This window comes from Lampris incognitus, chromosome 4, assembly GCF_029633865.1.
Source record: "Lampris incognitus isolate fLamInc1 chromosome 4, fLamInc1.hap2, whole genome shotgun sequence".
NCBI lineage: Eukaryota > Metazoa > Chordata > Actinopteri > Lampriformes > Lampridae > Lampris > Lampris incognitus.
In genome coordinates, this window is record NC_079214.1 from 29,237,971 (window position 1) to 29,382,149 (window position 144,179).

General features: G+C 43.7%; 3 protein-coding genes across 5 annotated transcripts in view; 2 read left to right on the forward strand and 1 right to left on the reverse strand.

The window, feature by feature from the left end:
• The window catches only part of gcfc2 (GC-rich sequence DNA-binding factor 2), a 29,981-nt gene extending 12,595 nt beyond the window's left edge, over positions 1–17,386 (forward strand). Inside the window, exons 6-19 of one of the 3 annotated variants that reach the window (XM_056278657.1) lie at positions 2,201–2,352; positions 2,607–2,790; positions 2,968–3,091; positions 3,619–3,670; positions 4,866–4,966; positions 5,446–5,645; positions 7,507–7,651; positions 7,794–7,915; positions 8,196–8,255; positions 14,299–14,375; positions 15,507–15,573; positions 16,153–16,299; positions 16,471–16,604; positions 16,816–17,386. In XM_056278657.1, the coding sequence (XP_056134632.1) occupies positions 2,201–2,352; positions 2,607–2,790; positions 2,968–3,091; positions 3,619–3,670; positions 4,866–4,966; positions 5,446–5,645; positions 7,507–7,651; positions 7,794–7,915; positions 8,196–8,255; positions 14,299–14,375; positions 15,507–15,573; positions 16,153–16,299; positions 16,471–16,604; positions 16,816–16,948 (1,698 nt within the window). In that variant the 3' untranslated portion in view covers positions 16,949–17,386. Of the gene's footprint in view, positions 1–2,200; positions 2,353–2,606; positions 2,791–2,967; positions 3,092–3,618; positions 3,671–4,865; positions 4,967–5,445; positions 5,658–7,506; positions 7,652–7,793; positions 7,916–8,195; positions 8,256–14,298; positions 14,376–15,506; positions 15,574–16,152; positions 16,300–16,470; positions 16,605–16,815 lie in introns of all 3 variants that reach the window. The other 2 variants (XM_056278658.1, XM_056278659.1) reach the window with 2 other exon arrangements.
• Positions 17,387–39,228: 21,842 nt separating this feature from the next.
• On the reverse strand, positions 39,229–69,573 carry LOC130111296 (saccharopine dehydrogenase-like oxidoreductase). The gene is made up of 12 exons (XM_056278436.1): positions 69,080–69,573; positions 51,743–51,855; positions 51,093–51,173; positions 49,800–49,929; positions 49,167–49,216; positions 48,845–48,975; positions 48,026–48,143; positions 43,375–43,494; positions 43,180–43,236; positions 42,688–42,799; positions 42,405–42,486; positions 39,229–41,311 (listed from the first exon to the last, which is right to left on the reverse strand). Exons 1-12 carry the CDS (start codon positions 69,276–69,278, stop codon positions 41,221–41,223), a joined length of 1,284 nt encoding a protein of 427 aa, XP_056134411.1. The 5' UTR covers positions 69,279–69,573; the 3' UTR covers positions 39,229–41,220.
• Positions 69,574–69,740: 167 nt separating this feature from the next.
• On the forward strand, positions 69,741–85,240 carry tfb2m (transcription factor B2, mitochondrial). Its single transcript, XM_056278984.1, has 10 exons — positions 69,741–69,884; positions 70,641–70,980; positions 74,470–74,659; positions 75,727–75,818; positions 77,743–77,896; positions 79,478–79,626; positions 80,033–80,122; positions 80,610–80,669; positions 82,943–83,091; positions 83,447–85,240. The coding sequence occupies exons 2-10, from the start codon at positions 70,699–70,701 to the stop codon at positions 83,634–83,636; spliced, it is 1,356 nt and encodes a 451-aa protein (XP_056134959.1). The 5' UTR covers positions 69,741–69,884; positions 70,641–70,698; the 3' UTR covers positions 83,637–85,240.
• Positions 85,241–144,179: the final 58,939 nt, after the last annotated feature.

The following is a 144,179-nucleotide window of genomic DNA, read 5'->3' on the forward strand; positions in this document are numbered from 1 at the left end:
ATTCTGGCATACAAGGGTTTTAGATTCATAATTTCTATAAAACATCATCATCGAGGAAGAGCTGCAGGAAGTTACACATTTGTGGAATACCCACATTATCCGCAAGACCAGAAATGCAGTAGCTCCAAGTGGACGTCCAATTCTCATGTACACCTTCCCTCGTCTGTTCGGAGGGCAAGATTCCCTGAAAGAGGTCTCTCGGGAAGCAGTGGAGGCTTGTAAACTAGACTGCCAACACAGAGGACCTTATCCTTACAATGAAACAGTATTCAGCTTGTGTTGCCTTATAATGGCAGAGAACTTCTTACACTCACCCACCACAGCAGACGAAGCGATAGCTGTTTCTCTTCCTGAGAGCATACATACTTAAAGACTTAGAAATTACCCCGAGAGTTCAGGAGCATTAAGGCAGGGCTACATTATGTCAACTGATACCTTGGTTAGTTAACATTATTTTTATTTGTGAGGAAAATATCATGTTTTTGAAAATATCACTGTGATGGCCTGGCGGCCTGTCCAGGGTGTCTCCCCGCCTGCCGCCCAAAGACTGCTGGGATAGGCTCCAGCATCCCTGCAACCCTGAGAGCAGGATAAGTGACTTGGATAATGGATGAAGTTTTTATAAAGTTTTAATAACGCAGCAGCAATCATTGGACATGTTTAGCGCAGAGTGGTAAAAAAAATAAAAGGCGGTAGCTTTTTGTTGGATGAAAAGGTGGGGATGAGCAAACATTTGGCACTTGGTGTGATTAAATTAGATGAGTCCAGTGCATGTTTTTGCACCCTGCTCAAAGAAATTGTATTATGCCATCAGTGGAAAGAAGATTCTGTTTTGCCATAACGCTGCTCCAGTTGATTTCTTTTAATGTCTGTTGTTTCACTAGCTGAATATTCATTTTAGTATGTCTCTAATGTCATCACAATTTCATAGAAGTGAAAAAGAAAGTATGTTAAAGCTGATTGTTTAAAAGTGTACTTTGTATTGCACAAATTCCTTAAATAAAAGCTGGTGTGCTCAAAGATTGTGCTCAACCCTCCCCAAGCTCAGAAATCTATCTTGTTTTGACTCGTTATTGCTCTGTTCCAGATTTTTTTATTTTCTGTTTTTTCTTTCTATAGTTCTGTCTGTTCTTTTGTTCTATGTTTATTTTTATTCTAATTTACATTATCTTATCTCGTAGTCCAACCAAATATATGGTGTCATAACAAGAGAATATGACTTTACATGTCTGTGCGTTCCACACCCATTACTCCTCTGTGATATCAACCCACTATCTACAGTAAATTAAGGAATTGCTATATTCTACAGGTGCTGTTACAGTGAATTTTCCCTTTAAAATGTTTGCACTTGTGGATTGGATTTCAGTGTGTTTTATTGGGAGACTGACTCTTGCCTCCATCTGATCAGCCTTTTATTGTTTAACCAGTTCTGGCTATTTTTTTTCTCTATTTTTTTATTTTGCTATTTATATAAATCTAATGAAATATTTTAATTTTATCATCTTATATGCTCTTAAATGGCTTTTGATTTTCATTCTCTTGGTGATTGTAAAGCACTTTTAAAGTGACTTTTTATTTTATTTTGTTTGTGATTGTTGAATCTACTTCTTTCTGATGTAAGCACTTGGAGCTGCATTTCATGTGTGAAAGGTGCTATATAGTTTATTATTGTTAGTTAACCGTTTTCTCCACAGTTCTTTCTTTTTTTCTTTTTTTTTTCGGTTTTCCCCCCATTTTACTCCCCAGTTGTATCCAGCCAATTACCCCACTCGTCCGAGCCGTCCCAGTCGCCGCTGCACCCCCTCTGCCGATCTGGGGAGCGCTGCAGACTACCACATGCTTCCTCCAATACATGTGGAGTCACCAGCCGCTTCTTTTCACCTGACAGTGAGGAGTTTCGCCACGGGGACGTAGCGCATGGGAGGATCATGCTATTCCCCCCAGTTCCCCCTCCCCCCGAACAGGTGCCCGGACCGACCAGAGGAGGTGCTAGTGCAGCGACCAGGACACACCCACATCAGGCTTCCCACCTGCAGACACGGCCAATTGTGTTTGTAGGGGTGCCCGACCAAGCCGGGAGTAACACGGGGATTTGATCCGGCGATCCCTGTGTTGGTAGGCAACGGAATAGACCGCTACGCTACCCGGACACCCCTGTAGTTCTCTTTTCTTTAACATGCTCTTTCTCCCTTTACCTCAGTGTCCTTCAGGCAGTGATGCCAGCAGCTGCACTGACACCAGTAACAGTAGGAGAGACAAACTAAGACAGAAGAAGAGGTCAAGAAAGTTGAATATCCCAGAGAGTCTGCCTGCTGTCACTGTCTCTATGGTCAAGAGGAGGATCACAGCAAAGTCAGTCTTTATTCTGCTTTTATGGGCTTTGGCAGGAGATGGCGGGACCTCAGTGTTCACACACTATGGCAAATCGCATTTGTGCACAACTACAATTTTCCTCTTTTTCCTTCTCTCACTTTCTCCTTACTCTCTCTTTCTCTCTCTCTCTCTCTCTCTCTCTCTCTCTCTCTCTCTCTCTCTCTCTCTCTCTCTCTCTCTCTCTCTCTCTCTCTCTCTCTCTCTCTCTCTCCCTCTCTCCCTCTCCTACATAGGCTGGATTCCCTGAAGGAGGTGCACAGAGCACGACAGGCAGATCTGAGAAGGATGGAGGGTGATGTGGAGAGTGCTAGAACCTCCTTGGAGAACCTGGAAGAAGGTTCCTCAGAGAGCCAGCTAAAGTTCTATAGAGCCTTGACCCTCTACGTCAACAACCTGGTGGAGTGTCTACGAGAAAAGGTCAGATATTAATATCATTATATTGATAACAAGAGTATATTTACTTGCTAATAATAAGGATAATGATGAATCTGATTGATGATGATATGCAACCATTCCTTGATCTTCGGGGTTTACAACTTGGTTAAGTATCTGCTGAGATAAGAATGTTTAAAAAAAGAATTTTCTTTTTCTAAGGTAATTGAGATTAACTCATTGGAGCTGGAGGTGCACACTCTCCTGTCTGACCAGATGGAGGTGGTGATAGAACGCAGGCAAAAGGCTATCAGGGAGGAGGCAGTGCGCCTGCAAAAACTCAGCTGTAAGTACTGTGTTTATTATGTATGTATCCAAGTGTGTGTGTGTGTGTGTGTGTGTGTGTGTGTGTGTGTGTGTGTGTGTGTGTGTGTGTGTGTGTGTGTGTGTGTGTGTGTGTGTGTGTCTGCGTGCGTGCGTTCTTGCATGACTGTTGGCAATAAAACTTGAAATGCCTTGATACATGCTCAATAATCCAGGTAAGAAAATCAATTCAACCTTGTGAATCAATCTTTAAAAACTTGAAATGTTTTTGGCATTATTGTTAGCTCTTGTTTATTTATTTTCTGTTTGAATCCAATATAAAGAACACATCTACCACTCAGGGTCCCTACAAGACAGGAATAGCTTATAGTTTGGTACATGGAGAGAATTTCCTTTGACAAAATTCCATGAGAGATGAAATGCTCATTTGACCCCTAGATTGAAGAAAATTGGTCTGGAAAAACTCCAGCTGAAGGCAAAAGCAATAAATTGGTTGAGTAAACACATTTTCAACTTTTGCTTGTGTCATGGCTTCTATCTGTTTTCCAGTTGGCACTGATGAACAGATTGACAACTCTGGCAAGGGTACACAGACTCAAGGGTAAGTTAAAATGACTGAAAGTTTATTCTTAAACAAGTGAAGATCTTCTCTTTCAGGCCTGGTTTTCGTTGCAAGAGCGCCTTCCAAGGCAGGTCTGAACCCAATTGTGGGATTAGTAATAAAATGTTCAAAACCCGGGTACACTTGTTTCACAAGTTCACATGTCTAAAATTTCCACTTGAGCTGGCAAAAACAAAAAAAGGTAAAGGTGAGGGTTAAGGTGTTCATGCTTTTATGTATGTTTTTTTCTGTTGTGGGTGACATTGTGATCTGTAGCAAGAGTAGGGAGCAGGTTGAGGAGAGCCTGGAGAGGTGGAGGTATGCACTGGAGAGAGGAATGAAAGTCAGTAGGAGCAAGATGGAATACATATGCGTGAATGAGAGGAAGGACAGTGGAATGGTGAGGATGGAAGCAGTAGAGGTGAAAAAGGTGTATGAGCTTAAATACTTGGGGTCAACTGTTCAAAGTAATGAGCCGGGGAGTGCGGAAGAGAGTTGAAGAAGAGAGTGGAGGCAGGGTGGAGTAGGTGGAGAAGAGTGTCAGGAGTCATGTGCGACAGAAGAGCACCAGCAAGAGTTAAAGGGAAGGTTTACAAGATGATAGTGAGACCAGCTATGTTGTATGGTTTGGAGACAGTGGCACTGATGAAAAGACAGGAGGCGGAGCTGGAGGTGGCAGAGTTGAAGATGTTAAGATTTTAATTTGGAGTGAAGAAGGAGGACAGGGTTAGGAACGAGTATATTAGAGGGACAGCTCAGGTTGGACAGTTTGGAGACAAAAGCAAGAGAGGCAAGATTTAGATGGTTTGGGCATGTGCAGAGGACAGATGCTGGGTATATTGGGGGAAGGATGCTTAATATGGAGCTGCCAATCAAGAGGAAAAGAGGAAGGCCAAAGAGGAGGAGATACAGGTTGCTGGCATGACAGGAAGAGATGGAAGTGGATGATCCACTGGGGTGACCCCTAACAGGAGCAGCTGAAAGTAGTAGGAGTAATAAAATTTTCAAAACCTGGGTACATTTTTTTCACAAGTTTTACACATCTAAAATTTCCATTTGGGCTGGCAAAAACAATTCTTTTCTGTTTTGGTCTATTTTTGTGGTTTTAGTTCTACAGATATCATGAGGTTCTTTTCTTCATCCCCTCATAGTTCTAACGCAATGATAAGTGTAAAATTTGTTTTGCATATTCTAGTGAGGCAAATAAAGGGAATGAAGGTGAAGAAGACTTTTGTGATGCACTTGAAGACACACAGACTTCAGCAGAGGAAGAGGAGAAACTGCAGAGGCAAAGAGGTAAAGGTTAATGTATTCATGCTTTTATGTATGTTCTTTCTCTGTCAGAGTATTCATACATCAGAATTTTATTCATCAGAATTGTTCCCTTTAATGATGAACACCTAACTAAAAAGCTTGACGATTGTAATGTTGTCATCCGTGGTATTAACCAAAAAATATTTCACCCAATGCACATATAGTGTGAAGTTTGTTTGCCAAGTTGCTGCAAGACCCTTTCCCTCCTCCTAGATAGCAATTTAATCATTTTCTAACATGCCCCACAATTAATGTGATGGTAAACCATGGTAAAAAAAAATCTGTCCTCTCATTATTCCTTTATGCTGATCTCAGCATTCCAAGCAGATGCCTCCTCATATCCTAGGATGTATTCAATGAACTCCATGACATTTTAAGATTTTGTTTTTCTTTGATTAACTATTTCTTGTCCTGTGCTCCTTCTCTCGCCATCTCTTGTTTCTCTTGTTTTTTTCCACCAGCTGATATTCTATCCCGGTCCCAGGCAGTGTTTTCTGATGTTCAGGAGGAGTTCTGTGACATCAAAAAGATTCTGTCCCATTTTGAGGAATGGCGACAAACCTACTCAGACTCCTACCACAGTGCCTACATCTCCCTGTGTTTACCGAAGTTATTGAACCCTATCATAAGGCATCAGCTGCTACCATGGAACCCTTTAGAGGTACTTAGACAAGTAAGGAACAGTTCCTTCCCATCTCCAGGCCATGGTCAAGCCCTACACCCCCGCCCAACCACTTCGCTGTGCTGCCTCGGGACGCCTGGTTGCCCCGTCACTCAGAGGCTCCTGCTGCCGATCAACCCGGTCACGGCTCTTTTCTGTCCTGGCCCCACAGTGGTGGAATGAATTCATCACTGATGTCAGGACAGCGGAGTCGTTGCCCATCTTTCAGTGCAGGTTGAAAACTCACCTCTTCAAGAACTACTACCCTGTTAGTTGTTCTTAGCACTTATTGTATTCACTCATTTAAAAAAAAAAAATCCCCTTCTTGTGCTTTTACTTTAGCACTGGTTTTGCTCTTAGATGCTTGTTTAGAGAGAAGATGCACTTATGACCTCTGATGACTAGTAGTTCTCCTGATTTCCTACATTAAATGCACTTATTGTAAGTCACTTTGGATAAAAGCGTCAGCTAAATGACTGTAATGTATGGACGTACACACACACACACACACATATTTACAGGCCTAAAGACTACATTGATAATTCAGGCTTTGTGCTAAATTCCCAATTTTTTCCTCAGATCCAATTTATTTGTCTCCTGTTCCCTGTTATTTATTCATTTGAGTTTTTTGGTGACCTGTATCTATTATCAATGAGAGCAGACCTGAAACCACTAGGTGCACAAATGAACATTATTAACCTATTACATAATATGGCTCAACTGCACTTAGCCATATTACTAGCAATTTCTTCAAATAGACAGTGATTAGCGTGTGTCCTCAAGTTTAGCTTGAATTTAGGCATCTCCACACATAGCTGCCCTCCATCATTCCTGGTCAGGTCAAAAACTACATACTTACTGAACTATACATTTTGCGGGCGTCTGGGTGGCATAGCGGTCTATTCCGTTGCCTACCAACACGGGGATCCCGGTTCAAATCGCCATGTTACCTCAGGCTTGGTCGAGCGTCCCTACAGACACTATTGGCCATGTCTGCGGGTGGGAAGCCGGATGTGGGTATGTGTCCTGGTCGCTGCACTAGTGCCTCCTCTGGTTGGTCGGGGAGCCTGTTCGGGGGGGAGGGGGAACTAGCATGATCCTCCCACGTGCTATGTCCCCCTGGCGAAACTCCTCACTGTCAGGTGAAAAGAAGCGGCTGGCGACTCCACATGTATCGGAGGAGGCATGTAGCCCTCCTCGGATTGGCAGAGGGGGTGGAGCAGTGACATGGACGGCTCGGAAGAGTGGGATAATTGGACTGGTACAATTGCGGAGAAAAGGGAGGGGGAAAAAAACCTGTACATTTTGCTTACCAATAAAGATTGATGACAATGATCTGTGCCATGGAGATAAAATCCACATGACTTGAGTGACATGGCCACATATTGGATACTATGTATTAGGTCTCTGACCACACAGGGAAAGTGTCGTAAAGTTTGTATTGACACTGCTCCCAAAAAATCAGAAATGAGTGGAATTTAAGGTGAAGTGTGAATGTAGCCAAAGTGACCCATGAATGTCAAGACTACTGAAATTTGCATGCACACTCTCTTGCGCATATATATATATATATAGCGTTTTTTCCGAAACCGTCAATTGTGTTGAGTGCTTGATTAATGAGGAGCGGAATATCAACACAGATACAGGAAAAAATAAAATGCATTAAAATCTTTTTTCCTGTGTCCGTGTTGATGTGTGTGTGTGTGTGTGTGTGTGTGTGTGTGTGTGCGCGCGTGCGTGCGTGCAAGCACAATGGGTATCAAATTATGCTGTGAGAGAACATTAACTCTATGTGTGTGTGTGTGTGTGTGTGTGTGTGTGTGTGTGTGTGTGTGTGTGTGTGTGTGTGTGTGTGTGTCAGGATGGCAGTGGGGACTTCGAGGCCCTACCATGGTACAGAGCAGTGGAGCTATTCTGTCATGGTGAGGGTTTCCAAGAACTAGAACACACTGACAGACAGACCCTGCCCAATGTTATAGAGAAGACACTCCTACCCAAAATGACAGGTATCACACACACACAAACTCTTAACAATAGCAAGAAGGCAACCCTCTGATGCATGATCACATATTCACGCTTTCTTAACCATACCTTTCTATTTTTTATTTTATTTCTCCCTCCCTCTCGTTTCTCTCTCTCCCTTCTTAGCCTATGTGGAGCTGGTATGGGATCCTCTGTGCCGCCGACAGTCAGTTTGTTTGTCAGATCGCTGTCACAGACTAAGGGAAGACTTTTCCATCTTCAAAGAAGAGCAAAGCAAACCAGTTAAGGTGAAGAGAGCCAAAAGCGGCAATAAATTATGTACACAAGGTCTGCATCAGGTCTTTATTGGCACTGCAGATTTTTAAAATTTAAATTTAAAGTGGAAATCACAAAGATCCTCACTTAAATAAATGTCTTAACCCATTTAATCCCAAAATTTTCCTTGCAATTTGAGTCCATGCATTTTACTCTTTTTTTGACCTCCCTAACACACAAACTTTGTGCCTTTTTTTGATTTTGTGTTGGTGAAGTTAGTGAAATATTAGGTTTTATACTTGGTCACAATAGAAGAGAGAAGGAGAAGGCGAGGGGGAAGGCATGTGCAGAGGCAGCGGAAGAGGAGGAAGGGTAAGAGTGTGAATGTGAGAGTCAGAACTTTGAATGTTGACACTATGACTGGTAAAGGGAGAGAACTGGCTGAGATGGATAAAAGAAGGGTAGGTGTTCTGTGTGTGTAAAAGACCAGGTGAAAGGGGAGTAAGGCCAGGAGCATCGGAGGTGGGTTCAAACTCTTCTACCATGGTGCGAATGGGGTAGGGGTAATTCTAAAGGAAGAGTATGTCAAGAGTGTGTTGTAGGTGAAGAGAGTGTCAGACAGAGTGATGAGTATGAAGCTGGAAATTGAAGGTGTGTTGATGAATGTTATCGGCACATATGCCCCTCAAGTTGGGTGTGAGATGGAAGAGAAGAATTCTGGAGTCAACTGAATGAAGTGGTGGAGAGTTTACCCAAGGAGGAGAGAGTGGTGATTGGCGTGGACTTCAATGGGCATGTTGGTGAAGGGAACAGAGGTGATGAGGAGATATGGGGTCAAATAGAGGAAAGTGGAAGGACAGATGGTGATGGATTTTGCAAAAAGGATGGAATTGGCTGTGGTGAATACATATTTCAAGAAGAGGGAAGAACACAGGGTGACATACAAGAGTGGAGGAAAGTGCACCCGGGTGGACTATAGCTTATGAAGAAGGCACAATCTGAAAGGGATTGGAGACTGCAAGGTGGTGACAGGAGAGAACGTAGCTAGGCAGCATCAGATTGTGGTCTGTAGGATGACTTTGGAGACCAAGAAGAGGAAGAGAGTGAAGGAAGAGCCAAGTATCAAATGGTGGAAGTTGAAGAAGGAAGACTGTTGTGTAGAGTTCAGAGAGGGGTTAAGACAGGCACTGGGTGGTAGTGAAGAGTTGCCGGATGGCTGGGCAACCACAGCAGAAATAGTGAGGGACACAGCTAGGAAGGTACTTGGTGTACCATCTGGACAGAGGAAGGATGACAAGGAGACTTGGTGGTGGAATGAGGAAGTACAGCAAAGTATACAGAGGAAGTGGTTGGCAAATAAGAAGTGGGATACTTGGAAAGATGAAGAAAGTAGACGAGAGTACAAGGAGATGCAGCCCAAAGCAAAGAGAGAGGTGACAAAGGAAAAGGTGTATTGTGAGTTGTATGAGAGGTTAGACACCAAGGAAGGAGAAAAGGACGCGAGGGAGCGAGCTGGGAAGGATGTGCAGCAGGTTAGGGCGATCAAGGATAGAGATGGAAATGTGCTGACAAGCGAGGAGAGTGTTGAGAAGGTGGAAGGAGTACTTTGAGGGGCTGCTGAATGAAGAAAATGAGAGAGAGAGGGAGAAGGTTGACTGACGTGGGGACACTGAATCAGGAAGTGCAGTGGATTATCAAGGAGGAAGTGAGGGCAGCTATGAAGAGGATGGAGAGTGGAAAGGCAGTTGGTCCAGATGACATACCTGTGGAGGCATGGAGATGTTTAAGAGAGATGGCAGTGGAGTTTTTAACTAGATTGTTAAACACAATCTTGGAAAGTGAGAGGATGCCTGAGGAGTGGCGAAGAAGCATATTGGTACCAATTTTCAAGAATAAAGGTGATATGCAGAACTGTAGTAACTACAGAGGTATAAAGTTGATCAGCCACAACATGAAGATATGGGAAAGAGTAATAGAAGCTAGGTTAAGAGAAGCGGTGACAATTAGCGAACAGCAGTACGGTTTCATGACATAAAAGAACACTACAGATGCGATGTTTGCTCTGAAAATGTTGATGGAGTAGTATAGAGAAGGCCAAAAGGAGTAAAAGTGTATCTTTGTGGATTTAGAGAAAGCATATGACAGGGTGCCTAGAGAGGAGGTGTGGTATTGTATGAAGAAGTCAGGAGTGGCAGAGAAGTATGTAGGAGTGGTGCAGGATATATATATGAGGGCAGTGTGACAGTGGTGAGATGTGTGGTTTGAAATTACAGATGGGTTCAAGGTGGAGGTGGGATTACATCCAAGGGTCGGTTCTGAGCCCTTTCTTGTTTGCAATGGTGATGGACAGGTTGACAGATGAGATCAGGCAGGAGTCTCCGTGGACTATGATGTTTGCGGATGACATTGTGATCTGTAGCAAGAGTAGGGTGCAGGTTGAGGAGAGCCTGGAGAAGTGGAGGTATGTACTGGAGAGAAGAGGAATGAAAGTCGGTAGGAGCAAGATGGAATACATATGCGTGAATGAGAGAGAGGACAGCGGAATGGTGAGGATGCAAGGAGTAGAGGTGACGAAGTTGGATGAGTTTAAATACTTGGGGTCAACTGTCCAAAGTAACAGGGAGTGCAGAAGAGAGTGCAGACAGGGTGGGGTGGGTGGAGAAGAGTGTCGGGAGTGATTTGGGACAAAAGGGTACCAGCAAGAGTTAAAGCGAAGGTTTACAAGACTGTAGTGAGATCAGCTATGTTATATGGTTTGGAGATAGTGGCACTGATGAAAAGACAGGAGGCAGAGCTGGAGGTGGCATTGTTGAAGATGCTAACATTTTCATTGGGAGTGATGAAGAAGTACAGGATTAGGAACGAGTATATTAAAGGGACAGCCCAGGTTGGATGGTTTGGAGGCAAAGCAAAAGAGGCAAGATTGAGATGGTTTGGACATGTGTGGAGAAGAGATGCTGGGTACATTGGGAGAAGGATGCTGAAGATGGAGTTGCCAGGGAAGAGGAAAAGAGTAAGGCCAAAGAGGAGGTTTAGGATGTGGTGAGGGAGGACATGCAGGTGGCTGGCATGACAGGAAGAGATGGAAACAGCTGATCCGCTGTGGCGACCCCTAACAGGAGCAGCCAAAAGTAGTAGTAGTAGTAGATACTCAGTCACAATAGTGACGGGTGGAAAACAGCATAGTCAGAATTCATACAAATTCTTCAGTTAGACCTATTTACACATTTAAAATCATAAAATAATAATAACATATGCAATATAGAAGAATGAGATATGGTTCAATTTTACTTCATAACTATTACTATTGCTCATATAACACATGGTTGAACTTAAAATAATACAAACACTGCCGTTGGCAAACTCAACTGAGTGTTGGCAAACTCATCTGAGTGCTCGTTTATTTATGACAAACAGAGCCCAGGACATGGAAACTACACCATGTAGATTCCAACACTTTAAAATAACATTAAATAAAATATGTCATCTCTGAACATTTTATAACAGGGAGATATTCATCAATAATGTTAAATTTTAACAGTATAGTGCAAAACGTACTTGGGCAGTGCATACTGTAAGGTACAATCAGTGACAACAATTTGTGTATTTCACAGTCTCATAACAGTTTCAACAATTTGTCTTTATTTTTGGGGGGGGGGCTCCCCCCTTTTTCTACCCAATTGTACTTGGCCATGAAAACACTTGAAGAACTCAATATGGAGAGGTGCATCACTCTTCTCACATGCATATACAGTGCGCTTGTCACAATATCTGCATCTGTGGAAACGGTTCTGTGTTCACAGGCCAGTGAGATTTTCCATCACCCTTGCAGAATGCTGAGTGACAGTTGTTGCAATTGAAGATCTTCTGCCATGGCCAAGAGGTAGTTTTCGATTACTTTTTAGGAGACACAGAGACACAGATCGCTGAAAGTCCAGGAGGTCTTATTCATTTCCAATAACATCTCTGAAGAACAACCAGCTATTCACCACCGCACTGAAGGGACAAAGAAAAGTTTGGCCACCACCACTTCTTTGACCTTACTGTAGCCTTGTATTTTGACACCTGAAGATCATGCAGATCCACGCCCCCCACATATTTTGGTTGTATGTGAGGATACACATGGGCTGTAGAACTTTGTCATAGGCTTGAAGAGATGTTTTCCTCAGGACATCTCCTTTTTGGGCTGGTCACTGTGGGAGACTCGTCAAGATATGGCAGTGAGTTTGCTTCAACACTGACTGCTGCAGGAGTAGGAGGTGGGGTGGGGGGGCACACCAATCGGTTCTCATGGACATCTGACCCATCCTCCAGATAGTTCACCTCTGCATTGCCATTCAGTAGTCTACCAGGTAAATGGTCCGTTTCACCCTGGTACTATCTGAGCTATCGCTGTCACAGTCACTTTAAATTGCCTCTTTTTCAAGTGCAGGAATGATGGTGATGCTGCACACAGCGCTTTGGCTGTTACGTAGGTCTAGGAGGTCCAACATATCTGATAGTTTTAAACTGTGTAAGAAAAAAACAAATGAAAACTAGGATTAACAGCCAAAACCTGTTTTCAATTGAAACACTGTGTTATACCACCGGTCACAATTGTGACCATTAACAAATTTATACCTCTTTTGAGCAAAATATATATGCAGGAGTATAATTCTCAAAATATATCGGTAGTAGAGCCTTTAAAGAATATATGTACAAAATATAATAGTTCTGTCTGTTAATTAAAGTGTTCTACTTACTTCCTTTTGTACAAGTCTGAGGAAGACCTCTTCTTCCAGAGGTGCAAGCAGGAAGTAAACTGATCTGGTCATGTGACCTTTCACACTAGTCACATGAAATTGATAAATTTTAATCAAGACAATCTATTTTTTTTTTTCATCTAAAAGTTTAAATTTCTTGCCCAAAGCCAACAACAACACTTTTATAGGGTGCCCCCCCCCTTCTCCCCAGTTGTACCCGTCCAATTACCCCACTCTTCCAAGCTGTCCCGGTCGCTGCTCCACCCCCTCTGCCGATCTGGGGAGGGCTGCAGACTACCACATGCCTCCTCCAATACATGTGGAATCACCAGCCGCTTCTTTTCACCTGACAGTGAGGCGTTTTGCCAGGGGGACGTAACACGTGGGAGGATCACGCTATTCCTCCCAGTTGCCCCCCCCCCCCCCAAACAGGGGCCCGGACCGACCAGAGGAGGTACTAGTGCAGCGACCAGGACACATACCCACATCCGACTTCCCATCCACAGACATGGCCAATTGTGTCTGTAGGAATGCCCGGCCGAGCCGGAGGTAATGCAGGGATTCGATCTGGCGATCTCCGTGTTGGTAGGCAACAGAATAGACCGCCACGCTACCCGGGCAGCCCACTTTTAGAGTTTGTTTTTTTTAACAACTTTTAGGTGACACAATGACTATTCAGCAGATTGGCAACTGATGAAAGCCCTTTCATTTGCAATAATATGAAGAAATACAAATGTGTGTCTGTGGCAACACTCCCCCCAAAAATCTCAAACATCCCCACAGTAGTGGGACGTTTTATTTCACCCGGCAGTGGTTGGTCTACCAGAGAGGATAGGTGGGACAAACGCTCTGTGTTCCAGTATTGTGGCGGACAAAGTAGTTAATGGATTCAAAATAACTCCAGTGAAGAGTTCATGCAACTGGACTTTTAGAGGTTGCATCTTAAACAAAGCATAAATTTTTCTGCTGTGCTGTCGGATTTCTCGCCTGGTGACAACCATTCAATTTGTTATCCTTTTGTTTGTTTTAGTTGAGTTGTATCCAATCATGATCAGCAGTGTAATGCAATATTTCACAATTACCAATGGTGTATGAGTTAGGACAGCTTTTTTAATCCAATGGGCAGCGAGCTTTGTGTCAGTCATTGTGTAACATCCTGCGCAGAATATTTGAAGTCTTCGCTGAAATATGGAAGCGAAGTTCATCAAAGGCAGTGAAGACACAAGCATTGTTGAGGGAAATGTCAAAAATAAATGGCGATGGGCTTGGTTAGAGGAAACTGGTGGAGATGGGAAACCTCTTGGAACTTTGTGTCACAAACTTAGAGAACCCGGTTCTTGTTTCTGTACCGTGTGTTCGAAAAAGCTACTATACGACAGTAGTGGTAAAAAGGTGCTCTTTCGCCATGAGACAGAACCCTGCTTAGAGCTATTGACTATTTTTGATAATATAGAAGATCAACACCTCACCAATCATCAGACCTCTTTTCGTACTCTGATGACTGGAAATAGAGATCCATTTGAAATGGTTCTTCCCACACTTATGCATCCATCAGACTCTTTTTTCCCCCCTGTAATCAGATAACTGAAGGTAAAAGCTAAAGAGTATGCTCATTGATGTAGTTATGTCATAACGTTATAGTATGTTGACAGTACGTGTTTTGTTCCTTGCAGGTATTCTTGGAGGCTGTGGTCTGCAAGCTTAGGAGTTGTGTTGATGAGGATGTCTTCATCCCTCTTTATCCAAAAAAGTTAGTGTGGTCTCTTATGGTTCAAATTTTATTCATTTTGCTGGACAGTGTTGTCCAGAGTAACTTGCTTTGAGAAAACAATGTTTTGCACAAGGACACTTAAAGTTGCTTCAAAATATTTAGACCCCTTCACTTTTTGCACACTTTGTGTTGTAGATTTAATTTTAAAGGATAAAATTGCCATTTTTGCCCGTCGATCTACACTCAGTAACCCACAATGACAAAGTAAAAACATTTCTTAGAAATTTTTACAAATTTATTTTAAAAAAAATCGAAAAACTGAAATCTGTGGCATGCCAAATTGTAGTCATGTTTGCTTTAATTATCCTTGAAATGTGTCTAGAACGTGAATGAAGTTCAACTGTGGCAAACTGAATTGATTGGACATATAGTTTAGAAAGACCCACGTGTGTATCCAATGTCCCACAATTCACACTGGATGTCAGGCCAAAAACCAAGCCATTAAGTCCAAGGAACTCTCTAGACCTACCAGGAAGTATGGGATAAATTGTCCAAATCCAGGTGTGCAACTTATCCAGCAAGACATGAAGCTGTAATTGCAGCGAAAAGGGCATCTACAAAGTACTGACTCAAGGGTCTGGATACTTACATAAATGAGATATTTCAGTTTCTTAATTTCAATAAATTCGCAAAAATTTCTAAAAACCTGTTTTCACTTTGTCGTTATTGGCTATTGGGTGTAGAGATTGATGGGCAAAAATGGCAATTTTATAAATTTAAAATTAAATCTACAACACTGCAAAAAGTGAAATGGTCTGAATACTTTCTGAAGCCACTGTACGTTCCTCTTTTAGGACTGTAAATCATTTTGGCTAGTAATTTCCAGCCAATGACTATAATTATATAAATATATAATTGTATAATAATTTCCAGCAAATGACATTGACTATAGTGTGGATCAAAACAGGTTATATTTACAAGGATGCTGTCTACAGAAAGAAGCCCATCCTTCCACCATATTTTTATATTGCATTCCTCGTTTTTCCCCTATACACCCTACTTCAGGGACCATTCCTCTAATTTATAATCCTTGTTCTTCACAGAACCCAGGGTTTTAATTTATTTGTGTGCTTTTTTAAACAAAAAATAAATAAAAATATTCACTTCCAGGTTTCTAGAGGACAAATCATCTCCTCAGTATCGCTTTAGAGACAAACAGTTCTGGATGGCTGTAAAGGTACATTTCACCAATAAACTGTTGGTTTTTATGTTTGCAAGTTTTGAAAGAGTTTGTTTCCAAAACTCAATAAATGCTGAAGTCTCATTTATGGCCCAAGTATTGAGTTTGTTTAAAGATCATATTGATCAAGTTTATAATACTTAATTAGACTCATGAAATTCTGTTGAAATTCTGATAAATTTAATCTATTTAAGTTTACTGGGACAGGTTTATAAATTGCATTTTACGATTTTAAAAAATATTTGTTCTTGCCTTTCTGGGTTGATATGGCTTAGTGGGTAGATTTCCAGGAACTTTGTCATAATGTTTGTCATAATACCTTGATGCATGCCTTGATGAAATGGACAAATTTGATGTCTAATACCTCTGAAGAGTACTTTCATAATAAAATACAAAATTTCCAAAATCTTTCATTATTGATATATAACTTGAAATTAAGCCCTTCACATTTTCTGTTCACAAGTTGTCAGCATTAAGCATTACAATGTGAGCAACCTATAATAGTTATTTGTTTCATTAAGATGTCGGTTTGTGAGCCAGCCACTGTTTTAATTGGGTTGTTTTGTGTTCATATAGCTGCTTGGTAACATTGGAAAATGGGATTTGCTTCTCTCTGAATCAATATTAAAAGAGCTGATGTTGGACAAACTGCTGAATAGATACCTGATGATCACTCTACTTAACCAGACAGAGACCAGCGACACTGTCCACACTTGCAAGAAGGTAACACTATTTAACGTGTAGTTTTATTCAGCCTTAATTTACCTGATGCATGTGGGTGTTTCAGCGTAAGTTCCTGTACATGGCTATTCATGCCCGAGTGTCTGTTTGTGCCTATTCGTAGAGGTCAGCTTGTGCCGTTCCTTCATTCTCTCTATCCCTTTCTCTGTCCAGATTGCACATAGTCTACCGGCCTCCTGGTTTGATGGGATGAGTGTCTGTCTGCCTCAGCTCCAGTCTTTCAGCAGCCATCTAGTTCAAACAGCTCATTCCATCAGCAAACAGTCCCCAGAGGATTCTAATACCAGGTAAAATGCATGGAAAGCTCCAATTATATGTCTTGTTCGATATTTGTCTTAAGTTCTTATCGTCTTTCTTTCCTTCTTTTTTTATGGGGAACTTTTTTTTATTTAAATGAACATGTAATAAAAGGAAAATGGAATAACCTACTTTCTTAGTACTAAAAGAATTACAAATATATTGTAATTTGTTTATCTGTGGCTTTGTTTTCCCACCTAGGTCTGCAGTCGTTGAAGTCCTGCAGGTTTTGAGTAAAATCAGGTCCTTTGACTGTATCTTGGCTATAGCAGAAAAATATCACTATCAAGACCTCATCTACTCTCATCAGCTACTGAACCAAGAGGCAGTATGAACAGTAACGATGTTGGACTGCAACCTTGATCGGGGGGTGGAGGAGGAGGGCTTCTCCAGCTGTAATGTATGCAATGCAGCAACAACCAGAACTGAACGATGACGAACAATATTAATTTTATTGCACATAGGACAGTATTTCCAGCCACCAAATCACATGCAGATAGATAACATGTGATCATAATTGCAATCCCTTATTTGTGTTGCCAATTCGTAAATAAAGTAAAAAATAGACAGAAAAAGGTACAACATAAATTGAGTGTGCTGGAGAAGAGGGATCGATGTTGGAAAGCAGTTTTACTTTATTTTTTACCATCTGACCTGTTGATTGTGAATAAATTTGCCAGATCAGGCTTTTGTCAGCTTATATTTTCCCAAAAGGATTTTGTACATGTTGTATTTTATGAATAAACCCTGAAATTTCAGTAAAAGATCTCTAGTTCAGTTTTTCTCTGTTGTGATTATTGGACAAAAGGTGAAATCCCTCTGCAGCTGTATACTAATAGCGGAACAAGTCGGCAGCATGTTTTTACCTTCTTTTTTTCTTCCCCCGAATGTACTACACGAAACTCTTCCATGGAATCGGACAAGTACACTTCACCAGAGGGCAAAATGTATAAAGAACACACTTTTGAACAATTAACCGACATATTTTAATAAATGATGTTGGACACAAAACATGTCAAAAATGCAGAATTGCTGGCAGGAAAGAATGTCAATTACAGCTGCTTCTTAAGAAAATAAAAATACACACAAACATACAAGAAACACCCCCCCCCTTTTGTCATATCTGACAACTCATACGAAGGTTTGTCTTTATATCTAACAAAATCGTATTGTCGCTGATAAGCTACGCACAAAAAAAAAATCAGCTCAGTCACATCATCATTGTAAAGCAAACTTCGAAGGCAAAGTATATATAAAGATTGCTATTTCCAAAATATTGTCAATCCATCCACCCCTACCCAAGACCCATAGTAATGTTGTTGAGAGTACAATGTACCGCAGTTTATAATCTACACCAGAGGAGGTTTCTATAAGACAACAGATGAAGCAGTGCTTCCCCAAATAACAAACAAAAACAAAAAAATAACACACAGATCACATAAAACATCTTTTTCAGAAGCCAGCATCTCATCAGAATGACCATTTGCTCTGTGAATAAAAGAATAAAAATGTCACGTTGAAAAAAATTTGTTGTGGGTATTGCGCAACAGAGCCCTCTTTGGGTGATATTATGCTCGAAGACTCATGAGCCAACTGATGCCACTTGCTTTCTATGATTCGGGGTAATTGCACCACGATCAGCAGCAGAAGTTTAGTGTAGCGTATTGAAACCTACAACACATCTACAATGCTCATGATACTTAAAAATAATAAAATAAATCCATAATACTATGTGCCACATACAGCTTAATGGGTGACTCCTGGTCTCCTGGTGTAATTCAAATACACTCGTTGGGGTCAAAAATTAACATGTCAGGGGAGTATTTCCAATAAACTATCCCCTGATCAAACCTTTCATATGTTTTATTGTTTCACCTGTCTGTCAGGAGTCTTTTGTGGCAACTGGCAAGGATACTTATTTAGTTTGTTTTTATATGTCGAGTTCAAATTTTACCAAACAACCAACAACAACAATAAAACTCGTCCTCCGTAAGACTTGAATCACTTTTAAGTCTCTATACTCTTGCATGCGTCTTTTGGATGGCTTTCAGCACGAGTACATCTGAACTGAATCCACACTTCACTGTGAAACGTTACACTTAACTTTTCATGTCTGTGCATAATTGAACATTTGCTGACGATTTAGTTTAAAAATTATTATTACTGTATGTTTGTATTCGTTACGTGATTGTTCAGCTTTCATTATTATTGAACTCTTGAGATTCTCCAACACCGTGTAAATGTCAGTTAACCGTCCGTTGCTGCTGACTTTGTCATGACGACAAATAATGTGGAGATGAAAAATGGAGTCTCCACACTGCATCTGATGCTCCCATGAGATGTTTGTCGATGCATCGATATTTCAGTTCGACCTGACAAACATCCTCGGTGCATCCAAACGACGTGTTCATTAACGCCCATGGGAGCGTTAGACGCAGGGTGCAGAATGACGTCTGGCTTACTTACTTTCTCAAGAGCCTGTCTGAAAAAAAAAAAAAAAAACTGGCTTACCTATAATAAGTATAAGCATCTCAACTGATTTTATCCTCAGTAATCTTAAAACAATTGGTGATTAAATCCTTTATTTTTTTAATCATTGCTTGTTGCATAAAAAAACTACAAACAAAATCAGTATGCAGTATTTGTCCATTACCAGATAAATTTGTGAAACTGACTTGTAACATGATCATTATAAAATAAGTTAATACTAATTAGGATAATGTAATATAGCCATACTCCCGCTAGGGGTAGGTGTTTGTTAGGAGATGCTGTTCCCGGGAGTTTCCGGGTTGTGGGGTTCTCTCTAACTTCGTTTTGTGTGCATTGAAACAACTGATCATCTTTTTTATGAATGTAAATTTGCTAATGCTTTTTGGGAAGATTTTCATGATTGGTTATGGCCTAAGTTTGTTAATTTCTCCAGTCTAACAAAAGAAACTGTTTTGTTTGGTATACCTATAACAGATCCAACACATGACCTGGCAACCAATACAACCATCGTCCTTGAAAAAAAAATTATACATAAAAATAAATTCAGGAAAACAAAACCAAATTTTTATATTTTTCATAAGGAGCTGTGTCATCACTTTTCATCTCTGAAATGTATGGAGAAGAAGAATGCAGTGATACTTTGCAATTTAGTTGAGAAGCTTGACCTTGCAAAGAACCCCTAGCTCTCTCCCCCTACTCCCTATTTTTTTTAATTTATTGTTCAATTTGTTTAAATTTCCGTCCCTAGGCTTGGTAGAACTTTATTATAAAGACCAAAATCTTTGGGAGGCTTGGCTTTGCCAAATTTTAGATTTTAGTATTGGGCAGCCAACTTAAGTGTATTACAGTATTGGACTCCATGAGTACTCCCCTTCATCGCCTGCATGGCTGGATTTAGAAACCTCTTCTTCTAGTCCTGCCTCATTGACAGCTCTTGCATATGCACCTTTAAGCTTCTCTTCTTCTTCGTACTCTAAATATATTATTGTTAAATCCTCACTAAGGATCTGGAACCAGTTTAGACAACATTTTGGTTTACAGTCTTTTTCTCTATGGGCTCCAGCTGCAGCTAACCCTGTCTTTCCCCCCTCCCTGATGGATAGAGGTTTTTTCCACTGGTCTACTCTGGGTATCAGAACATTCAGCTTTATATATAGGAAACATATTTGCATCATTCGAACAACTATCTGAGAAATATTAACTTTTAAAACCGCATTTTTTAGACACTTGCAAATCCGTAGTTTTGTCCGTAATATTAGTCTTCAATTTCCCAGTCTCCCGGATGCCACACCTATTTACCCCTTTTTAAGACCCTCACCTTGCACAAAGGGGATTACATCTGATATCTATGGTCTTATTTCCTCACTGTACCCCTCTTCATTACAACATATTAAGAGGGGATGGGAGGAGGACCAGGGAGTAGAGATCAAAGAAGACAAGTGGGAGGCAATTCTATGGCGGGTCCACTCCTCTTCAATTTTTGCTAGACATGGACTGATTCAATGTAAAATTGTATAGCGTTCACATTTAACTAAAGTTAGGTTAGCTAAGATCTATGATTAACACTGATCCCACCTGTGACAGATGCCATCAGGCCCGCCATATATAGTCACATGTTTTGGTCCTGCCCTTCCCTATTCAATTTTTGGTCAGAAATTTTTAAAACAATTTCAAATAGTGTTGAGATCCCAATTAGGCTCAGCTAAAGACAGCTTTAACAGCTTGCTTTGGTGTCCCTCCTGCTGACCTGCCATTACCATCATATAAAGCAGACCTCGTAGCTTTCACAACTCTTCTGGCCAGATGCCTCATTTTATTACAGTGGAAATCACCCACTCCTCCATTTCACTCTATGTAGCTCAGGGAAATTGTGTATGTTATTAAGATGGAGAAAATAAGATGTGTCACAAAGGGTTCAACAACCAGATTTCATAAAACATGGGGTCCTTTCTTTATAATTGTTAAGGAACTGCAGTCACAACACCCCATAAACTTGGGGTAATCTATTTACATGTGTGGTGATATGGGTATCCCTTAACTATTTTTTTACCATTATATTTTTTTCTGTATAATCTATAATTTCATTTTATAATATTGTTTATTTGTCTTGAGTATACAAGCTGTGTTTTCTCTAATTGGCTAGACGGCCATATGTTTGTTTGGTTGTTTTTCCTATGTTGAAATTTTGGTGCTGTTTTTTTCTATGACTTTATATATGCATGTACAATATTGATTGTAAAATTTCAATAAAAAGTTGTGAAAAAATTATTTAAATTTCCGTTATTTTCCTTTATTTTTCCTTTCCTTTTCTTCTATAAAAAAGTCAAAATTTAGAGAATAAAGTCAAACGAAAAATTATATTTAGGTATATGTTAACTTGTCCAACACTGCCACACTACATGAAAAACACATTTACAGGTTCATTTAACACTGCCACGAGCATAAAGTGCGAAATCAATGGCTTACCTTCACTTGAAGATAAGTCCATTCTCCTGTCTTTCTCCATTAATCTCTCCGTGACGTGACGTGACCTTCATGGCTCCGATTGGCTCGCACTCCCACCATTTTTATTTAAATTAATAAGCAGTGCCTTTCCTCGTCTGTTGATTTCGCGAATTTCCGAAATGTAGGGTGGCAGGGGAAGGCTCATTAATATTCATAAAAGAAGCGCTGCCTGATTGATCGGTGAGTGGCGCGGGAAGAAGCGCTGCCTGACTGGCGGGTGAAACGTTGCTGCTCGCTCTTGTCAAGACATCCTGAGGAGACGAGCGTAAGGTAAGCAAGCGTTAACACCAGGGCCGGATCTCCGCATAGGCCGACAAAGGCTCAGGCCTAGGGCCCAAATTTTCGAGGGGGCCCAAAATTATGGGGGAAGGGGGGGGGGAATATAATATATTTTAAATTTATTATTATTATTTTATTAGTAGCATTTTTTAACATGTCAACAATTCCTATGACACTTACACGCCAAATAAATGTATATCAATTAGGAATAATTATTATGCCATAAAAAGAAATAACGCAAATGAAACCACGGTATCGTTCAATCTAACTCTAAGACCCTCCATCTCCCAGAATGCCATACCGGAGTTGCATTTAACTTGAACTGTTAATGGACGTTAAAGCGGAGAAACAGCATCCACGCAGATCCGCGCTTAATTTTGGAAAAGAGCTACAAAATGCAGTCAGGCGCAGCAAAGCGTAAAAAAAGAAAACAAGAAGAAGCAGAGTGTTATGTCTGCACACACCGGCAGTGCTGCATTTGATTTGGTGCTGTTCTATTGTGCTGGGATCGATTGGTGATGCCTGTGGGCTCTGGGTTGTTTGATCGGGTCTGCCTGTGATGCTGTGTTAGTCTAAATAAAGAATGCAAAGTAGAGGTTGTGTCGAGCGACAGCGCTGTGTCCTGACGTGATTTCTAAATACAATATTGGCGACGAGGATGGTTGATATCTCTCTCCCACCACCTGCCCCCTTCCTGGCATTACCTGGCGAGCCTCCGGTACCATGGACTCGCTGGCTACATAGTTTTGAAAATTACATCATCGCCTCAGGGCTCGACGACGTGAGCCAGGCTAGGAAGACGGCTCTGTTGCTACACTGCTTGGGAGCAGAGGGTCATCGTGTGCTCGGGACCCTGGGGAACGTCACAAACTTTGACGAAGCTGTGGGACTTACGAGCACCCATTTCGCTGCTCCACAGAGTGCCCTCCTTCGGCGATTTATATTCCGTCAGCGACACCAACTGCCTGGTGAGTTTGTGCAGCAGTACGTAGCTAATTTGCGAGGGCTAGCTAGCTCATGCAAGCTTGGCGCGCTTCAGGACGAGATGGTTCGCGACCAGTTTATCGAACACACCAACAACGCAAAGGTGCGTGAGACTCTCCTGCTGGAAAAAGACGATCTGCTGCTGTCCAGAGCAATTACCATCGCACTACAGGTTGAGAGAGCAGTGTGATGTTCAGTATTAGGGGAATACACCTTTAAGGACACAGGGAGTTATGTGATAGTAAATAGAGCAGCCACGGGAGCGGGAAGATAGACGAGGGTCAGTCGGATGATGTGCACGTTATGCATGGAGCGAAATAAACATGCCGAAGTTCCACGGCTAATTCAGAAACGGTGTTATAATCTGTGAGAGTGAAAAGTAGGTCGTTACAATGGCGACGATGACTTTGTGGATTGACGGAACCTGCACTGCGGAATTGAATTATGAACTCTAATTAGTAGTAACAAAAGGGTAGTAACGTTCAGCTAACTACTACTACTACTACTACTTTCGGCTGCTCCCGTTAGGGGTCGCCACAGCGGATCATCCGTTTCCATTTCTTCCTGTCTTCTGCGTCTTCCTCTGTCACACCAGCCACCTGCATGTCTTCCCTCACCACATCCATAAACCTCCTCTTTGGCCTTCCTCTTCTCCTCTTCCCTGGCAGCTCCATATTCAGCATCCTTCTCCCAATATACCCAGCATCTCTCCTCCACATATGTCCAAGCCATCTCAATCTTGCCTCTCTTGCTTTGTCTCCAAACCGTCCAACCTGAGCGGTCCCTCTAATATAATCGTTCCTAATCCTGTCCTTTTTCGTTACTCCCAGTGAAAATCTCGGCATCTTCAACTCTGCCACCTCCAGCTCCGCCTCCTGTCTTTTCGTCAGTGCCACTGTCTCCAAACCATATAACATAGCTGGTCTCACAACCATCTTGTAAACTTTCCCTTTAACTCTTGCTGATACCCTTCTGTCGCAAATCACTCCTGACACACTTCTCCACCCACTCCAACCTGCCTGCACTCTCTTTTTCACCTCTCTACTACACTCTCCGTTACTTTGGACAGTTGACCCCAAGTATTTAAACTCAAATGCCTTTGTCACCTCCACTCCTTGCATCCTCACCATTCCACTGTCCTCTCTCTCATTCACGCATAGGCATTCCGTCTTGCTCCTACTGACTTTCATTCCTCTTCTCTCCAGTGCATACCTCCACCTCTCCAGGCTCTCCTCAACCTGCACCCTACTCTCGCTACAGATCACAATGTCATCCGCGAACATCATCGTCCATGGAGACTCCTGCCTGATCTTGTCCGTCAACCTGTCCATCACCATTGCAAACAAGAAAGGGCTAAGAGCCGATCGATGTAATCCCACCTCCACCTTGAACCCATCTGTCATTCCAACCGCACACCTCACCATTGTCACACTTCCCTCATACGTATCCTGCACCACTCCTACATACTTCTCTGCAACTCCTGACTTCCTCATACAATACCACACCTCCTCTCTCGGCACTCTGTCATAAGCTTTCTCTAAATCTACAAAGACACAATGCAACTCTTTCTGGCCTTCTCTATACTTCTCAATCAACATTCTCAAAGCAAACATCGCATCTGTGGTGCTCTTTCGTGGCATGAAACCATACTGCTGCTCGCTGATCGTCACCTCTCCTCTTAACCTAGCTTCTATTACTCTTTCCCAAATCTTCATGCTGTGGCTGATCAACTTTATACCTCTGTAGTTGTTACAGTTCTGCACATCGCCCTTGTTCTTGAAAATCGGTACCAGTATGCTTCTTCTCCACTCCTCAGGCATCCTCTCACTTTCCAGGATTGTGTTAAACAATCTAGTTAAAAACTCCACTGTCATCTCTCCTAAACATCTCCATGCCTCCACAGGTATGTTATCAGGACCAACTGCCTTTCCACTCTTCATCCTCTTCATAGCTGCCCTCACTTCCTCCTTGCTAATCCGCTGAACTTCCTGATTCACTATCCCTACATCATGCAACCTTCTCTCTCTCTCATTTTCTTCATTCATCAGCCCCTCAAAGTATTCCTTCCACCTTCTTAGCACACTCTCCTCGCTTGTCAGCACATTTCCATCTCTATCCTTGATCGCCCTAACTTGCTGCACATCCTTTGCAGCTTCTGTCTAGCCAATCGGTACAAGTCCTTTTCTCCTTCCTTAGTGTCTAATCTGTCATACAACTCACCATACGCCTTTTCCTTTGCCTTTGCCACCTCTCTCTTTGCTTTACCCTGCATCTCCTTGTACTCCTGTCTACTTTCTTCATCTCTCTTACTATCCCACTTCTTCTTTGCCAACCACTTCCTCTGTATACTTTGCTGTACTTCCTCATTCCACCACCAAGTCTCCTTGTCTTCCTTCCTCTGTCCTGATGACACACCAAGTACCTTCCTAGCTGTCTCCCTCACTATTTCGGCAGTGGTTGTCCAGCCATCTGGCAACTCTTCACTACCACCCAGTGCCTGTCTTAACTCCTGCCTGAACTCCACACAACAGTCTTCCTTCTTCAACTTCCACCATTTGATCTTCGGCTGTGTCTTCACTCGCTTCCTCTTCTTGGTCTCCAAAGTCATCCTACAGACCACCATCCGATGCTGCCTAGCTACGTTCTCCCCTGTCACCACCTTGCAGTCTCCAATCCCTTTTAGATGGCGCCTTCTACATAAGATATAGTCCACCTGTGTGCACTTTCCTCCACTCTTGTACGTCACCCTGTGTTCCTCCCTCTTCTTGAAATATGTATTCACCACAGCCATTTCCATCCTTTTCGCAAAATCGACCACCACCTGTCCTTCCACATTTCTCTTCTTGACTCCATACCTTCCCGTCACCTCCTCATCACCTCTGTTCCCTTCACCAACATGTCCATTTAAGTCGGCTCCAATCACCACTCTCTCCTCCTTGGGTACCCTCTCCACCATGTCGTCCAACTCACTCCAGAATTCTTCTTTTTCATCCATCTCACACCCAACTTGCGGGGCATATGCGCTGATAACATTCAGCAATAAACCTTCAATTTTCAGCTTCATACTCATCACTCTGTCTGACACTCTCTTCACCTCCAGCACGCTCTTGACATACTCTTCCTTCAGAATTACCCCTACCCCATTACTCCTCCCATTCACACCATGGTAGAAGAGTTTGAACCCACCTCCGATACTCCTGGCCTTACTCCCCTTCCACCTGGTCTCTTGCACACACAGTATGCCTACCTTTCTTCTTTCCATCATGTCAGCCAGCTCTCTCCCTTTACCAGTCATAGTGCCAACATTCAAAGTTCCAACTCTCACCTCCACATGCCTACCCTTCCTCCTCTCTAGCTGCCCCTGGACATGCTTTCCCCCTCTCCTTCTCCTTCGCCCAACAGTAGCATAGTTTCCACCGACACCCTGCTGGTTAACAGTACCGGTGGCGGTCATTGGTAACCCGGGCCTCGACCGATCCGGTATGTAAGTCTTATTTATGATCCGCATATTTGATTTGGCAAAGATTTTACGCCGGATGCCCTTCCTGACGCAACCCTCCCCATTTGTCCGGGCTTGGGACCGGCACTAAGGGTGCACTGAATTGTGCATCCTCAGTGGCTGGGTTTTCAGCTAACTGCTGTAACCGGTTATTTTTTTGCCCAGTGCGGGATTCGATACGGGGTGAACTGCACCATCACTAACCGCTCGGCTAAAGGGTCAGACCCGTTAGCTAGGGACTAACGTGTCTTATTAGTAGTTTACACTGCATTAGCTGAGCTAGCTAGAACGAATCAACAAGTTCATCCACGTCATCTGCCATCTCATCATGGCAAAGTTTTTCGCGTCGAGCGACGCATTCCCGGCGTTTGATATCCATGGAGGTGCCCCGGGGACGTTGGGACCTAGATGGGAGAAATGGACGGCTCGTTTCGAAAATTTCTTGTTGGCCATGGACATCAAAGACAATACTAGGAAACGTGCCATGCTACTTCATTATGCGGGCGAACAGGTATATGACATTTTTGTGACGCTGCCTGATAAGGGAGTCGCTAAAGACTTTGATAAAGCCGTTAAGGCACTTGAGACTCATTTTTCACCAAAGAGGAATGTGGATTTTGAGGTGTACAAGTTTAGGCAATCTGCACAGTCTGGAAATGAAACCGTTGGGGAATACTATGTCCGCTTATGCACACTTGCAGTGTCCTGTGAGTTCTCTGATGTTGACGCAGAAATAAGACGCCACATTGCGCAAACCTGCGTATCGCACAAGCTTAGGAGAAAAGCTCTCACTGATCCCATGGTGAATCTGACAAAACTCCTGGAACTAGCCAGGCTGGAAGAAGCATCTGAACAACAAGCACGTGAAATGGAGAAACGATCAGACACCGTTTCGGATGGTATTTTGGCTCTGCGCCACCGAGAGCGCAGGAATCAGCGGGCTAGGCAACCTGCTCATTCTGCCCGGCAGCCTGCACATACGGCCCCAGGCGCATGGACGTGAGTGCTTCAACTGCGGTGGCTCATTCCCTCATCAAGGTGACAGCCCAGCACGTGGGCTTGCATGTCGCAATTGTGGCAAACAAAATCATTTCTCAAAAATGTGCCGGTCGCGCTCAAGACAAAGTATGAACTATGTACAATGTCAACAGTCAGATGACACCTCAAAATCAAATGCCCACTCACCGCGTCCCAATGAAGACAGCACAGACCACTCCCCCAGATATTTTTTTACACTGAAAGGCCCAGCTATCACAGCGCCAAAACAGACCATTCAGATAAATGGGTTGCCTCTCGAAGTGCTGGTAGATACAGGAGCCTCAGTCAATGTAATGGACTATTGCACATTTCAATCACTCCCAGCCCGCCCAGTACTGCAGAACACACCAGTCCAGATTTTTGCTTATGGCTCCCGCACGCCTCTGCCAATGCGCGGGCAATTCTGCTCACAACTCATTGAATGTGTTGAAGGCCCCACGTCATGGGTCTCTCCGGTGGTAGTAGCTCCAAAGCCCAAACAACCAGGAAAAATCAGACTGTGTGTTGACATGAGACGCCCAAATGAAGCCATCAAGCGTGAGAGGCACCTCACTCCCACAGTGGATGACATTCTAGCAGACCTCAATGGGGCAAAAGTGTTTTCCACACTTGATCTGACAGCTGGCTACCACCAGATTGAACTCCATCCTGACTCCCGCTACATAACAACCTTCACAACACATGTGGGCCTGAGGCGCTACAAACGACTCAACTTTGGGATATCTTCAGCGGCAGAGATTTTCCAAAAAACTATTAGAGAGACACTGTCTGACATCCCGGGTGTTCTGAACGTCAGTGATGACATGCTGGTGTATGGCACTAGTCAAGAAGAACATGACAAGAGCCTAGAGGCGGTCCTTACGCGTCTCAGTGAATGTAACCTCACACTCAATGCTGACAAATGTGACTTCAACAAGACCAAGGTGGAGTTTTTCCGATATGTATTCTCAGATCAAGGCATCTCAGTGGACCCCAAGAAGGTGGCTGCAGTCAAGGAGACCCCAGCCCCACGGAACCCAGGAGAGGTCAGAAGTTTCCTTGGCCTTGTCACATACTGTGGTCGTTTCATTCCAGGTCTAGCCACCCTGACACGGCCTCTCAGAGAGCTCATAAAGAAAGACCAGCTGTGGGACTGGTCCCCAACCCACCAGACAGCTTTTGACAAACTCAAAAATGCACTGAGCAGCGACACAGTCATGGCCTATGTTGACCAATCGAAACACACAGAAGTTGTTGTGGACGCAAACCCTGTAGGCCAAAGGGCTGTTCTTACCCAAACTGACTCTGATGGTACACTGCACACACTTGCCTATGCCAGCAAAACACTGTCACCTGTAGAACAGCGATACTCACAGACTGAGAGGGAGGCTTTAGCTATAATCTGGGGCTGCCTTCATTTCCAGCTATATCTACTCAGATGCCCATTCACAGTGGTTACTGACCACAAGCCGCTGGTGCCCATGTTTAACAAGCCATCTTCCTCTCCCCCTCCCAGAATTGAACGCTGGCTACTAAAGCTACAGAACTTCAACTTCTCTGTGACCTACAAGGCAGGTGTTGGTAACCCAGCAGACTACTTCTCCAGACACCCAGTCCCCACACTTGGTCCAACTGGTACACTGGGAGAGGACAACAGCACGTGGAGTGAGACTGACCCAAATGACTTTGTTAACGATGAACCCGACCCAACGTCAGGCCCAGTGACCTCAGGCGCCCCTCGCTACCCAAGAAGGGTTGCCGTGAAACGGCCAGAGTACCTTAATGATTTTGTGCCATAACATAACACCTTGGACTGTGTTGTAGTGGAGCGTTAGTTTGGTTTTTGTATGCCGTTAATAATAATAAAAAAATGTTTATGTTGTGATACCTCTAGTGGGATTTGTTACAAAAAAACTTCAACCCCTATCCTATAGCAGGAATGTAGTGTTTAAACTTCAACCCCTATCCTATAGCACAGCGGTCGGGAACCTATGGCTCGCGAGCCATATATGGCTCTTCCGGTGACGGCATATGGCTCCCAGACAATTTTGAGTTGAAAATTATTTTTTTTTCAAAAAAATCAGTTTGGAACTGATTTTAAAATACTTGTGATATTTCTTAATAATACTGTGTCATTTTAAAGTAAACAGAAATTAGTTTTGAAGATAAATTTCACGGGTCACGGGTCACCCGTGGGTCGGGTCGGGAACAAATGGCTCGCGAGCATGTCCGGGTCATTGTAAAGGTGAAGAAATCAATTTTTTTCAGATAGCCAACTAGTTTATCCGCTTCAACCCTTGTAACGGAAAAGATGGCGAAAGGAAAAAAAGACGATGATTACCGTGCATTCCAGGCTGCGTGGACAGAGGAATCTGCATTTGTGGAGAGAGCAGGATCTGCGGTATGTCTAATATGCAATGATAACATTGCATCGATGAAACGGTCAAATATAAAGCGGCACTTCGATACGCACCATGCTTCATTTGCACGGAAATCTCCAGCGGGGGCCGGCAGGGAAAGGGCATGCGAGGAGCTACAGCGGAGAGTGCAGACGAGTCAGCAGCAACTACGTGTGTGGACCAAGCAAGGGGACGGGAATTCCGCTAGCTTTGCGGCTGCTTTGGCAATAGTAAGGAATGGAAAGTCATTCACAGATGGCGAGTATGCCAAAACATTCATGCTTGATGTGGCCAATGAACTGTTTGATGACTTCCCAAATAAAGACAAGATAATCAAACGAATAAAAGACATGCCCCTGTCAGCAAGAACTGTGCACGATCGTAGCATCATGATGGCAAATCAGGTCGAGGAAACCCAAAGTAAGGACATAAACGCCGGGACATACTTTTCTCTCGCGTTAGATGAGTCAACAGACGTTAGCCATCTATCTCAGTGCAGTATAATTGCCAGGTATGCTGCAGGTGACACACTGCGTGAGGAAAGCTTCGCTGTTTTGCCAATGAAAGGGACAACAAGAGGAGAGGACTTATTCACGTCTTTCATGGAGTTTGCTAAAGAAAAAAAACTACCGATGGATAAACTTATTTCTGTCTGTACTGATGGTGCACCCTGTATGTTGGGGAAGAACAAAGGATTTGTAGCGCTTCTCCGTGAACATGAAAAGAGAGCCATCCTAAGTTTTCATTGCATCCTGCACCAGGAGGCGCTTTGCGCTCAGACGTGTGGCCAGGAGCTTGGCGAGGTGATGTCTCTGGTCATTCGAGTGGTCAACTTTATTGTTGCCCGAGCTTTAAATGATCGCCAGTTTAAAGCTCTGTTAGAAGAAGTTGGGAATCATTATCCCGGTCTGCTTTTACACAGCAACGTGCGTTGGTTGTCAAGGGGGAAGGTGCTCAGCCGTTTTGCAGCTTGCCTGAGTGAAATCCGGACTTTTCTTGAAATGAAAGGCGTCAAGCATCCTGAGCTAGACAACACTGACTGGCTCCTGCAGTTTCACTATCTCGTGGACATAACTGGCCATCTGAACCAGCTCAATGTGAAAATGCAAGGTATTGGAAATACAATCTCATCCCTTCAACAAGCAGTGTTTGCATTTGAAAGCAAGCTGGAAGTCTTTCTCAGGGACATTGAAACAGGTCGTCTTCTGCACTTTGAAAGACTGCAACAAGTTAGAGATGCATGCTTAGCAAGTGACTCCACTCAACATCTGGATCTCCAGCAGCTAGCTGGCTTTACGTTCAATCTCCTGCAGTCATTCAAAGCACGTTTTGGAGAATTTCGTGCGCGCACTGGTCTTTTCAAGTTCATCACTCATCCACATGAGTGTGCAGTGGACAAAATCGACCTGACATGCATCCCCGGGGTCTCTATCGGAGACTTTGAGCTGGAAGTTGCTGACCTGAAGGCATCAGACATGTGGATGAGTAAGTTCAAGTCACTTAATGGAGAGTTGGAAAGTCTTGCGCGACAGCGAGCAGAGCTGGCGAGGGAACACAAGTGGACAGAAATTAAAAATCTTCAACCTGAAGACCAGCTGATTCTTAAAACTTGGAACGAGCTTCCTGTGACATACCACACAATGCAGCGTGTGAGTATTGCCGTATTGACCATGTTTGGCTCTACATATGCATGTGAACAGTCTTTCTCGCATATGAGGAACATTAAGACCAACCTACGCTCACGTTTAACTGATGGAAGCCTCAACGCCTGCATGAAGCTCAACCTCACCACGTATGAACCAGACTACAAGGCCATCAGCAAAACCATGCAGCACCAGAAGTCGCATTAAAAGTAAGACATATTTAATTTATTATACGTTAAAAATACTATATGGCTCTCAATGAAATATATTTAGAAATATTTGGCTTTTATGGCTCTCCCAGTCAAAAAGGTCCCCGACCCCTGCTATAGCAGGAATGTAATGTTTACTTTCTTGGGAATGTTGGAGGGATGTGATGTTCAGTATTAGGGGAATACACCTTTAAGGACACAGGGAGTTATGTGATAGTAAACAGAGCAGCCACGGGAGCGGGAAGATAGACGAGGGTCAGTCGGATTATGTGCACGTTATGCATGGAGCGAAATAAACATGCCAAAGTTCCACGGCTAATTCAGAAACGATGTTATCATCTGTGAGAGTGAAAAGTAGGTCATTACAAGCAGCTGAGTGTGCTGCTATGCTAAATACACAGCAAGTGGCCACCTCCAGTCAAGCTGCCAATAACTTCTCCCTCTACTCACGGCTGCCCCTCGGGACGCAACCCAGCCAGAGCGAGGCGGGCGCCGACTCCACTAAGGACGTCTTGCAACTGCAACGACAGTGTTCTCGGCCCCGCCCTCAACAGTCCTGTGGTAACTGTGGATCTCAGTCTCATGTTTCAAGGGCTCAGAACTGCCCTGCCCGTGGCCAGACATGCCGTAGCTGCGGTAAGCAAAATCAATTTGCCAACGTCTTTCGATCTTCCCCGGCTGGGTCAGAGAGCCATACCCCCCAGTCTTCAACCGCCATCATTCACAAGGTGAGCTCTGGGCCAGTGTCATTCAAATCATGCACAGTCAACATTAATGATGTGTGTATCCCCCTGCTGTTGGACACTGGTGCAGGTGTGTCTCTCCTGAATGTTGATACCTACAGTCAATTTTTCGGTTCACTGCCACTGTCTGCACCCTCAGCTGTCCTCTGTGGGTATGGTGACTCCAAAATCGATCTGGTTGGCTCTCTCCAAGTGACTGTCCGCTATGGAACCAAGCTGGTGCCCAATGCAGTTTTTCATGTGGCATGCCGTGGGGCCAACCTGATGGGCCTGGACCGGTTCTCCGCTCTGGGGTTCTCCCTCTTAGACACAAGGGGGGCAGCAATCCTGACTGTTGCCACGCCTTGGCAGCAGAAGTGGCCATCGCTGTTTATGGGGCTGGACTGCCTCTCTGCCTTCGCCCATCAACCTCTCCTCAACCCTGCTGTGAAATCGGTCATCCAACCACTGCGCCGCATCCCGTTGGCTCTCCGTGATGGGGTCTCCGCCGAGCTGCAACAACTGCTGGAAGCTGGCATCATTGAACCGGTGGACGCGTCACCTTGGGTCTCAAACCTCGTGGTGGCTAAGAAGAAGTCGGGGGGCCTGCGTGTCTGCGTCGATCTACGTGCAGTAAATAAGGCAGTGGTCCCTGATAAGTATCCACTGCCCACCTCAGAAGAACTCACTGCTCAGTTCTATGGCTCTGAGGTGTTCTCCAAGCTCGACCTCAGACAGGGGTACTTACAGGTGCCCCTCCACCCCAGCAGCCGAAACCTCACAGCCTTTGTGACACATGCAGGAGTGTTTCGCTACACCAGGATGCCTTTCGGTCTCAGCTCCGCCCCTAGCTGCTTCCAGAAAATCATGGTCTCCGTGCTGGCTGGCATACTGGGCGTGGCCATTTATCTGGACGATATAGTGGTACACGGGCCCACAAGTGAAATCCACGACAAGCGCCTCAACATGGTCTTCGCAGCCCTGTCCAAGCAAAAGCTAACTCTCAATGCTGAGAAATGTGTCCTCTCTGTGCCAGCCATCGAGTTCGTGGGGTTCCAACTGTCAGCGAGTGGTGTAACTCCACTACAATCCAACGTGGACGCCATTCAGGCCATCCCTGAGCCCAGCTCAGCCGCCCAGGTCGCCTCCTTCCTGGGTATGACAAGTTACTACCTGAGGTTTCTTCCCCAGTACTCTGCGACCACAGCCCCCCTGTGCCAGCTGCTGCGTAAGGACGAGCCATGGGTGTGGTCAAAGGCATGCAGTGACGCTGTGCGTGATCTCAAGACTCAACTGACTTCACCACCAGTGTTGGCTCACTTCGACATCTCCAGCTCCACCTTTGTGACCTGTGACGCGTCAGCCACAGCGATAGGGGCTGTGCTGTCTCAAACCCAGAACGGTGTGGAGAAGCCCATCGCCTTCGCCTCCCATGCCCTCAACCTGACCGAGCAGCGGTACTCCGTGGGTGAGCATGAGGCGTTAGCCTGTATCTGGGCTTGTGAAAGGTGGCACCTCTACCTCTATGGCCGCTCCTTCACCCTCAGGACAGATCACCAGGCCCTGACAGCGCTGCTGTCCACATCTGGGACAGGCCACAAACCCCTGAGGCTGCACCGCTGGTCGGACCGCCTCCGCCAGTACAACTTCAGCCTGCAGTTCACCCCAGGCAGAGACAATGTTGTCGCCGACCTGCTCTCTCGCTCTGTCTCCACCCCAGCTCCACAGACGGACACTGACTGTGTGGAAAAGGACATTGTCCAAATGCTACACACACCCCTTCAGGCCACTGTCTCTCCGCAGAAGCTGAGGGCAGCCTCCGAACAGGACCCAGTCCTCTCCCAGCTCCGCACCTACATCCAGCACGGCTGGCCTCACAAGGTCCCAGAGAAGCTGGCTGTGTTCGCCCGAGTCAGACAGGAGCTCTCCTGCTGGAACGACACCTGCATGGCACGTGGGTTTTGCACAGTGGTCCCAGCTGCTCTCCGTGCGCGTGTTTTGAATATGGCGCATGAAGGCCACCTGGGCATTGTGAAACTGAAACAGTGCTGCCGAGACCTGGTGTGGTGGCCGGGGATAGACAGAGATATTGAGGCTCTGGTGAAGGACTGTTCTGCCTGCCTTGTGAGTGGCAAGACTGGCCACCAGGCTCCCCCACCCCTGCAACCTCTCGCCTGGCCCTCTCAGCCCTGGGAACACCTGCAGTTGGACATTTGTGGTGAGATCCATGGAGTTCCCCACCACCAACGCTTCATGGTGGTCGCCTACGATCCACACTCAAAATGGCCTGAACTCACCACTTCCGGCATTGTGACCTCACAGATCATCATCGACTTCCTGGACTCTCTCTTCTCTCGCTGGGGCCTCCCAAAGACCATCACCACTGACAACGGCCCTCAGCTGGTCTCTGCTGAGTTCACTGCTTATCTCGACAGCAAGGGCATCCGTCGTATACGCACTGCATACTACCACCCCCAGGCCAATGGCGGCGTTGAACGTTTTCACCAGTCACTGAAGAACGGCCTCAGAGCACACATGGCCCAAGGGTGCTCTTTCACGCAGGCCATCCATCACACTCTGCTGCACTATCGGGCCACACAGCACTCGACCACAGGCGTCTCTCCAGCCTCTCTCATGCTAGGCCAGGAACTGTGCATGCCCCTTGACAGGCTCCGCCCCTCCACACCCCAGGCACCTCCCTCTGGGGTCAGAGCCTCAGTCACTCGTCAGCAGATGCAGATGAAGCAACGGTTTGACCAGAGGCTGAACGCCAAAGGGGGGCATTTGAAAAGTATTTGACTCCAGCACCGGTCTCAACACCTCCAAGGCCTGAAAGTAAATATAGCCCAAGTAAAGAGCTTCAAGGAAGCTTTTCGTTACTGTTGACAAGCTCCTTCGTCGGGACAAAACAAGTTAAACAGGGATTTTCAAGATCACCAGTCAACGACAGATAGATGAGATACAGTCAAGAGGTTTAGAAAAAGATCATGTTTTATTAAACGACATATCATTCAGCAGCATTTGAACACAGGAACGCATTTGAGATGTTTCATACGTCCTTTGCCAAACTGTCTCCCTCTAGTGGACGTATTAAATCAAGAGCGCAGCACTCAGTAGCCTATTATTTCCTCACACAAGCAACATACCAGGCATTACGTGGTATTAACTGTAGCCTATTGAATACTTATTTATTACTTATTTAATTATAATGAATGATACTTATTTAACTAGCCTATACTTAAATAATTAAATATTTATGTTATTGCACTCTGTGCGTGCTCCGTCCATATTTGCCAGCTGTCTGTTATATTGCATTTATTCCAAAACGGAGGTGAGGCCTAGGGCCCATTTACGTCATGATCCGGCCCTGGTTAATTACATTAACTTTTGTTAACGTATAGTTGTACGAATACGAATTTTGCAAGCGTTAAGACCTTAATGTTTATGAACTGATAATGTTATAGGAATATGTGTTTGTATAACGTAACAGGAATAGAGAAGACATACGTTCTACAGCAGCTATTACCACGAAGTCAATTCTAGCTCCTATCGGCACTGTAGTCATGCCAACATCGTTGGACGAGCTATGCTAGCTCTTGTGAATGCTCGTCCAGCATGTCTAACATTTATACTTTCATATCAATAAAGGTAGACTACTGAAGGAAGGAGAGGTGAGAGAGGAAGAAGAAGAGAGAGGAGGAAGCTATACCAATTAAGTGGTGTCATATTTGCGAGAAACAAGATGATTTGGAGATACTGGAGCATCTTGAGGTTGGATGGCTAAGAGTAACTCACTGTTAAACACACGTTATTATAATTATAGTTACAGTCTGACCATGCATTAGCCATTTTTGTATTGAGGTATGATTTTATAAGGAAAATAAAGGACATTTCTCTCAGGTACATGGGACTAGACTCATAGGACTTAATTAACTATGTATACACCCTACTTTGTTCTACTAAAATAGACAGCTATTCAAATCTAGTAAAATAGAGTTATTATAAATAGTTCAGTGTAAGACAGTTTGGGTTAAATTTTGAAATAATGTTACGAACACATTGTGTGTTCTCATGAGCCACTGGAGGGGGGGGGGGGTTCAGGGCCTCCTTGAAACTACAATTAAGCACTAGGGAGGAGGTCCAGAGATGGCTGGAGGCCTTTGAAAGTTCATCCCAGATTACCTGGAGGGTGGCAAAAACCTGTACTGCTACTGAGGATTCTGCTCGCCACAACGAGTAGAGAGTAAGAGCATTCATGATAAATGAATGTTCTTTGCTTTATGATGGTTTAAATAGTCAAAAAATTTAATGAAGCGTCTCTATGTTCTAAGGCTGACTTAAGATGCCAGCAGAACACACGGCATTCGTCATCTACAAAAAAGAACACATTCTGTCCAGCTGGGCTCTACGTTGTACTGAAAAAAAAACTTTCAGTCAAAACAGAAAGTCCAGGTTAGCTATTAAACATAGTAATAATAATATCATAATACCATATCAATCATTTTGAGATTGCATACTGTTTAATCAAGGTAACATGCTCATGTTTCAGTTCCTTTTTTTTTTTAGATCTGGTGATTGCCACAATCAAGAGGGTTTTTTGTTCCATGTGACCATTAAAAACCAGCATAACCACCGCATGACTTGTGCTGAGGCCTTGCAGCACTGGGATGTGTCAAAAGAAACAATAGAGAAACTGACAAAATTGTTTGAAAGTGGCCACTCTCCCTCTTCAGCACTGAACACTCTCAAATACGACCTTCAGGAGCAGCAGGGTGATTCTTACGTGTATTCCATGTCAGACAGTGATACAACTGGTCAGAATGCTCTCTATGGTACCTCTGTAGAATGTAATGAGGATGGGTGGGGGGAGACTCGCCTTCTTCAGACACCGCAGGAAGTGAAGACGTTGCTGGGCCTTCTTGGAGAGCGCAGTGACATGTGAGGACCAGGAAAGGTCCTCTGTGATGTGAACTCCCAGGAACTTAACACTGCTGACTCTCTCCACGTCCATACCACTGATGGTCAGAGGGGTATGGTGGGAGCTGGTCTTTCTAAACTCAATGATGACCTCCTTAGTTTTCCCTATATTTAGGGAGAGGTTGTTGTTTTTGCACCTCGCCACCAGTTGATCCACCGCCGCTCTGTATGATGATTCATCTGTGTTACTGATGAGACCTACCACTGTGGTATCATCAGCAAACTTTATAATGAGGTTGGAGGTTGTTGATGCTGTTCAGTCACGAGTCAGCAGGGTGAATAAGAGCGGACTGAGCACACAACCCTGAGGTGTGCTGGTGCTCAGTGTGATGGTCCTGGAGATGATCTTGCCAATTTGCACTGACTGGGGCCTCCTTGTGAGGAAGTGCAGCACCCAGTTGCAGAGGGAGGTGTTAAGGCCCAGCTGGCTCAGCTTTTCGATCAGGTGTTGTGGTATGATTGTTAAAAGCTGAGCTGAAGTCACATCCTCACATAGCTGTTCTTTCTCTCCAGGTGGGACAGGGCTGGATGAAGAGCAGAGGTTATGGCATCTTCTGTGGAGTGGTTAACGCAAACTGGAGAGGGTTCAGAGTGGAGGGGAGGCTGGACTTGATGTGCTTCATGACCAGCCTCTCAAAGCAATTCGTGATGATGGGAGTCAGTGCAATGAGGTGGTAGTCATTGTGGCAGGACACAGGGGACTTCTTTGGCACTGGTATGATGGTGGTAGACTTGAAACACGTGGGAATGACTGCCTGGGACAGCGAGATGTTTAGGTGTCAGCAAGGACATCTGCCAGCTGCTCAGCACAGTCTGTGATGGCTCAGCCTGGAATTCTGTCTGGACCCGCAGCTGTGTGTGGATTGACTCTGGAGAGGGTCTTTCTCATGTCATCTGTGGTCACCTGCAGAACCCCGTCATCCATCAGGGATGTAGTCTTCACCACCAGCGTATTGCTCAGTCTCTCATATCGTGCGTAGAAGTCATTCAGTGCATCTGGGAGGGTAGGGGCCCCACCACAGGTCTGAGGAGGAGACTTGTAGCCAGTGAGGGTCTGGATACCCTTCCACAAGCGCTGTGCATTTCTGCTATCAGCGATGTGGCTGCTGATTCTCTGTACATACTGTCTTTTTGCCTCCCTGATGCCATACGACAGGTTGGCCCTTGCTGTCTCGAGTGCTACCTTATCACCGGATCTGAATACAGCATTCCAGGTCCTCAACAGTGCCCGGCCTTCTGCTGTCAGCCAGGGCTTCTGGTTGGGCCACGAAGAGATCGTTTTGGTGACTGTGACATCGTTTATACATTTATTGATGTAGGCTGTCACTGTATATTCCTCCAGATTAATGTGCTCACCAGAGGAGGCTGCCGCTTTGAAAATGCCCCAGTCGGTGCTCTCAGAGCAGTCCTAAAGAGCTGAAATAGACCCCTCTGACCAGACCCTGATCTGTTGCTGAACCGGTTTGGCAAGTTTCAGAAGTGGCCTGATGCTGGAATTAGCGTAACAGAGATGTGGTCTGAGTTTGCAAGGTGGGGGTGGGGGAATGCGCTGTATGCATTTTTCTCATTAGTGTAAACGAGGTCCAGTTTGTTTTTTTCCATTGTGGCAAATTTTACATGTTGATAAAATTTAGGAAATAGTCTTTAGGTTTGCATGATTGAAATCCCCAGCAATATTGAAAAATCCGTCAGGGTATGCATTTTGTTGTTTGCTGATGCCATTGTGTAGTTCGCGCAGTGCCTCTGAGGCATTAGCGCTCGGAGGCAAGTACACAGCCATATATTGTTATGAATTTGTTGTATGGTTATTTTGATTAAATTACCCTGACCGCACGTCATTGCACAATTCTGTAATAGGACTTTCAAGTCTCAAGTAGGTATCGAAAGAAAGACACAAAAGGCCTTTTTTTTTTATTACTAGAATTGGCTTTATAGATCAAGACAGAGCAAAATACAAGAAAGAAAAGGCAAAACCAAACCACAAGCAACTATCTCTAAGTGAATACACATATCTATGCATCACAAACTGTGGTCTGAGGTTAACAATAGCATTACTGTGGCTGTGTGCACGCACATGCGATTTAAACAATTCATGTCTTCACAAGAGACTAACACCAAAAACGAATTCACACATGTTAAAAGACCAGCAGAGACGCTCTTTCTAGTTAACTGAAGTATATGTTGCAGTTTTGGGAATAGACAGTTAAATGCATTTTACTGTCAGGACTTGAAAATCTAGGCTAAATTGAATGGATTATTTTAACACTAAACACCAAAGGCTTTTTGACAAGGTAAACTGAATAACCTAAAGATATACATCACTTACACAAACACATCTGTCAAAAACAAAATAGAGATTTTCACAAGCAAGCAAGGACAGGAAGGTACCATGTACGAGCACACGCGTCAGGTTTAGGCTTTGATTTCTTCATTGATGTCTACTTATCTAGCCAGGACAGGTCCAGCAAGACTGGCTAATTTGTCTGTTATGGCCAAGTGGCATGTATGGGCAATAATGGGGAGAAATGATGGGAAGAAAGTAAAGATGGGGAATTTTTTTTCTTTATATAAATTTATTTCTGATTTTTCCCTTTTTTCTCCCAATTTAGTGGCCAATCAATCCCTATTTTAATTCAAACACCCACCCTCGTACTGCATGCGTTCGTCAACTGCATCTCTCTGGCTGGCAGTCTCGAAGGAGACGCCTCCCCACTTTCGTGACAAGGCGAATTCAGGCCGAACCACTGCTTTTTCCGACACACAGAGATGCATTCATGTGACGAACACAAGCCGACTCCGCCCCCCTCCCGAAGACAGCGTTGTCAATTATTGCTGCTTCATCGAGTCCGGCCATAGTCGGATCTGACGAGACCGGGGTGCAAACCCCGGTCCCCAGTGGGCAACTGCATCGACACAAAGCCGACGCTTAGACCGCTACACCACTGCAGACCTAAAGATGGGGACTTTTGCCAATAATTAAGGCCAACAGTATTTTTTTTTCCAATACATTTTTTTCGAACCAGCCAACTGTGTCACCTACATTGATTTCATATCAACCAAACCTGTCTGCAAACAGTCTTGCCAAGTTATCATTGTCCTTAGACTCTTGCCTTTATGAAGCCTTCAGCCTACTTCATTATCATGACACTGAGTGTTCAAAGTGGTGGGGAAAAATTGGATTTTCCAAATCTGATCTGATGTTTCACAAATTACACCAACAATGGATTGATGAAATCTGAGTCATACAGGGTTATAAATCAGACTCTTTTTCTCCTTGTAATTTTATATCATAGCTTCATCTATAGGCCTGTGCACATTTTCAACATCAAATTCCTCATACTTTATTCTGTTACTCCTTCCCCTATGGTGTGCTTCGACTTCAATAAGGAACGCTAGCAGGCTAATGGCTTTTTTTTTTGTAAACAGCAGCAAAGAGATTATTACAATCAAACATATTAAAGGTGCCCTTCAAAGTTTGGTTTTGCAAACAGATTAAATTAAATTCTACCTTAAATCCCTCTGAAGACACAATGTTAGTCTAGGACAAGGCTTAACCCATGCTTACGAAAATCAGCGCTGTATTCAAGGTGTAGAACATAGCAGAGAGATTAGTAGCATTTTTAAGCCAAATGGATACTGGCAAGTTTCTGACCTTCAGGATTCATCAAGGATAATTAAGAAGGTGGTCTCATTACCAGAACCTGAACTGGGCTTGTGAAACTTGCACTGACTATCAGTTGCTGTTTTACTCTCATATAAGGCTCTGGTGCTGACAACGAACTCTCCCAGGGTTGGAAAACTTTCCATTTCCGTTTTGTTGTGAATGCAGCTTAATTAAGTGCTGAAGAAATCTATAGTACAGCATTAGGGAGGGGTCAACCTTTAGATGACTGAGAACTTGATGCCATGGTTATTGAGACGGTCAATCAAGGTGGTTTTGGCGAAAACGGCTCCCGGGGTATATACTCCTCCCCTGGAAACAGTGAGAGGTAAGGGAAGAGGAATGGAAAGGAAGATGGTGAATAAAATTAAAATGTAAGGAAAGAGAAAGCGGATGGAAGTGTGGATGGGCAAAAACCCAAGAAATTTGAGGATGGAGATGTGGGAAGGGAAGAAGATGTCACTATTCAAACTAACAATTAATCTTTGAATCCTGAGAAACTGAGTCATGGCTGGGCAAGAACAAAACTACTACCTAGACCAAAAAGTTTGTGTGCGTGTGGTTAAGGGTTTTTCACAAAGAATGTGTAAACTCCACCCCTTCGCATCGCATTTGTTCAAGTCTATGTGTTGCATGGTGCAGAAGAACTTTTGTGCTGAACACTGTGACATAATGCGGTGCATCCAATAAACACCAAGAGAAGAAGACTACAAAAAAGGCCAAATGGAGGAACCCTTGATTTTAGCAGTCCCTGGATATCACAAACTATCATTTTATTCCATATTGTGTTTTATCAAAAAAAAGAAAAATCCTTGGCTATCAAAACATTCAAAACATTATTTTTGTAACCAAAAATGTGAAATGATAGATACTCTGGTTGGGCTAGTCTATCTAATGTGCACCTGATAAGAAGATCTGAAATATGTTGTGGCCTATTAGATATCCCCCTCCATAAGTTGAAGGCTACACAGAACTAACTACTTAATTCACAGTGTTAAATGCAGTTCTCGTTACTGAAGAAATATTGGCAATGTTTCTCTTCGATTAGTAGTTTATTACAGGTAAAAAAAAACAACTTAAAAGTAATCACATTTCCCTTCCCCCATTTATTAAGAGGATGAGTGTAGCAGACGATGGGAGACTCTTGGGGATTGATATATGAATGGGAATAAGCTCATGAGGGAATAAACAGCTTATATGGAAATACGTATTTCTCCAAAAATGATTTCATGGAGCCTTTAAGCACACAATTTGAATTGTGCACTTAAGGTTTGTCTGTCATTGGAAAAAAAAAACACACCAATTTTGCAAGTTGCGTCGAGAGTACCGCATTTGGTGTGAAACCTCGTTATGTCATTTCAATAGAACAGCAGTGAATTTTGTGTCTGGAAAAGCAATAACTTACTTTTTGGGCAACTCTGTTGGTTCATTGAGGATGGTGAGAGCAGCCTGCACCATGGCAATGGGCGTGGTCACGTATCCAACCTCTGGATTAGCACAGAGATAAAAGACAAACAATTACATACACATTTCTGGTTTGTTTTCAGCCAGAATTTTTACATTTTCCAGTTCCAAATGGAATGCTACCTTAGGCAATATCTCAAATTTCTTTGACTCTGTTAACTTTCAATTTTTTCCGCCAGTGTTCTGACAAAACCTCAAATCCCATCAGCTTTACGTCCTGTTACCTGGTCCTTGGACCACTGTGTGGATCTTGCTGTTGGGCTTTCCCTTGGAAGGGTCTTGTCCCTCTGTGTAGCCTTCTCCATAGAAGGCAATCTGGAAGGATGAGCCCTCTATCTAAAAATAAAGATATGCCAAATTATTCACAAGACATTGAAAAACAGAGCCTCTCTCTCGCAGCATATTCCAACAAAATGGCATCTGATTAATGATTCTTATCTGATTTGAAGGGAAAAAAAGGCAATTTAGCCTTTATGTAAGTTAAGTAGTGACTTAACTCACATAAAGTGAAGTGTCACATAAAGCGAAGTGTTGGGAGAGAGAAACAGAACATGACACAAAGCAAAGGTCTGCAAAGGAACCCAGGATTCTGCAATTAGGCCTGAGCTTGCGTGATTTGCATTTACTTGGTCAAATATACCCACAGAATTTTTGAGTGAAACAGGGTCACTGTGAATCAGTGTAGTAATTTTAATTTTCTCTTCTATCAACGGTACCTGCTTTCTGGTTGGTCCTGCCTTAGTGAAGTAACCAAAGGAGAAGAACTCTGGGAACTGGGGAGGGATAGAGGGGGGCAAATGAGATAGATGCGCATAAGCATTGAAATAGTTCACATTACTAATATTTTTGATTTTATGTGTATCGTAAATTACATGAAATATTTCCTTCAATCTACAATAAGTGTCATTTACCTTGATAAGTAGCTTGCGTCCGTAAGCAAACTTAACCATGCACAAAAACATCATGCCAGCAAAGAGCAACTTGACGATGTTAGCAATACCTCCTATTCCAGCATACGCCCCATACTGGACCTAGGGTTGATGGTAAGGGATGAGTTATTGCTTTGTATGACACTTTGTGCAAGTTTTGCCTTTAATAAACACCACAGAAAACAAATTTAAGTGTCTAAGAAAAGGGGGTTGACCAGTAGTAAAAGTCCTGTTCCAGAGCCAGAACACTGCATTCAGGCCTGAGCCTTCATGGTACACACACTTCTAGCTGGGCCACCCAAAGTAATACCTTGCTATTACTGTGTACTCTAGGTAGATTATCAGTATCAACTACTTATATCATTCACTTAGGTACAATACTTTTCTTTTTTAAGGTTATGGACTGGTCCCTCATCTATAGTATTTTTATTGTTTTATTGAACCAATATGAATGCTGGAGCAGTGTCAGAGCTCTTTGGGAAAATGAAGAAGAGAGAGGTCTGACAGGATTTTATCTTGTCTCAGTCAAGCCACAACTATGACTACAGAGACACAGGTTGAGCCACCTCGTCTGAGAAACCAGGAAATGCTCCTGAGATTCCCTTTGATGTCTGTAGTGCCACATGTATTTGTTTAAAAATCCAATTTTAAGTATCAAAATTCTTGACAAGGAGATAATCATCTTCCTTATTGGAAATCTACTCATATATTTTCGGAATGTGTGTGTGTGTTAGTTAGTGTAGATAGCGGGACCGAAAACTACAGCACTTATGATCCTAATTCTTTTTGGAGGTGGTAGGTATTGTTCCAGAGTACGGGAAAAATCTCAAAAAATTAAAATTATGCATAAATATGCAAAATATGCATTTTTCTAAAAATGGCTAAAAACCACTTTTCTCGGCATTTCAGATGATTCTGAGCATCTATGATTTTTTTCACCTATATATAAAACAATTTCTGGGACTTAGAAATGTTTTGGCATTATGCAAAATAAATGCATTTTGGCAAAAATGCACTTATGATCCTAATTTGTTTTGGAGGTGGTAGGTATTGTTCCAGAGAGGACCAGAAAAATAGCAGAAAATTAAAATAATTATGCATAATTGTGCATAAATATGCAAAATATGCATTTTCTAAAAATGGCTAAAAACCACTTTTCTCGGCATTTCAAATGATTCTGAGCATCTGGGGGGAGGGAGTTGGAGTGGGGGGGGGTTTAGGGGCAGGGGGAAGGCAGTTAGCTGGCAGGATGAAGAGGAGGGAGATTTAGACGGGTGGATAACCAAACCGCTACATTGTAGTGGGGTTCTTCTAGTCTACTCCTGTAGTTTCACAATGTGTGTCTGGTGTGTGGTGTGTCTGTGTGAGAGTCTATAAACGGCCAAACTAAAGCACTTGGGACCTTGATTCTTTTTGGAGGTTATTGGGGATGATCGGGGGCACCTATAAAAAATAGCAGAAAATTAAAAATGCATAATATGCGGAATATGCATAAAATAGGTAGAATATGCAAAAAATATGCGGAATTAATTTGGTCATTTTAGAATGTTCTGGAGGCATACACTATGCTTCAACAAGAAATTTCCATGTTCCTAACCCCCTTCATGGCAAATTCAGGCCCATCAACTCCCATATTTCCGTAATGTGTGTGTGTGTGGTGTTAGTGTGTGTGTGTGTGTGTTGGTTAGTTAGTGTAGATAGCGGGACCGAAAACTAAAGCACTTATGATCCTAATTCTTTTTGGAGGTGGTAGGTATTGTCTCAGAGAGCAACGGAAAAATCCCAGAAAATTAAAATTATGCATAAATATGCAAAATATTGTAACGTGCATGGATAAGAAGACACACTGGCCGCTGGCTGGCGGGTCTGACCCTTTAGTCTAGCGGTTAGCGATGTCTCCTGCGGTGCGGGCGATACGGGTTCGCTTCCCGGCCACGGCAGTTCCTGTGGTTGCATTGTCCCCCAAATTCGCTACAATATGCATTTTCTAAAAATGGCTAAAAACCACTTTTCTCGGCATTTCAGATGATTCTGAGCATTTGGGGGGAGAGAGTTGGAGTGGGGGGGGGGTTTAGGGGCAAGGGGAAGGCGGTTAGCTGGCAGGATGAAGAGGAGGGAGATTTAGACGGGTGGATAACCAAACCGCTACATTGTAGCGAGGTTCTTCTATATTTTCGTAATGTGTGTGTGTGGTGTTAGTGTGTGTGTTAGTTAGTTAGTTAGTATAGATAGCATGACCGAAAACTACAGCACTTATGATCCTAATTCTTTTTGGAGGTGGTAGGTATTGTTCCAGAGAGGACCAGAAAAATAGCAGAAAATTAAAATAATTATAATAATTATGCAAAATATGCATTTTCTAAAAATGGCTAAAAACCACTTTTCTCGGCATTTCAGATGATTCTGAGCATTTGGGGGGAGGGAGTTGGAGTGGGGGGGGGGGTTTAGGGGCAGGGGGAAGGCGGTTAGCTGGCAGGATGAAGAGGAGGGAGATTTAGACGGGTGGATAACCAAACCGCTACACTGTAGCGGGGTTCTTCTATATTTTCGTAATGTGTGTGTGTGGTGTTAGTGTGTGTGTGTGTTAGTTAGTTAGTAAGTATAGATAGCGTGACCGAAAACTAAAGCACTTATGATCCTAATTCTTTTTGGAGGTGGTAGGTATTGTTTCAGAGAGTATGGGAAAAAATAAAATTATGCATAATTATGCATACATATGAAAATATGCATTTTTCTAAAAATGGCTAAAAACCACTTTTCTCGGCATTTCAGATGATTCTGAGCATCTTTGATTTTTTTGCACCTATATAAAAAAAAATTTCTGGGACTTAGAAATGTTTTGGCATTATGCAAAATATGCATTTTTGCAAAAATGCACTTATGATCCTAATTCTTTTTGGAGGTGGTAGGTATTGTTCCAGAGAGGACCAGAAAAATAGCAGAAAATTAAAATAATTATAATAATTATGCAAAATATGCATTTTCTAAAAATGGCTAAAAACCACTTTTCTCGGCATTTCAAATGATTCTGAGCATCTGGGGGGAGGGAGTTGGAGTGGGGGGGGGTTTAGGGGCAGGGGGAAGGCGGTTAGCTGGCAGGATGAAGAGGAGGGAGATTTAGACGGGTGGATAACCAAACCGCTACATTGTAGCGGGGTTCTTCTAGTCACATAATACTTCACATGCAAGAAGCAAAAACCATGAAGGTAAAAAAATTTACTCTTCTAGTCAGGCGAACACATTGCATCCCGATGGCACTTCTAATTCATGCCCGTCACATTAGTAATCAGAAATAACAAGGGGGTGATTGAAGTAAAAAGTTTCCACTAAATGTCATCACAACATGGAGCATTATCATGATCTTCTTTATAATAGGTCCATTAATGTGTATGCATTACACTCCACATATGGTAAGGATTGGATTATGAAGAACCATAGATTCAATAGATTCCTATTTGCAGATATCTTTCCTTTGTACAGTGTTTTAAATGTTGGAAGATTTACATGGTGATTTTGAAAGGGACAAACCACATGGAATCTGATCACATGGAATCTGATGTCTCCCTGGTTAGCACATGTTGACAAGTGCAGTTTTTGCTTTGTGTTTAAGTGCGGAGAGAGCTCAAGAGAGCTGGGTGAGTAGGGGGGCATCCGGGTAGCGTGGCGGTCTATTCCGTTGCCTACCAACACGGGGATTGCCGGATCAAATCCCCATGTTCCCTCCGGCTTGGTCAGGCATCCCAACAGACACAATTGGCCGTGTCTGTGGGTGGAAAGCCGGATGTAGGTATGTGTCCTGGTCGCTGCACTAGCGCCTCCTCTGGTTGGTCAGGGCGCCTGTTCGGGGGGAGGGGTAACTGGGGGGAATAGCATGATCCTCCCAAGTGCTACGTCACCCTGGCTAAACTCCGCACCATCAGGTGAAAAGAAGTGGCTGGTGACTCCACATGTATTGGAGGAAGCATGTGAAAGTCTGCAGCCCTCCCTGGCTCAGTAGAGGGGGTGGAGCAGAGACCGTGACGGCTCGGAAGAGTGTGGTAATTGGCCGGATACAATTGGGGAGAAAAACGGGGGGGGGGGGGGGGTGCAAAAAAAAAACAGCAGGGTGAGTCTCCACACAAACTGCACGTTAAAACAGTGTACAAAGTAAGCCTAACACTTAAACTGAAAGAGATTATAAAGCCGAAAGGTATAATACAAGGTGGACTCTGCAATATATTCAACACAAAGCACAGTTGCGATCACTCACAAACGAGATAACTTAAGCGAAAAGGAGAAGAAACAATTAATTCTGCCTCTTCGGTTTCCTCTCTGTTTCAACATCAATAGGACAGAAGTGGATGTAATGCCATGCTCTTTTATTATAACCTCATCCTAAAGGCAGATTTGAAAAGGTTTTAGCCACTAACTCTCAGATCCGAACAGATCTAATTTCTAAAATCACTTTGGATATTTCGTTTGTGCTGCATGGCCGAGAGCCAAAAAACAAAAAACCAAACAACTGCATTACTTCAGGTTTGTTGTTGTTGTTTTGTTTTTTTCTGTACTGCACTTGAATCTTGATTTAGGAGTCTAAAAGAAAACCCCTAAAATCCTGAGAGTGCTGAAAAAGAAAAGAGGATGAGAGACTTACTGGTGTGGCCTGCTGCTCCTCCACTAGGAAGCGCTGCGTTCTCCTCACTACAGAAGGATCAGATCCTAAGAAAGGTACTGCATACTGCTGGATTTCATTACTGAAGAACATAACACCCCTAGAAATACACACAGAGAAAGATATACAAAACATGTGCATTCAGACACAAAATGCCAAAATGCGATATGATCACAAAACATTCACAGTTATTATGTGGGACAAATAGTTTACATCCCTGTGTGTAGTGAAAGGCGAAGTTGCATTTGCATTTTGTGCACAATTTTAAAAACTGTTTAATCGTTCTTGGAAAGTTGTCTGAACAGGATGCTTTTTCAGGCAATAACATTATATTTTTGAATTTTACCTGATTGTCTTTCCTACATCAGAAACTTCAATGTGTGGATAAGAGAATAGTACATCTGTTTTCAGTTTGCCAAAAATGGCCTGTTATGGGCACATTGAAGGTCGAGCTTAATTTTCCAAATACCGAAGTATCCCTTTACTGAAGGGTTGCTTTCAGCCATCCTTTTTTATTTCATGCCATTTTCTTTATGCATCAGTTTGCAAAATCCTCAATGCTACAGCATACAGTTCCCTAAGGTACCTGTGTGACATAAATGGAAACTTGGGTTTTATTTTATTGTTGACTCAATAGAATCCCATGCATGGTCCCCAGCGATGGGGCATCTCCAAATATTTTTACTGTAGATATGTATGAAAACATAGCATTTTTATGTTTTCATTGTGTGAAATTAATTTACAGTAATGGATTTAATGTGGTTTGTGAAGTGAAAACTCCTTGCTACCTTAGTGTCTTACCTGCGTTTGATTTTAGAACCAACAGTGGGGAGGGGTTTGTAATTAAACTTTCTTCTTAGTATCTTGAGCTTTACACTGTCAGCAAAACCATGGATGGCTGACTGCCAAGTACCATCATGGATGCATCCACCCTTGATGTAGACATATTAAAAAAAATGGTTATGAGGTAAGAAGGACAGAGGCAAAAAAAGAAAACACCAAAGAAGAAATGGGGAGAGTGAGGAAGAGTAAGGAAAACAGGGAGAGGAAGATTCAAAAAGGACAGACTTAAACAGGAAGTGTACGCTCAGTGCACACACTTATTAGTAACATTGTCAAATACCTCAGGTCCTGTGCTGGTTGTCAGGAAACTCTCTACTGCAGTAAGTGTCCCTGTGGCCACGCGCACGCACACACACACACACACACCCACACCCACACAGTTTAATCTAATACAAGCTTTAGCAGATACTGTTGGCCTTCATGTGTCTAAGGGTGGGAGGAGTTGTGGTTCCAGGATGCTGAAACGCATTGTTGTGCTTTCTTGAGCTGTTGTGGGTCTAACGCAAAGAAACATTGATGAGGGAAGGCACCCACTTGCTAACCCCAACATACGGAGGCTCAGCCCTCTTATAGCTCATTTAGGTATATTAGTAAATTATGTTGCCTGTGAAATGGGCCACTAGACTCACATCAGCATAACCTGCTGTCTTCTATGTCTTCTACTATCAGGTTAGTGTACTGGGATAGGACAGGGATTAAGGCTACCTTAGCTTGCTGTCTGAATTTGACTTTAGTGTGACTGACTCATTCTGGAGTATGGCACAGGGAGTGTAACATCATATCCTGAATGTTTGTAAATGTCAGAAATGCATCTAGTACCACTCGAGGAGAGAGAGAATGAACTACATAAGGGACCTTTGTTTGTGTATGGGTGTTTATGTGTGTGCCTATGTACATGTTCATTTGTTCATACCGTTGAAATGGTCCCTGGTGTAAATTACTCCCATATCAGCAGGTATAGAGTCAAATCCACTGCTTCCAATGATGTATACTCCCTTATCAGCCGCCTCGTCATGGTAATCGTACTGCATGCTCTCCAGAAACTACATACATAGACAAACATAAATCACACTGAGACATGCATAGACATGCATAGATACATAGAAAGACACACACAGAGAAATGTTTTAATGATGCCAACTCTTTTGAATACAATGAACTCCTTGACGTGCTGCATTCATCGGACTTGTGAGACTCAGTTTTACACTGTAAGAAAAAAAAAACCCTAAAAAAAGGAATCTCTGTATTACTCTTAAGAATAGATCGAAAACATGTATGGTCCCTAAACCTCCCTAAGACCCATATTTAAAATAGATTTGGCCAGTATGACACTGAGAATCACATATAACCTATCTTCAAAGTTGTCTGGTCAACTGTATATTGCTTCTTGAGATGACTTTTGCCCTGATAAAATAATGATGACCAAGCGTTTTCCTCAGCTTTTTGAGAAGGTTAAATGGCCATACTGCCAGTGACATGGGACTTAAATTGGGACCTGGAATCGATATCCAAGTATACAAAACCGTCTAAGTAAGTAACGTTGAATGCCTTTACAGTTTCCAAATACAGTTCACATAAAACTCTCTTTCAGCTGTACAAGCATTGATGGCATTTCAATAGAGAGGAAACCTGTGCGTCATCATTAACAGCCAAACAAATGAGAATTTGCTCTAAAAGGGTACAGTACGGCTCTCAGCACATTTCCCATTTAAACTGAGAATAAATAACTGCAAAGTTGAACAGCAGTACATTTACAGAGCAATGACATGAAAGAAAAGGTCAAGTGACACCTTTGCAGGTGAAAACTGATTTAAGAAAAATTAGAATTATCAAACTGATGGTGCTCATATGTTACGCAAAACAAGGAGTAATGTATAAAAATGAGATGAATGCCATCAGCATAACCCCTGTGTTTTGGGGGAAAAAAATCCCATGTCTGAAAATACCATTAATAACTAATGTGTTGAAATGTGAAGTCACACCAGTCACTGAAAGTTATACCAGAAATGAAGGAGAACAACATCATTTGGCACTCCGTTTATTGACACAAATAGTAAAATGAAACAAATCCTCTTAATTAAATGTAGAATTTAGGTAAAACTGAATAAAATGAGAATTGGAAAAAAAAAAGAGTCAACCACTGCCCTGGAGTGCGTAGCTTATCGGTTTAATGTGGAGAAACAACCACACACTCAAGACAGCTTACCTGAGGCTCTCCACTGATGTCAATATAATGGGCTTCATTCTCCACACAAGCCTTCACCACTGGCTCACCATAGAACCTGTACTGTACACAAGCAAAGACAGATAATAATAACAATAATAATAATAATAATTACATTTATATAGCGCTTTTCTAGACACCCAAAGTGCTTCACATTGAAGGGGGCAACTCACTTCAACCACCACCAATGTATAGCACCCAGGTGCCTGTGCCTGCTGTAATTCAGCAAAAGGTCAATACAGTGCTGCTGACATAAATCAGCATAGTTGATTACGGTATAAGAATTTAGCTTCGGACAAGAATCTTTAGCATACAGCGAATGAGGTACTGTTAGAAACCTATTTTCCATTCGGACATTAGCACAATCTGATTATTGTGTTTGTACTGAATGAGGGCTACTGTGACGAAGAAAGAACGAAAGAAAGAAAAGAGGGAAGAAGAGAGGGAGAAAAATGGGTTGGTGGTGAGCTATGTTGCAAAATAGGCTAATGTCTCTAAGCTGTAAGTATTGTGTGATGATGTACAAGAGAAAATTAGTGTAACAGTGAGGGAGTGTGTGGTAAGAGACCACGTTTTGTTAGTAGGAGAGATAGCAACACAGTGATAGTATGTGTGTCCAGTATTCTACTTACAGGCCCCACACAGTTGAGAACAATCACAGCCTGTTTGCACATGGCTGCCAGGGAGTCTGGTTCTCCTACATCTGCTACAATGATGTCTACCTCTGTCTTCAACTCTGGCTCACCTATAAACACACACACATTTAGCCTAGATTAAAATGGCCCGCATTAAGACACAATGGGCCTCACTCATCAATCATTCGTACGTACATACAAATTTGTTCTTACACGCCTATGGAATTTTTTAGCCCTGAAGTTTGTCTCAGAAACCAGTGTAGAACCTGGGTAACCCCTGAATTTAGACACCAATTGGTTAAAACTGATGTCTTTGCAAGCCTGGATGATTGCTTGTTGCAAAAGGTAGACAATAGATGTTACGGGGAAGGAATTACAAATAACCATCAGGCTTTGCTTCTGACTGTCAGACAATCTTGAGAGCTAAAAGAATTCCATGGATGTGTAAGAACAAATTTGTATATTTGTGCTGTTGTAAAGTCCACTGAGGCAAATTTGTGATTTGTGATATTGGGCTATACAAATAAAATTGACTTGACTTGACTATATACAAACAATTGATGAATGAGGCCCACTAAGCATAAATACAAGCGCTTACAACCATTACAATTAAACTTTTTCTAAAGAATTACATCAACATATTTTTCATGGACCAAGAGTGAACAATCTAGCTTCCGAGTTTGTGGATGTATGTATGGCATGTGCATAGTCACTGCAGTTTTGAACAGTGGTAATGATCATATCTAATGATTTGATTAGAGATCAAATTAAATAACCATTTTCCACTCCTAGATGAATACAATTAGATCTCCTAATTATGCAGAGCTGCTAAATTGCTGGCATTGGACAACTTTTTTTGTGATCAACAATTTTCGTTTTTAAAAAACAGGACACAACAAACACACAAACAACAACAGGGCAGCACATTAGTAACAATGTTTAAGGACCGAAATAAAGGGGGAAACAATTTACAGAATAAAAAAAACATATCCATAGTAGCTGAGAGTAAGAGACAGACATTCCCAAGGGAAAAACAAATAATAATGGACTGAAAAGAAAGGAAAAAAAACAACAATAAAACAAAACTATACATTGTAAATACAACCATCCATTTCTACTAACTTCCAAAGCTGGCCTGCTCCAGATCTGATGTTACTGGGTGTGGAGGGGTGCGAGAAGAGGGAGATCCCTTCTTTTAAGGTAGTCTGTTATGGACACAGCTATGCCTGACCATGCCTGCACAGTGGCAGGCTTGGCTCTATTGAGTCATGCTGTTGTACACTCAAGAGACACTATGCTCTGGTAGGATGCCATCCAGTACTTAATTAAAGGAAGTTTGGGATTAAACCACAGTGTCAGTATGGTCTTTTTTGCTGCAGTAAAGCCTGCCAGCATTAGTCTTCGCTGATTTAAATTGAGAGACAGAGACGAATCGTCATTGAGCAGACAAAGGCAGGGATGAGGCAGTATTGATGATCCTAATAACTCTGACAGCGTTGACATAACCTGTGTCCAAAAATCTCTGATCAGTGAACAGTCCCAAAACATAATTGTGCCCGGCACCTGAGCCCAGCAGTGAGTACAGTTAGGACTGGTAATTAGTTTCATTTTAAAACATGTGATTGGTGTAGCATATGCTCTGTGAATCACCTTATAGTGTATAAGCCAATACGCAATATTTTTAGAGGTACTGCTTATGTTAGACCATATCGTTCCCCAATTTGTTTCCAGACTGACAATGCAGAGTTCCCTGGCCCACACCACTTCAACTGCCAGTTAGTCCATGGGCCAGACGATATTTCGGTACACTCAAGGTGGCAAAACTTACTTATAATTTTTGAAAGGATCCATGTCTGTAGATGATATTTTGGTATGATAACCATTCCTGAGTGGCAGCTGTATCACAGTTATCAGCTCATGAAGTTAACCACCCGCTAAACTAAATTGCATTTTAGACGCTGGTGCATATCCTGGTTTAGCCTCATGGTCAGGACATTTTTCAATGTTCTATAATATTGTCTTTGGTATCATTTTAAAGGGGACCTTCTTAGCTTTCATTCAAGCCCTGTTGTGGATATTTCTCACAAATATAGAGGTCACTTGAGCTCTTCAACCCGTCAATAACACACATCTTTCTGCAATTTTCGCCTAAACTATATTCTTTCTTTTAGCCCTGTGGCATCTAGGAATATCAGGGACACAAAACACAAAAACTGGAATACTCACAGGACTGTAAAGATTCAGAAAATGTATAATATACCCATACTATTTCATTGTGTGAGGTGATTGTGAGCCTTAAATGAGAACTAGACCAAAGCCAGTTAGGTCACAAACTGGTCTCTATACATTTGTTTAAATACACAATCAAAATACATGATAAAAAGGAATACCATAGTGAGGTAATGAACTATTTTAATATTTTAAACAACATTGACATTTACATATACTTAGTCAATGATACATGTAATCTCATATCATTAGTGGGTATATGTAATGGTAATAGGTAGGGTAATGGGTATATGTGAATATGGTTACATTATTGTTATCAAGCTCTGGGTAACCAAGTCCAGAATCAACATCCTGTGCATCAATAGACTACTACCACAGTAATACCATCAGAATAATCACACTGTCATTCATCAAACTGCTTGTTTCTCTCATCATCTGACTCCCCAAGTTCAAAGTCCAGTTCTGGACCATCCTGCTGTTTTTGGTTACTGCAGGTCTGTAACCTGCACATGTCTGTGCATGGAAGTCCATTGACAGGCACATGCAGCTGGGCATTTTGCATGAATGCACACACTTGCATGTTAGCATTTCCAAGACAACATCTGGTGCAGGTGGGGAGCGCATCCAGTAAATGGCCAGCTTGCCTTCATCGTCTGTCCATCCATACTCAGTAGGGCTTGGCACCACGGGGTTAGCCTGCAGACAGCACTTCCATATTGCTGCCTGATAGTTGGCTCGTTGAACATGCATAAAGAGACAGTCTCTACATGGTGGCAGCTGGCTGGACTCAACCTCTCCCCTTTTGGTGCAGAAGAGCTGGTAACGCAGTTTGTTCGCCTCAGCAGTGCTGCTATTAGCAACATACATCCGACAGGTGAACTGCTCAATTTTCTGGAACAGCTCATCACTCACATTCCATGTCTGTCCCAGTTGACTAAAAGTCTCTTGGCAGGAAGTGTGCTTTCTCACTATCTTCAGGGCATTCAGCTTCCCTCGACCAGCGAATGCACTGACAGTGTCGCAGCCTGTGAAGGCATGTAAGCCAATTAGGTTGTCACAGATGCTGTCTCCAAGTGAACTTGCCAGTTTGGTGATGTCGACAAACGGTGTGCGGTTCTGAGTCCCACACTTCTGGTGCTGGGACAGGTGACAGGTGATGTCCTTCTGGAAGCCAAGACAAAGCACCATGACATCAGTGTCCTCAGCTGTAATGATAACTGACTTTGAGCCCGCATTTGCTGCATGCAATGCATGCAGGAGCAGACGGGTGTCAGCTTCTTCATGTGTGGAGTGCAGTTCTGCTGCTTCCTCACACCCATCTTCTGTCAACTTGTAGCAGGTTTCCTTACAGGTCATGTACAACACCTTGCCATGCAGCATAGCTCTGTATCGTGGGAGTTTCCACCCTTCCACCAGAAACTTGATGAGACTGGTCTTGTTGGAGGAACTGCACAGAAATGTTCTCCACTGCTGGACGTGGTGTCCCCCTGCAAGATTCTTGTACTGGAGAGTGATGTCTCCACCCCGGTTCAGTCGTTCAGCATCTTTGATCGAAGTCTGGTGATAGACATCAAAAACAACATCAATCCTCCCACTCTGTGCTCCCTCATGGAGGACCTGGGTCAAGGCTGACTCTGCCAACTGTGCAAAGGTTTTGTTGTTGCCATTCATTTTTTGGACCAGGCTCATCCCATCAATGATGGAAGTAGATGGGATTGGGATGTCTTCTGCAGGAGATACATTCTTTTCAAGCTCTCTGGCAAGTGCAGCCTTGTTTGTTTTTCGTAAGGACCCATCAGCATTTGCCAGTGCCCATGGTAGTGGGCCCAATGGGTAGGCAAGGACATCCTTCAGATTCACCTTCCTGCTTTCAGCCACCAGGATCATGTGACTGAAAAGGTTTCTATCTGCCTTCAGAACCACATCCTGTGCTTTCTTTCCATGAGCTTGTTTTGTGCTGACATTGGAGAATGTTTTCAGACTTTGCTTGGTCATCTTGTCGTGGAATTTCACAGGTGGTGGGTCTGCATCTAACCTTGTTTGCTGGAATGCTTGGTAGGCCTCTTCTCCTTTCTCAAGAGCTCTCAAGAGATCTATGGTCACATCAGGTGGAGCCATGTTGCCAGTGGAGAGGCTAACCAAATCAATCTCATCAGGGGACATAGGATTGAGCCAGTTATTCTCCATAAGGTCCATGAGAGACTGGACATCTGCTTCATCTCTCTTGATCCTTGGACTCTGTAGATCTGGATGAGACCATTTGCACCTGCCTTGACCTGTCAGGTCTCTCAGCTGTCTGAGGTACATGCTTCTATACTCAGCTGTGAGATAATATTTGGTCACAGCTCCTGGCTTCAAGCTGAATCCCTTTGTCCCTCCAGCTGTTTGGGTGTCTTTGTTCACCGTTTCTTCTATAGCTTGGTCAACAGGGATTCGGCCAAAGGGATTGGTGGAGCCCAGTTGGACTGAGAAGCCTCCTTCCATGAATTCTGTGTACACATCTGGGTGTGTGATGGGCAGCTCAGACATCTGGGCGTAGTAGTAGGGGAGGTAGCATGCATAATTCATCCTGTCATAAGCAAAGCACCATGGGATCATTGCTCGAATGCTAGCCAAGTGTAGCATCCAGTCTCCCTCTCTGGATGCTTGGATGAGCCCCAACAAGATTTCAACCATGTCCAAATAGGACATCCAGAAGTTCGAGAGGCTGCCGTTTCCACCTCTAAGGAACTCACGGTAGACTTCAAATAGATCCATGATGCGTGTACAAGAGCTGTTCTCGAGGACCTCCTTCAAAGCATGTTGTGAGACTTCTTTCCCAAGGCTGTCAATGGTCTTCAGTGTCTCATTCAGGTGAACCATGTCATTCCTGTGAGTTTCTTCCAACCAGGACAGGAAACCATTCAAGGTCAGTCGCATGAGAGCCTCATACAGGAGCTTGTGTAGTCGCACTGCCCTGTTGTACTTGCGGCCATCCATAACACCAGCAATTGAGCCTTCTGCAATCATGCCAGACTCAATGCAGAGGTCTTTGAGTCCAGCATCTTGGAAACGCTTTCCTATTATTGCCAGCAGTGTGCAGATGGTGTGGAATACCCCAAGCCTAACGATATCATGGAACTTGTCATGGTGTTTCCATGTGATCTCGACAGCCTTCGCATACAGGGCTTGGTCAAAGACACAGACAATCTTCCTCAGGCCTAAGCACTGCATGATGCTCAGTGACTGGTTAAGCACCTCGTTGACAGTAGACATTTTTGTCGCTCGAGCATTGATGGTAGGCAGATAGCCTATATTGTCGGGGATGACCGTCATCTCTCCTCGAGTCAGGATGTTGAAGCCTGTCCAGCTGCTGACTGACTGTTCTTCTTGTTGTGACATGCGTGCTAGGACCCAAAGAAGGTTTTTCTCTCTGGCAAGCTTAGTATTGGCTGCAGTATCGGCATCTGACTTTTTGCTTTGTGGTGGCCCTACCCGTTGTCCAGCATTGTAAGTTGGTAACATTGGTGGGGGTCCATCAATGCTTCTCTTCTTTGTTTTGGGAACAGTGGGCATGGGTTGGACAGGAAGTGGGTTGACTGGCTTTGCTTGCACAGCAATCCCATGGACTCTGTGAGATGTTCCCTCACCACTGACAGTTTCTTCAAGACGGTCGATATTGTCCCATGCTAAAGTTATGAATATGCCAGGATGGATGTTAGCTGGAAGGGCAATGCCACTCCCTGATGATGACAGTTTCTGGAGACACAGGGCAGTGTTGATCTCTTCCATCTGTGAATAGGACAAACTGTGACCAAGTCGGTTGAGGATGTTTATCAACTCTACATTTCCTGTCAACGATTTGACACTGAATGGCAGAACAAAGTGCTTGGAAGGCTTGGTATTTCCACATGTCACTGCATATACTATGTCATGGCCAAATGACTGCAGAAGGCACTGCACTCTCTGGGATGCATGATTAGGATCATTTGAGCCTGTGAGTAGAGAGTACAGGAAGATAATGAGCGACTCTGGAATGGTAGGACATTCTGCTTCTGGTTTGACTTCAGGCGGCCAGGTTTGAGGAACATCTTGACTTTTAATGTCTGCTCTCAATTTGATGGCTGCTTTGGCTATAACATCTTGTGCACTGACACTTTTCAGGGTCTGCAGCTCCCTTTTGAGAGACTGATTTTCTTTGGCAAGTTCCCTCATGGACAAGTTATCGGGATAGAGGAGGAATTTTCCTTTCTCATCAGGGAATATCTGCAAGGCTCCAGCAAACTCACTCTCCAGGTTTCGCCTTATGTGCTTCTTGGTTGATTCCTTGACTTGGGCAATGCCTTGGGAGTTCATTGAAGCTACCAGTCTAGAAGAGAGATCAGTCATTGTCATCACTTGAGGATTGCCAAAAAGCTCCATCCTGATGAAGAGGAACAGCTCATTGTATGCCTTATTCACAGCAGCTTCATACTGGGCTGCAGCATCATCATCTTCATTGCTGGCAACCTCTCCTTTGGAAACCTCTTCTTTGGTGTAAAGTCTATAGCATGACCTGTGGTAGTGCCCTTCAGCTGCTACAAGGTCTCTACTCCCAATGGCAAGGATTCTGCTGTCCCTTTTCTTTGTGGCTGCACTCCTGATCTTTGCATCAGCTCGCAGTTCTCGACACTGCACCAGTACTTCTCTCGTATTCTGTCTCTTGGAATATTTGCTGTTTTTCTGACAAAATATGCACTCTGCATCATAAGTCCTAGATGTACTTGGAGCATGTCGAGCTACTCTCTTAGATTGTTTCTCTTCAGCAGAGACACAACTTTTCTTTTCTTTTGCAAGGAGGCCATCAAGAATTTGCTTCATAGTGAAGATACTGCGACACTTTCTGTGGTAGTAGATTGCTGGAATCTGTCCCTCAGGAATGTCTTTTGCCAGTTTCAAAACTGGTGCATGATTTCGTATCTGAGCTGCCCTGAGCAGAGTTCTCCATGAGTCGACACTTTGTAGTGAAACCAGCTTATCTGTATCATCAGAACAGTGGATAATGCACTCCACCCGTGGGCGCTTTGGTATTGGGTAAAAACTTGCTTGTTCACCAGTGGCCATATTCAGTCAGTTTTCACCTGCCACATACAAACAAATACATGTAACTTAGGTGTATGAACACTACTAAAACAAAGTTTACTTTGCTTCACCAGCGTCATATTACCATTATTTATCTTACATAGCCACAAATAGATACATTACCTAGTTGCTATGCAACAGCTGTATTTTGTCCACATGAGGCCGCTAAAATCAACACAAGATGAAAGTTCCTCGTAGCCACTTTAACTAATCATATTAACACATACATTAAAAGAACATGCTAACATTATGGGAAATTAGCTTACAATCTTCTCCAGAGTGAGACAAGAAGATAGATACCAGTTTCCTCTATATGTGTTTAGTAGAAAGCTATCTGGCTGCACGTTAGCCTAGCTTAGCACAATGAATGGAAGTACACAGTACTGGTTATCCTTGGTTGTTGGCCAACTAAGAACTGTCCCAGAGTTTAAGCTAGGCTAATCAGTACCAGGGGTGTTGAAATGCTATATTTGTAAAAATCTGGGCAAATACACAATCGTGAGAGGCACAGAAACAGGTTTCCTGAAAGAAAAATGAAATAGCTGCTCATTTGGAAAGGTTATCATGTATTATTTTACTTGTGTTAGTGTACCAAATAAAATGGCACCAGTGAAGTTGTGTCACCTTGGGTGATATCGATATCTGGTCTGACCCATGGACTAACTGGCTTTGGTCTAGTTAGTTTCTTAGTAATAATGCCCTTCTAATTTAAGGTTCACAATGACCTCACACAATGAAATAGTATGGGTATATTATACATTTCCTGAATCTTTACAGTCCTGTGAGTATTCCAGTTTTTGTGTTTTGTGTCCCTGATATTCCTAGATGCCACAGGGCTAAAAGAAAGTATATAGTTTAGGCGAACATTGCAGAAAGATGTGTGTTATTGACGGGTTGAAGAGCTCAAGTGACCTCTATATTTGTGAGAAATATCCACAACAGGGCTTGAATGAAAGCTAAGAAGGTCCCCTTTAAAATGATACCAAAGACAATATTATAGAACATTGAAAAATGTCCTGACCATGAGGCTAAACCAGGATATGCACCAGCGTCTAAAATGCAATTTAGTTTAGCGGGTGGTTAACTTCATGAGCTGATAACTGTGATACAGCTGCCACTCAGGAATGGTTATCATACCAAAATATCATCTACAGACATGGATCCTTTCAAAAATTATAAGTAAGTTTTGCCATCTTGAGTGTACCGAAATAGGAAATTTTGGGCTCTGGCCCATGGACTAAGTGTCTTAGTAGAGTGATCAAGCAGAGCATTACATATACGCGTCACTGTCCCCTGAGTACCCCGCCCAGGACCAATCCACTCCTCCACGGTGTGTTCTGGCAAAGGTCCATTCCAGGGCACCCCACATATTTACATTGCAGATCTCAGTCTCAAGTAAAAAAAAGAAAGAGGTGCCCGGTAAATCATATTCCTCCCTAATATCTTGGAATGAACGGAGTCCAGCATTGTTAAAAATATCATTAAGAGTGAAGGCACCTTTTTGTGACCATGAGGGAAATGTAAAAGGCTGCCCACCTGATTGAAGGGGATATTATTCCATAGTGGAGATGTTTGATGAAATAAATCTATTTTGCCCATCATCAGTTCCACTATTTTAATACATCAATAGAATTGGTTACAATGCTCCCGTATCATAGATAAATGTTTTTGCGCCCCCTGCGTGTATATAATAAGTCTTCCAGACAGTGTGGCTTCACACATGCTGCCTCCATAGCCCGCAAAGGGACCTCAGATTCCTGGTTTCTCCAAACATGCAGTGGTCTAATTTGAAAAGCATAATAATAAAAATTAAGATTTGGGACAGCTAAGCCTCCAGTGAGTTTGGTTCTTTGTAAGTTTGATTCGTGCATGCTTTCCTCCCCAAATGAACTGTGATATGAGGGATTACATTTCTGTGATAAATTTAGGTGGTGGTGCTATGGGGATCATAAAAACAAAAAATTAATCCAAGGCAAAATGTTAATTTTGATAGTTGTAACTCTGCCTTGTACAGACACAAAGAGAGCCCGGCCTCTTCAGATCATCTGTAAACTTCTTTTTCACGGCCAAAACATTTTCTTGAACTATTCTACTAAGACTGAGGTAAATCTTTATGCCAAGGTATGCAAGGGATGTACAATTAGGAATGTCAGCGGTCAAACTGGTATTTAATGCAGCGGTATTCAATGGAAGAAGAGCAGGTTTAGTCCAGTTGATTTTATATCCTGTCATCCCTTTAAATAGAACAAAGAGTTTTAGAACCTGCAGTAGTGATGTCCAAAAATTAGACATGAAAAGAAGACAATCATCTACATATAAGGAAATATAACGTCTAGATTGGTCTGTGGTTATAGGAGATATTGTGTCACTCTCTGATGGACTGAGCCAGGGGTTCTAGGGACAAGGCGAAGAGCAGAGGGGAAAGCGGACAACCCTGTCTGAGGAATAATGTGAGGAATAAACAGACCTAAAGAGTGAACAATACCAACGTCAGTCCAAGTCCCGCCACTGTTGAATAGCTAAATTAGCAGGTAGACACAGTGTAAAGCATACTGTCCCAAGATCGTTTAGCTGTGGGCAACATTGACTCACGGTGGCGGTGACGAGGCGTCCATGTTGTCGCCGTTGTCCGGCTCCAGGAACAAAGCGGCCATTTCTTGGTTTTGCAGGGCTGGTGGAGGTTGAAAGGTATTTTGAAGAAACTTCTCGGCTTCGTGTGGCGTCCCAAAGTTGATAGTGTGCCCACGATAGATGATGTTTAGCTGGGCCGGGTAAAGCAAGAACGGCTGGAGCCCAAACGAAATCCTCCTCTTGTGGACCGGGGCGGACTCCTTCCGTTTGCTCATCGTTTCTCTGCTGTAATCCGGGAAGAACGGCAAGGTTTGCTTGTTATACTTAACGGGCTGAGCTCTAGCGCCCTTCAAAATGGCTTGACGATCAGAGTAGTCCAGCAGTTTGAATATCAAACAGTAGGCAAAGGGTGAGAGACTACGTTGTGTCTTTGTTATTATTATCTAAACATTAACACACCGTTGTTCTGTGTTCTAGTCTGCGCGCATCAAGACGTATACCATACATAAAATGCTGAAATCGGGGACATTTCCGGGGACAACTTTAGCCGGGGACAGGACATCCAAAACGGGGACTGTCCCCGGAAATCGGGGACGTCTGGTCACCCTACCTCGAGTCCTCTCACAAAGTTAACCGGAGCAACACGGCTAAGTTTGACGCGGGGCAGACTACGATGAGAGCTAGCAAGTGTAAACAACAAGATACTCACTGGCCGGTCGGCCGGTGGGGTCGATCCCTTTAGCCGAGCGGTCAGAGATGTCGTAGCGGGCTTGATTGAGCTACGCTACACAAGCAACAAGCTAATGCTCTTTGGCATCAAGTGGGGGAACTCACATCAAAGATCACTCAGATCGAGGACCATAGCCGGAGGTCCAACGTGAGACTGGTCGGGCTGAAGGAAGGTGAGGAAGGGTCGGACGCCATTGGTTTTCTGAGCAAAAAACTTTCCGAAGTGGATGCCGTCATTGGGCGAACGGGTTATCCGCATAGAGAAGGCCCACATACTTTACAGCAGAGTTAGCACAGATGCTAACCGGCCGGCGGCCTCACACTGTTTGGAGGCGGAGCAAGCTACGCGAGACCAGATAGATAGACGTCATCTCTACTAATCTCTATGCGCGAGACCGGTAGCTGGTGGTCGCACTGCTGCCGATGCACTGCTGTTGTTAGGCTACTATGAAGCCCGAGCGAGCAGAGAGCGCGCGGAAATCAAAAGAAGAGCTCTCGTCATTCGTGCCATGGCTTCTATATTGTCACTGATCCAAGGCTTGAGGATTTTCGGGGACCTGGTCCTGGCTGGATTTACTGCGTTATACGGTAAGTACGTGTGTGAAGAACTTTATTTTGTGTGGGACTATGAGTTGGGCTAACCGTTAGCATACATGAACCATGACATCCCTCAGCTAACAATTAACGTTAGTGCCAACATCCCTCATCCCCTCACCCTCGACATCCCTCAGCTAGTCAGTGTAGCACAAACAGTGTAACATAAGCTAGGAGTGGCCACACACTGGCACACAGTAATTAAAGTTACATTGGAAATAGCGACTCAAAAGTAGGCTAACGTTACCGTAACGTTACCATTCGAGTAGAAAGACTGAAGAGCTTTTGTGAGTTTGTTGGCTTGGAGTACCACAACATATCAGGGCACAGCAATGTTCGCTGGCTGTCTATGCTCCCTGCACTAGAAAGAGTGCTGAAAATGTATGCACCACTGAAATCCTTTTTTCTCTCTGAAGAGAAATGCCCTGTTGTCCTGCGAAGGATGTTTGAAGATCCACTGACTGAGCTATGGCTGGCCTTTGCCCATGGAAACCTGACCATGTTCAGTGACACAATCAAGATGCTTGAAGGCCAGGGCCGCTGTGCTGTGGAGTCTGCTGCAATTCTGAGAAACCTAGAGGCAAAATTGACAGCACGACATGACGACAACTTCATCCCAGTTCTGGTCAGAGGACTCCTAAGGGAGCTTGAAGAAAATGGAGCAATGACGAGAGACACCTTTCTAACCACATCCCGGTCATTCTTCACCACCGCTGTCAACTACATATAGGCTTGGGGAAAGCACGCAGACTCTCTCTCAGACTTAAACTGTCTACTTTTAAAAAAGACACCTCAGCGTGAGGAGATTGAGAAGGCCGCCACAAGACTGAAAGAAAAGTGCCCCAGTGTCCACATCGATGAGGATACACTATTTGACGAGGTCTCTGCTCTGCATGAATTCTTGAAAGGGGGGTACTTGAAGACTGGAGAAAAGATGAGACACCTCTCTTTCAGAGATGGGGCACAGTGTTCTCTCACTTTAAAGCAAACAAAATCCCACACACTAACCTGGCCAGATGTGTATCTGTTGTCCTGTGCCTACCTGGGAGTAACGCACCAGTAGAGAGGGTGTTCTCCCTCATGAATGACATTTGGACAGACAGCAGAAATAGATTCACCGTTGAGACCATCAAGGCCATGCTAATAGTGAAGAACAACATCGACCTCTTGTCAGGAGATCATGGAGATGCTAGCCAGCAACAAAGCCATCCTGAAGAAGATACATTCTTCAGAGAAATATGCACATTAGGTAAGGGAGAGAGAGAGAGAGAGAGAGAGAGAGAGAGAGAGAGAGAGAGAGAGAGAGAGAGAGAGAGAGAGAGAGAGAGAGAGAGAGAGAGAGAGGCAGAAGGAGAAACATGACCTGATCCTTAATGCATTTCTATACAAAAGCTGTGAATATGTTCCTCTGATGAGTGGATTTTATCAGTGCTAGTTATAGCATGTGGGCTATTTTTATTTTAATACAGTTGCATTATGTTGTTGTTTAGTCTTTCTGATGCTGTTACATGGTTAAATTAGTTAATGGTACATTTCAAATCCCTATTCTCTCAGTTTTGTGCTCATGTTCTCTTCTACTCTTATCCATTACAGACTACCAGGACCACTGACTGGCTCTCCTGACAAGATAAGTGGAAGAGCAAACAGAAAAGAATATTGTGTGTTCTATGTATGTGTATAATACATGACCATATTGTGTGTGATTTTTTTAAAGGGGCACTGTCATGCTATACTATCTTAAGGCTATTTGGATTGAATGTTTAAATTATATGAGTAGGCTTTGTAAACATTGTCAATGTAACCCTGTCAAACCAGTCCAGATGATGTAATCTGGACTGGTTTTCTCAATGACTACAATGATGAGTAGAGATTACATTGAGGGTCCATAACTCAAAAACCTCAAATCCGATTTTCATGATTCTTTTTTTAAATATGAAACATAACATTGTAACGTTAGATTAAAATGCAGAAAACATACATACATGACTGAGTATTCTTGTTTAAATGTGTATACATTGGTCAAAATAAATGAAACTGTAATTGTCCCAGTTTTTTTATTTCATCGTGATAACATTTGATTTTTTTAACCTCAAAACTGGAAATGTCCCCGGATTTGATTTGAGAAATCTGGTCACCTTAACTCGAGGTCTTTGACCATTTCACACATATTCACACATCTTTGATATGTTGAATTTGACGCGTTAGTTCTGTTAACTGTGGGATGAGGACACTGTTGATCGCTTATTTCACTGCCGACTGGATTAACGTGTTGAGGTCACAGCTGCTCTAGCAACACGGTTTTAACAGCGTTAGCTATAGACCACCGGAACACTTCGGGGTACCTTGACAACAGGACGCCAGGAGAGGGGGATAGAAAACCCAAGCCGCCAAGCCGCACTGTATTAGATACGCAGCCTAGCCATAGCTACGATGCCCAAAAGTTGCTGTGTGGTGGACTGTACTGTTAACAAGAAACCAACCCAAATATTCCTTTTTTTGTATTGCTTAAAAGGCAGAAGGAGGGAGAAAAACGATTGAAATGGCTCCAGGCGATCAGAAGGAAAGACAAGGATGGACAACTTTGGGATCCTGACAGCAAACATGTTTACGTCTACGGTCTGCACTTCATCACTGGTAATGTCAGGTTGAGCCGTGGCTATATGGAATTCCACAGTTAGCTAAACCTGTCTGAATGGGATCACATTCTTCAAACCCATATGTATTTTTATCCATTAAAAATCATAAAATGGTCCCTCCCCCCTGAATATTTGGTCACATGCTCAATTTTGTTTATCTTTCCTAGAAACAAGGGGTAACTACCCCGGTCTCCCTTACCCAGTTAAAATGCAAACATTGTTATCACATTATTATTGTCATCCTTATTGAGCAGTATATCATGCATCATTGTATGCAGTCATGTGTAATCCAGTAAAAAGTAATAATTGAATAAAATGCAAACATTTGTTGAAAATGTAGCCTAGTTCCTATGTCTTTTCCCCATGGCTGCTCTAGGTCATGATGTGTGATTTAATGTTTGCCTTTTATCATTTCAGGGTGTAATGCATGAGTGGGGTTATTAACCCATTTCCCGGTTCGATTGAAAGGACACTGGCCACCGATACTGCGAATTTTCGCAAATATCGGTTCTTGTCCGCAGCAGCCAACGTAGCGACATAGTTAGCCATTTAAACCGTGTTCAAACTTGCCGGCTTCTATCCCCCTCTAGCTCCCCCCGCTCTAACGTTCGAACGCGGAAGTGCAGTGGTCTATGGCGTCGTCCAGCTCTTCCTTTGGCATCGTAACCATAGGCTTTTTCTTTAACGGCGACATACTCTCGCCTTCCCGTTTGCCCCTGGGCTTTCCTTGAGACATTATGCTGTGATGTGTTATCAATGTTGGTCGAAAGAGTAACTGAAAAAAGGAGTTTAGGAGTTGTTAAGGACGAGCTACTGAGCTACGAGTGCATCGCAGTCGAGCGCCACCCTGAAGTCGGCATGGGACAACTTGAGTTTTGGTAGACAGTGACTATTTGACATCTATGTTTGCTACTTGAAGCTGCTCTCGACATGAACAGCCCAGCAAACACCAGCTTCTGAGCTTGTCCACCTCGGGAGGTGGCCTGGCTGATTCTATCCGTTTCTGTCGAGGGAGGGACCAGAGGCAGCAATAACGCAAGCCAATCTGGATAACGCCGTTATTATGTTAATGACCCCCCCCCCAAAAAAAGTCTACTTCATCAGAGGTGGGTGTAGGGCACTGGAGACTACAATTTCCTCTCCCCTGAAATGGGAAGACAACTTCACCAACATCCAGAAGACTATTCTTTCTAAAGCAGCTTAGGAGTGTCAAGGGTTGCAATTGTAAACTACTATTAAGACACGTTAGCCCCTAGCTAACGGGTCTGACCCTTTAGTCGAGCGGTTAGTGATGTCGCCATGTGGTGCAGTACACCCGTATCGAATCCCGCACCGGGCAAGAAAATAACCGGTTACATTGGTGGCAGCGGTGGGATCCGGAAGCGTGCAGATCCTCAGAAGTCTCTTCGGAGCGCGGGAAGAACAAAGCGCGAGGGCGCGCTTCCGGGAGAGGGTGACGACTGTAAACTACTAATAAAACACGTTAGCCCCTAGCTAACGGGTCTAACCCTTTAGTCGAGCGGTTAGTGATGTCGCCATGTGGTGCAGTACACCACGTATCGAATCCCGCACCGGGCAAGAAAATAACCGGTTACAGAATGTTAACAATTCCACAGAGGTGTAATAGAAAGCGTGCTCACTTTCTAAATAACTGTATGGTATGGCCCACGAGAAAAAACTGTTGGACATAGTCATGTGCACAGCTTAAAAAATAATTGGTTGTGAACTCCCTACCATTTCTGAATTATACCAGATCTGCAATCAACGGAAAGGTTTTAAAACTTTAAAAGGACTCTTCAAACCCGGCCAACCACCTATTCAATCATATCTCTTTGGGTAAAAGACTCCACAGTATCAAGACCAGTACATCTCACTTCCACAATAGCCCTTACTCTGAAGCAATCCGCATCCTAAATGCTTCACCGACTGTACAAGTATAGTCTCCTTAAGCACATGCACTTTAATTTGTCACTTTAAGGGCATGGGCCATATGGTTGCATTAACTGTGTACTAAATATAACAGTAGGTTTTTGTGGACACTCCTTAAATGTACTGTGTGGTTATATGTTTACTGTTGTTTTCTTTGAGCACACCAAAACGAATTCCAAATCAACTAAAGTTTTTTGTTTTACATTTTTTATTGAAAACTAGTGTTAGACACAAGAACAAATCAGTGTTTCACAACATTTTCCCTTCTTTCGGTGTGTTAGAACAGAGAACTACAACACCTTGTTCCAACCCCCCACCCATCCCAAATTCTTAAAGAAAACAAGGAAGAAGAAAAAAAATAATGCACATACAGAACTGAATAAGTAAATACGACACACGTGTGTACACGCGCGCGCGCCCACACACACACACACACACACACAGGGAGTTGATCAAATGAAATAAAATAAAGTAGGGAGGTCAGTACAATAAAAAGGATGCTCAGGATGTCCACCCAAGGAATGGATTCATTGATAATCAGTTGGGGTCCAGAGAGGTAAGAGAATTTACATATGAGATAACAGGCTGCCATTTTTTGTAGAACTTAGCAGTTGAGCCTCTTAAAGAACACTTCAACTTGTCTAATGGGAGAAATTACATTAAATCCTTTAACCAGGAGGTAGTGGAAGGTGGATTTGGGCTTTTCCACTGTAACAGAATGTGTCTATGGGCAATGAGTGAGGCAAAGGCAAAAAACTGTAAAGTTGATAGGGCAGTATATTATTGACTCTTGAAACCAAGCTACTTTTGGTAAAACCAGATAATCTTTGACGAAAACGTCACAGATGTATTTCATGGCCATACAAGAGTTATACTAGTTAAGTTCCTGGTAACTACAATAGAAAGGCAGAAGAATCCTGGATGCTGATGTTATTCTTCAAGTTCTGACTGATAGGACTAATACGCATGCCTCATGTCACAACAGGACAGATTTGTTCGATCACCTGTTGTGCTCTCTCTGAAGAGAAAGCCAAAGAGAGAGGGACAGTAGACACATGTCGTGTTTTGGAAACTGTCTTTTGCAAATATCCCAGAACACGTTCCCTGGATTTAAACTAAACCCACTGATGACGCACTTCATTTTCCATGTTTTGAGTGTTGCATAGCGACAATGGAACAACTTGAAATAATAAGGTTTAAAACATAAACTTGTTTAAGTCACCTTTCTTACGGGTGAAAGGGATTTATTTTCTTGGTTCTGTGTGCACAAGCTATATGAGTTATTATTACAATACGCATCTCTTGTGATACCCTGGAAATTTGAGAAAAGGGTAAAAGTGTTGTCTAGAAAAGATAAATAAACGGGTTTTCCCCCAAGGGTCAGCCAATTGCCTCTTGTCTTAGAAATGTTAGATATTTGAAGGTTGGGTGAACTGCGCACTTCGCTGATTGAAATTCCCTGGATAGGCAGTTACCCGATAGAGATAGCTAAAAATGTACACCTTTATAATTAAGCTTTAATGGAAATACAGGTTAAAGTACATACCGAGAGCTCCGGCGGCCTGCTCCAGAACTTTTTCCAGTTTTTCCTTGCTCCTGCCTGCCACGGCCCATTTAAGGCTTCCCTTCGGACCCTCGGACACAGTTCGGGCCACCTCTTCGACTACAAACTGTCCTGTAAAACCCGAGGCTCCAAAAATAACGATGTGGTATGGCCTGCTGGTAGATGTTGCAACACTCGCCATTGTGACAGCCGGCTATAACAGGTGTATATGAGCTTTGTGTGTTACTCCGCAGGGCGACGTTCACGTTGAATGACAACTGCGCTAACAGGCGAGGTGCGTTTTAAACAGCTCCCTTTGGCTACTTCCGTAGCATAATTATAATAATATGCAAAACACCCACGTGAACGACATGGAGTTTCTCAGCAATAAGCAAATATCCACATAGGCTTAACATACATTACAGATGATATCTAATTTAAATATTCCTTTGAAACTGATTATTGTTTTGCTTGTGATAGAGTTGTTTTGTTTGGGTTTTTTTTAGTATCCGGAAGCAGGTTTAAGATTACTTCCGCAAAAATGTAATCACATGAAATAGGCGTTACTGCACAATTTGGAGATTTTCATTGGGTTCAACTGGTTGTCAATCATCCATTCTCAGTCGCATGATATTGACGCAACCCAAATGAGCCGACCAAACCATCAACACGAGAGCTTCGAATCAACTTGCCGAGGGTCAAGATAGAGCGTGGTCAATGTCAGAGTTTCCGTTACGAACAGGAATTCACAATTATACCTTTGATGATTACTGGCGTTAAATTGTGAGATAAAGGAGAAAGAGACAAGGTGAGCCACTATTCAGTCATGAAACGAAACGGAGTAGGTTGCGCATGGTAAAAATCTAGGGTTAGATAATGTTAGCATTAGCATTTTCAGACGGCCACCTGACTAATAACTTGGCAAATATCACATTTAACTCTGCAAAGCCTTTACTTGAAAACAAGTATGTGCAGATATTTTATATTGGCGAAAGAGTACTAACTAAACTATTTTGCCATTGAAATGAAGCCTATAATACCAAATGCCAGAATTACTACTACGCAGAGTTGTAAAAACTAGGTCCAGAAAGTAAATGTCCAAACCGTGTATTTGCTTCAACCATGTTACTAAACCAGCTGATTTCATTAGCTAGTTTTCCCTACCTCGTTGAGGAGTGGTGTTGACTAGAATCTGCTGGTGTAATGCATGAGTGGAGCAAGTACATGGTTTGAACTTTTACTTTCTGGACCTGGTTTTTACAACTCTGCTACTACGTACTATGTCTTTCACGGGAAACTACTGTACAGGAACTGTAATATTAATATGGCGATGGCTTACAATCGACAGCATTTTTTTTTTTTGCTCCTTGTTATACCTTTTTATAGGCAGTACAGCTGCGAGATATGCATCTGAATTGTCACGACCGTAATCATTTCTTGGAACAAATTGAAATTGGACAGCAGTGTTCATTTGAATATATTTTTGTCCATTTATATTTTCTGTTAATTGTTCACTTGTTTTTCATTTTAATAATTGTTTCTTTTTTGCTGTCTTTTTTTTTAGACGGAAACCTTCCCTCCCCCTCTAGCACTTTCTCATCAGTACCCCCCATCCACACATCATGTCAACTCAAATGTCCAAACTGGTTACATTTGCACTGCGCTCTGTTTCCTGCCATACTCGCAGCAGTAGATTCTGTGTGCACCATGCGGTTTATGGTCCAGTGGGACCCTGTGGGCTCTGTGTTCCTGTTGTATCCATGCTCCAAAGAAGGGCCTATAGTCTAGACTCTTTAACAATGGATCCCGGTTGGCCCACAATTGGCCCTTCATCTCAGCAGCACAGTGCTGAGAGGACCTCGCCTTCCTCTGCACACACACACAGAAACTTATCGGCTGTACAGGTGGGCTACGTTTTATTTTTATACACACTGTCTCTAGTTTACAAATTAAATATTTGTTACTACTCCACATTGTCTTTAATTTATTTAATCTACTACCACTACTACTTTCGGCTGCTCCCGTCAGGGGTCGCCACAGCGGATCATCTGTTTCCATTTCTTCCTGTCTTCTGCACCTTCCTCTGTCACACCAGCCACCTTGCATGTCCTCTCTCACCACATTCATAAACCTCCTCTTTGGCCTTCCTCTTTTCCTCTGCCCTGGCAGCTTCATATTCAGTGTCCTTCTCCCAAAATACCCAGTATCTCTCCTCCACACATGTCCAAGCCATCTCAAGCTTGCTTCTCTTACTTTGACTCCAACCCATCCAACCTGAGCTGTCCCTCTAATATACGTGTTCCTAATCCTGTCCGTTCTTCATCACTCCCAATGAAAATCTTAGCCTCTTCAACTCTGCCACCTCCAGCTCCACCTCCTTTCGTTTTGTCATTGCCACGGTTTCCAAACCATATAACATAGCTGGTCTCACAACCATCTTGTAAACCTTCCCCTTAACTCTTGCTGGTACCCTTCTGTAGCAAATCACTCCTAACACTCTTCTCCACCCACTCCACCCTGCCTGCACCCTTCATCTCTATTCTGCACTCCCCGTTACTTTGGACAGTCGACCCAAAGTATTTAAACTCGTACGCCTTCGTCACCTCTACTCCTTGCATCCTCACCATTCCACTATCCTCCCTCTCATTCACACATATTTATTCCGTCTTGCTCCTACTGACTTTCATTCCTCTTCTCTCCAGGGCATACCTCCACCTCTCCAGGCTCTCCTTTACCTGCACCCTACTCTCACTACAGATTACAATGTCATCCGCAAACATCATAATTCAGAGAGACTCCTGCCTGATCTCGCCCGTCAACCTGTCCGTCACCATTGCAAACAAGAAAGGGCTCAGAGCCGATCCTTGATGTAATCCCACCTCCACCTTGAACCTATCTGTCATTCCAACCTCACACCTCACCGCTGTCACACTTCCCTCATGCATACCCTGCACAACTGTTACATACTTCTCTGCAACTCCCGACTTCCTCATACAATACCACACCTCCTCTCTCGGCACCCTGTCATATGCTTTCTCTAAATCCACGAAGATACAATGTAACTCCTTCTGGCCTTCTCTATACTTCTCAATCAACATTCTCAAGGCAAACATCACATCTGTAGTGCTCTTTTGTGGCATGAAACCATACTGCTGCTCGCTAATTGTCACTTCTCCTCTTAACCTAGCTTCTATTACTCTTTCCCATATCTTCATGCTGTGGCTGATCAACTTCATACCTCTGTAGTTGCTACAGTTCTGCACATCGCCCTTATTCTTGAAAATCGGTACCAGTATACTTCTCCACTCCTCAGGCATCCTCTCGCTTTCCAAGGTTATGTTAAACAATCTAGTTAAAAACTCCACTGCCATCTCTCCTAAACATCTCCATGCCTCCATAGGTGTGTCATCTGGACCAACTGCCTTTCCACTCTTCAACCTCTTCATAGCTGCCCTCACTTCCTCCTTGCTAATCCACCGCACTTCCTGATTCACTATCCCAACATCATCCAACCTTCTCTCGCTCTCTCGTTTTCTTCATTCATCAGCCCCTCAAAGTACTCCTTCCATCTTCTCAACACACTTTCCTCACTTTTCAGCACATTTCCATTTCTGTCCCTGATTGCCCTTACCTGCTGCATATCCTTCCCAGCTCGGTCCCTCTGTCTAGCCAATCGGTAAAAGTCCCTTTCTCCTTCCTTAGTATCTAACCTCTCATACAACTCACCATGCGCCTTTTCCTTTGCCTTTGCCACCTCTCTCTTCGCTTTATGGTGCATCTCCTTGTACTCTTGTCTACTGACTTCATCTCTCTGACTGTCCCACTTCTTTGCCAACCTCTTCCTCTGTATACTTGGCTGTACTGCCTTATTCCACCGCCAAGTCTCCTTGTCTTCCTTTCTCTGTCCTGATGACACACCAAGTACCTTCCTAGCTGTCTCCCTCACTATTTCTGCAGTGGTTGCCCAGCCATCTGGCAACTCTTCACTACCACCCAGTGCCTGTCTTAACACATCCCTGAACTCCACACAACAGTCTTCCTTCTTCAACTTCAATCATTTGATACTTGGCTCTGCCTTCACTCTCTTCCTCTTCTTGGTCTCCAAAGTCATCCTACAGACCACGATCCGATGCTGCCTAGCTACATTCTCCCGTCACCACCTTGCAGTCTCCAATCCCTTTCAGATTGTGCCTTCTGCATATAGTCCACCTGTATGCACTTTCCTCCACTCTTATACGTCACCCTGTGTTCCTCCCTCTTCTTGAAATATGTATTCACCACAGCCATTTTCATCCTTTTCGCAAAATCCACCACCATCTGTCCTTCTACATTTCTCTCCTTGACACCATGCCTACCAATCACTTCCTCATCACCTCTGTTCCCTTCACCAACATGCCCATTGAAGTCGCTCCAGTCACTACTCTCTCCACCACTTCATCCAATTCACTCCAGAATTCTTTCTCTTCCATCTCACACCTAACTTGAGGGGCATATGTGCCGATAACATTCATCAATACACCTTCGATTTCCAGCTTCATACTCATTACTCTGTCTGACCCTCCCTTAACCTCCAGAACACTCTTGACATACTCTTCCTTCAGAATTATCCCACCCCATTTCTCCTCCCATTTGCACCATGGTAGAAGAGTTTGAACCCCCCTCCGATGCTCCTGGCTTACTCCCCTTCCACCTGGTGTTTTGCACACACAGTATACCCACCTTTCTTCTCTCCATCATATCAGCCAGCTCTCTCCCTTTACCAGTCATAGTGCCAACATTCAAAGTTCTGACTCTCACTTCCACACTCCTACCCTTCCTCCTCTCCCGCTGCCTCTGGACTTGCCTTCCCCCTTTCCTTCTCCTTCGCCCAACAGTAGCATAGTTTCCACCGGCACCCTGCTGGTTAACAGTACCGGTGGCGGTCGTTGGTAACCCGGGCCTTGGCTGATCTGGTATGGAAATCTGATTTATGATCCGCACATTTGATTTGACAAAGATTTTACGCCGGCTGCCCTACCTGACGCAACCCTTGCCATTTATCCAGGCTTGGGACCGGCACTAAGAATGCACTGGTTTGTGCATCGTCAGTGGCTGGGTTCTGTAATTTATTTAATAGACCACAGAAACCTGTGCACCATGGCTATATGCATTGGCTACTTGCCTTTCTATGGTTTTCATGATCTCATTCATGTTCCACAACATAAGCTTTGCTAGTTTTTTTTAAAAACATGAAAGGCATGCTTACCAATAAATTTTTGTGTGTATGTTTGGGGCAGTGCTGCAAAGCTATAAACTGGGTTTCTAAAACTTAACACGTTTAAACCTCTCTCTCTCTCCCTCTCTCTCTTTCTCTCTCTCTCTTTCTCACACACACACACACATACACACACTAGGGCCAGTGTCGTCCTCTATGCCGATATGACTTCCTGGACATTGGGGAAGTAGAAGAAAACATCCGCCGAGCTAAGACATGTAAAAGCTTCAGATACTTCGTTGTAGACCCAGCCCTGGCTGAAATAGTAACTCAACACCTAGGACCTGACCTAGATGATACCAAGACTATTATCTTTGAATGTAACCCAGGTGTGTGCATAAATTGTTGAATACAGTCTGAAATAGAGAGGTGGGAGGTTGTGTATGGGATTTTGTTTTCTTGTGTGTAGAATAAGAGAGTATATGATGAGTAAATCTGAGGCCTTGGTTATACTTCCAATCTTGGCATGTCTGATCTCACCAGGCTGCATTAACTGACAAGTCTGAATGCTTAGAAGTTGCATTGAGCTCACCTTTTGATAGGATCAGCCAGGCCACCTCTGAACGTGGACAAGCTCACAAGCTTGTGTTTGGAAGTCTTAAAAGTCAAGATCAGGCAACTGAAAATGGATACAGTGGAAAGATATAATCAAACTATGCCCATATTCACCCTTAGTGTTCTGTCTTGGTTTTTTTTTTTTTTTTTTGCTTGGGTAATTCATAAAACAAGATTGCTCAACACAGTTGACATCGGCTTCCTTGTAGAGTGTTTGATTTGTGCTAGGCACATCTGCACACGCATGATCATAAAATAAAAATAGATGTAAATATATAGTCCTGCTTTCTGACAAAAGTGGTCAACCATGCCTTAAAGTACATACCAATGCCAGAATTTACCCTGACAACTCTGCAGCGTTTTGTTGAGGGGCAATAGCAGGAAAATGTAAGCCCTCAGTAGCGGGGGAAACCTTTATCCTCAAACCCACACTTCCTTGAGCTGCACTCCCTTGGGAATACCAATGTACTTTTGGAGTACAGAGTGCAGTGCATTGACACATTGTGGACTCAGGACTGATAAAGTGGTTCCATTCCCCAAATGAAGATGCACCAGAGCCAGGGAGAGAGCTTTGGGGACAGACCTGCAGAGTTCTCTCCCTGGCTCTGGTGCGTCTTCATTTGGGGTTTCAAACCAGTTTATCTGTCCTGAGTCAATTAGTAATAAGCCTAACACAGGACTGCTGGTCCATATCCCACTCATCCATTTGCCTCAGTTTTATAAAGTTTTGTTCATTGTTGTTGTTGTTTGATTGTGTATATGGTTACTGTTTGCAAGAAGGTATTGGTCTTTACTCATGTAAATCACACACTGGGTGCTCTTATAAATTGTTTTTTCTCAGGCCCTGGGGTGCTGACTCGGACACTGCTGAATGCTGGAGCTCAAAGAGTGGTAGCTCTAGAGGCGGATAAGTCCTTTTTTAATGATATGCAGGTAATACCCCAGTGCTGAGGATGGGTAACTGCCTTTATTGTTTATTTTCCTGTTATTTATACTTGATCCAAAAAAAAAAGGCAAGATAGTGCAATATCTAAAAGCATTTTCTTTTCTGTTGACTTTGGTACTTTAATAATGATGACAGTGTAATAATGATGACACTAGGTGCACTATCAGTCATACATATGGTCACAATACAGAATGCCAGTTGGTATTTAGTGGTAAGGTGGCCTAGTGACCAGTGAGACTGTAGGGGTAGAGCAATTTGAACAAACCATTGAGATTTTTCTAGACTTTCTTCCAATTGACAGTTCTGATCACAGTATCATTTATTTTATATCTTTTATTTCCTTGCCAAGGTTAGGTTGCAAGATACTGGAAAGAACACCCTGTGAAGTTGTGCAACCCTTTCTATTACTTAGACATGACAGCATCCAGTACCTCATGCCAGCGATAGCATTTCTTTTAATATTGCCTTTTTGGTTGGAACAGCCAGCGGGCCGGCCCTACAAATGCGAATGTCCCTGACTCACTGAGCGGCCACGTTAGCGTGACTGACTGAGTGATCATGTTTAGAGAGACCAACTGAGTGACCATGTTTACATGATGGGGCCGCTGATCAGGTGACCAACAACGTCACTGAAGTTACATGATTGGTCTACCGAGAGGCATGAGGGAGAGCACACAGTTAAAGGACCCCAAATAACCATCACTCTGACAAAACGCTCGGTGGCGAATTCACAAAAGGATTGTGCGGCATTTATGGCTGCTAAACCTGCAGAAATAACACAAAAGGAAACCATGTAATTCTCAAAGCACCTGCAAAGAGTGAAATGCACACCTAACTGACCTGCCAAGCAAATAGCGTATTGGTGCTCCGGTGCTATTTGCACATATTTAAATTGGGTAATATGCATACGTTTGTCACTAAATTGGCCCCTTTCTATGCAAATGAGCCTTTTTGCAAAAAAGGTCCAATTCACAAACACTAGTGCTAATATCCAAAGGAGTTGAATCAAGTGCAACTGGACTTGGTATATATCCGTGAAAACATTTCGCCTCTCATCCAAGAGGCTTCATCAGTTCGTGCCTTTCTGACTAGACTAAGCTAGTCTGACTGGCTGGTGATGAGACTCAGAATTTATCCTCTAGGAGTCATTGTCAGAGCTATAGATGTCCATGGTTCTTTGTGTTCCGATGTTTACCAACGCCCGTCGCTAACAGAGCCATAGATATGAGTGGCTCTCCTGTGCTCTGATGTCCAGCCGCGCCCGTCGCCATCAGAGCTATTGATTTGCATTTATTTAGCAGCGGCGGTCGTTGGGGGTGTTAGTTTACGACTTCCTTATTCAGTGGTCATGAGAGTCGTTGGAGCCATTAGTGACCGACTGTTGTTTTTGGAGGCTAGGCTTCTTGAGTCTCCTGGGTGGAGATGAAAGGACGGGATTGTAAATGGGAGATAGGTGGTGTCGCAGACCTCCTCCTCTGTTGAGGGATGGTTTTTCCAGTTTCACATAGATGGCTTCCTTTACCCCTCTTTCAAACCATCTATCTTCTCTGTCCAATACACATTTTGGACAGAGAAGATTTTGAGATCATCATATAATGTAACTAACCCTACAGTTATTTGAACTGAATGACAATAGTCCAGACCCTGTTTCAGCAACTGCTGAAATATACTTGAACACGTCACGAAATCCTTACCATCCTAATCCTAGGGATAGGGCAAACCAGAAGAGTTTTTGTCTATTATGATAGCTACGGCAAATCAAATAAAACTATTGCTGTATTGTAAATGTGTGCTTTTCATCCTCAAAGACGTTAACAGTTGTTTGGGCTGTCAGCCAGTTGTCCATTTTTAAAATATTGATTTTTGTGTGCATTGGTTGTAATTGAATAAATGTGTTTTCCCTTGTTGTAGGAGTTGAAGGGTTGTGTTGATGGTCGACTAGAAACAGTCCACTGTGACTTTTTCAAACTGGATCCTTTCGGCACTGGGCCCATTAGACCCCCCGCCATGTTCACTGACAAGCTCTTCGCTGACCTGGGCATATCAGAGGCTAGCTGGACGGATGGTAAAAAAGAACAACACACACACGCACACACACACACACTCACACACACCAGGGCTTAAAAATGAAATGTTTACCAGTTGGTTCAGTCTGACCAAAATCAATATTTTAACATTTCCATTCTTGCATTCCAACCCCAACATGATCTTCCTAAACTGGTTTAAATGAGAGGAAATACCTTTCTTAATACAGTTCTTTTCATCATTTAAAAATAACATTAATTTCACAGGTTCCTAATGTATGTAATATGCTTAAAACATATTAAGTCTGTGTGACACAGTAATGTAATTACAAAACGGCCATGTATGATACTGATGAAAGGAGGTAAAAATTTGATTATTCATACGTTGTCTATGATTGATTTTCTTTTTTCTGCTGTTGAAATCTCAGGTCTCTACCACATGAGTATAGTAATTACTCTCAACAATCCTGAGTAGAGTATGGCTGACAAGGTGGTTGAAGGTTGTTTTAATTTTTTTGGGGGATAGGGGTGGAAAAAGGTTCCCATTCCCTTACTTGGAGCTGGTTTTTGATTTGTCTAATTTGACAATATTCATTGCACCCTCATCTGTAAAATTTGCAAAAAGATTTGTTCAGCGGTGAGTACCCAAAAGAATTTGCTGAAATGAAAATCAGAATCAGAATACTTTATTCATCCCCGAGGGGAAATTGGGTTCTATTACAGACACTCATGCTCTAATAACTAAAAACTAACAAGATAAGAAAATAGAAACAAGAAAAACAGAAACAAATAGACATAAAAGATACAATAAAAATATATGTATATCTAAAAAAGATAAAAAATATCTTGCTCAACAACTTGTTCAAGTTTATCATTGGGGAAATGTCGAACAGCCAAGGGGAATGATTCACACTTCTGGCCAAGTTATTTGAGAGAAATCCTCAATTTGAAAACCAAAAGCAAATGCTGTCAAGAGAAACATGAACTTAACGCTCCTGAATTGTGCAAATTGTGGTAAGTTCATATAACCCACTCCTACCTATAACACCATCCTGTTTTCCCATGCACACACAGTAACATGAAACTCCTGCCGCCTTCAGCAACAAAATCATTATATACTTTTTTATGTTTCCACTGTAAACAGTTGTGTAATTTGGTGGTATTAAATAGTTTGAATTATATATTAATATGAAAGTCCCTGTCTGTTAAATCAAGTGCTTTCATTACACCTTACCAGTTGCAAACTTTGAGTGTGCAACATGTGGCCAAAACGAAAGGAAGTCAGAAGTAAACAGGAGGGAAAGACAAGAGAGCAGCTTGACATAGAACGTCCTTGGTAAAAGGTGGCAGTGAGTAAAGTGAAAAGAATTGATAGGCATTGTGTTATGGTGGGTGCAAATGTGTAACAAAAGTAATTTTATGTCCTGAAACTGAGACTAATAATCGTGATTGCAATATTTAGTAAAATGCACAATGTGAAACTGTAATAGGTGATTGAGCCTTTGGTTAACTGTTTAGGCTACTAACTATGTGTGTGTGTGTGTGTGTGTGTGTGTGTGTGTGTGTGTGTGTGTGCATGTCTGCCTTTGTTTGTGTATGCACATTGGTGTGAGTGACTGCAGACATCACAATGAAGGTGGTGGGGATCATGCCGGTGCGTAATGAGCGAGCCATGCTGCTTAAGATGGTCTACAATCTGTTTGAACAACTGTCTGTCTATAGATATGGTCGGGTAGAGCTCAACCTCTTCATGAGCGAAGGGGAATACCTGGTAAGACTGAGAAAAGGGAAGTATGGGTGTCAGTGTTTATGTTTGCTCCAAACATATTTACCAACAGTGCTGTAGATAAGAGTTTGGGAGATGCCTCTTTTACTCTTTGTACTCTTTACAGTCCAATTTGGAAACATTTCCAATCCATCTTTTTTGTTACTACAGGTGTCTGTCAAATAATCTTAACTGCTATCTTAACTATTTATCCTCACGTTTGCCAGACCCGTCGTAAGAACATGCAGTGATCGCATCACTTGTAGAATCTGTAGATTTCTGAGCATATACAATTATAACATCTGATATAATAATAAATTGACTGGTTAATCTGTGTATGTTAACTCATCTCTCTTCAATATTTACAATATTTTTTACAATATTATTATTTTTTACAATATTTCTCCATCAGAAACTCATGTCTCGTCCTGGTAACAAGATGTTCTATAGAGCCTTTTGTGTCCTTTGGCAGATGGCCTGTGATATCAAACTACTGCACAAGGTAAATAGGGAGGGTTTTTTTTTTCGCCATTCATTTAATAGATGTTTATTGGCTAAAAGGGGAAGCCTAATGGACTATAAGCAGTGGCGCCCCCAGAAATTTTTCATAGCGGTGGCCAAAAGGGGCCACTGAAAATCTTGAGGTGGCACACCAAAACCAAAAGCCATGACTGAATTTAGGGAATTCTATGATGCTGTTGTAGTATACTGTATAGGCTAGTTGAAAACTGTCAATATGAGAGTTAAGAAAAATATACATTATTGAAATGAACAGCACCTAATGTAAAATATTCTGCATATGCGACTCGTGGCTGGGGGGGCCAGCGGGGGGGCCAGGGATAGTATCAGGGTGGCCGTGGCCACCCCTTGGGGGCGCCACTGACTATAAGAAACAATACATTATTTGAGGCCAGGGTGCTTCTTACACAGTACTTACTCAAAACTTAAATCAACATTGTAAAGAGTTGACTCTTTTTTTTCTTCTCCAGGAGCCTTGGGGGTCATTTGTGTCATCTTCAAAAAAGGCTGCAATTATTCCAAAGGGCAGGGTAAGGGAGACCGGAAACTGTATGTTAAGAATCAGGGATGCTTATTTTGAATTTTTTTTTCCTGACCGATAACCGACGCTCATTAACTGACGAGATTATAAAGTACTATTTACAATGGACGAGTGTCTGTGAAATAAAAAAAAAAGCTGTACAACAAATTTTTTTTTTCATATGAAGGGGTTGATTTTTACTTGTGTAAATAGCAGCAACAACAACAACAACAACGTGAGAACATCGTCACACACCTGCAGCGCTGCTGTGAACGAAATAAAACCGACTGACTAAAATACACTAACAGGCTTACATGAAAAATATTTAACTTAAATAAATGTTTAAATACATTCGAATTAGGAGCCAGACTTTCTAAAGAACAAAAACAGATTAACAAAAGGAAAACACACACACTCCGGTGCCAAGTGCGCTGTATAATCGGCATAATAGCCTAGATATCCCATGTAGAAAAATATTTTATAATTTATTAGAATAAAGAGTTAGTAGCCAGACGTTCTAATGTTTAAACAGATTAACAAAATGAAAACACACATTGAATCTTCTGGCTAATTAATTATCAAAAACAACCAACAGATGAACAAAACGAAAACTTGTCGCATTTTTGTTACTAGCTTTGTTAGCTTTGTTTTTGGGGGGGGTTCCCCCTTTTTCTCCCCAGTTTTACCTGGCCAATCACCCTGCTCTCTGAGGCATCCCAGTTGCTGCTCCACCGGGGAAGTCTGCAAACTACCACATGCCTCCTCCGATACATGTGGAGTCGCCAGCCGCTTCTTTTCACCTGACAGGGGAGTTTTGCCAGGGGGACATAGCGTGTGAAAGGATCACACTATTCCCCCCCAGTTCCCCCTCCCCCCTGAACAGGCGCCCCGACCGACCAGAGGAGGTGCTAGTGCAGCTACCAGGACACATACCCACATCCGTCTTCCCACCTGCAGACACGGCCAGTTGTGTCTGTAGGGACACCTGACCAAGCCGGAGGTAACACAGGGTTTCGAACCAGTTTTTTTAGCTTTGTTACTGTTCGGTCGGACAGAACAGCTGTTACTGCCCACCATTGTTCAAGAAGTCTTGCGAACATGTCCCACACCGAATTTCATCTACTTTTGCATGACTGGATGAGCTGGTGTTTCGGAAGTTTCATTTTTTCTTGTTTGGCCTCCAGTGCCTTGCATGCAGGGGTGCTGTGGTTGAAGTGCCTGACAAGCCGCCCAGCTGCAACGATAACCCAATGCGCATGCATGTTAAATCCATCATTTATCACCAGCTGCAGTGTATGCACAAAACAGGCAACGGAATCCCAGTTCACCCATCCGGGAGAGTTAGCAGCAACGATGTTACGTACATTGTCGCGGACACATTCAGACAGTCTCCACCACATAAATTAGTTTAGCTGTGAGATTGTTAGTCGTGTGTCTAGCTGGCATTCTAATAGGATGGCCGATTTAACCTGCCAGTCCTCATCAATATAGTGGCATGCAACTGTCACGTAGCTCTCCATTGTGAGCGCCATCCAGCATTCAGTCTTAAGAGCCACAAACTTAGTGCTAGCAAGTTGCGTTTTAAGCACTTGTTTTTTTTCTCTGCAAAACGGGCTTCAATTTGACGTATAATAGTCAGTCTTGATGGGATTTGGTATTTAGGCTCGATATAGCCCAGTAGCTCTTGAAAACCCTCCCAACAGACCACGCTGATGGGCAAAATGTCTTTCTCCACCATTGAACAGATTCTGAGTTATCGCGTCAGACTACTGCGCATCACATCTTCTCCCTGCTAAAATGGAGGCCAAAGTTTGTTGTCCTCCATCACCTGATGCTTGTGGATGTTTGCTTCGCAAGTGGTATTGCATTGTGCTTGTAGTACTGCTATATTTCAGTACTGCATTGGATATTTTACAAATAACCTCATCGTCCTCTTGGTCGAAATTGTCCCACTCAGTACTTCTTTTTGTTCACTTCATTTTTCTCAGGCACAGCAAAATATGATTGTAGGCATGTGTGGTTGGTTGCATGTGTCATCACGCCCCCATGAGTTGATTGATATGTATAGACTATTTTTCTTTTGCTATGCAGCAAATTTTTCTTAATTACTTTTTTTTTTATTTCAACCTTTTAACTGAGTATTAGTCAGTCAAAAATCGTATTATCGGTTAATGGTTAAACGATTAATTATGAACACCCCAATTAAGAATATGATCTCAATTTGTATAGCACATTTAAGACCACATCTTTCTCTCCTTCCCTGCCTCCTCATCCTCCTCGTAGCTCCCTAATGACCACCTGTGCCTTGTGCGTCTACGGCCTCGTGCGGATCTGTTCTCAGCAGGCCTTACACCTGCTAATGCTGGCACGCTACTGCAAATGGTCAAACAATGTCTGGCCAAGAGACAAGTCAAGCTCATTGACAGGCTCAAGTAAGTGAAACATTCAAACAGACAGAGCAAGCTGGTGAGGCTTGTTCTGTCTCCCCTCTTTTCTGCTATTCCACTTTAGCCATTACTTATTTCTCTCTTCCTTTATCCACTCAAATATCGTAAAACATAATCATATAGTAGTGTTAAAGACAGTGTATTGGATTATCTGTTTGCCCCTGTTTAGTCTACAGAGAGTAACTTTTAAGTATTATCAGAGGTGGACATGTAGAGGTACACACAGTTCAGATCATGTGCAGGCCATGAGTACCATAGCCTGTTCCATCAAACACTTACCCCTCTCTCTTTTCTCTTATGCTCTTCTTTTTTGCTCATTCTTACTCCTTTGCTCCCCTAGTCTCTGGTCTCCAGACAGTGGTAGTAAATTATTAACAGAGATGGGCATGCCGCAAGACATACTGACAGGCGAAATGTTACCAGAAGAGTACCTGAGACTGTTCCAACTGATGGAGAAGAGCCAAGAGTTTACCCAGAGCTGGCTTTATGAGGAAATCCTGGAAAACACACAGAGAGTGGGCTGGGTCTGAAACATACACATCCATGAATTATGTGGATATGTTTATAGAAATCATACACCAAAAATGAACATATAATATAATATAAATTATATTGTATTGTAAAAACATACTTGGCTCACTTGAATTATAATACACAGACAAATCCAAACCATATGTCCACACAGTGCCACATATCCATAAATCATAAAAAACAAGGCTGGAGAAAAAAAAGAAGAAAAATAAGCATAGCTGACTGGAACAGACTCACATCTAGCAAAAGTACTTTCAATTGCCACTCAGCATGAGCCATTATGGACATTTCATTTGGAATGATTGAACAGATGGGGGGAAAAGGTAAGATGGGATACAAAAACTGAAGTCCAAGTTATTATAGGTATAGTCCCAAACTTTACCTAAGAGATCATGACTTAGGACCTTATATTAGTTGCAGAGATGTTTTGGGATTTTTATAAGTCCTGACAACACTTGTAATGTAATTTTCCTCTAACTGGGAAGAAAGAGACTAAAATGTGTTAGAGAAATGAGCCTAAGAGGAAAATGGTTTTAAGATTTTCTGCCGAGTGAAATTCCCTTTTGCCAGAAATTGTGGAAACGACCAAATTTCTGCACATTTAAGGGAGTTATGATACAGGAGGCTCTCGGACACTAGATAGGCACTACAACATCAGATTGAAGTTTAATCAAAAAGAAGTTACAATCCTGTTATTTATTTGCTGGATGGTTGTGCAAAACAATGGTTCTGCTAATGTGTCATGGCAATAGACATTGTACCCTTCTCCATTAGTACTGCAGATTTGTTATAGAAATCCTCTTGGGTAGAGTAATGGTGAAGTAAGCATGCAGAGAAAAGGAGGTTGTCCCCTCCTGTCCTATTGTAACCATATGGCTTGTATATTTTTGTGTATCAGCATTTGAGTGTACATAAACCAATCCAAATGTTTGATGGTCTTAGTTTTATAAAACATGTTAGCAATAAATCTAATGATATGTATTTTTAACAATTCACTGAATATGCATTTTGGTAATGGTGGTTGAAGACCAACTTGATTCTGGCCTTGCTTAAATATTCCTGCATAACAAGACAACCCCATGTTCAGGGGAGTCTGTACATTCTCACCATGTGGATTGTTAGTCTGTGGAACTGAAACATTGGATCTGCAGGTCCTTTAATTTTGCCTACATGTCTTTTCATTTCAGAACGGTTTAGCCCACATTCTTTTATGTAAGTACAGTTAAGGTCAAAATTGTTAGCCCCCAAGGAACTATGAAACATTTCCCTAAAATTCTGCCCAACGTTTGCATCATTCATAAAAATTTACATAGTAAAACATTCATCAATGTTAAGGCCCCTATTTGGTACGTTTTGGAATGTAAAATAAATCTTCAGGTTTGCTTTTTACCAAATGTAGTGAAAATTGAGGTGGTCAAAATTATTAGCCCCCCATGTGATTTTTTTTTTTTTGCTTTCAAAACACACCTGAGCAATCAATCAGCTTTCAAACCACACCCGAGCAATCAATCAGCATTGAACTTTACTTAAGGGACTCCAATGAACAGGGCTAGTGGCACTTGATTGAGAGGGACTACTCTTAAATTCTTGGTAAGAAATAATTTCGTCATGCCAAAAAGTAAAGAAATCAGTCTGGAACTCAGAAAGAAGATAGTGAATGCTCATCTTAAGGGGCAAGGCTATACTGCCATTTCCAAACGTTTCACAGTGTCTAGAACAGCTGTAAGCTGCATCATTGCAAAGCACAAGGAGACGAATTCTGTTAAAAACAAACCTGGGCATGGTTGCAAGTGCAAGATTTAAAAAAAACTTGTGAGAGGAAAATAGAGATGTCAACAACAATCCCCGGATCTCTGCCAAGACGATTGTTGCTGAACTGGCCTCTTCTGGACTTGATGTTTCAAGGAAGACTGTTGTGAGGGCTCTTCATCGTGGTGGGCTTTGAGGTCATCGTCCAAAAAAAACCTCCTTTGCTCACACAGCAGCACATCAAAGCCAGACTGAAGTTTGCCCGTGAACATTTGAAACATAGGCATGAGTTTTGGAAGTCTGTCCTTTGGTCTGATGAGACTAAACTTGAGCTGTTTGGGCACATGGATGCTGCTTTTGTTTGGCGAAAAAAGGGAGAGGCCTTCAACCTAAAAACAGAGTTGCCACAGTTAAACATGGTGGTGGCAGCATAATGCTGTGGGGCTGTTTTGCTGCTTCAGGCACAGGGAACCTTGTTCGGGTACATGAGATCATGAAGAAAGAAGATTATGTGGACATTTTGAAGGATAATGTAAAGGAATCTGCTGCCAGTCTAGCTTTAGTTTGCTGCTGGGTCTCCCAGCAAGACAGTGACCCGAAGCATACAACCAAGTTGGTCCAAAACTTTTTGAAGGACACCAAAATCAAAGTCCTGGAGTGGCCCCCTCAGAGCCCAGATCTCAATCCTATTGAGAATCTGTGGCGGGAGCTCAAGGTTAATGTCCATGCTCGAAAATCACACAGTTTGGATGAGCTGGAACAATTTGCCATGGAAGAATGGGCTAAGATCCCAACCTAGTTAGGAACTACCATAAGAGGTTGTCAGTTGTAAGTCAGAAAGGTTACACTATTGACTATTAGTTGTCAGAGGGCTAATAATTTTGGCCTTGTCATTTTTGTTTTTTCTTGTTTCAATTCAGCGCATCAGTAAATATCTTAATCAAGCTTAGTGGAGATTTTGTCTTTGTTTTTTTGGAAGCAATTAAACTATAAACACTTGTGGTTATGGTCATTTCCATGGAAAAGTTGAGGGTTTTGTTTGATTTCATAAAGGGGGCTAATAATTTTGACCTTAACTGTGTATGTGTGTGTGTGTGTGTGTGTGTGTGTATATAGAGAGAGAGAGAGCGCAGTGGTTCCCAACCTGGGGTCCGCGCACCCCTTGGGGGGGCGCCTGAAAGCCCAGGGGTGCGCGAGGCTTTCTCTGCTCTGAGGAGAGCGCCAAAGATCACAGGGGTGTGCGAAGCTTTTCTGCTCTTGAGGTTATCAAAGTGCACATGTTAAATAAAAGCATAATAACTCACTTACTGGATAATTTATTTTATACAGAAGTCTGTATATAAAAATATTTAAAAAGATACACCCCCCTTCTAAGATGTAGTTGAGCTACAGGTAGTAACCACACCTCTGTGACCCGTCAATCTGCGCTATCAAACTGAGCGGGCAGTGTTGTCAGGTAGCTCCTCAGCTAGCAGCTAATGTTAGCTCATCTTTGTTTTTTTCCTGCAGTCAGCAGCAGCACTTTATGAATGAAACAACATGGCTGAGAAACGTAAAAGTGCGGATGACCCAGTGTCAAGAAAGAAAGTAAGGCTTTATTTCGAGAGCTACCTTAACTTTGGTTTTATGGAAGGACAGGACGAGTCTCGGCCAGAATATGTCACGGGTGGTGAGAAACTAGCTCATGACAGCATGAAGCCAAGCAATATGAAACGACACCAAGAGACAAAACATCAAGAGGCTTTTTGGTGAAAGTCGGGGATTTTTTGAGAGGAAAAAGCGGGTGGCGCTATCAAGAAGACCCGCCGACATCAGAAAAGCGTTTGAACGAGCAGGCAGTGATTTGCACAGAGCCACGGAGGCGTCGGTTGAGTGTTGGCTATTGCCAAGGCTAAAAGGCCACACACTATTGGACAGCAGCTTATCAAACCCGCCTGTCGGAACATTGTAGAGCGGCTGTGTAGCCAACACGCCGTTGATAAAGTGAAAACCGCCCCACTCTGACAACGCTGTCGAGGACAATTGATAAAATTGCTGGAGACTGTCAGAACCAGCTGCACGAGCAGCTCAGGGATGCTCCCTTTGCCATTCAGTTGGATGAAACGACAACAGTGTCAGACGAGTCCGTGCCAGTGGCGCCCCCAGAAATGTTTCATAGGGGTGGCCAAATGGGGCCACTGAAAATCTTGGGGTGGCACATCAAAACCAAAAGCCATGACTGAATTTCGGGAATTCTGTGATGCTGTTGTAGTATACTGTATAGCCTAGTGGAAAACTGTCAATATGAGAGTTAAGAAAAATATACATTATTGATTTCAATGAACAGCACCTAATGCAAAATATCAAATAGAAGCATATTATGCATAATCAGAAGCATATTCTGCATATGCGACTCGTGGCTGGGGGGGCCAGCGGGGGGGCCAGGGATAGTATCAGGGTGGCCGTGGCCACCCCTTGGGGGCGCCACTGGTTCGTGCTCATCGTTTATGTTCAATATGTTGGCGGTGATGACTTGAAATAGGACATTCTTGTGTCTACCAATCTAACCACAACAACAACAGCCCAGGATATATTTTATGGCTGTGGACTGCTATCTCTCATCCAACAATGTGCCCTACGAGAACATTGTTGCACGCTGCACGGGTGGGGCTGCAGCTATGACGAGCTTGCTGACCTTCAAGCCGACTGGGTGTCAAAGAAATATTTCCAGGAGAACGGATACAAAACGTTTTGGATAGTCAGAGGACACGCTGTTGCACCCAGACTGTCCAAACACGCAGTTACAAGGGTTATTCTCCCATTCAGCGTTACATATCTGTGTGAGACAGCCTTCAGTGCCCTTGTATTGCCGGCAGCCATACCAACATGTACCCTGGCTCTGCCAAATGACGGAAGCTAAGCAGGTGTGGGCTTGGCTAGTACTTGAATGGGAGACATCCCGGGAAAATGGGTTGCTGCAGTATTCCCTGTGGTCCTAATCAACAAATATCAAATCCCAGTGCCCCAGTGCAGTGACGGGGACACTGCCTTAGGAGATGCCGTCCTACTGATGAGACGTTAAATCGAGGTCCTGACTCACTGTGGTCATTAAAGATCCCAAGGCACTTATCGCAAAGAGTAGGGGGTTCCCCGGTGTCCTGGCAAAATTCCCAACCTGGCTGTCTCCATCTGGCCACCTAATCATCCCTCCATGTAATTGTGCGGTAAGCGTTCTGGCTCAAAATGGCTGCCGTGCATCACCCAGGTGGGTGCTACACATTGGTGGTGGTTGAGGGGAGTTACCCCCTTCAATGCGAAGCGCTTTAGGTGTCTAGAAAAGCGCTATATAAACACAACGATTATTATTATTATTATATTGTAACAATAAAAACAACAGCCCACAACAGACTCGATGTACGCCAGGACTTTAGGGTGGCTGTCACAAGCATCGCACCTGACATTCCATCCCTGGTCAAAGGTATGCAAGCCCAAGGTGGCCATTAGTTTCTGAATGAACAGGATGGCACAGACTCAGTAAAAAAATAATGTAAGGAAGAAATTATTGTTATTGTGCCTGTGAGCCAAATAACACTGCCTGTCAAAAAAAAAACGCATCCGGGTGGTGTGGCGGTCTATTCCCTTGCCTACCAACACGGGGATCGGCGGTTAGAATCCCCGTGTTACCTCCGGCTTGGTCGGGCGTCCCTACTTAGTCCATGGGCCAGAGCCCAAAATTTCCTATTTCGGTACACTCAAGGTGGCAAAACTTACTTATAATTTTTGAAAGGATCCATGTCTGTAGATGATATTTTGGTATGATAACCATTCCTGAGTGGCAGCTGTATCACAGTTATCAGCTCATGAAGTTAACCACCCCCTAAAGTAAATTGCATTTTAGACGCTGGTGCATATCCTGGTTTAGCCTCATGGTCAGGACATTTTTCAATGTTCTATAATATTGTCTTTGGTATCATTTTAAAGGGGACCTTCTTAGCTTTCATTCAAGCCCTGTTGTGGATATTTCTCACAAATATAGAGGTCACTTGAGCTCTTCAACCCGTCAATAACACACATCTTTCTGCAATGTTCGCCTAAACTATATACTTTCTTTTAGCCCTGTGGCATCTAGGAATATCAGGGACACAAAACACAAAAACTGGAATACTCACAGGACTGTAAAGATTCAGAAAATGTATAATATACCCATACTATTTCATTGTGTGAGGTGATTGTGAACCTTAAATTAGAAGGGCATTATTACTAAGAAACTAACTAGACCAAAGCCAGTTAGTCCATGGGTCAGACCAGATATCGATATCACCCAAGGTGACACAACCTCACTGGTGCCATTTTATTTGGTACACTAACAGAAGTAAAATAATACATGATAACCTTTCCAAATGAGCAGCTATTTCATTTTTCTTTCAGGAAACCTGTTTCTGTGCCTCTCACGATTGTGTATTTGCCCAGATTTTTACAAATATAGCATTTCAACACCCCTGGTACTGATTAGCCTAGCTTAAACTCTGGGACAGTTCTTAGTTGGCCAACAACCAAGGATAACCAGTACTGTGTACTTCCATTCATTGTGCTAAGCTAGGCTAACGTGCAGCCAGATAGCTTTCTACTAAACACATATAGAGGAAACTGGTATCTATCTTCTTGTCTCACTCTGGAGAAGATGTAAGCTAATTTCCCATAATGTTAGCATGTTCTTTTAATGTATATGTTAATATGATTAGTTAAAGTGGCTACGAGGAACTTTCATCTTGTGTTGATTTTAGCGGCCTCATGTGGACAAAATACAGCTGTTGCATAGCAACTAGGTAATGTATCTATTTGTGGCTATGTAAGATAAATAATGGTAATATGACGCTGGTGAAGCAAAGTAAACTTTGTTTTAGTAGTGTTCATACACCTAAGTTACATGTATTTGTTTGTATGTGGCAGGTGAAAACTGACTGAATATGGCCACTGGTGAACAAGCAAGTTTTTACCCAATACCAAAGCGCCCACGGGTGGAGTGCATTATCCACTGTTCTGATGATACAGATAAGCTGGTTTCACTACAAAGTGTCGACTCATGGAGAACTCTGCTCAGGGCAGCTCAGATACGAAATCATGCACCAGTTTTGAAACTGGCAAAAGACATTCCTGAGGGACAGATTCCAGCAATCTACTACCACAGAAAGTGTCGCAGTATCTTCACTATGAATCAAATTCTTGATGGCCTCCTTGCAAAAGAAAAGAAAAGTTGTGTCTCTGCTGAAGAGAAACAATCTAAGAGAGTAGCTCGACGTGCTCCAAGTACATCTAGGACTTATGATGCAGAGTGCATATTTTGTCAGAAAAACAGCAAATATTCCAAGAGACAGAATACGAGAGAAGTACTGGTGCAGTGTCGAGAACTGCGAGCTGATGCAAAGATCAGGAGTGCAGCCACAAAGAAAAGGGACAGCAGAATCCTTGCCATTGGGAGTAGAGACCTTGTAGCAGCTGAAGGGCACTACCACAGGTCATGCTATAGACTTTACACCAAAGAAGAGGTTTCCAAAGGAGAGGTTGCCAGCAATGAAGATGATGATGCTGCAGCCCAGTATGAAGCTGCTGTGAATAAGGCATACAATGAGCTGTTCCTCTTCATCAGGATGGAGCTTTTTGGCAATCCTCAAGTGATGACAATGACTGATCTCTCTTCTAGACTGGTAGCTTCAATGAACTCCCAAGGCATGGCCCAAGTCAAGGAATCAACCAAGAAGCACATAAGGCGAAACCTGGAGAGTGAGTTTGCTGGAGCCTTGCAGATATTCCCTGATGAGAAAGGAAAATTCCTCCTCTATCCCGATAACTTGTCCATGAGGGAACTTGCCAAAGAAAATCAGTCTCTCAAAAGGGAGCTGCAGACCCTGAAAAGTGTCAGTGCACAAGATGTTATAGCCAAAGCAGCCATCAAATTGAGAGCAGACATTAAAAGTCAAGATGTTCCTCAAACCTGGCCGCCTGAAGTCAAACCAGAAGCAGAATGTCCTACCATTCCAGAGTCGCTCATTATCTTCCTGTACTCTCTACTCACAGGCTCAAATGATCCTGATCGTGCATCCCAGAGAGTGCAGTGCCTTCTGCAGTCATTTGGCCATGACATAGTATATGCAGTGACATGTGGAAATACCAAGCCTTCCAAGCACATTGTTCTGCCATTCAGTGTCAAATCGTTGACAGGAAATGTAGAGTTGATAAACATCCTCAACCGACTTGGTCAAAGAGTGTCCTATTCACAGATGGAAGAGATCAACACTGCCCTGTGTCTCCAGAAACTCTCATCATCAGGGAGTGGCATTGCCCTTCCAGCTAACATCCATCCTGGCATATTCACAACTTTAGCCTGGGACAATATCGACCGTCTTGAAGAAACTGTCAGTGGTGAGGGAACATCTCACAGAGTCCATGGGATTGCTGTGCAAGCAAAGCCAGTCAACCCACTTCCTGTCCAACCCATGCCCACTGTTCACAAAACAAAGAAGAGAAGCATTGATGGACCCCCACCAATGTTACCAACTTACAATGCTGGACAACGGGTAGGGCCACCACAAAGCAAAAAGTCAGATGCCGATACTGCAGCCAATACTAAGCTTGCCAGAGAGAAAAACCTTCTTTGGGTCCTAGCACGCATGTCACAACAAGAAGAACAGTCAGTCAGCAGCTGGACAGGCTTCAACATCCTGACTCGAGGAGAGATGACGGTCATCCCCGACAATATAGGCTATCTGCCTACCATCAATGCTCGAGCGACACAAATGTCTACTGTCAACGAGGTGCTTAACCAGTCACTGAGCATCATGCAGTGCTTAGGCCTGAGGAAGATTGTCTGTGTCTTTGACCAAGCCCTGTATGCGAAGGCTGTCGAGATCACATGGAAACACCATGACAAGTTCCATGATATCATCGTTAGGCTTGGGGTATTCCACACCATCTGCACACTGCTGGCAATAATAGGAAAGCGTTTCCAAGATGCTGGACTCAAAGACCTCTGCATTGAGTCTGGCATGATTGCAGAAGGCTCAATTGCTGGTGTTATGGATGGCCGCAAGTACAACAGGGCAGTGCGACTACACAAGCTCCTGTATGAGGCTCTCATGCGACTGACCTTGAATGGTTTCCTGTCCTGGTTGGAAGAAACTCACAGGAATGACATGGTTCACCTGAATGAGACACTGAAGACCATTGACAGCCTTGGGAAAGAAGTCTCACAACATGCTTTGAAGGAGGTCCTCGAGAACAGCTCTTGTACACGCATCATGGATCTATTTGAAGTCTACCGTGAGTTCCTTAGAGGTGGAAACGGCAGCCTCTCGAACTTCTGGATGTCCTATTTGGACATGGTTGAAATCTTGTTGGGGCTCATCCGAGCATCCAGAGAGGGAGACTGGATGCTACACTTGGCTAGCATTCGAGCAATGATCCCATGGTGCTTTGCTTATGACAGGATGAATTATGCACGCTACCTCCCCTACTACTACGCCCAGATGTCTGAGCTGCCCATCACACACCCAGATGTGTACACAGAATTCATGGAAGGAGGCTTCTCAGTCCAACTGGGCTCCACCAATCCCTTTGGCCGAATCCCTGTTGACCAAGCTATAGAAGAAACGGTGAACAAAGACACCCAAACAGCTGGAGGGACAAAGGGATTCAGCTTGAAGCCAGGAGCTGTGACCAAATATTATCTCACAGCTGAGTATAGAAGCATGTACCTCAGACAGCTGAGAGACCTGACAGGTCAAGGCAGGTGCAAATGGTCTCATCCAGATCTACAGAGTCCAAGGATCAAGAGAGATGAAGCAGATGTCCAGTCTCTCATGGACCTTATGGAGAATAACTGGCTCAATCCTATGTCCCCTGATGAGATTGATTTGGTTAGCCTCTCCACTGGCAACATGGCTCCACCTGATGTGACCATAGATCTCTTGAGAGCTCTTGAGAAAGGAGAAGAGGCCTACCAAGCATTCCAGCAAACGAGGTTAGATGCAGACCCACCACCTGTGAAATTCCACGACAAGATGACCAAGCAAAGTCTGAAAACATTCTCTAATGTCAGCACAAAACAAGCTCATGGAAAGAAAGCACAGGATGTGGTTCTGAAGGCAGATAGAAACCTTTTCAGTCACATGATCCTGGTGGCTGAAAGCAGGAAGGTGAATCTGAAGGATGTCCTTGCCTACCCATTGGGCCCACTACCATGGGCACTGGCAAATGCTGATGGGTCCTTACAAAAAACAAACAAGGCTGCACTTGCCAGAGAGCTTGAAAAGAATGTATCTCCTGCAGAAGACATCCCAATCCCATCTACTTCCATCATTGATGGGATGAGCCTGGTCCAAAAAATGAATGGCAACAACAAAACCTTTGCACAGGTGGCAGAGTCAGCCTTGACCCAGGTCCTCCATGAGGGAGCACAGAGTGGGAGGATTGATGTTGTTTTTGATGTCTATCCAGACTTCGATCAAAGATGCTGAACGACTGAACCGGGGTGGAGACATCACTCTCCAGTACAAGAATCTTGCAGGGGGACACCACGTCCAGCAGTGGAGAAAATTTCTGTGCAGTTCCTCCAACAAGACCAGTCTCATCAAGTTTCTGGTGGAAGGGTGGAAACTCCCACGATACAGAGCTATGCTGCATGGCAAGGTGTTGTACATGACCTGTGAGGAAACCTGCTACAAGTTGACAGAAGATGGGTGTGAGGTAGCAGCAGAACTGCACTCCACACATGAAGAAGCTGACACCCGTCTGCTCCTGCATGCATTGCATGCAGCAAATGCGGGCTCAAAGTCAGTTATCATCACAGCTGAGGACACTGATGTCATGGTGCTTTGTCTTGGCTTCCAGAAGGACATCACCTGTCCCATCTACCAGAAGTGTGGGACTCAAAACCGCACACCGTTTGTCGACATCACCAAACTGGCAAGTTCACTTGGAGACAGCATCTGTGACAGCCTAATTGGCTTACATGCCTTCATAGGCTGCGACACTGTCAGTGCATTCGCTGGTCGAGGGAAGCTGAATGCCCTGAAGATAGTGAGAAAGCACACTTCCTGCCAAGAGACTTTTAGTCAACTGGGACAGACATGGAATGTGAGTGATGAGCTGTTCCAGAAAATTGAGCAGTTCACCTGTCGGATGTATGTTGCTAATAGCAGCACTGCTGAGGTGAACAAACTGCGTTACCAGCTCTTCTGCACCAAAAGGGGAGAGGTTGAGTCCAGCCAGCTGCCACCATGTAGAGACTGTCTCTTTATGCATTTCAACGAGCCAACTATCAGGCAGCAATATGGAAGTGCTGTCTGCAGGCTAACCCTGTGGTGCCAAGCCCTACTGAGGATGGATGGACAGACGATGAAGGCAAGCTGGCCATTTACTGGATGCGCTCCTCACCTGCACCAGATGTGGGCTTGGAAATGCTAACATGCAAGTGTGTGCATTCATGCAAAATGCCAAGCTGCATGTGCCTGTCAAATGGACTTCCATGCACAGACATGTGCAGGTTACAGACCTGCAGTAACCAAAAACAGCAGGATGGTCCAGAACTGGACTTTGAACTTGGGGAGTCAGATGATGAGAGAAACGAGCAGTTTGATGAATGACAGTGTGATGATTCTGATGGTATTACTGTGGTAGTAGTCTATTGATGCACAGGATGTTGATTCTGGACTTGGTTACCCAGAGCTTGATAACAATAATGTAACCATATTCACATATACCCATTACCCTACCCATTACCATTACATATACCCACTAATGATATGGGATTACATGTATCATTGACTAAGTATACGTAAATGTCAATGTTGTTTAAAATATTAAAATAGTTCATTACCTCACTATGGTATTCCTTTTTATCATGTATTTTGATTGTGTATTTAAACAAATGTATAGAGACCAGTTTGTGACCTAACTGGCTTTGGTCTAGTTCTCATTTAAGGTTCACAATCACCTCACACAATGAAATAGTATGGGTATATTATACATTTTCTGAATCTTTACAGTCCTGTGAGTATTCCAGTTTTTGTGTTTTGTGTCCCTGATATTCCTAGATGCCACAGGGCTAAAAGAAAGTATATAGTTTAGGCGAAAATTGCAGAAAGATGTGTGTTATTGACGGGTTGAAGAGCTCAAGTGACCTCTATATTTGTGAGAAATATCCACAACAGGGCTTGAATGAAAGCTAAGAAGGTCCCCTTTAAAATGATACCAAAGACAATATTATAGAACACTGAAAAATGTCCTGACCATGAGGCTAAACCAGGATATGCACCAGCGTCTAAAATGCAATTTAGTTTAGCGGGTGGTTAACTTCATGAGCTGATAACTGTGATATAGCTGCCACTCAGGAATGGTTATCATACCAAAATATCATCTACAGACATGGATCCTTTCAAAAATTATAAGTAAGTTTTGCCACCTTGAGTGTACCGAAATATCGTCTGGCCCATGGACTAACTGACACAATTGGCCGTGTCTGCGGATGGGAAGCCGGACGTGGGTATGTGTCCTGATCGCTGCCCCAGCGCCTCCTCTGGTCGGTCGGGGCGCCTATTCGGGGGGGAGGGGGAACCGGGGGGAATAGCGTGACCCTCCCACGCGTTACGTCCCCCTGGCGAAGCTCCTCACTGTCAGGTGAAAAGAAGCGGCTGGCGACTCCACATGTATCTGAGGAGACATGTGGTAGTCTGCAGCCCTCCCCGGATCGGCAGAGGGGTGGAGCAGCGACCAGGACGGCTCGGAAGTGTGGGGTAATTGGCCAAATACAAAAAAAAAGTGTTATTAGTTTATGAATGAACAGGATGGTAACGACTCAGTAAAAATACTGTTAGAGCCAAAATAACACATAGGCCCACCGTCTATCAAAAACCAGTGTTCATAGACTCCACTATTCAAAGACCAAACTACATAAAATTTACCCATCCGTTTCTCCATTGTGTGATCGATGCAAAGTTGAAGAGGGTTCTCTCGCGCATCTTTTATGGCTCTGTCCTCACTTACACAAATTTTGGTGTGAAATATTCCAGTGGTTCTCCGGAGTCTATGGGCCCTTTCACACTTATGTTGTTTAGTCCGGACTTTCAGACTTTCCAGAAAAGTCCGAACCAGATTGCCAGGTGTGAAACCTCTTGGACCAGGGTACAGGGATCAAAGACTCGGTCTTTGGTCCAAGCTCAGGAGGTAGTCTCGGTTCAGACCAAGGTTCATGAATGTCTAATGTGAAATCAAAGGTTCGGACTTTCGGATCAATCATAGGAAGTGATAAAACAAACACAAACAGTAACACCTAGCAACAGCGAGCGCGCCTGGCAACAACGAGCGCACCTGGCGGCAACAACGAGCCAAAAGTTCAAGTCAAGGTCCGCTGGTATGAAAGCAAAAGTCCTGAACCTAATGACTATAAAATAACAGATGTGAAAGCACCAGAACCAGACTCTGGTTCAGACCTTGGTTTGGACTTTCAAGTGTGAAAGGGACCTATGAGAGGGACATTCCGCCTGATCCAGAACTGGCACTCTTTGGATGCTCAGAGACTGCTTTAAGCTATACACACCAGAGGAACAATCGGCATTGATGGTTGGCATGGTGGTTGCCAAAAAAAAATGATAACATATTGAAAATCACCTGCGATGTTCTCGTATGTAATACAAATAGGCAGACAACTTATTGAACAAACGTGGAACTTTACTGGAGGAGCTCAGGTTCAACGCATAAAGCCGCACTGTGAACTACTGTCTGACTAACTGATTTCGCGGGTTCTGCATCACGTAATTTATGACTGCACATGACGGCAGTACGTCACTGTCGTAAATATTAATCACTGTATTGTTGTACATATCCGTAAACATTACATCACTCCTTTAAAAAAAAAGATTAACACCATTGTCTTCACAAACAGGTTATAAGGTCTTACATAACTGATTCACTTACTATCTGCAATAGCAATATTAATTCTCAATCACAACTCAACATACAATTTAAAGTTCAAATGCTACATTGTCTTAGTTCAAGTTCAAATAAACTCATTGTTGTGCTTAGTGCAAATAGCATCACACTCATTCACAATCATTAAAATACATTCACAGTGTAAGTGGTTTTAAAGACAGAACAGTCATTTAGACTTTAGAGTCCTTCAGATGAATCCATTAATGCACTGAATTAAACAGTCTGAAACATAACAGTTATCATTTATATTGTAGCGAATTCGGGGGCAGCCCGGCCACACCGTCACAGCCGGGATGCAAACTCGTGTATTCCGCACCGCAAACGACAACGTTAACCAGTCGAATAAAGGATCCGACCCGTTAGCCAAGGGCCAACGTGTGTATCCATCCGTGATCATTACATCACCCCCCTCTTTCGGGAAGCGCATCCGATGGAGGGAATCGCCACAGCCGGGACACGAACCCGTATCTCCTGCACCACGAGCGACTACGTAAACCACTCGACTAAAGGGTCCGACTCATTAGCCAAGGGCTAACGTGTCTACTTATCTATGCATGTTACACTACCCTACTCCTTCGGGAAGCATATCAACTCCCTGGGAGCACGCGCTTCCGATGGCCTCACGGTCTCACCATCCCGCTTCTGACACCAATGTGGCGAATTAGGGGGGGGGGCAGCCCGGGTACCGCCACAGCCGGGACGCGAGCTCGTGTATTCCGCAGCGCAGACGACAACGTTAACCAGTCGACTAAAGGGTTCGACCCATTAGCCAAGGGCCAACGTGTCTATTCATCCATGATCGTTACAATATTGTTAAACTCATTCTTTTGGCCACATCGCAGCTACTAAGGGCGCCAGACTAGAGGGGGCGCCACAATGGTGCTCAAAAATAAAGAAAAGAAAAATAAATCAGTTTTAAAAAACTCTTCAGAACTATTATTAAAATGACAATGATTTAAAACGTACATTGAAATGATTTGTTTGTAAAAAAAAAAAAAAGAAAAAAAGAAATCCGGTTGACAGCATCTGTTTTGAACCCCGACCCTCCCTCCCCCTAAATGGTTTAGTCCACGTCTCAGTTTTCCGCTGACAGTTGAGTTCGAGCCACCTGCTCTGTGCAAGCTATCATTCTGCTGCGCATCATGTTTTCTAGAAAAAAAATCAGGGTGCTGTGGTGACCCACATCTATATAACTAGAGACATTCACCTAAGAGGACAGTGTACCTTTAAGGGAAGAGGCGAGGGGTCAGATAATGCACTTCCGCTTCCGGTACATAGTTCAGTGTCGTTGTCGAACGTATGACATGCAAAAGTTGGAGCTAGTAAACTACCTCGACTACGTCTACTCTTACGTCTCCTGTCTCGTTATTTTCTAACTCCACATTCATGCACAAACTGTTGCCGGTTGGCCAGGAAAACCCTGTCTGCTTCAGCAGCCAGAGAACGGTAGTCCTTGGAGGCGGCGAGAGGAGAACTGGCCAGTGCTGTGCGTACAGGTGCGGGGAGCTGCCTCAGAAAAATGTGTGTGAAAAGAAAGGCCGGATCAGCCGATCCCAGCACAGACAGCATTTTTTCCATTAACTCAGACGGTTTGCCGTCGCCGAGGCCATTCAGGGACAGTAAACGGTCTACCTTCTCCAGCTCCGACAGTTCAAATAGTTTCAGGAGGAATGTCTTTATAGCATCGTACTTGCCAGCAGCTGGCGGAGCTACCAACAGTGTCATTGCTCGCGCCGTTGTCGATGCGTCTAACGCCGCCACTACGTGGAAGTACTGCGTTGCATCCTGCGTTGTCCCTCTCAGCTGGAACTGGGCTTCCACATGTTGAAACCACGGCCGTGGATTATGCTGCCAAAAGTCGGGTAGCTTCACAGTAGCGGTGTAAATGCGAGCGTTAGCAATAGCCATGTTGTTAGCACCGGCGTCGTCGTTGTCAGATATACTCGTATTAGTAGTTCGATCACGTCGGGGTCACCAATGTGGAGTTGGAAAACAACGAGACAGGAGACGTGAGAGTAGACGTAGTCGAGGTAGTTTACTAGCTCCAACTTTTGCATGTCATACGTTCGACAACGACACTGAACTGTGTACCGGAAGCGGAAGTGCATTATCTGACCCCTTGCCTCTTCCCTTAAAGGTACACTGTCCTCTTAGGTGAATGTCTCTAGTTATATAGATGTGGGTCACCACAGTGCCATAATAGAAAAAGGAAAGTTAAGAGCACTTTACATAGTACATTTGTCAAACGAAGAAGATGGGTTCCTTATTGGAGAAGCTGTTGATGAGGGAATTGTTGGGCAAGCTGGTAGCATGGGATGAGAGTAGATAAAGGGGTTTATAGTTTAGAGAAGTCAGGAAAACGAATAATTATTTGATTAATTAAATAATGGGCGCCCAGCCATATTCTTTATAGGGGCGCAAAATCCCTGGCGGCACCCCTGCCTTTGACACTGTGTAAGGCTCACTGTTGTAGGAAGGGGTGAGCTTGTTGTGCTTGGGTTGTTGGTGAAGCAAAGTGTCGCCAGGGTTGAGTGGGTTTGACTTGGCATGACGGCGTTCGTCTGAGTCAGACTTCGTCTTCGCTTTAGCAGTCTTGTCCTCTGATTTTGTGGTCAATGTCACTTTCAATGGTCGTGGTGATCGGGATCTTGGTGTGAATTTTGCGTTGGAACATCGGTTCTGCAGGTGACGCTTCAGTGGTGTGGAGCGGTACTCACGGAGAAACGTGTTGAGTCTCTGTTTCCATGGGATGCTCTGAGTTTCTGCCACGTGGACGGCTTTTCCAAGCATGCGCATGAAGTGTTCTGCTGTTGCATTTCCTTGAGGCCAGAGGGGCGTTATTTTCTGGTGGTGTAAACCTAGATGGCCAGCAAACTTGGAGAACTGTCCACTACTGAAAGGAGGGCCATTGTTTTTAGGTTTCTCGGAATTCCAAACATGGAGAACACTTCATCTATGGCTGGGATTGCTGTGTTGGCTGAAGTGGAGCTCACAATTTCAACTATTGGTTAGCGTGTGTATTCGTCTACGATAGCCAATAAATATTCTCCAGTAGGGAGTGAGCCATAGAAATCTGCACTGACATTATGCCAGGGGGCTACTGGTAGTTCGGACATCCTCCGAGGTTCTGACTGTGCTATGGGTGTATTGGCCTGGCATGCTAGACAGTTCTTAACACTGCGTTCTGGTCAATGTTAGGAAACCATACCTTTGATCTGAGGAGTGTTTTTGTCTTTACAATGCCCTGGTGTCCTTCATTGGCTAGCTGTAGCATTGTATGTGCCTCGCAGGATGATGTCATCAGTGTGTGACACTTACGTTCCACGTTGAAAGGTCCAGGGGAAGTAATAAAGAAAATAACAGTATCCCGGGGGAATAACAAAGGTGGGAGGCGTAACTAGCTGTAAAAACAAACAGGTTTATTAACAAAAACTAACCCTAAGCCAATAAGTACAACAAAAAAGGGCAACTGAAGACGCTGGCTCTTAACTAACCAGGCTTAGACAACAAACAAACTCAGATCAGACCAAAAGGAAAGAAACAAGAACAACAGGGTTCACCCTCCTTCTTAAGGGGTATTGGTCATTAACAGAAGCTCTCGCTCTCTGGTTGCCAACAATCGCCCGCTGGCACTGCAGGGCGTCTCTCTTTAAGTTATATACCCAGCTGATGAGGAATTGGAATCACCTGGGCTCAACCAGCAGTTCCACAGAAGGCGGGGCATTACCTGGAGAGGGAAAATTACACAGATATACAACATACGGCACTAGAGCCGTAACACCCCCTCCCATAAAAACAAACCCTGGGTTTGTATACAACAGGGTAAGAATAATTGCACACACACGCAACACATGGAACTGGGGCTGTAACACCCCGCCCCCCCAAAAAAACCTAGGTTTGTATACAAGTGGGCATTCCTCCTCAGATTCGCCAGCTCCAAACGTAGCTCCTCTGCCTCAATCTGCTTTGCATGGCAGTGCTGCGTGATGTCAGCGACAGCAGACTCGAGATGTGCAACTTCCACCTCCTGCTTCTTTAGAGCAGCTGTGTTGAGGGATCTTGCGCCTTCTGGCTGCTTGTTCAGGTGCCTACAATGAGCCTTAAGCTCAGAGACTTCCTGCTTCAGGACCTGGGTATATTCTGGAGTACCTGCAGGGCTGGTTTTGGAGAAATCATCGGGCTGGGCTGGAGTCACAGTGGCCATCTGCGGGGGGGGGGGAGGATGGCGCGGCAGGGGTTGCTGAAGGCTGAAGAACCTGGGTAAAAGAGACCTGGGTTTGGGCTTTCTTCTGGAGCTGGCTTAGATCCTCCCTTTTCGTTCTCATCAGAGACAAGACCAACCTTCGACTGCTGTTCTGTTGCTTATGTTTTAGGGCCTTACAGTCGGCAACTAAATGTCCCGGCTTATGGCAGAAGAAACACCGTTTCTCCACCTTAGGCTTTGGAGGAGGGGTAGTGACACATGAAGCCACGCAAGTTGGTGTAACCGGTTATTTTCTTGCCCGGTGTGGGATTCGATACGGGGTGTAATGCACCACAACGCGACATCACTAACCGCTCGGCTAAAGGGTCAGACCCGTTAGCTAGGGGCTAACGTGTCTTATTAGTAGTTTACAGTCGTCACCCTCCCCGGAAGCGCGCCCTCGCGCTTTGTTCTTCCCGCGCTCCGAAGAGACTTCTGAGGATCTGCACACTTCCGGATCCCACCGCTGCCACCAATGTAACCGGTTATTTTCTTGCCCGGTGCGGGATTCGAAACGGGGTGTACTGCACCACAAGGCGACATCACTAACCGCTCGGCTAAAGGGTCAGACCCGTTAGTTAGGGGCTAACGTGTCTTATTAGTAGTTTACATTAGCATTCCGTGAGGAGGAAATATTACGCTGCACGAATATGTTTTTGTGTGAAGCGCAAATTCGTCCGCCAACACCGCAGCCTGATGCAGAGTGGACACTGTTCATTCAAATAAGTGGCAATACGGTCAGCCACACAGTTTTTAAATTCCCCCAACAACACCAGCTCTTTTAAGGACGCTAAAACATGGGCCTTACATGCCGAACACCATCGCTCGAAGAGAAGGCGTTTTCCCCGCGCAAAGTCATTGTACATCTGATTTTGGCTTTTCCCGAGACCTCTGAAACGCTGTCGGTACGCCTCTGGCACTAACTCATATGCTCGCAGAATAGCACTTTTGAGTTTTTCATACACGAGGCTATCTGCGGCAGAAAGTGAGGCGCAAGCTTCCAGAGCTTTTCCAGTTAATTTACGCTGGAGCGATCGGTCTTTGACAGTTACGTATATTTGTTGATTGTGACGTCACCCAACCGCCATTTTCCTGGTATTACCAGTGGTGTAGAAATAGCTAACACGGAGACAGGTAGCAGCAAATCAAATCACTTTTAAAGTAGCCATGGAGAAGCATAAAAAAAGTAGAGAGGATACCATACCGAGACAAAGTTAGCAAGGATGCTAGGGACCATTATTTGGAGAAATTGTCGTCAATTAACAACATTATCCAAAGGAGTTGAATCAAGTGCAACTGGACTTGGTATATATCCGTGAAGACGTTTCGCCTCTCATCCAACAGGCTTCCTCAGTTCGTGCCTTTCTGACTAGACAAAGCTAGACTAACTTGGTCTAGTCAGAAAGGCACTTGTTGCACTTGATTCAACTCCTTTGGATAACCATGACCTGGATGAATGAGAACATTCACAGACAATTAACAACATTGATCCATACGACCTGCCCGCAAAACGGCGGAGTGCTGACCCCGATTGCTGCCTCCAACCTCGTACCTTGATATCACCAACTATCTTGTTTACGGTGTAAGTGCTTATACCTGTGAACAGTTCCGAAATTACAAATCCCTTGAGGCCCACGGACATTTCACCAATGGCTGGGTGCAGGAATTGTTTATATTTCGACCGGATTACTGCGACAGTCCTGATAGCAAAGGTAAGCTAACGTTAGCTCTAAATCAAGGAAACATGTGCTTAGCATAGTAGCCTTAACTTCCATTTTCCTCTCATTAAAACTAAGATATTAAAAACGTATTACACATTTAGGGTGCTATTAGGGTTGCCAACTCCTTGAAATGGAAATAAGGAACGGGACAGGGACGGGGAGTTGGATGGACGGGGCGGCGCGGGCATAACAAATATAATGTGCCTTACACCACACACACGCGCCCCACCCACCCGCACGCACGCACGCACGCACACACACACACACACATATATATAGCGTTTTTTTCAGAAACCGTAAATGGTGTTGAGTGCTCGACTAATGAGGAGTGGAATATCAACACGGATACAGGAAAAAAAGATTTTAATGCATAGCAGTACAGGCCTGGTTCGTGTGTCTCACACTCATCAGCTGCTAATATATATATAGTAACGATTCCTTATTTAAGGAACGGTTGGTAACCCTAAGTGTTATCAAGGGCGAAACTTTAGGGAGGGAGGGTCATTATCTTACTTTTTCAGAACATTTTTGGGCTCGTTTAGGGTTGCTGAGTGTAATACATTCGCTATATTATCTGGATGTATCTTATACTGCTAATATATCCATAACAGTGATTTGAGCCGGAGACCAATTCCCAACGTCTGGTCCTCTTTATTGTAACTCTCCGATTGTCGCAGCAGTCAACCTCCGGGGTATATGAGAGCCTAGCTTAACCACCACTAGGTAGCGCTGTTGGTCTACTACACTCCTCCACCTTAAACTATGAAGTTCCCCCAATAAAATATTATCACTCTAAAACATGCTGATATGGCAGATTACTTTCAACATCTTTTACTTGGTCATTACTGGTTACACAACCCACTTCGACCCACATTTGCCCATTTACATATCAGTCTCAGGAACTCTTTTTCACATTTTTTTCTGAACAGGAGTTGAACAATTTAGTCTCTCAGGACTCTTTTATTCGTCGTTTTGGAGGTGCCCTCTCTCTCTGAGGGTACCGGCGCTCAACCACCTCAGGGGAAGTGGATGCTCGGTGAGGAGGCGACACGGCCTTGCCCACCGAACCTTGTAAGGGTGTTGCAAGCTTCTCCGGAGCCTGCATCCTTGGAACGGGTGTACCTCCGGTGAGTACGGGCTAGCACCTACGGCTCCAGGTGTGCCTTTCCCCCCCAAATCCGCAACTGCAGGGTAGGTGTTGCTGATGCCCATCTGGTCATCCTGAAACTGAAATGCCTCAGGAGGACTGGAGGGTCGGTCGAACAGCAGATGGTCAATGTGGACTGAACGTCGGTTCACTCCATTCCACACCAGGTAGGTGACTGGTCCGAGTCTCTTTTCCACTGTCCCTTTCGTCCACCTCTCCTTTCCTCCACGGAAGTTTCAGATCAGTACTGAGTCCCCCTCTGACAGATGTCTCAGCTTCGAGGCGGGTTGGACATGATAGTCCTTCTGCTTTTGTTGTTTGTCCCCCACCACTCGAGCGAGGTCTGGCTTCAGCAGGCTGAACCTGGTCCTAGGCTGACGTTTGAGGAACAGTTCTGCTGGTGTGCAACCTGTAACGCTGTGTGGTGTGGTCCTATATGACAACAGGAAGTTGGCGAGCCTGTGTTTCACTGTAATAGTGACGTTTTGTTTCTTCTCATCGAGCAGCTGTTTCAGAAGTGAAGCTTTCACCGTCTGGACTGCTCTCTCTGCGGCACCATTAGAAGCAGGATGGTAAGCTGGCACCAAGGTCTGCTTAATGCCGTTGCTTTTCAGGAATGTTTTGTACTCCAGCGAGGTGAATTGTGGACCGTTGTCCGAGACAATCCCCTCAGGAAGACCGTAGGACGAAAAGATGCTCCGCAGCACTTTGATCGTTTTGGCGGCGGTAGTTGTTGCCATGGGGATTACCTCAAGCCATTTTGAATGACTGTCTACTAACACTAGGAAGTGTTGCTGATCCTTCTCTGCAAAGTCAATATGTAGCCTCTGCCACACTCTCGTAGGCCACTGCCAGCAGTGTAGTGGTGCTACTGCTGGTAGTTTCCTCACACTCTGACAAGCATCACATTGCTGCACTGCACGTTCGATATCACTGTCCAACTGAGGCCACCATAAATAGCCCCTCGCCAAACTTTTCATCCTGCACCCTCCGGGGTGCCCTTGGTGTAGGTCGTACAGTAGTCGTTCTCTGTGTGCTGGTGGGATGATAATTCGAATTCCCCACAGAATGCATCCTTGTTCCACAGACAGTTCATTCATTCGGTTGAAGTACGGTTTCAGTGTGTCATCGTTGATGTAACTCGGCCATCCAGACCGGGTCAGTTCCAGTACCTTGCATAGGACTGGGTCGTTGAGAGTGCTCTGTGCAATCTCTGTAGCCTGCCCGGGTAGCTCATCTACTAATGAGAAATAAAAAAAATGCTGTTCTCCTCCGCTGTGTTGTCCTTTTCTTTCCCCGGCAGTCTAGATGACGCATCCGCATTTGCATTGTCCGCTGACGTTCTGTACTCTATACTGTAGTCATAAGCCATAAGCCTCAGTGCCCATCTCTGCATACGCAAAGCGGCTAGTGTAGGGATTTCTGACTTGGGTCCTAAGATGGCAAGGAGGGGTTTATGATCAGTTATTAAACTGAATTTGCGGCCATAGAGATATTTATGAAATTTGGTCACGCCAAATATTATGGCCAACACCTCCTTCTCTATCTGACTATATTTACTCTCTGCCTCTGTCAACGTACGTGACGCAAAGGCGATTGGTTTCTCGTCCCCATTTTCCATTATGTGTGACATTACCGCACCTATCCCATAAGGGGATGCGTCACAAGCTAATCTCAGTGGTTTCTGCGTGTCGTAGTGTACTACTACTGAGCTTTTCACTAACTGTTCTTTGGCAGCCTTGAATGCTGCTGCACTCTCTGGTGTCCATTTCCATTCGACTTCCTTCTTCAGGAGTTGGTGTAGTGGCTGCAACACGGTCGACAGATCATTCATGAAACGGCCATAATAGTTAAACAGTCCTAGGAATGACCGTAGCTCTGTGACGTTTGTGGGCTGGGGTGCATTTATGATGGCGGCAACCTTTGTCTCAGTGGGGTGAAGTCCCTCTTTATCTATCAGATGCCCCAGGTACTCTACTTTCTCCTGCATGAAGTCACATTTTGCTCTTTTCACTCTTACCCCGTAGCTCTCCAGTCGGCTCAAAACCTCATCTAGGTTCCTCAGGGGCTCCTCTCTTGTTCTGCCTGTGACTAGTATGTCATCGAGGAAGCAGGTCACATGCTTTAAGCCTTGTAGTATCTGGTCCATCACATTCTGGAACATAGAAGGTGCACTCGACACTCCATATGAAAGTCTGTGATAAACATACAGTCCTTTGTGGGTATTTATTGTCAAATACTTCTCTGAGTCCTTCTCTAACTCAAGCTGTTGGTAGGCATGTGAGAGATCTAATTTGCTAAAGAGAGTGCCCCCGGCCAGTGTGGTGAAGAGATCCTCAGCGTTCGGTAGTGGATAGGTCTCATCTTCCACACTCTGATTAACCGTGACTTTATAGTCTCCACAGATACGAATTGACTTGTCTGATTTGGGTACAACTACTATCGGGGCAGCCCACTGACTATGGTCTATCTTTGAGATAATACCAGCTTTTTCCAGCCTATCTAGCTCTTTTTCAACTGCGTCTTTTAGTGCGTATGGCACTGGTCTTGCCTTTCTGAAGACAGGTTTTGTATCTGGCTTCACTTTGATATTTGCCTTAAATTCACGAACAGTGCCAGGCTCCTCAGCAAATACTGCTTTGTGTCGCTGTAACACTGCCTCTACATCTGTGTTATCACTGCCCCCTGCTGGTGTAACTGAGAATATGCTTGCCCAGTTTAGTTTAAATTTGGCCAGCCAGTTACGGCCAAAGAGGGCTGGTCTGTCACCTTTCACAATCACAAGAGGTAAATCTCCACTCTGGTTGTCATATTTCGCATTGACAGTCACTTGGCCCATCAAGGGAATGTTCTCACCGGAAAAGGTTGACAGACGCACTTTACTTTCTTTCAGTGGCAGGTGTGAGAGATGTTCCTTGTACACTATCTCAGATACCAGGGTTACGCAGCTCCTGTGTCAAGCTGCATGTCTACAGGGTTTCCTTCTAACTTAATATTGACCTTAATGTCCTTTTTTCCATTACCAACTGTATTTGTGGAGTACACTGTATTCATCGGATATACACCAAACAGTTCATCCTCATTTCCATCTCCTCTCTCACTTGGACTGTGGTCTTCAGCCACATACTGTGTATGTCCCTGTCTATTTTTAGTTTTACACATTCTTGCTATGTGCCCTACCTTGGAACACTTGTGGCATGTCTCGGTTTTATACCTACATACTTGAGCTGCATGGTTGTTACCTCCACATCGGTAACAGGGTTGGTGCGTTTCTGTTCTCTGTGGTCTAGAGTTATCACTGGTAGGTTGCTTGCTTTTCCACTCGCTGGTGGACGACTTGCTTCTCCACGCACCCTTGCTTGTTCTCTTCTTGTCTATCTTATTCACAGTTGCAGCTCCGCTTGGTTTGCTGGCAAACTCCAGCGTATTCTTTGACGCCATTTCCATAGATAAGGCCAGCTCACATGCTTTTGCAAAAGTCAGATTGTATTCTGCGAGCAACTTTCTCTGAATAGCCTCCACCTTTAAACCACTAACAAATCGGTCTCTCAGTGCTTCGTTTAAATGCTGACCGAATTCACAATGTGTGGACAGGTGCTTTAACGCAACCACATAATCAGACACTGACTCATTTTCTAGTTGGTTTCTTTTCTGAAATCTAAAACATTCAGCTATGATTAGTGGCTTGGGTTTATAATGGGATGCTAGTTTCCCGCTCAGTACTGCATACGTGAGGCTACTCGGTTTTTCTGGTATGCAGAGGTTCTTTAGTAGGCCATAGGCTTCTGCGCCTATCACAGACAGGAAAACATTGGCCTTTTTACCGTCCTCCACTTCATTAACGATCATCCATTGCTCCAATCTTTCAAGGTATGACTCGAAGTCCTCTTTACCTTCCTTGTATTCGGCAATATTGCCGATGAAATGCGCCATGCTTGTTCTTGGCTTGGCTAGCTAGTCTTCTCTTGCTAGCTGGCTGTAAGCTAGCTTGTAGCGTCACGTTGCTTCGTCCGCTTTTATTAAATACTGGGATTACCTTCTCACATTAAAGGTATCCCATCCTCGTCGCCACTGTAATATATTCGCTATATTATCTGGATGTATCTTATACTGCTAATATATCCATAACAGTGATTTGAGCCGGAGACCAGTTCCCAACGTCTGGTCCTCTTTATTCTAACTCTCCGACTGTCGCAGCAGTCAACCTCCGGGGTATATGAGAGCCTAGCTTTTTTTTTTATATATACATTTATTTCTGATTTTTCCCTTTTTTCTCCCAATTTAGTGGCCAATTGATCCCTATTTTAATTCAAACACCCACCCTCGTATTGCATGCGTTCGCCAACTGCATCTCTCCGGCCGGCAGTCTCGAAGGAAAGCGCCTCCCTACTTTCGTGACAAGGCGAATCCAAGCCGAACCACTGTTTTTCCGACACACACAGAGACGCATTCACATGACGAACACAAGCCGACTCCGCCCCCCTCCCGAAGACAGCGTTGCCAATGATTGCTGCTTCATCGAGTCCGGCCATAGTCGGATCTGACGAGACCGGGGCGCGAACCCCAGTCCCCAGTGGGCAACTGCATCGACACCAAGCCGATGCTTAGACCGCTACGCCACCGCGGACTCATGAGAGCCTAGCTTAACCACCACTAGGTAGCGCTGTTGGTCTACTACACTGAGGACCACATTCACTAGCTAGCTAACGTTACCGGCTAGCTGACTTACCTTTAAAATAAGGTCCGCTACCATTAGCTTGCACTAACTTCGTCTACCAGATGGCTAGCATTTTCGATGATTGAGGTAACGTTAGCTAGCTAGCTATTTGTGCAAAATAGCTAGCACAACCACTGACTAAGTTAGGATTTTCAGACTGTAAAAAGTAAGGGGAGAAGGGGGACACACAGGAAATTATGCCCATGGCTGTAATAATGATGATATAGTCATGTTATACTATCTTCGGGGCCTGATTATGTTTTGTTTGTTTTGTTTATTTTGAACATGGACAAATGTCAACCAGGAGGTAAAAACGAGCTAATCTTGTCCTCTGTCTACCTGTCTTGTCTACAGGTCTTGCAATCGCAACGCCTGAGTGACACACCACTCAAGCCATGTGCCATCATCAACTCATCCGGGGCTATAACATCAGGTCACTGCACATGTATGGCTGGCATAGCTGAGACATGCGCACATGTGCCAGCTATGCTGTTCAATTTGGAGGCGGTGGTCAGCCGCAGGGAGACCAAAACAGTGACTGGCCAACCTGCATACTGGATGATACCGAGCAACATCACAAAGGTGGGAGCAGAGGGAGGACACATAATTGACTTCACCTCTGTCAAAGCGAAAAGAAAATCTCTGAATAGGTCCGCGGTAGTGTAGCGGTCTAAGCGTTGGCTTTGTGTCGATGCGGTTGTCCACTGGGGACTGGGGTTGTCAGATCCGACTATGGCCGGACTCGATGAAACAGCAATAATTGGTAACGCTGTGTTCGGGAGGGGGCGGAGTCGGCTTGTGTTCATCACATGAATGCGTCTTTGTGTGTGTCGCAAAAAGCAGTGGTTCGGCCTGGATTTGCCTTGTCACGAAAGTGGCGAGGCCTCTCCTTTGAGAGTGCCGGCCGGAGAGATGCAGTACGAGGGTGGGTGTTTGAACCAAAATAGGGATCAATTGGCAACTAAATTGGGAGGGAAAAATCAGAAATAATTTTTTAGAGAAAGAAAGTCCCTCAATAGACTCCTGGATGGTGAGGTAGAGAGCACGTCTGCCCTAAGGACTTCATCAAACACCTGCATTGCTACACAGGAGCAGTGGGCATCATATCTTGCACAACTGCAGAAATTATCTCCAAAAGCTGCAATTCTGTCAAATTTGCCCAGTTATTGTGACATATTTGCAGACCCTGTGCAGCCATTCTCAGCACCAGATTCACTGCGCTGTCTCCATGATGAGAAAATGGATGGCAGTGAACTCTCTGTCTTGAGCCTGCACTGCAAAATCTTGGCAAGTAAGGTAGACATTTCACCTGAGCAGGCACACTTCATTGAAAGACAGACCAGTAAGCAGCACCAATCCTCATCTTGGCATCACTTCCGCACTGGAAGGATCACTGCATCAAATATGCATTCAGTCTTCGTGTCTGACTTGGACAAGCCTGCACTGTCTACAGTGAGATCAGTTTGTTATCTCAACAGCGGTCCTCTGAACAAATGTACTGCTACTGCATGGGGAAGACAAAATGAGGAGAATGCAAGAACACAGTATAGAGTGCAGGCTGAGAAACATCACTGTGATGTAGTGATGACTAAGTGACTTCATCATAAACCCGAAGTTTCCTCAGGTTGGGGCATTGCCAGACGGGATGGTGCAGTGCACCTGCTGTAGAAGAGGCAGCATTGAGTTAAAGTGCCCATACAAGCACCATGAGAGCACTGTCAAGGAGGCATGCAGTGACAGACACTTCTGTTTGGAAGTAGTGGATGGAGAGCTACAGCTTGAGAAGGGTAGTCCATACTACTTTGTACAATGTTTGTGGCTGATCTAGAGTACTGTTACTTTGTTTTGTGGACTTCGAAAGACTGCACTGTATTGCGTGTTGCGCCGAACCCACAGTTCTGGAGTGCTCTTTTGAAAAAGGCACAGCACTTCTTTAAGCATGTGTGTCTCCCTGAACTTGTAGTCTGTTACTTCACTCAGGGTGCAAGACAGATGCCACTTCAAGGGATTTCTATTCCTGCAGGGAATCAGAAATGAACACGCCAAACATCCGACACAGAGGTTTTGGGTTAGTTGTGTGTCTTCTTTTATCTGAATTGCTGTATTATTTTGTGTTATTTAGATATGGACTAGCCTTCTGTTGCAAGTTGACTGACCAAAAAAGACATGCTCTTTCTTTTATTTATGTCTCTCTTACACACACATCTGCTGATACATACAAGACAAAAGATGCTTAGATGTTTAGAAGAACTTGTTTACTTTGCTTATGTTACAGAAGCATGTACTGTACTTATTTGTTTGTATTGTGCAGATGAACTTCAGATACTTGTGTCTTGTACTTAATAGTACTTATATTAGTAATGAATGGACCGGAGAGCAAGGCATAACGTTGACCATTTACTAGGCATATCTTCAAGTCTCAACACTCGCACATGCGCGCTCATTACATATCAAAATCTGCTCACTACATCTCCCCATTTAAACTGATACTTTCAGGATCTTTACAGAAAACTTAAATCATATGTTAATAAAGCCTAATTCTGATTTTACCAACAAGGCAGGGGAACAGCTGGCACCTTAAACATCTCTGTAAACGTGAGCATATGTAACTGGTTAAATGAACTTCACATTTCACATCTCATATCTAGACACACATTTCACAACACATTTCTTGCCACACATTCCACATCTCATTTTCCTTTATTATTATTTTTTGACGTATGAATATATCAAGACAAGTACATAACCTAACTGAGAGGTAGGGTAGACTACCTGATCCTCTCTGTTGTGGTATGGAGGTTATTCTGCTCCATGTATACTCACAACACTAAACTACAAATTCAGTCTTTTAACAGGCTTGACTGCCCTGCCAACTCTGGTGTGTAGTCCAGAGTCCGGCTGGCTTCTAGACCAGCATTTCTCAAACCTCTCCTGGAGGACCACTTGTCCTGCATGTTTTAGATCTCTCCCTGCTCCAACACAGCTGATTTAAATGATCCGTTTTGTTATTAGGCAGCTTCGGGAGCTCCTAACGAGTTGAGCATTTGAATCAGCTGTGTTGGAGCAGGGAGAGATCTAAAACATGCAGGACAAGTGGTCCTCCAGGAGAGGTTTGAGAAACGCTGTTCTAGACAGTGAAGGCACTACTCTCAAATGAGAACGGTTTCTTCTGAGACTGCCTGTTGAGGTTTGGAACACGTATGAACGTGGTGTCCCTGCTGATCCAGAGACAACTCCTGTATGTGGAACATTCCGTATCCAAACTCTCTGACCTGGCTGGAGTGGTGGTGTCTCTCGTGCTCTATGTCGTCTGTAGTATCCTTCAGCCTGTTGTCTTTTAAGCTCCTGGTCTTTCAACTCAAAAGCTCTCAAGTCTGGCCATGCTGGTTTGAGAGTGCTTGGGCACACCGGAAGGGGTGTTTGGATGTTGTGCCCCATCAGGAGCTGCGCCGTTGATACTCCATGGGCAAGAGGAGTTGCTCTGTACACGATAAGCGCTTTGTGAGGGTCCTCACTCTTCTGCAACAAGGATTTCACAGTCTTTACCGCACGTTCAGCTTCCCCATTGCTTTGCGGGTAACGGGGGCTACTGGTAACATGTTGAAAGTTGTAATCTTTAGCAAAATCTGCGAACTCTGCAGTAGCAAACTGTGGTCCGTTGTCTGCGACGAGTGTATCCGGCAGCCCATGGCAGCTAAAGATGGCTTTTATTTTAACAATCACAGCTGTTGCTGAAGTCCTTGTTAAATTGGCAACCTCAATGTATTTTGAATAGTAATCAAGGACTACTAAATACTGACCCTTCTTCCACTCAAATAAGTCAGCTGCTAGCTGTTCCCATGGGCGTGATGGCAAGAGTGTGGTCATCAGAGGTTCTGTGGCATTTTGACTCTCTTTAGCACAAATTTCACACTGACGTACCTTTTCTCTGATCTGTTTTGTCAGCCCAGGCCACCACACTGCTTCATGGGCCCTGGCGATGCATTTCACCATTCCCTGGTGACCCTGGTGAATTTTGTCCAAGATGTCCTGTTGCAGGCTTGCTGGAATCAGTATTCTCTTTTCTTTCATCAACAGGCCATCCACCATCAACAGGTCGTTTCTGTATTGCCAGAAAGGCTTTAACTGTGGCACAGAACTGCTTCTTTCCCACCCTGTGTGGATCAGGGAGAACAGCTGCTTACACACTGGATCTTCTTCTTGTGCTCTTCTTATTTGTAGCAACTTCTCAGGTGAGGCTGGGAGTTGCTGAATGACCTCATTGATTTGAGCTGTCACGTCGCTCTGAAGCGCAAGGTCTTCCTCTGTTGCAGTACGCTGGAGTGAGGCTCTTGATAGAGCGTCGGCTGCAATAAGATTTTTCCCTGGTACGTGTACGATTGAGTAGGAAAAACGCAGAAGTCTCAATCTGAAGCACATTAGACGAGGCAGGACGTCATCCAGCGGCCTTGAGCTGAGAAGACTGATTAACGGTTTGTTGTTGGTTCGCATCACAAAGTGTAGGCCCAGGAGGTAGGTCAGAAATTTTTTGCAAGCCCAGGTGACAGCAAGGGCCTCCTTTTCAATTTGGGCATATCTGCGCTCTGTTTCAGTCATGCTATGAGATATGAAAGCCACTGGCCTCCAGTCTCCAGATTCTTGAAGCTGAGATAAGACCCCTCCTAATCCGTAAGACGATGCGTCTGCTGACACTCTGGTCGGTTTCTCTGGACTGTACTGGGCAAGGACAGTAGATGAGCTGAGCTCATTTTTGACCTTTTCAAAGGCACACTGCTCTGCTGCTCCCCATGTCCACATGTTTTCTGCTTTCAGGAGTTCTCTGATTGGCCCAGTGAGCTCTGCGATGTTAGGAGAGAATTTCCCCACATAGTTGACCATCCCCATGAGGGGTTTTACGTCGGCCACATCTTTGGGTGGTGGCATCTCTCTAATTGCCCTAATCTTCTCCGGATCTGCTTGTATGCCCTCTGAACTGACAACATGTCCGAGAAATTTGACCTGCTTCATTGCGAACTGACATTTGTCATTCAGAGTTAGGCCCCGCTGCTGGAGTCTTTGCAACACTTGATGCACCCTGTCATCATGCTCTTTGGGCGTGGCACCAAACACCAGCATGTCATCTGCATGACACAAAGTTCCTTCTAGGCCGTCAAGCATCTACGTTAAACACTTCTGAAAGTGTTCTGGCACGGATGATATTCCAAAGGGAAGCCGATTAAAACAATAACGGCCAAATGGTGTGATGAAGGTGGTGAGTGGAGCTGAATCTTTGTGCAAAGGCACCTGCCAAAAACCGGCAGTGGCATCCAGTTTGGAAAAAATCCTAGCTCCACCTAGGTCCAGCTAGCTTAGCTAGCGTCTTATCAACAGTTGGAAGAATATGTCCCTCCCTGCACACATTTTCATTCAGGCAGGTTAGGTCGACACATATTCTAATTTTTCCATTAGGGTTTGGTACTACGACCATTCCTGAGCACCACTCTGTAGCTTCCTCTATGGGAGAAATAACGCCCATTTCCTCCATACTTTTTAACTCTTCTTGAACTTTTCCTCTTAAGGGCAATGGTACACAGCGTGGCACAGTGAGGGCAAAGGGAGTGGCATTTTCTTTTAATTTAATTTTGTATTCTCCCTCTAGCTTACCTAAGCCTGTGAAAACTCTGGGATATTGTTCTTTGTCACTTATCTCAGCTGCTGTGATAGCTTGCACAAGGCCTGAGCAGGCAGAGGTCTTGTATCGCTGGTAAGCCAAGCAAAGAAGTCACGAACCCTGGCACAACATACACCTGCTGCTTTGCTACAATTCCATTGTGACTAATATTCGCTGTAAAATTCCCTCTATGGGAGTGTTACTTGGTCCAACACAGTCTTTTGGTTGTCGGTAACAGCTTTCCATGTCGCTCTCCTGCACTCCCCGTTACTTTGGACAGTTAATCCCAAGTATTTAAACTCGTGATGATGGATGAAACAGATCGAGAGAATACACTTCCACTTCTAAAGCACCCAATAGATTCTTGAGCATATGGAGTCCATTCATTGATTGTCTCAAAGAAAAATAATTCTTAATTACAATCTGTAGTGATGCAACCCGGTACTCTTTACCTTTTATCTGTACTCTTGTAATACCTGTGTAATTTCTTGAAACCTGCTGTGAACCAAGTTATATTATATACACTACCGTTCAAAAGTTTGGGATCACCCAAACAATTTTGTGTTTTCCATGAAAAGTCACACTTATTCACCACCATATGTTGTGAAATGAATAGAAAATAGAGTCAAGACATTGACAAGGTTAGAAATAATGATTTGTATTTGAAATAAGATTTTTTTTACATCAAACTTTGCTTTCGTCAAAGAATCCTCCATTTGCAGCAATTACAGCATTGCAGACCTTTGGCATTCTAGCTGTTAATTTGTTGAGGTAATCTGGAGAAATTGCACCCCACGCTTCCAGAAGCAGCTCCCACAAGTTGGATTGGTTGGATGGGCACTTCTTTGAGCAGATTGAGTTTCTGGAGCATCACATTTGTGGGGTCAATTAAACGCTCAAAATGGCCAGAAAAAGAGAACTTTCATCTGAAACTCGACAGTCTATTCTTGTTCTTAGAAATGAAGGCTATTCCATGCGAGAAATTGCTAAGAAATTGAAGATTTCCTACACCGGTGTGTACTACTCCCTTCAGAGGACAGCACAAACAGGCTCTAACCAGAGTAGAAAAAGAAGTGGGAGGCCGCGTTGCACAACTGAGCAAGAAGATAAGTACATTAGAGTCTCTAGTTTGAGAAACAGACGCCTCACAGGTCCCCAACTGGCATCTTCATTAAATAGTACCTGTTAGAGCCTGTTTGTGCTGTCCTCTGAAGGGAGTAGTACACACCGGTGTAGGAAATCTTCAATTTCTTAGCAATTTCTCGCATGGAATAGCCTTCATTTCTAAGAACAAGAATAGACTGTCGAGTTTCAGATGAAAGTTCTCTTTTTCTGGCCATTTTGAGCGTTTAATTGACCCCACAAATGTGATGCTCCAGAAACTCAATCTGCTCAAAGAAGTGCCCATCCAACCAATCCAACTTGTGGGAGCTGCTTCTGGAAGCGTGGGGTGCAATTTCTCCAGATTACCTCAACAAATTAACAGCTAGAATGCCAAAGGTCTGCAATGCTGTAATTGCTGCAAATGGAGGATTCTTTGACGAAAGCAAAGTTTGATGTAAAAAAAATCTTATTTCAAATACAAATCATTATTTCTAACCTTGTCAATGTCTTGACTCTATTTTCTATTCATTTCACAACATATGGTGGTGAATAAGTGTGACTTTTCATGGAAAACACGAAATTGTTTGGGTGATCCCAAACTTTTGAACGGTAGTGTATGCCTGGCAGCGTTTTTCCCCCTTTTTTCCTTTTTGTTGTTTTTGTTTTTTGTCTGTTAATTTTTGTTTTATATTGTTTGTGTGTGTCTTGGATATAAAACTGAAAAACTGAAAATAAAATATAAAAAAAAGTGTTCACAACTTTACATGATGTGCATGTGGATGTCAGATTACAACGGTACTAATATGTTGTTTCAATGAGCCTGAGTCAGATGATAACAGTACAGATATGATGTTTCAGTGAGCTTAAGTCAGATGAAAACTAGTACTAATACGTTGACTCAGATGTCAACAGGCCTACTCTGTTGGGGTGTAAGATGACAACAGTATTAATAATTTGATGTTTCAATGAGCCTGAGTCAGATGACAACAGGCCTACTGTGTTGGGTTGTTAAAAGAAAAAACAATGATAAACTTATACAAGACAAGAGACATTTAAACACAGGTGTTCCGAGGATGGAAACGAGACATTTATTGAAGATAAAGGTGGAAAAAAACTATAATTGATGTTAATTTTTGCAAATAAATATTTGGAATGAATCGAAAGGAGTTGAATCAAGTGCAACTGGACTTAGTATTGTAACGTGCATGGATTAGTAGACACGCTGGCCGCTGGCTGGCGGGTCTGACCCTTTAGTCGAGCGATTAGCGATGTGTCCTGCGGTGCGGGCGATACGGGTTCGCGCCGCGGCAGTTCCTGTGGTTGCGTTGTCCCCCGAATTCGCTACATTGGTGTCAGAAGCGGGATGGAGCGACCGTAAGGCCATCGGAAGCGTATGCGCCCTGAGGCGTGAAGGAGCTGATATGCTTAAGCGCGGGGACGCGCTTCCCGAAGGAGGGGGGTAGTGTAACGTGCATGGATTAGTAGACACGCTGGCTGGCGGGTCTGACCCTTTAGTCGAGCGATTAGCGATGTCTCCTGCGGTGCGGGCGATACGGGTTCGCGTCCCGGCCGCGCAGTTCCTGTGGTTGCGTTGTCCCCCGAATTCGCTACAGTATATATCCGTGAAGACGTTTCGCCTCTCATCCAAGAGGCTTCCTCAGTTCGTGCCTTTCTGACTAGCCTGGATGAGAGGCGAAACGTCTTCACGGATATATACCAAGTCCAGTTGCACTTGATTCAACTCCTTTGGATAACCATGACCTGGATGAACGAGAACATTCACAGACATTTGGAATGAATCACCTTTCTCTTGGTGTGTGTGTGTGTGTGGGCCAGGGGGGGGGGCTCAGTTCTTCTTAGAAACAAGTAGTGGGGGCTCCAAGGAAAAAAGGTTGGGAACCACTGATATACAGTATTGAAGTGACTGTAAAAATAAATTATTGTAATCTCCAACTCGGTAGCTTGATTTTACACATCCAGTTTTTAACATTTTTCTCTGGCTCCCAAGTAGTGGTTACCAACTATTGGTTCTGGCCCATTTACGCTTGTTTCCAACCCCCCCCCCCTCTATTATTAAAGGATTATATTATTAAATATGGGAGTTGATTTAAGCATTAAACAATCATAATATTGAAGCTCCTGTGCACACATACAGGGGTAACGTTAGTTTTCATTTGGATATTGAACACTTCAGGGAATCTAAGGGACTGTCTTCAAAGTGCAGTTTTTGTTTTACAAAAACTTCAATAGTTTCCCATATAAATGTCCAACTCATGCAAAACCAAGTGTGTTGGGTGCAGAAGAAGATTGCTGGACATGAACAAATGGCGTTGGAAAGGGAGAGGAAGCTAGGAAAATGGAAGTTGAGAGTTCTGAATTTAGAAGCAGGACAGCCCCAGAGAAGAGACAGAAAAGGAAAGTAGATTCATAATGTCATAGTGAGAGTGAACATGAAAAAGAAGCTTACCTGGTTGGAATGAAGACTCGGGGTTTGAAAGAAGATGCTGGATGTGGAGCTTTGAGAGAAAAGCACACTGTGGCAAGATGGATTAAGAATGAAGTGAGCAAAGTTAAATTGATCGACATAAAGTGATCCGGCTTGATAGCCGTCGAATATTTGTTAAAGTCACAGGTGGAAAAAAGCTTCAGAAGTCGTGGTGTTGGGTGCCGGGTGAGAAATATACCCAGTGTTGTGTTTTCTGTTCAGCAAGAAAACTCCAATAAAAGGTGCCGCTGATGGCGTTTCATATGGAGTGGATGCAAGGAGAGTTAAATAATGTAAAGGGGTGATGGACAGCTATAGAATGAATAGGTTTGACAAAGTAGTTAATGAAAAGTATGAGACTAAATCTGTTATAAGACACTTTGATTTGGAATACTTGCCCGATAGAATGTTCTTGGACCGTGTGTCGTACCTAGTAAGGAAGAATGTTCCCGAACCTTTGCAGAGTAAAAATTGTTGGAAATTTGGTCAGTTTATTTGTATATAGGAGTGCATGTAGGAGTATGTATTTGTATATGCGTGAATGAGAGAGAGGACAGCAGAATGGCGAGGATGCAAGGAGTAGAGGTGCCGAAGACATATGAGTTTAAATACTCGAGGTCGACTGTCCAAAGTAACGGGGAGTGCAGAAGAGAGGTGAAGAAGAGAGTGCAGGCACGGTGGAGGGGGTGGAGAAGAGTGTCAGGAGGGATTTGCGACAGAAAGGTACCAGCAAGAGTTAAAGAGAAGGTTTACAAGATGGTTGTGAGACCAGCTATGTTATATGGTTTGGAGACAGTGGCACTGATGAAAAGACAGGAGGCAGAGCTGGAGGTGGCAGAGTTCAAGATGCTAAGATTTTCACTGGGAGTGACGAAGAAGGACAGGATTAAGAACGAGTATATTAGAGGGACAGCTCAGGTTGGACAGTTTGGAGACAAAGCAAGAGAGGCAAGATTGAGATGATTTAGACATGTGTGGAGGAGAGATGCTGGGTATATTGGGGGAAGGATGCTGAATATGGAGCTGCCAGGGGAAAGGAAAAGAGGAAGGCCAAAGAGGAGGTTTATGGATGTGGTGAGAGAGGACATGCAGGTGGCTGGTGTGACAGAGGAAGATGCAGAAGACGGGACGAGATGGAAACTGATGATCTGTTAGTGGATCATCTGTTCATCTGATCATCTAATGGATCATCAGCTAACAGGAGCAGCCTAAAATGGAAATAGTAGATTTGTATGTAGAAGTGATTTTACACATCCCGTTTTTAATATTTTTCTTTGGCTCCCAAGTAGTGGTTACCAACTACTGTCTCTGGCCCATTTATGCTTGTTTCCAAACCCCCCTGTATTATTAAAGGATTATATTATTAAATATGGGAGTTGCTGTAAGCATTAAACAATCATAATATTGAATGTTATGTGGGAAATGTGAGAGGAATAAGTGTGAAGGAAACTGTGAAAAATATCCAGAGTGTCTTCTATGCAAAGGGAGTCATGCAGCATGGGAGGCTAAATGTCAAAAGAGAATAAGGGAGACGGAAGTAATCAGGGTTAGATCTAAGAAGAGAACTAATCATCAGGAAGTAGGTAAGAAATACTATGATGTGAGACAAGATGCTAAGGAGGAAAAGTCAGTCAGGAAGCATGATGAGTTTTGATTTTGTACGGATAAGCTGAAGGTTTTGGCTTTTTGGCAATGGCATTTAACTGTACTGCTCGAGTAGGAAGAAAATCTGAAAAATCGACAATTGTAGATGCAGCAACGAAATTTCTGGATGTTGTCAGATTTTCAGGAGGTGTGCAGCAGCCGTTGAGAGAGGCTTTTAGCCCCTCAGAAACCCGAGAAATAAAAAGTTATAGCAGAATGGGAAATTGATGGGAAGGACTTATTTGGTTAACAGTGCAGATTTAGTTTAAATTCAGTAGATGGCGGTAATGTAACATTTCGGATGCCAACCGCCAATAAACCCAAGTAGCAGCAGAAGCAGCAGAAGCAGCAGAAGCAGAAGAAGAAGAAGCGCGTTCGGAAGTGCGTGACAGGTGGGTCAATCCCACGGCAATTACATTTTTGAAAAAATGTTTTGGTGATTTTTAATGAATATTCATATTACAAAAAAAATCAATCGCTATCTGGTGGTACTGGACACTAAGTCTTCCAACTGATGAAAAGATAATCTGTACTTTTTATTATGGAGCCAAGCACCAATGGTACAAGGCATAGTTTTGCCTTGCTTTTGTATGAGTAGGCCTTAGCTACAGAAAGCTGTTGTTTTGTTTTTGTAATATAAAAATATGATTAAAAATCAACAAAAAAAATTTCAAACATGTAATTGCAGTAGATTCACCCTCCTGGTGTACACTTTATGGTGTACACTTTCTAACACAGTTGAACAACATTGAAACAGGATAACAAAATTATATGGATTTATAAAACATATAAAGAGTGTGATGAGGAGGATGTCAAGCGGTATCCAGATGCCACCGGAACAGCCTCGGATCTCAGCCGCACAACCACCATCACCATGGAGACCTGGCATGAGGACAGACTACACATGCACACAGGGGAGACTCACATCACATCATTCACATCCATGGGAGAACAGACAAGAAAAGACACTAGTCACACATCGTAGAGAGAGAAGGATACAATATTGAAACAGGATAATGTGGTGACCCACATCTATATAACTAGAGACATTCACCTAAGAGAGAATGCACTTCCGCTTCCGGTCCAGAGAGTTCAGTGTCGTTGTCGAATATATGACATGTAAAGTTGGAGCTAGTAAACTACCTCGACTACGTCTACTCTCACGTCTCCTGTCTCGTTGTTTTCTAACTCCACATTGGTGACCCCGACGTGATCGAACAACTAATACGAGTATGTTTGACAACGACGACGCCGGTGCTAACAACATGGCTATTGCTAACGCTAGCATTTACACCGCTACTGTGAAGCTACCCGACTTTTGGCAGCATAATCCACGGCCGTGGTTTCAACATGTGGAAGCCCAGTTCCAGCTGAGAGGGATAACGCAGGATGCAACGCAGTACTTCCACGTAGTGGCGGCGTTAGACGACATCCTCGTGGCCAGCGCGTCGGCGGAGGAACACATGACGCACCTCAGACAGCTGTTTGACAGGCTCAGCGAACACGGCCTCATCATCAACCCAGCTAAGTGTCAGTTCGGGGAGTCGTCCATCACCTTCCTCGGGCACCACATCACTCCACAGGGGGCCGTTCCCCTCCCTGCCAGGGTTGAGGCTGTCACCATGTTCCCCCGCCCCCGCACTGTACAGTCGCTGCAGGAATTCCTGGGCATGGTGAACTTTTATAACCGTTTCCTGCCCCGTGCCGCCCACATCATGCGTCCCCTGTATGAGGCCCTGCGGGGTAAGAAGTCTAAGGACGAGCTGCACTGGTCTTCGGGGATGGACGAGGCTTTTGTGGCCGCCAAGACCGCGCTGGCCAACGCTGCGCTGCTAGCTCACCCATCGCCTGCCGCCCCCATAGCCCTTACAACGGATGCCTCCGACTACGCCGTGGGGGCCGTGTGTGAGCAGTGGGTGGGGGGGGGGGCTGGCAGCCCGTTGGCGTTCTTCAGTAAACAACTCCGTGAGAGCGAGCGCAAATACAGCACCTTTGATAGGGAACTACTGGGTCTCTTCCTCGCAACCAGACACTTTAGGTTCCTATTGGAGGGCCGACAGTTCACCGCTTTCGTGGACCACAAACCGCTGACGTTCTGTATGGCCAAAACCTCAGAACCGTGGTCTGGGCGTCAGCAGCGTCATCTCGCGGCGGTTTCCGAGTTTACCACGGACATACAACACGTGTCGGGCAAGGATAACTCCGTCGCCGACTGCCTTTCACGGGCGGTTGTTAACGCCGTTCACTTGGGACTCGACTACGCCGCTATGGCAGCGGACCAAGCCAAGGACGCGACCGTTCAAGACTACCGGTCGACCCCTACGGCGCTACGGCTGGAGGACGTGACGTTCGACGCGGCCAACACCACCCTCCTCTGTGACATCTCCACCGGTCAACCGCGCCCCCTGGTGCCTACTTCCTGGCGGCGCCGAGTTTTCGACACCGTCCACGGCCTTTCCCACCCGGGAGTGAAGGCCTCGACCAAATTGGTGAGCGTCAAGTTTGTTTGGCCTGGGCTCCGTAAGGATGTTAGAGCCTGGGCCGGCTCTTGTGTGGCGTGCCAACGCGCCAAGGTGCACCGCCATACCAAGGCCCCTTTGGCGCCGTTTGTGGTTCCAGAGAGGCGGTTTGACCACGTCAATGTTGACCTGGTGGGTCCCCTGCCCCCCTCCCGTGGTTATACGTTCCTCCTCACTATTGTGGACAGGGCCACCAGGTGGCCAGAGGCTATTCCCTTGTCCTCCACGACGGCAGCAGAGGTAGCACGGGCGTTCATCGGCTGCTGGGTGGCCCGTTTCGGCACACCGGGTGACATCACGAGCGACCGGGGCTCCCAGTTTACCTCGGAGCTCTGGACGGCGGTCGCTGAGCACCTGGGGATGAAGATCCACCGCACTACGGCGTACAACCCGCAGAGCAACGGACTTTGTGAGCGGTTCCATCGGGACATGAAAGCCGCTCTGCGGGCAAGCCTCACTGGCTGCGACTGGATGGACCGGCTCCCATGGGTCATGCTCGGCCTGCGTTCGGCCCCGAAGGAAGACCTCCAGACCTCCTCCGCTGAGCTGGTGTATGGCCAGCCCCTGCGAGTTCCGGGGGAGTTTCTTCCGGATGCTACGACTCCCTGGTCGGCCGCCTCTCACCTCAGTGCGTCCCGGAGCGCTGCCGGTGCCTTCGCTCCCGTTCCGATGTCTCAACACTGCCTCCCCCGGTCCTACGTCCCCAAGGATCTGCCATCGGCGAGGTACGTCTTCATTAGGCACGACAGCCATCGGTCCCCGCTGCAGCCCCCATACGACGGGCCCTTCCGCGTCCTGGAGGCGGGGGATAAGAACTTTGTGGTGGACATGGGGGGCAGGCCGGAGCAGGTCGCTATAGACCGTCTCAAGCCTGCTCACTTGGACATTGGGGAGCCAATGCAATTGGCCCTACCCCCGCGGCGGGGACGCCCTCCTAGGTCGGCCCCGGCACCTGCCTCTGTTCCTGCTTCGGCCCCGCCTATGGCCCGGGTTTCGGCCCCATCTGTTTCCCCTCCTGTGAAGCGCAGCCGTTATGGCCGCAGGGTCCACCCCCCGACTCGTCACTTGTTTTCCCCGTGACTTTGCACTATGTCATTGACTGTTCTGTTGTAGAGTCTATTTTTATGTTCATGAGTTGCGCTTTTGCTGTTTTGCATTGTTTTGTGTAGGTGAATTCTGGGGGGGCCTGTGTGGTGACCCACATCTATATAACTAGAGACATTCACCTAAGAGAGAATGCACTTCCGCTTCCGGTCCAGAGAGTTCAGTGTCGTTGTCGAATATATGACATGTAAAGTTGGAGCTAGTAAACTACCTCGACTACGTCTACTCTCACGTCTCCTGTCTCGTTGTTTTCTAACTCCACAATAACAAAATTATATGGATTTATAAGATATATAAAGAGTGTGTTGAGGATGCCAAGCAGCGTCCAGATGGTGGCCACCATCACCATTATCCAGAGGGAGAAAGATGTGAGAGAGAAGAGAACGGTTGCAATAATCCATCTATCTCGTCAGCAGGACAGAGCTTGGGGAACTCATTGAGACAGAGACCAAACCGCCATGTAATACAGGTCGTGAAGTACTCAGTTTAATTTGTCTATGAATTGGACATGTATACATTTAAATACAAATTTATCCGTCGATTAATTTATTCTAAGAATGTAATTATAAGAGCATTATAAGAGGAGTACCTTCCTCTTGTTTCTGGAAACATTGGAGCAAATGTCTGTATAGTATGTGCATGTGTCTGACATTCTTCTGTAAGAAGTCGGGTTGTTGTGAAGCGTGTGTTGCTGTAGCGTTCTGTGCCTGTCACGTCTCACTCTCACGTAAGTCTCTCCCTGCCAGTACATAGCCTCTCCACAGCAAGCCCTATGTAGCGCCTCCTCGTGGCGACACACGGTAACTGGGTACACGTTGGACCCTGGCTGAACTACTAGGGACCTGGAGGAGATCTGGCCCCTAGACGTGCGGTACGCAGGCCCACCGGTGTGTGGATATTCCCTGATGCCCACGAACCAGCCCCCAGCTATGGGTTACATAGTGCCACTGCCTAGTGGATACCTCGGGAGAGGAATAGGCTACGGGAGTAAACCCCTACAGAAAAGCAACGTCTACAGTGCTGTTGTTTTTTTTGTTTTTCTTGCCCTTTTGTATCTGTCTAAAGTCGGAGTACTGCTGGCGGCGTGCGGCTGCCTCTTCTTCCTCTCGTAGCCCCCCCTTCCCATCCACCCCTTTATGTCTGTGTTATGTTTATCTGTTGTCTTGTTTCACCCGACGTTGAGTGTTAGAAAAGCGCTATATAAGTTTGATTAATTATTATTATTATTATTATTATAGGTTTTAATCATTGTGGACTTGTGAATTGCTGTTTTAGCTATATTTTTGAGTTGTTGTCCTGTGTTGTATTTTGTTGCCAGCTCCACAGCAAAACTCCTGAGGGAACTAGGAGTCAGGGGGCAGGCCCACAGGAGAGTGATCAAAGAGCTAGCCAACACTGCTGAGAGGACTAGCCACTGGATCTGGCTCAAAAGGAGAGACGCCGTCTGGGCTGCCAGGGTGAACAGCTAACCACAGGTCACACACCCAGGACCGATCAACCTGTGGTGGGCCTGCCTCAGCGGAGGGTGTCTTGTGATAAAAGGCCGAAACACCCTGTGATGCTGAGGTACACAACTGATGATGTGTCCTGGTGGTGGCAATGTCACCTTGGCAGACATCTCCAGTTTGATCTCCACTGAATCTGTTGCAGTGCAAACACTAGGGATTTTAACAACCAGTCCTTTTTTGAATCTTGTTGTTTTTTTTTTTAAATAAGGAACTACCTATGTGTCTGAATAAAGTAAGATTTGATTATATGATAAACTATTTAAGTGTTTCCATCCATTGTCTTAACCGCTTATCCTGCTCTCAGTGTCGCGGGGTTGTAATACAAAAAAAAAATCACTTTGAAGACGGTCCCTTAAATTCTCTTGAACGCCCAAAACCCAAATTAAAACTAAGTTTACGCCGGTCACACACCTCCCTGTAGTAAAACGCAGAGGGGCGACGTCCACGTTACAGTAAGCCAGCGACGGCGGCCCGGACAAAGTAGCAGCGACGACCAGCCGCCTGAAGGTAACGTCATGACAGCATCACCGATGTCCGCTAGCGAGCAAGGTGTCGGATGCGAGTGACTTGTTAGCTTAGCTAAACCCGAGCTAACCGCTGTGTTTACCGCACTCGGCGATTAGTTGTTTTTATTCGCAAAGGCGACACCTCTCGCGACCGGGAAGCCCACCGTTGCCGTTTCGCCTCTGTAGCGCATCTTACGTAAAGGTAAGATGACGCTGAATTGCGCTGTATGAGGCTAGCTAACGTTAGCCCATACCAGAAGCGGCAGAATCTGACGTTAGCCTACGTTTAGGTTAACGCTGTCGTGTGAGTTAGGCGTTAGGTTTGATGTCGCTTGCCATTATGGGTTCCTCAGTTTGTGTAACGGCGTAAGTTTGCCAAGGCGCGTCAAAGCAACACGCGTTTGCTAAACTGGTATCGAACATGCTACTTTAACTCCGAAGTAACCCGGCTAACTAGCTAACTTACCTTGGCAACCAGTTAGCATAACATTGATGAAATCGTTCATCGTGGAGCGAAAAAATTAAACTGTCAGCCGTGTCCGTTTGTTGACGCAGGGTCTATCTGCCAGATCTGAATCAGACTGAGTCATCGATGTTGATCGATGACTGATCGATGTTGACATGTCGTTGCATACAGCTGTCAGATCACCTTTCCTATCTTGCTGTTTTTGGGTGCTCAAGCATCGGTTTTATTTTGGAGTGTTTTTGTAATCGAAGTTTCCAAGGATTATTTGGGGGGTATGTACAGTTTGAACCCATCTGTCCGCTTATTCGCCTGTCTTGTCGATCTGTCTCCAAGACTTTCCTGCTTCTTTGTCTTGCTTTACATCTCTGTATGTCTCTTTGTTGTTTATTTGTTCGTTTTAAGTCTTCAAGCTGCCTCTGACAGTCAATTTCTCTCAATCTAACCCCCCCCTCTTGCTTTGTCCATCTGTCTGTCTCCTAGTCTTGTATTATTCATGGCCCCCTGTAGACGAGGCTGGCTAAAGCACATTGACACAAAGGGAGAGGAGGGGTAACAGGTACATGAATGGATTAGGGATGGCAAGAAGCTAAATGCTAAATTTGAAAACTTGGAAAAGAAGGCCAAAGACAAATAGACTAAAAGTGGACATCGACAATGCTTTAGAGAGTTAAGTCAGGTAAAACACACACACACACACACACACACACACACACACACACACACACACACACACACACACACACACACACACACACACACACACACACACACACACACACACAGAGGCCCAGGGGAGGTAGTCTAAACAACACTTGTGTGTAAACTGGAGGCTACTGTTGGATAAGACTCAGTTGTTGGGCTGGGACTGTTTCATTCATTGGGAAATTGAGATTAGACCAGTGACACGATGAGTTTGTCATCTAAATTTTTTTTTGGATATCTTAAACCCATGATGTTAATCAGAAACTTGATAGTTTTGTGTCTTTATGCATGCTCAATAACCCAGGTAAGAAAATCAAAGAAAGTTGATAGTTTTGTCTTTACATAAGCCAGTGTCATGTTGGAACACATAGGCCGTCCCCTGTTGGCATATACAGATCTTAAAATAGTTAAGAACAACAACATAGTTTAATCACTCCATACTATGAAGCGATATAACCAACAACTTTTGGAGTCCATAAGTTGTTGGTTCCCATTTGGGCTGGTCTAAAAGCCTTTCTAAATGAAATCATTTTCCAAAATAGGTTTTTGTGTACTCTGCTTTTGTGGTACAAATGGCATAAAGGCTAAGGTGAAGATTGATACATTAAAGATACCTAAGCTGTGCAAGTTGTCCAAATCAACATACATCCTTGTTGGATGGAGTAGGAATGTAGGGCATTTATATGTGGTTGGGTCTCAAATGGCGCTATGCAAAGCTGTACAAGGAGCAATTAGAACAGCATTCCTCCTCTGGGATAGGCCCTCATTAGTGTGTGTGTGTGTGTGTGTGTGTGTGTGTGTGTGTGTGTGTGTGTGTGTGTTATTTTTAAGATTTGATTTAGTTAAGACCAGGCATTTAGTATTGTTCAAGTTTTATTTATCAAATACACAATGATACAGAGTAGGGTGGCAGACATTGTCGGCAATGAAATGCTTAGGGATCAGGCCCACCTCAAAAAAATAAAAAAATAAAAAAAATAAAAAAAAAAAGTTTTATAAGGGCGTCCGGGTAGCGTAGCGGTCTATACCATTGCATACCAACACGGGGATCACCGGTTCAAATCCCCGTGTTACCTCCGGCTTGGTTAGGCGTCACTACAGACACCATGTATGTGTATGTGGGTGGGAAGCCGGATGTGGGTATGTGTCCTGGTTGCTGCATTAGCGCCTCCTCTGGTCGGTCAGGGCGCCTGTCCGGGGGGGGGGGCGGGGTAGCGTGATCCTCCCATGTGTTACGTCCCCCCCGGTGAAACTCCTTATTGTCAGGTGAAAAGAAGCAGCTGGTGACTCCACATGTATATCAGAGGAGGTATGTGGTAGTCTGCAGCCTTCCCCGACTTGGTAGAGGGGGTGGAGCAGCACCCGGGACAGCTTGGGAGAGTGGGGTAATTGGCCATATACAATTGGGGAGAAAAGGGGGTAAAAATCCCCCCCCAAAAACATTTATTTTATAGTTCAAACTAAAGTCTTAAAAAAACATGGAATCTAAAAATTAACAGAATAAAATCAACAGTATTTACAGGCCATCGTGTAATGTAAAATTAACTATTTACAGGCCAAAAAAAGAAAAAGAAAAAAAGAAGCTTAAAATGAAACTACAATCTCAAATTTTAAACTGAAAATTTAACAATTGGGAGTTGAAATGTAACAGCATTTACAGAGGCGGGCAGTATGTAATAAATATCTAAAATGTACATAGTGCAAGAATGGTACAGTGGAAAAGGGAGCAGTGCAGAATATTGGGATTGAGTGGGCAAAGAGAAAGGATATAAGTTTAAGTCATGTGCTCATAATATCAAAGGTTTCTGTGTGAGTCTTCATGCTATAATGTACAATATATTGCTGTGAATAACTTCCCCTTCATATGCTTTCCTTTGTTTTGTTTTTGTTTTTTTTGCATGCTGAGTTCACATCATAAAGTGTTAGTGTGTGTGACTCTTTCCTTCTCCTCATGTGTCATAAATCTTCATACAGTGAAGTAACAGTTTAATGCCATAGCTGACATTTGAATTTGAATTTTAAGTGTTTCTCTCCGGCTGTATATCTCTCTGTCCCCTGGTGTCCCTCTCAAACTGCCTCTTTTGCGGTTTCTCTTTTTTTTCTCCAGATTTTGCACTGTAGCATTTTGTAGTAGAAGTTGGGAGAATTTATGATTTGGTTCTGAATTTCTGCCACATCCTGGCCCTGGTTTCTAGCTGCTTACAATGCTGCATTTCTGGAATGTCTGAAGGGCCTGTCTACGAACTGCCATTTTTCCTTTCCTGTTCTTGCTATGAAATAGTGTTATGCATAAAAGTGAAAACTGTTGTAAGCTATATTTGCCTGTTATTATGTCAGTTAGCCTGGTAATGATCTACTTAAACCTCCTTAGTCACCATCTAGTAGGATTAAAATGCTGAAGATGACTTTGTTGATTGCAAGTTCTTTGCTTGCAAAGCATGTTGTCACTTGTCCGTTTTGATGTATTTTAATTTTCTCACCACTCTTAGTCAGCAGACCACTTGAGATCTCTGTTATCACTTAAAAATCATGAATCCTCAGTCAGTCTGGTTCAGTATAGGGTGTTGGCATGACCGTTGCCTTCTGAATGACTTTGGTATTGTAATTATCCTCAGGGTTTGTTGGCAACTCAGGAATGACGCTAAACTTGCTCTCTGTCTGTCTCTCTTTCTCTCTCTGTCTCTGTCTCATTTGCTCCCCATATCCCTTCCTTGTTTCTATCTGTCATTCTCCCCTTCTCCTTTACTCCTCTCTACGGCTTTTGGATGGGTCTGTGTTGTAGGCGTAGTTGACCTTTTCTCTGAGAGGTCAGCTGTATTGAGGGCAGGGCCTGATGGATCATGGTGGTGAGTCTTATTTTCATTAAAGTGAAAGGTAAAATATAAAGGTCAACCTTTTGAAGTACATCTGCTTTAATGACATGGTTATGACTAAATGAGATTTAACTTACTATGAACTGTTACTATATGAGAGGTGGGGGAAAGGTTTTTTTTGTGTAAACATTTTATCTTCCGATTTTCAAGTTATTGGAACAGGTATACAGGATACACGAACAACCACATAAAAAAGTAAAAACACATATGTAGGAAAGACGGGAAAGGTTTGCTGTAGTTTTTATCTGTATATTTCTCACAAGGTCAAGGCCAAGAGAAGTCAGTATTGAAACAAGGTCAACTGAAAGGTACCCTCATAAGTAGCAGTATCTTTGGCAGTATCAAATTTTATTTATGTTTTCACTGTCCAAGCTCATCATTGTACTTTGATTCAAATTGTTAAGATCATTTACTATACTATACTATACTATACTATACTATACTATACAGTACTACATTTACTATACATTTACGATACATGACTTCATGATGGTCATTGCCTAATGCTTGCTACTTTGGGCATTGGTAGTCACTACTACTGACTTGTTTTAATTTTTTGAAACAAAATAATAAAGAGTCAGTTAATTTGGGCATTTCCTTTAGTGTCTTGGATAAAACTTTCCTAGAGGTCATTTCCACTTTTGCAGATTTTTATATCAAGAGCTAGGTGAACAAACCTGATGCATGACAACAAATACACAGGACAGAGAATGTTGGAAGTTGATTGCCCATCAACTCTTGGGGAGGTGTGTGGGCCACAAACTGAAAATGAACATTTGAGGATAAAAGTCTGGCAGTTACAGATTTCATTAAGGGAATTTCTTGGAGAATAAAGTGAAATGCTCCATTATGTTTTTTCACCTCATCCCTTATCTTTTTATTTCCAGGTCAGCGTGAGAGTGAGGGACCAGTAATGTCACAGGATCAGGGAGACCTCTGTGATAACCTGCCCAATCCAAATGCTCGCTCCACCCAAAACCAAAACCTCATCAAGACTCATTCCCCTTCCCAATTACACACAATCACACAGACTCTAAATCAGTCCCTTTCTCTTCCTCCAACTGAGGAGAGAGATGGACACAAGCTCATCCGAGAAATCTCCTTCAACAACAATGGAGAAGAAGACGAGGAGATGGCAAAGGAGGGATACAGACGGCAGCATGGAGAGAAGGATGATGAGGAGGAGAATGATGAGGTGATGAAAGAGGAAGAGGATGAAGAATCGGAGGGGTCAAGTAGCTTGCTTCGCTGTCAGTCTCCTGACACACCCATGACTGACTCCTCCTACTCTGAAACAGGTTGGAAACGTACCTCCTCCACACACACACACACACACACACACACACACGCACACGCACACACACACACATACACATACACACAAATCTCTGACCACTTAGATAAGTTTTTTTTACATGAAGAAACATCTTTTCAAAGCTACAAAAGATTAGGTTTCTTTATGTCAAAATTTTTTTTCTAAAGCTCTGTACAAGAGAGCCAACAGTTTTTTTTTAAATACACACATATATAATTTTTTTCTGGAGCTGATCCAGTGACAATAAGTTATTAATCTCTTTGCTTTTATTTGACCTTTATCTGATCTTTTAACTGAGATCAGGTGAATAAAGAGGCACGAGGACAAGTTACAGACCAACGGCATACAATAATGTATAAAATACATTGTAGTCAGAAGTCATATGAAGATATAGCAAGGCAAAGGCAATAGACGTCTAAAATCAGAATGTAATGAAATAGAGAACAAACTAGAATTTTCTTCTTGAAGAGAGAAAAAAGGTATTGCTAAGGTAATCAATCAGCATACTCAAGCCTAGCAATTTCAGTTCAATAGTTCAATTCCGCTTCTTGGAAAGTCTCTCTTAGTTTGACCCCATCTACAGGTACAACAAAGCACAGAAGCAACTACAGAACAGCCCCTGGAGATGGAAGATATTCAGAGTTTTGTTGAAGGTGGTGGTTGGGCTAGTGTGTGTGTGTGCATGCATGCGTGCTTGGGTGCGTGCGTACGTGCATGTGTGTTAGTTAACTGGTCAGTAGTTCAGATTGAGCTCGGGCTGACTGGGAGTGATGAAATCATCACATAAGAGAGTGAGAGACAATGATAGTGGAATAGGTTTGAATAGAAGTAGGCTAGGTGTCGAGTGGTATGGAATGAATGAATTTGAGGAGAAATGTGTAGATGGTTAGAAGAGAAATACCGAGACCAGAAAACCAAAGTCAAGGACTATGGAGCTTAGAGAAGGCAGGATGGTCCTACACTATGGAGCTTTGAGGTAAGACAGACATGCATATGCAAACACCAAGATGCACACTCAGACTGTCACTGTTGCTGGCCAGGCTTGATAGTGTTAAGTCATTGTTTGTTAAACACAACCATCATACAGCTTCCATTTACTGTAAACACACATGCACGACACTCTTTTTTCTTTCTTTTTTTGTCGCTCCTATTTGCATCAGCATTTTTGAATTCAAATGTTCAGCCATATCTAGGATGCAATAGTATTTGAGCTATTCTGAGAATACTTGGCATAATTTAGGGCTACATGCATAGTTATCTGTTCAGTGTGCTTGTGCCCTCACACCTGATATTCACTATTTAACCACATATAATTAATACAGCTCTGTGTGTGTGTGTGTGTGTGTGTGTGTGTGCGTGCGTGCGTGCGTGCGTGCGTGCGTGCGTGCGTGCGTGCGTGCGTGCGTGTTTTACAGTTATAAGAATAAGATATACCTCAGTAAGGGTGGAATACAGGTTGAAAGTGTTTTTGTCAGTGTCCTTCAGTAGCCTCATACTGCCTATCTTGGGCTCCGGGTGTGCGCGTGTGTTTTGACAATTGCCTTTCCTGTTATCATATACTATATACCACACATTACATGTACCTGCCCTACTACTAAACAAGATAAATTAGATAAATGTTTTCATATCACATCATGTCCACTATTTATGGCATGGGTTATTAGTATGTATTTGTATTTATTGTACACCACTGTTGTAGACGCTAATGTCTTTGGCACCAACCATCTATATTGTTGCTCTCAATGGATTCAGAGTGTGGTTTCTTACTATTCCTTCAACTCGTTCCAGTGTTTCTCTTTTCTTTGTCCTTATCTTCTATTTTTCCTCTCTTTCATTCTCACTCCCACTTTTACCACTCTATCTGATTTGCTGTAGGTAGTTTGCTGGAGACTCCATATCCTTTCAGCCCTGGGACAAGCCCAGAGCCTACATCCCCCAACATTCCACAGGGAATTCCTGAAACGGCATATCCCATCAGTCCAGTGAAACTGAATCAGCAGGACTCTGAAGTTGGCTCTAGTGTCTCCAACACTGTATCTGGAGCCTCCACCACAGGGCCCATTACCTGCATGTCAGAACGCACCTGTACCACAGGACCTATGGATTCTACTAAATTACCTACAACCTCAGCTGCAGGGCACATCAGCATAGCTAGGCCTACAGACATTACAGAAGGCACATTGATTGTAGCAAGAATCATGGACTCTACTAAAGGACCTTTTCCTTCTTCTACGGAGCCCCTTTCCAACAGTGAGCTTATAAGTAACAAAGGTCCTACTAACTCATATGTACATCCAATCACTTCGACTACAGGGGCTCGTACATCCACAACAGCTGCTTGCACCACAAAGCAAACCACTTCCAGTGCAGGATATATTAGTTCAACAACACAATGCATGACTTTCATCACTGGGCCTATAACCACTGGGAGAGAACCACACTCCCCTACAGAAGTCATTACCTCCACCGCAGTGCCCACCTCTATTTCTGTCCCCACCTCCAACACAAGGCCAGCTACCTCCACCTCTGGGGCTTTCTATGCCTCTGTTAACACCTCTACCACGGGAGACATCTCCATACCCTCCCTAATGGCGTCCTTAGAGCAGTTGGGGCAAATAGGAGATGTCACTCATCTCCCACAATACTTGCACCAGGTAAGTTGTCTATCTGTGTGCGTGCCTCTCTAACCTCTGTCTTACCATCAACTTTCTGTCATTCTGATCTTGTCTCTGTTCTGCTTTGTGTCTCTCTTTATCCCTCTAAAACTCTTCTTTCATGCTGTCAGCTCCCTCTTGCTTTCTGTCTTCCTGCATGTGTTTTTCCACTAACTGTTTTTCTCACACTTGTCATTCAGTTGCTTATAAAATCAAAATGGCACTTTGTCCCTTTAGGCATGGGTGTATTCTCAGTCCATACACACGATTTCTGGCATGCATGTAAAAACAACACGTAAACATGCACACCAAATGCAAAATCTCTCTCTCTCTCTCTCTCTCGCTCTCTCTCTCTCTACACTTCTCCCTCTCTCTCTCTCTGTCTCTCACTTTCTATCTTCCTGACACACACAGCTGCATGTAAGGGCAGGTATGTCAGGGAATACCTCTATTAGACTGCCAGAGCTCTGCGTTCCCCCAGGTAAACAGCTGGCTGCATGTGCAGGAATCTGAGAAAGAGAGCCATAATTTTAGAAACATTTATCTACTTAACTTTCTACTCGACCCTGCCTAAAAACGACACCACAAGAGGTTGTAAGACCATAGGAGGCCATTAACACACAATGCAGCCTTCAGAAGACATTTCCCAAGTGTTTCTAAAACATTGGCTTACCATTTATTACCAGCAGAATGTTTTCTTTTCCAAGCCTAGGTGTGTGCATTTAAGTAATACTGGATGTGTTTTTAAATGGGTTAATGAAAAACAAGATTGGAGTTTAGAAGGTGTTGCCACACAGCAGCCATAAATGACTTGAAGGGTCAGGAGCAATGGAGATGGAGAGAGTGTGTGGGGGAGAAAGAGTGAATCCTGAACAACGGTTCAAAGTCAACAATATGGGCCAACGTAAAAACCTGAAAAATGACAGAGGGCAGCGAGAGGAGGGGGATATAGCAATCCAAAGTCCAAAGAGCGTAAAGGCTGTAGTAGAGAGAGAGAGAGAGAGTGAGAGACAGAGAGAGGTCATTCAGTTTTCACCGCCTCTCACTTCATTAGAAATGCGAGCGCCGCTGTTCGCTTCTATCTCGCTCTCTGTCACTCTCTATGCCTTTGTCGTGTGTCTCACACATGTCTCACGATCTGTGGATTGTTTTGATGCCCTTAATCAGCTGAGCTGGTTGGAAGGGACAGTTGCTCTAGCAAGGTAAAGTGTCTGTTGCTTTTTTTCGAAATCTCTCTCTTTATCTCTGCCCCCCCCCCAATCTCTCTCATATGTGCAAGCATCTGAAATATTTTTTTTTCCAGCACGCGATGGGCTGCGTGGCCAGGTTGTTTGCCTACATGTTTTTAAATGTAGAGAAATTTACCTTTATACCTCCCATTATTTTTTTTTCCTTCATCATGTACCTGTTTTTGTTGCACTTGTTTAGATCTAGCTTTTGAGGTTATGTTGTGTGGTGTTGAGGATCTCTTGTGTGTTCTAAATTGACTTCAGTTTCACTGAATTACATAGGCGTGTTCAGTGTGGTTTCATGTCCCTCATTAGCTGCATTTCCCTATTTGCTGGATTATCTCAATTCTTTTGAAAGCTTAAACTGTACAATAGACGTGAGGCCTGGCTAGTCTAATAGCAGCACAGTGCCTAACAGCTGTATGGAGCTAGATACAGCAAAATGGCTAATGAATAATTACTCCACAAGTTTTACTTAAAAGTTTTTAATGTATTTCTGACGTTGTTTTTCTATCTATTTGGCTCTGTTTTTCTCTTGCCTGCTCTCTTTGCAGATTGCTGAGGCCTTTGTCCTCCAGGACGACTGTATCCTTATCAGTTACTTGTTGTGTGTATGTATGCATGTACAGTGCTTTTGTGTGTTTGTATGTGTGTGACAGAGGGAGAGCGAGTCATTATTAATGGTTATTGTGCACATATTTTGCATCTGCACACCTTGTTTCTTTACTGTTGCTGTTCTTCACTAAAGGCATATCCATTTCGTTCTCTGGCTAGCTCTCACTATTTACCTGTCTGTCCTCTTGTCTGTCTGCATGTCTGCTTGCCATCCTCAGAATCAGAATAGTGATTGTTGGCCATGTAGGTTTGCACAAACATGGAATTTGATTCCGGTTTCTTGGCTCTCTCAGTATACTTAACATATAATAACAACACTACAACACAACAATCAACAATCTTCATATATATATACATATATACACACACACACACACACAAACATATATATATATATATATATATATATATATATATACACACACACACACACACACACACACACACACACATACATATATATATATATCTCAATACAGATACAGGAAAAAAAAGTTTAATCCATTGCAGTACAGGCCTGTTTTGTGTGTCACGCACTCATCAGCTGCTAATGTGGTTCAACAAAGAATTATACAGTTTACGCTGCCCAGCGTCACGCCCCTAATTTCGGTTGGACAGCAACCAATCAGGTGAGGAAACATTTAAACTATAACAACCAATGGGGTAGGTATTTATGATGCACAGCAACCAATGGAAGGGTAGAAACCATTACAACCAATGGGTTAAGGGACTGGGGCTTGTTTTGAAAAGAATTTAGGGACCAGGATACTATTGAAATGGCGTACATTAAAAATATAACAAGGTAATTTATGTGAATCATATAGTGGGGTTGTGTTGGGGCACAGTTGGAAGGGCAGTTAAAATATAATTTAAAAAAAACCCTCTAATAAATGTCATGTGTATCATCTAATGGGGAGGGAGAGAGACTAATAAAGATGTTTTACTTATAGTTGCAAAGGAGATTTTTTTTTGGTGTCTACAGCTGGTGGTCAATTCGTTTCTATTATTCAAGGTGGACATATCAGGTCTGCAAATAATAAAATACTTTTCTGCCAAGCACAAGTTACATCTTTTACCTCTAACTGATTATGCATTACTCTTTGCAAGGATTTTCCATGAGACAGAATAACTGATATATAGCTGTCATTCCAACTGTGCCCCAACACCACCCCACTATATGATTCACATAAATTACCTTGTTATATTTTAAATGTACATCATTTCAACAATGCCATGGTCCCCAAATGCTTTTCAAAACAAGCCCCAGTCCCTTAACCCATTGGTTGTAATGTTTTCTACCCCTCCATTGGTTGCTGTGCATCATAAATACCTACCCCATTGGTTGTTGTAGTTTAAATGTTTCCTCATCTGATTGGTTGCTGTCCAACCGAAATTAGGGTCATGACACTGGGCAACGTAAACTGTATGATTCTTTGTTGAACCACATTAGCAGCTGATGAGTGCGAGACGCATGAAACAGGCCTGTACTGCTGTGCATTAAACTTTTTTTCCCCTGTATCTGTGTTGATATTCCGCTCCGTATTAGTTGAGCACTTATAACAACACCATTGACGGTTTCGAAAAAAAACCGCTATATATATATATATATATATATATATATATATATATATATATATATATATATATATACTATAGCTCCTGCCTGCCTGTGTTTCACTGCCCACCTGTCTGTCATTTTGCTTGTCTGTCTCTCTGCTTCCCTGTCTGTCTGTCTGTCTGTCTGTCTCTCTCTGTCTGTCTGCAGTCAACTCCATTTCTAGTGCATAAAGCCTGAGGACTTACCATTTTCCCAGACTGACTTGTTCAAGTGAAGTTTTTGAGGCCTCGTGAATACCCCACTGACTTCAGTAGAGAAGACATTAGGTTAGAGAGGTGAGGGGTGGTGGTAAAAAAGAGAAAGATAAGACAGAGAGGGATAAGAGCAGAGGCCAATGAACAGAAAGAGGAATAGTTGAGGTCAAAGTTAAAAGGAATAAAGTGGAAAATGTGTAAAGTTGATTAAAGAAAGGATACCAAGAGGAATGGGATGAACCAAAGATGAAATGCCTAGGAGAAGACGGAGAAAGGAGAAATGAATGAGGGTGAGCAAAGAGAACTGTAGAGAGTGTTATTTAGAGGGACAAAAGAGACAGATTGAGAAAAAGAGAACAAAAGGGGATGGGGTAGCTAAAATGGAGCGGATTAGAGAAGGAAAGCTAGCTTAGCCATGTCAAGCATAGAAAAAATATACACGGCGAGAGATTGAGAGAGCATTGAGCCATATCAAAGAGGAATTGTGTTTTAGCTGCAGATATCCGCAGACATGGGATCCTGCCTCCTGGAGCTCTTAACATTTCTCCGTCTATCACTTGCTTCATTTCTTTGTTTTTTGGTAATCTGTTGCCTTTTTCTTTCTCTTTTTCTCGGTTGTCCCTCTACCCTACCTCTTTCCTCAGCCAGTCTCACAGCCCATCTCCCTTCTGTCTAGACCAGTCTCCCTCTCTCTCTGTTAGCTATGGCAGAGCGTAAGCAGAATGGTAAGCCATAAAGTTGACATAGTTGTTTTGCAGGTTGTGAATCAGTACTTCAAGGTGTTGCTTCATCAACTATTCATAAGGGAATAGTTTGATTTATTAAACCTGTAACAAAGTCCAACATTATGTACTCCCTATCTGCCTTATGTTCTGTGTTTGTTAGCATGTCCGTGTGTGTTTGGGTGTATTTTTCTTAACCGTTTCCTGTCCAGACCAGCATGCGCTATGGTGTATCCAACTAGAGAGACTCTATCATCAAAGAATACTAGAAAACTTGAATACTTTGCAGGAACAGTGGGGTAAGACACACACACACACACACACACACACACACACACACACACACACACACACACACACACACACACACATACGTATACGTGTACATGTGTGTACACTTACGAAGCACTCTCACATACATGTGTTCACACACATAATTTTTGCATATAAAGGCATACTTTTTCAACAAAGTCCTGACTGTTGCTCTTTATCAAAGCTCCCTGTCCCTCTATCTCTCCCTGCTTGCTTCTTTTTCTCTCTCAGAGAGCCGTTGTAGAACTCGCGTCTCAGATCTGGCAACCCAACAGCTGGACACTCTTGCACACGTCTGCCAGACACACAGTCGGTCAGTTTTTTAGGAGTGTGTGTGTGTTTGTGTGTGCGATCTTTATCTTGAAGTGCCAAGGTTTCTTAAAGAATTTGTTTAATTTCCTGTGCAAGTGAAAGGGTAAATGATAGTGTGATTGAATTAGTTGCGATTCAAATGTGATAATGTATGAAACTGAGGCCATCCTTGTAAAGTGATAAAGGTGTGTTAACAGTGGGAATTTGCAAGCTCTTGCAATAAGACTGTGCCCTTGGTTTATCCTTAATCCATGTGTGTATGCAAAAGGGAGAGAGAAAATGTGAAGTGGGCACAACAGTGATGATTTAAACATATGGCACTTTGCTTCTGCACTTTGAGTCATTTGAGCCGTTGCACTACTAGAATTACACTCAGTCAAACACACACGTTGTAATTGCCAAAGAAATGTGTTAGGGCTAATTTTAGAATAGCAAAGCCAAGTAAAACCACCAATCCTTCACTGCTTCATTTACCAAAGACAAGAACAGACTTTCATACTGTTTCCTTTTCATTCTTTTTCTCTTTGTTCATTTCTGTCTATCCCTGTCCTCTCCCATTTCTCTGCTCTTTTCTCAGACCCAGTACCAGAGATGCTGTGGTAAGTTACATTTTGCTCCTGTGTGTACACGAGTGTGTGCATGTATGCATGTATTCGTTCATGTGTTTGTGTGTGTGTGTATGTGTGTGAGGGCAGTTATGTATTGCACATTATGCACATCTGGTGCAAATAAAGAGGTGGCTTGATTGACATGTGCTTTTTTTATTTGAAACATCATTACATCAACCTATAAATTATAATATCTGAGTTTGCATCCCCACTAAACTTGTGTGTTCGTGTGCCCTTACTGAACATAAGTTTTACACCTCAAATGTCATCTTTTATTAAAAAGGCAAATATTTGTAAAGTAAGCTAAAGATGGACATGATTTATATATATTTTTGATGTTTGAATATATAAACCTGTAAAGATCCTTAGCTGATTGCATATGGCTTGTTTTCATGGTTCACATTCTTCTGTTGAGGCAGAATCAGAATCATGTTTATTGGCCATGTGGGTTTGCACATACATGGAATTTGACTCCGGTTTCATGGCTCTCTCAGTGTACTTAACATAGAATAACAACACTACAACACAACAATCTTCAGATATAAACACAAGGATTGAATACATATAGGTAAAATAAGAGGCAATTGATACAATTTATGACTCTAGATGAGTCAATAAAAAAATCTGTCAGTGGGCCACATATTCTATTTTTCTGTGCATATAACGTGTGTGTGTGTGTGTGTGTGTGTGTGTGTGTGTGTGTGTGTGTGTGTGTGCGCGCGCGCGCGCGCAGTGTTCATCTCTTGACTTTTTGAAATCTTCTCAGAGTAAAGAGAAGAGACCTGACAGTCTACTGTCTTTATGTACCTCAGGTGAGTCTGTGGATTGATTTGTGGGTGTGGGTGTGTGTGTGTGCATGTACACAGGCATGCGTGTGTGTGTGTGAGTTATACTGCTATCTTTGTGAGGACCAATTTGAGTTTTAAAAGAGTGAGAACTTTTTGCAAAGTCAGGACATTTTGGCCAGTCCTCACTTCTTTAAGGGTCTATTTTAGGGTTAGGATTTGGGTTTAGGGATTAATGTTGGAATTAAGGTTAAATTATGGTAGGGGTGAGGGTTAAAGTTCTCCTCCAGACATGTTTTAAAGTTTGAAAATACTCTGAGATGATTAATATATTGTTTAACATGGTTTGTCCACATAAAAAGTTAAAAAAAAATCTGAAAAGGACTGGAAGCACATCTACTCATTCTCCCTCATTGAGAAATTCAGAATCTGTGAATATGCAAATGTCACTGGCCTCGCACCCCACCCACCACCGCTACTTGCTGTAGGAGGTTGACCAGTGAAAGAGCAGTGCGCATCAAGATGTCTAGCGTTAGAGCAAACATCGGAGAGATTCAGCCCTACATGTTTGAACCTCAAGTCAGACCCAGATTCAGTTGTGCACCAAAACTGGCTACTAGCAGATGTGTCAGAATAGTAAGTGTAATTAGCATCTTTCATTTGTTTGTTGTTTGTTAGTGTGTAACAGGCCGTGGCTGACACAGCAGTGGTTGTGAAACATACAGTACAGTTTTTCTTGATTGCTTACACACATTTAGCGAATCATGGGTCAACTTAATCTAATGCTCACACCTTTGCACAGCAAGAGTCTTCTCTGGCGAATGGGTTAACTATTTCTCATTGATTTCACACAAATTTCTTTGAGTTTTAACACACTTTTCAAAACAGTTAACACACTTCTCGGAGAGAGACACGCAACCTAATTGAATAACCATGTCAACACATTGCAGACACTTAGTAGCAGCCTACTGAAACTGCTCTCTCAATTCTAAATATCGTCAGCACCTGTGTGAACTCTGTGCACAATTCATCAATTAGTTCTCAACCTATGAAAGAGCTCAATAGATTGAAGTTGATACCAAGCATGGATCGAAGAGGCCGCCACCAACAACCTCGGCGAGGACAAGGAAGAGGTCGTGGTAGAGCGGCCCCTGTCAGGGGACGTGGCATTTGTGTAAGATGCTCTAACGAAATTAGGGCATCAGTCATTGATCACGTAGTCAATCATGGCCTCTCCATGAGAGAGGCTGGCCAAAGGTTTCAGTCAAACCTGAGCCGTCATACTGTGGCATCAATTGTTCGTACGTTCCACAATGAAAATAGGCAAGTCACTTTGTCTGCCTTTACAGTCAGTTTACTGTGTTTCACTGTATTTGCCCTCTTGGCAACAACCATTTCTATACTTTTGTAAAGTGTGTTGCCACAATACAATGCAGTACTGTAGTTTCACTGAAGCCATTTACAATAGAGTAACTGACTTTCAAAATATGCACTTTCAAATACTTTCTGACAGTATATTCCCTAATTAAGAGTGCTCAGTACAAAACCCAAATTGTAGTATGGTTGTCAGTGGTAAAACAGTCAATACTGTGAGGGTGCTGCACAAAAGTCGAAGTGATGGTTGCAGAGGTTGATATTGATAGCTGTAGTTTCAATTTTGTTATCCATTGTTAAATAAATGAGGAAACATACATTTTCAGTTGGGCACAAATTGTAGGTTTTGATGGAAATGTTTGGTTTTGATGGGTGTGTGACAAGTTTTGAGAAGCTGGTGTCATTCTGCAAACATTATATGCTGTTTTGGTCATTTTGTCTTCTGTTAAGGGCTGTGTGGGAGCTGTTTTGAAAAAGTAAACTGAATGGAAAAATGTGCCAAAGGAATCGAGAAAAACTGTAATATCTGCTACAATGTTACAGTGCGTTATTATGTAATTATATATCAGAGGTCTAATCAAAGTTTGCAGAAACATATATTCTGTCTGGCTGAGATTTTTATATTACGTGTAATATCTGTTTATCTTGATAGCCAACCAAGTTTGCCTGGGAACTGGCTCATTAGCAGTAGCCTAAAAACCGTTGTGACGTCAGGATGAGGCGACCTGCACTGCACTTAAGTTTATGGTTCTGAGAGTCTTGTTTGGGGCCAAGCCTGGAAAGCAGCGGAGGGGGGAAACCCCTGTTGCCAGCGGCTCCTGCCGCCATCATCTCTGCTCCATCAGCCCTTGGAGCGCACGACGACGGACGCCTTTAGTGGCGCCGCTGGAGCAGGTGGGACCTGTGCAAGCTCAGTCGGGATCGAAGTCCAGACTAGAAAAGAGGTTTACATTGCACACCGCGCCGTTTTTTGGGTGAAAAGTGACGCACTTCGGGCCGTCGTCATCATTCCATACGGTTGAACTTTTAAACATGAACTAAATATATATTTTACAGTTTTACTATTACAAACAACTAGCAGCAGCTAACAAAAGGCTAACATAGTTAATGCTATGAATAAGTCACAAGGGAAATCTGTTACATGCAGAAGGCTTTCATTTGACTGTTGGTTAAGTAAAAGAAATACATGGCTTACATACTGACTCCCACTCATTGTCGCAGTCCCAGGATAAATAGTCTGCACAGCATCAGTCTTCAAATCTAATTTCTTTTGAAAACCCAGTGACTTTTGCATTAGGTTATGGAAACACTCTTCACTGAAATGAGCATTGCAGATACGCAGTCCCTCCAGGTTTGTAGGCATGTGAGCCCAATGTCTGTAAATAAATTCCAACCACTTCAGCGGTATAGTGGGATTTTTTTTGGGTAGATAGTGGAAGGAAGTTCCAGGGTCTGGTTTACATTCAAAAACTGCACACTATCTACCATGTTTGCTGTTAAAACGTTCACTATACTAATGCAAACTCGCTCTCTGTACTGAAAAGTCCACTCTATGCTGGAGATTTCAGGTTTCTTTGCCAGCCCTGCATTTGCATATTAGACAGCAATTGGCTTTCGTATTTGTGACATGCCAAATCTAGCTTGCCTGGGGTACGTTTGAATCTCAGATATTAGGGAAGTGCACTAACAAGGAAGAGCTCTTCCTTCAGTAGAGGAATGTGAAAACACCACTCTAGCGACAAACTAGAACTATGGAGCACACATTTTTGAGTGGAGGAGTACTGTAAGGTTAGGCATGTAGTACTCATGGTTAATGTTAGGGTTAAGGGCTAGGGAATGAATGTAGTCAATAAGGGGTCCTCACAAAGATAGAGGTACAAGTGTGTGTGTGTGTGCGTGCGTGCGCACACGTGCACGTCAAAGACTTTTTACACCTGTGTTGAATAAAACCTTTTCCTCTAAACGTTAACCCACATAAAAATTGACTATCTAAAAATATTTGAAGAACATTTTTCCTGGTGTATATAAGTGGAGAGGCTTATACTGTGATCAGGCTATGGGTAGACATTCATGGGTTTAAGGAATAGGTTCACATTTTTGAACCCAGACCTCATTAAAACTTTGGCCATGAGTTCGATAGTACAGACAAAAACTTCATTGATCGCTTTACTATTCATAAGGTTACCACTTTGCTGAATCCTCTCACAGGGTTTCATCACAGTCACATCATTTAAGCCTTCAAAAACCATTACGTATATCCTTTTGAAGATGGGAAGGTCACAGTAGAGTCACAGGTATCTTAATTTATTTATGTTTTGATAATGTTTTGAATATGAGCAAAGTCTGATTTGATTTAGAACAACTTTTTACAGTGGAATCTCAACCATCTGTAAACTTCCGCATTTGTAAGGGCAAGGAGTCCTGTATTCTGGTAGTAGTGTTAGGTACAGCAATATACTTCCAGAGACCAGTGCAGATGTAGCGAGGAAAACCTTTTCATGGAAATGCAAAAAAAAAAAAGTCATTTTAACTTGACAGAGAGCATGGTTTATGACTTTTTAATGGATCATATGCCGACATGTCTGACAGTACTGTGAGCTTCCTGTTTTCGAAAAGAAGCTACACCATGGCTTTTTAGGACTCAAACTGTCCCATTGGACTGTTGATGACCGGCGAGAAGATTCAGCAGAGTGGTTTTGTTT

Bases quoted from the DNA above. Each gene is read 5' to 3' on its own strand.
- tfb2m (XM_056278984.1), top strand. From the start codon at position 70,699: ATGTCAACTCAAATGTCCAAACTGGTTACATTTGCACTGCGCTCTGTT. The intron at 80,123-80,609 runs GTAAATAGGGAG...TTTCTTCTCCAG, and splicing joins ATATCAAACTACTGCACAAG to GAGCCTTGGGGGTCATTTGT. The intron at 80,670-82,942 runs GTAAGGGAGACC...TCCTCCTCGTAG, and splicing joins CAATTATTCCAAAGGGCAGG to CTCCCTAATGACCACCTGTG.
- LOC130111296 (XM_056278436.1), bottom strand. From the start codon at position 69,278: ATGGCGAGTGTTGCAACATCTACCAGCAGGCCATACCACATCGTTATT. The intron at 51,174-51,742 runs GTAAGTAGAATA...GCTTGTGTACAG, and splicing joins TTCTCAACTGTGTGGGGCCT to TACAGGTTCTATGGTGAGCC. The intron at 42,800-43,179 runs GTACCGTTGATA...CTTTATTTTTAG, and splicing joins CAGGACCAACCAGAAAGCAG to ATAGAGGGCTCATCCTTCCA.